The sequence below is a fragment of the Rhinoraja longicauda genome, chromosome 33 (genome assembly GCF_053455715.1).
Source record: "Rhinoraja longicauda isolate Sanriku21f chromosome 33, sRhiLon1.1, whole genome shotgun sequence".
Classification (NCBI taxonomy): domain Eukaryota; kingdom Metazoa; phylum Chordata; class Chondrichthyes; order Rajiformes; family Arhynchobatidae; genus Rhinoraja; species Rhinoraja longicauda.
Genome location: NC_135985.1, coordinates 23,485,235 through 23,611,227, shown reverse-complemented (window position 1 = coordinate 23,611,227; position 125,993 = coordinate 23,485,235). Strand labels below are relative to the sequence as shown.

The window sequence follows — 125,993 nt, the reverse complement described above, 5'->3', positions numbered from 1 at the left end:
GCACCAATGCAGGAGTGGTTTGGGCCTAACAGGTGCACTTGGTCTGGACTGAAATAAAAACAGAACATCCTTTTGGTTTAGTTAAGTTTAGAGATACTGCGCAGAAATAGGCCCTTCGGCCCACCAAGTCCCCACCGACCAGCGATCCCCGCACACTAACACCATCCTACACACTAGGGACAATTTAAATTTATACCGAGCCAATTAGCGTGCAAACCTATACATCTTTGCAGTGTGGGAGGAAACCGGAGCACCCGGAGAAAACCCACGCAGGTCACGGGGAGAGCGCACGCACTCCGTACAGCACCCGTGGTCAGGATTGAACCCGGGTCTCTGGCACTGTAAGGCAGCAATTCTACTGCTGCGCCACCGTGCTGTCCTTTCTGAATGGTTTGTGCAGTGACTGTGGAGAGTGGAACAGAGTTAACATTTCAGGTCAAAGAACTTCCAGCTGTTAACGAGTTGAAAGTTATACACCTGAAATTTTAACTCCATTTCTCCCTCCTGGGATGTTACATGATCCGCAAATATTTTTTTTCAAAACTGTCCTGATAAGGCATTGCACCATACAACACGAGCTGTCCACAATTCTCTGTGTGTCCCTGATTTTATGTCACATTGGAGACACCAATCAGCTCTTGGCTGCTTTATCGTGAAAGTTAAAATCGGCGGAAACACAGGTGTTGCTATGAAGACAACGTGAAAGTGGCGTCACAGGTAGATAGGGCGGTCAAGAGAGATATCGGCACATTGGCCTTCATCAGTCAGAACATTGAGTAGAGAAAATAGGCACAAAAAGCTGGAGTAACTCAGCGGGTCAAGCAGCATCTTTGGAGAATAGGAATAGGTGACGTTTCGGGTTGAGACTCTTCTTCAGGCAGAGTCAGGGGAGAGGGAAACGAGATATATAGAAGGTACATAGAACAGATGAATGAAAGAGGAAGTTGAAAAAAGGAAGGTGATCAAGGAAAGGTGGAGCCCACAATGGTCCATTGTTGGCTGTGGGGTGGATGAAAATGAGTTATACAAACAGTGAAACTCAACAAGATGGCAGAGCACAATGGGTGGGGTGTGGGAGGAACAGTGAGAGAGGGGATGTACATAGCAGTTGGGAGGTCACGTTACAGTTGTATAAGGCATTGGTGAGGCCACATTTAGCGTATTGTGTTCAGTTTTTGGTCACCATGTTACAGGAAAGATGTTGTCAAGCAGGAAAAGGTGCAGAGAAGATTTATGTGGATGTTGCCAGGACTCGAGGGCCTGGGCTACAGGGTTTAGCAGGCGAGGACTTCATTCCTTGGAGCGCAGGACGATGCGAGGTGATCTTATAAGGGTGTACAAGATCATGAGGGGAATAGATCCGATAAATGCAGTCCTTTGCCCAGAGTAGGGGAATCGAGGACCAGAGGACATAGGTTTAAGGTGAGGGGGGTGGGGGAATCGAATAGGAATCTGAGGGGTAACCTTTTTACACAGAGAGTGGTGGGTATATGGGACGAGCTGCCAGAGGAGGTAGTTGAGGCAGGGACTATTGTTACGTTTAAGAAACATAATAATAATAATAATATATTCCTTTATTCGTCCCACACCGGGGAAATTTACAATGAATTTACAAGCTGGAAATATACTGCAGCCTGATGATTTCACAGTGACTTTAACCGACTGCATGTTATTTGCTTTGCAAATCCACAAAGGATTATGGTGGGATTTAAACCATGTCTAGACGCAGAATGCTGGAGTGACTGGAATTAAACCATGTCTAGACGCCACTGCATGGTGACACCATCACAACTACAACTGTGGACCTGGGCTTTGGCAACCGGGAGAGATTGTTAGAGATGGTTTAGGGACATCAGTTCTTTTGTTGGAGGGGGGAAGGTGCAAATATCCTTGGGCATTGTTGCCTTGTTCTATCGCTGTGAACTTGAAGTGGTTTTTGCAGGAACAAGGATTACGATACGATAGAACTTTATTTATCCCAGGAGGGAAATTGATCTGCCAACAGTCATAAAAACACAAAATACATGAACCATGAGATTAAAGTGACGCGTGGAAAGGCTTGGGGGATGTGCAAAGATTGGGGAATGGGGGGGGGTTGGGGTCAGTCTCAATCTACCCCACGACAGAAGGGGGAGGAGTTGTACAGTTTGATAGCCACAGGGAAGAAGGATCTCCTGTGGCGTTCTCTCCTGCAGCTTGGTGGAACCAGTCTGTTGTTGAAGGGAGAAATGCACATAGAGTGATATAATGCACATAGAGTCAAAGAGTCACACGGCGCGGAAACAGGCCCTTCAGCCCAACTTGCCCATGCCGGCCAACATGTAAGATAAAGTCCAGTAAAGTCCAATCAAAGATAGTCTGAGGTTCTCCAATGAGGTAGATAACAGCTCAGGACTGCTCTCTACTTGGTGATAGGATGGTTCAGTTGCCTGATAACGGATGGGAAGAAACTGTCCCTGAATCTGGATGGAGTCATACAGCGGGAAAACAGGCCTTTCGGCCCAACTTGCTCATGCCGACCAATATGCCTCATCTACACTAGCCCCACCTGCCTGCATTTGGCCCATATCCCTCTAAACCTATCCTATCCATGTACCTGTCTAAATGTTTCTTTAACGTTGTGATAGTCCGTGCACCTGTACCAGAAGGACATGCATAGTATAATTCATTGGGGTAGACACACTCAATGCTCGGCCTGAAGAAGGGTCTCGACCCGAAACGTCAGCCATTCCTTCTCTCCCGAGATGCTGCCTGTCCCGCTGAGGCACTCCATATTTTATGTCTCCTTCTAATCCACGTTGAACCAGATCTGGAAGTATCTGATCCTAAGGACCTAAAATGGAGAGGTGCCTGATCCTTCAAGCACAGAATTCACACGTGCCAAACACCTTCTGATTTCACTGGTGCCAAATGTGTATCCATGGAAACAGCACTGCCTGCAGATTCCCATCCAAGACTGGGGTGGCGCTGTGGTAGAGCTGCTGCCCTACAGCGCCAGAGTCCCAGGTTCGATCCTGACTGCGGCTGTTGTTTGTGTGCAGTTTGTGCGTTCCCCCCGTGTAAAGAAAGCAAACTCAATGCCAGCATTTATTTCAAGAGGGCTTGTAAACAAAAAACAGGGATGTAATGCTGAGGCTCTATAAGGCCGCATTTGGAATATTGCGAGCAATTTTGTGCACCATATCTGAGGAAGGATGTGCTGGCTCTGGAGAGGGTCCAGAGGAGGTTTACAAGAACGATCCCAGGAATGAGTTGGTTAACCTATGATGAGCATTTGTCGGCACTGGGCCTGTACTCGCTGGACTTTAGAAGAATGAGGGGGGGACCTCAATGAAACACACAGAATAGTGAAAGGCTTGGATGGAGTGGAGGTGGAGAGGATGTTTCCACTAGTGGGAGAGTCTAGGACCAGAGGTCGTAGCCTTAGAATTAAAGGACGTTCTTTTTGGAAGGAGATGAGGAGAATCTGGGGAATTCTTTGCCACAGAAGGCTGTGGAGGCCAAGTCAGTGGGTATTGTTAAGGCAGAGATAGATAGATTTTTGATTGGTACAGTTGTCAGAGGTTATGGGGAAAAGGCAGGAGAATGGGTCTCGGAGGGAGAGATAGATCAGCCATGGTTGAATGGCGGAGTAGACCTGATGGGCCGAATGGCCTAATTCCACTCCTATCTCTTGTGATCAAGTGCACAGGTATATGGGGTGGGGCGAGTAGAGTTAAGGCAGGCAGCGCTTCCTGACAAATATTCCCCTCCCCCTCTCTAAACAAACAGGAGCAATAAACGATCATGAGCAGTGAGTTTGCCAGTGTCCGAAAAAGGGTCTCAACCCGAAACGTCAACTATTCCTTTTCTCCAGAGATAGGAATCTGAGGGGTAACCTGTTCACACAGAGGGTGTGGGTGCATGGAACAAGCTGCCAGAGGAGGTAGTTGGGGCTGGGGCCATCCCCAACACTTAAGAAACAGTTAGACAGGTACATGGATAGGACAGGTTTGGAGGGATGTGGACCAAATGCGGGCAGGTGGGACTAGTATAGCTGGGACATGTTGGCTCATGTGGGCAAGTTGGACCAAAGGGCCTGTTTCCACACTGTATCATTCTAAGCTGTTCATGGAATATCACTGTCCTATCGGAGACATTCGTTGTGTTTCTTCACAGATGTCAAGTCAAGTCAACTTTATTTGTCACATACACATACAAGATGTGCAGTGAAATGAAAGTGGCAATGCCTGCGGATTGTGCTAAACTACAAAACAGAATAGAAAAAAAAAATTAAAGAAAAAAAAGGACACAACACAAAAAATAAATGAATACAGTAAATTAGTCCCTGGTGATATAATAGTTAACAGTCCTGATGGCCTGTGGGAAGAAACTCCGTCTCATCCTCTCTGTTTTCACAGCGTTTGCCTGACTGTAGCAGCTGGAACAGTCCGTTGCTGGGGTGGTAGGGGTCCCTCATAATGTTGCTGGCTCTGGATCTGCACCTCCTGATGTATAGGTCCTGCAGGGGGGCGAGTGTAGTTCCCATAGTGCGTTTAGCCGAACGCACTACTCTCTGCAGAGCCTTCCTGTCCTGGGCAGAGCTGTTCCCAAACCAGATTGTGATGTTGCCGGACAGGATGCTTTCTACAGCCCCAGAGTAGAAGCACTGAAGGATCCTCCGAGACACTCTGAATTTCCTCAGCTGTCTGAGGTGGTAAAGGCACTGCCTTGCCTTACTCACCAGTGTGGCAATGTGTGTTGTCCATGTCAGATCCTCTGTGATGTGGACCCCCAGGTATTTAAAGCTGTTCACCCTGTCCACAGTAATCACATTTATCTCCAGTGGCGTGTACGTCCTCGGATGTTGAGCCCTTCTAAAGTCCACAATCAGCTCCTTAGTTTTAGTGACATTAGAGAGGAGGCTATTGTCCTGACACCAGAGTGCCAGATCAGCCACCTCCTCCCGGTAGGCCTTCTCATCATTGTCGGAGATCCGGCCCACCACCACAGTGTCATCAGCAAACTTGATGGTGGAGTTTGAGCTGAACCTGGCCCCACAGTCATGTGTGTACAGGGAGTACAGTAGGGGGCTAAGGACGCAACCCTGGGGGGATCCTGTGTTCAGGGTGAGGGGGTTCGATGTATGTCTCCCCATCCTGACCACTTGGGGCCTGGCGGTGAGAAAGTCCAGGACCCAGGCACACAGAGGGGTGCTAAGCCCCAGTTCCAGCAGCTTCTCAACCAGTCTGCTGGGGACTATTGTGTTGAAAGCTGAACTGAACTCAATGAACAGCATCCTCACATATCCCCCCTGGCTGTCCAGATGAGAGAGAGCGGTGTGTAGAACCTGGGAGACCGCATCATCCGTGGACCTGTTCGGACGGTATGCGAACTGTAGTGGGTCCATGTTGCGAGGAAGGAGGGCGCAGATGTGCTTCTTGACTAGCCTCTCAAAGCATTTCATGACAACCGAGGTGAGGGCCACCGGTCGGTAGTCATTTAAACACGCTGGAGAGGCATTCTTTGGCACCGGTACAATGATGGATCTTTTGAAGCATGCAGGGACCACGGACTTGGCCAAGGAGAGGTTGAATATTGTGGTGAGCACTGGAGCAAGCTGAGTAGCACAAGACTTTAGTACTCGCCCAGATATACCATCTGGGCCTCCAGCTTTCCTCGTGTTCACACGCGTCAGAGCCCACCTCACCTCATGCTCGGACACCGAGAATGTGTGCACATCCCCGGCAGTGGATCCCCCTCCAGCCTCGCTAGCCAGCGCCCCGTCGGTGTTGTTTTTAGACGGCGAGCTAGGGGTAATGTTGCCCGTCTCGAATCGTGCGTAGAAGGAGTTCAAGTCATCAGCTAAGGTGGAGCCGGCATTTCCGGTTGAGGGGGTGCTGGACCTGTAGCTAGTTATAGTCCGTAGCCCCTGCCAAAGGCGTCTGGTGTCCTGCTGCTCCATCTGTGACTCCATCTTGTCCCGGTACCTCCTTTTTGCATCTTTCACTGCCCTTCGCAGTCGGTAGGACTCTCCCTTGTAGTCGTCCATGTTGCCGGATGCCAGGCCGGAGTTGTAAGCAGCGGTGCGAGCATTCAAGGCCACGCGAATAGACCTGTCCACCCAGGGTTTTTGGTTAGGGAAGATACTGACCCTTACCGTGGGGATGATGGTATCGGCTACTGTGGCAATGAAGTCCGTAACCGCTTCCGCAAACTCACTGACGTCTCTGGAACTTGCTTGGAACATATTCCAGTCGACATCGCCCAGTGCATCTTGCAGCATGGCCTCTGAATGGTCAGCCCACCGCTTTACGTCCCTCGTCACTGTCGCTTCCCGTACTATCCGTTGTTTATACTCCGGCAGCAGGAAAATGGCAGCATGGTCAGATTTTCCAAAAGGAGGGAGAGGAACGGCCTTGTAGCCCTTCCTGAACGGCGTGTAGCAGTGGTCCAAAGTTCTTTCCCCCCTGGTGACACACGTGATGTGTTGGCAGAAGTTGGGCATGACCTTTTTGAGATTTCCCCTATTGAAATCTCCAGCCACCAGCACAGCCGCATCAGGGTTCTTGTTTTGGTGTCGACACAACACATCGTGTACGGCCGACAGTGCCACATCGTTTGACTCCCCCCGTGAGTAAATCCAACCACTTTTGTTTTCATTTAAGATTTTCAGCGTCTGCAAGTTTGCTTTCGAAACTCTGAAAATTACGATAGACGCTGTATATATGAAAGTTCTTCCCGTTCGATATCAAAGTCATGTGACTGGAATCTAGTCTGCAATGGGAGGACCTGCGTGGGTTTTCTCCGGGACCCCCGGTTTCCTCCCACACTCCAAAGGGCATCACGGTGGCGCAGCGGTAGAGTTGCTGCCTTACAGCGAATGCAGCGCTGGAGACCCAGGTTCGATCCCGACTGCGGGTGCTGTCTGTACGGAGTTTGTACGTTCTCCCCGTGACCTGCGTGGGTTTTCTCCGGGACCTCCAGTTTCCTCCCACACTCCAAAGTAGGCTAATTGGCTTGGTATAAATCGTACATTGTCCCTAGTGTGTGTCGGATAGTGTCAGAGTGCGGGGATCGCTGGTTATCGCGGACTCGATGGGCCGAAGGGCCTGTTTCCCCTCGGTGTCTCTAAACTAAACTAAACTAAACTAACTTGAAAATGTATTGCTGTTCCTTCATCACCATGGTGTTTACAAAATCAGGAATCTCTGATCAATCGGTTGCATGGGAAAACTTCTACCAATGGTCTGATAGTTTGAGAAGGAAGTTCACCACCAGTTTCTCAAGGACAATCTGGGATGAGCAATGAGTTGGCGGCAGTGCCCACATCACGCAATAGTTAGAACATAGGTCAACACAACAGAGGGAAGGGCTCTTCAGCACACAATGTTAAAATAAACTCATCTCATCTGCCTGCACATGATCCATAGCCCTCCATTCACTGCCTGTCTATGTGCTGATATAAAACTCTCTCAAATGCCACTATTATATTTACCACCACCACCAGCCCTGGCAGAGTTCCAAGCACCTTGCAGCTTCTGTGTACAAAACGCACTCCGTGAAACTTTGCCCCCCTTGTGTGGGGAGAAGGCAGGAGAATGGGGTTAGGAGGGAGAGCGATAGATAGATCAGCCGTGATTGAATAGCGGAGCAGACTTGATGGGCCGAGTGGCCTAATTCTACTCCTCTCCCTTATGACCTTATGACCTCTTACCTTAACGCTAACCCCTCTGGTCTTTGGCTTTTCCACTCGGGGATAAAGGTTCTGACTAACGATGCCTCTCATAATTTCACAGACTTCCATCAGATCTCTCCTCAAACCTCAGGCGTTGCAGAGAAAGCCATCCAAGTCTGTCCAACCTCTCCTTATAGCTACTACCTTCTAATCAAGGCAGCATTGTGGTGAACCTCCCCCTGCATCCTCTCCAAAGCCTCCACATCCTTCCTGTAATGCACACAATACTCCAAATACGGCCTAAACGACATCCTATAAAGCTGCATCAAGACTTTGTGATGCTTATACTCAATGCCCTAAGTGATGAAGGGCTGGCCTGCTGAGTTACTCCAGCACTGAGATGCTGCCTGACCTACTGAGTTACTCCAGCACTGAGATGCTGCCTGACCTGCTGAGTTACCCCAGCACTGAGATGTTGCCTGACCTGCTGAGTTACCCCAGCACTGTGTTTTCTTTGTAAACCATCATCTGCAGTTCCTTGGACAGACACAAAATGCTGGAGTAACTCAACGGGTCAGGCAGCATCTCTGGAGAGAAGGAATGGGTGACGTTTCGGGTCGAGACCCTTCTTCAGACACAAACGTCACCCATTCTTTTTCCTCCGGAGATGCTGCCTGTCCCGCTGAGTTACTCCAGCTTTTTTTGTGGCTATCTTCAGTTTAAACCAGCATCTGCAGTTCCTTCCTGCACACCTGCAGTTCCTTGTTCCTTTGTCATTCTTGACCACACTATCTATCCATGTTGCTGCTTTCTGGGAGTTCTGGACGTGGACCCCAGGATCCTGTGCATTAAAGGGCCTGGCATTAATTGCATACTTTAATCGTGCATTCAACCTGACTTTAGAGCTGCAGCGGGGAAATAGTCCCTTCGGCCCACCGAGTCCACGACAACCAGCGATTCCCGTGCATTAGCATTATCTCACGCACACTAGTCAAGTCAAGTCAAGTCAAATTTATTTGTCACATACACATACACGATGTGCAGTGAAATGAAAGTGGCAATGCCTGCAGGTTGTGCACAAAAAAGAATTACAGTTACAGCATATAAATAAAGTTAATAAGTTACTATTAGTGTCGACAAAAATTTAGTCTCTGGGGTTATAAAAGTTGACAGTCCTGATGGCCTGTGGGAAGAAGCTCCGTCTCATCCTCTCCGTTTTCACAGCGTGACAGCGGAGGCGTTTGCCTGATCGTAGCATCTGGAACAGTCCGTTGCTGGGGTGGTAGGGGTCCCTCATGATCTTGCTTGCTCTGGATCTACACCTCCTGATGTATAGGTCCTGCAGGGGGGCGAGTGTAGTTCCCATGGTGCGTTCTGCCAAACGCACTACTCTCTGCAGGGCCTTCCTGTCCTGGGCAGAGCTGTTCCCAAACCAGACTGTAATGTTGCCGGACAGGATGCTCTCTACAGCCCCAGAGTAGAAGCAATGAAGGATCCTCAGAGACACTCTGAATTTCCTCAGTTGTCTAAGGTGGTAAAGGCGCTGCTTAACCTTACCCACCAGTGCGGCAATGTGTGTTGCCCACGTCAGATCCTCTGTGATGCGGACTCCCAAGTATTTAACACTAGGGACTATTTACAATTTTTACCAAACCCAATTGACCAACAAACTTGTACGTCTTTGGAGCGTGGGAGGAAACCAGAGCACCTGGGGGAAAAAACTCACGCAGGTCATGGGGAGAACGTACAAACTCCGTACAGACAGCGCCCGTGGTCAGGATCGAACCTGTCGCTGTAAGGCAGCAACTCTACCGCTGCGCCACCGCGCCGCCCCTGATGTGAAATAGATTTGTGTTTCAGTGTGAGAAGGGGTGTGTTTTGTGATCTGAATATTTCCGGTGAACTGGAGTGTGTTGAGGGTACCTGGGATTCATTCTCCTATCCACAGATATCGCTTTGTACAACGAAGAATGTTCGGAATGCAAGCAGATGGGAACAGTATGTCAGTGGGTGGCCTGTCTTTCATTAGCTGCTGGTCACTTGTCAACATGGGTCATTCTTTAAAGGAGATAACTATTTCATCATATTTACCCTGCATCTCGTGTGAGGTGGCTGCGTTTCCACATTTCCACGCACGCAGCCCAGCCCACAGACAGCATCTTATCAGGGTGCATCTCGGCTCGGTTTGGGAACGGCTCCATCTAAGACCACAAGAAACTGCAGCAAATTGTGGACGCAGCCCAAACCATCACACAAAGCAACCTCCCTTCCATTGACTCCATCTACACCTCACGCTGCCTCGGCAAGGCCAGCAGCATCATCAAGGACCAGTCTCACCCCGGCCACTCCCTCTTCTCCCCTCTCCCATCAGGCAAGAGGTAGAGAAGTGTGGAAACGCACGCCTCCAGATTCAGGGACAGTTTCTTCCCAGCTGTTATCAGGCAACTGAACCATCCCACCACAACCAGAGAGCAGTGCTGAACTACTATCTACCTCATTGGAGACCCTCGGACTATCCTTGATTGGACTTTGCTGGCTTTACCTTGCACTAAACGTTATTCCCATATCATGTATCTGTACACTGTAAATGGCTCGATTGTAATCATCTATTGTCTTGCCACTGACTGGATAAGCTTTTCATTGTGCCTTGGTAGACGTGACAATAAACAAGTGTCTAGGTTAGTGTTAATGTGCGGGGATCGCTGGTCGGTGCGGACTCGGTGGGCCGAAGGGCCTGTTTCCGCGCTGTATCTCTAAACTGAGGTAAACTAAATCTGCGGCTTAGGCTTTTAGACATTGTAGTGGCCTGGCGGAGGCCAGAGAAAAGGCAAGACGCCAGGCAGTGTTTTGTTAGATTCTTTATTAGGCTGTGAGCTGGTGCCCACAGCGTAGTTCTCCAAGGGATGATCCACGCCTTCCCTTGGTCTGGCTTTTAACCCCTTTCACCTGTCCGTCACGTAACGAGGGGGCTGACCCGAGGAGTGGCCTGATCCGCCACAACATAGTCTTTTCCTGAAAAGTGGTGCCAAGCTTCATTCCCCTCAAAGTTAACATTCCAGTTGCTCTTTGAGTTCCAGTCACCGCTTGCTCTGGTGCCTCGTTGCCTTGTACTGAAATACACTGCAGCCACGGCGCCAGAGACCCGGGTTCAATCCTGACCTCGGGTGCTCTCTGTGTGGAGTTTGCACACTCTCCCTGAGACCACGTGGGTTTTCTCCAGGTCACAGAGTGATTCAGCGTGGAAACAGGGCCCTCGCCCAACAAGCCCACACTGGCCAAGCTGCCCCAATAGACAATAGACAATAGGTGCAGGAGGAGGCCATTTGGCCCTTCGAGCCAGCACCGCCATTCAATGTGATCATGGCTGATCATTCTCAATCAGTACCCCGTTCCTGCCTTCTCCCCATACCCCCTGACTCCACTATCCTTAAGAGCTCTATCTGGCTCTCTCTTGAATGCATTCAGAGAATTGGCCTCCACTGCCTTCTGAGGCAGTGAATTCCACAGATTCACAACTCTCTGACTGAAAAAGTTTTTCCTCATCTCAGTTCTAAATGGCCTACCCCTTATTCTTAAACTGTGGCCCCTTGTTCTGGACTCCCCCAACATTGGGAACATGTTTCCTGCCTCTAACGTGTCCAACCCCTTAATAATCTTATACGTTTCGATAAGATCTCCTCTCATCCTTCTAAATTCCAGTGTATACAAGTCCCATCTGCACTAGTCCCACCAGCCTGCGTTTGGCCCTTATCCCTCCAAACCTGTCATATCCATGACCCATTGTTCAATCCTCAGACGATCTGGTTCGCTCTGTGTCCCGAGGACACGTGGGTTAGTTGGTTAATTGCCCCTTGTGTGAGGGTGAGTGCTACAATCTAGTGGGCAGTGAGGGGAATATGTAGTGAGGAAGCCTGGATTAGATGAGTGTATACAATTGTGTTCCATACGGGTGGTTGCAGGCCAGTGCGGACTCGGTGGGCCAAAGGGCCTGTTTCCATAGTATACCTCTGTGTGATAGACACAAAAAGCTGGAGTAACTCAGCGGGTCAGGCAGCATCTCCGCAGAAAAGGAACAGGTGACGTTTCGGGTCGAGACCCTTCATCAGACTCTCGTATCTCTGTGTGACTCCCTATGATTCTATTCCTAAATCTAGGTAAGAGCCATCACAGTAACGTGCAGGCAGTCCGAAGAAGGGTCGAGACCCGAAACGTCACCCATTCCTTCTCTCCCGAGATGCTGCCTGACTTGCTATGTTACTCCAGCGTTTTGTATCTGCCTGCGATTGAACCCAGCATCAGCAGTTCTTTGTTAGACACAAAATGCTGGAGTAACTCAGCGGGTCAGGCAGCATCTCGGGAGAGAAGGGTCGAGACCCGAAACGTCACCCATTCCTTCTCTCCCGAGGTGCTGCCTGATTCGCTGAGTTACTCCAGCATTTTGTATCTACCTTGGATTTAACCCAGCATCAGCAGTTTCGTTCCTACACATCTGCAGTTTCTTAGATGCACAATAAAGTGTAACTGAATGTGTTTATCAGTGGCAGCATCTTGTACATCAAAAGGTTTTCTCTGCAGGCGATTGCACTAAATGCCCTGCATTCAGTCCATCATTCCAGACGTCAATAACATCAAGCCCCCATTTTGCCTGGTCTAACCTCACCCTTCATCAATTTAAACTCTTCTGTCAAACCGACCTCCCAGGTACGGGAGAGTTGATTTCTCCTGTTCACACTCTGAATACGTCCCCTGTGCGTGCAGAGGCAGACACTGGTGGTGATGGAGAATGGCCTCTTGTGCAGGCTGGATGAAGGCCCCTGTATTGGCTGCAAACCCAGGCGACGGACTGGGGTCAGATTCCTTCAGGAAATGAACGCCGATGCACTCGGACACATGCCAATGATTAAGACGTTTTGCCCCAAACAGCGGTCCATTGAGGTGTTTAATAACACGATAATCACTCATTCTCCAGGGCCAGGGGTTCATTTCAAGGAATTTGCTGGAGAATGTTTCAGAGTTAACAGCGTCTTGGCCCTGCCCAACCTCCGTAATGTGCAGCATTCCTTTCCCGATCCTACTCTATCACTGGCCCTACGATGAGTGGGATTCACACAACATCCAGGAAAATTCAAGGCCTTGCTTACTCCAGCGAGTTAGCCAGTGTCTGAAAAAGGGTCTCAACCCGAAACGTCAACTATTCCTTTTCTCCAGAGATAGGAATCTGAGGGGTAACCTGTTCACACAGAGGGTGGTGGGTGTATGGAACAAGCTGCCAGAGGAGGTAGTTGGGGCTGGGACCATCCCCAACACTTAAGAAACAGTTAGACAGGTACATGGATGGGACAGGTTTGGAGGGAAGTGGACCAAACGCGGGCAGGTGGGACTAGTGTAGCTGGGACATGTTGGCCGGTGTGGGCAAATTGGGCCTGTTTCCACACTGTATCATGCTATGACTCTATGCTGCCTGACCCGCTGAGTTACTCCAGCTTTTTGTGTCTATCTTTGAGTTAGCAAAAGGTTCAGTGGATCCATATCTCCGAGAGAAAGGAACAAATGAGGTAAAAGAATGGAGTTTATGGTTTTGATCGTACAGCGATGAGATGACAATTCGACATTCAAATCGATCCTCAGACATCAAAATCCCCTCAATCCATTAGTTTCATAACACACCCCAGCAGAAAAGGATTTTATTTGAATTTCATATGGAAACTAAAGACAATTCCTTTAGTATTTTTGCAGCTTAATGTTTCTCAAGGCTGTGTGCTTTTCCCCCTTCTCGAACAAGGAGCTTTTTATTACAAATTCACAGTTTACAAAGTACTGCATTAATCAGAAAAATAAAAGAGAAACACCGTGGGTGTAAATCAGCGGGTCAGGCAGCATCTTTGGAGAACATGGAGAGATGACATTTCGGGTCGGACTCCCGACAATCAAACTGAAGAAGGGTCTCGACCCGAAACGTCACCCGTTCCTTCTCTCCAGAGATGCTGCCTTTCCCGCTGAGTTACTCCAGCTTTTTGTGTCCATCTTCATTCTGGCCTTCCATCACAGTGAGGAGGTGACTGGAGGAGACTCACTGTGATGGATGTTTCTGTTTTTTGTTTCGTGCTGGTTTGTGATTGTGTGTGTAATTGCTTACTTTTATTGCTCTTACTGTTCGACGGTGGGTGACAAAATCTCGTCCAAAAGACTTGTTTTTTTGGATGACAATAAAGGTAATCCTGATTCTGAGTTAATCCAGCACTTTGTATCTTTTTATTTTTTAATTTCATTTGTAAAACAGCATCTGCAGTTCCTTACAAAATGAGTGGGAAGGTTTACACCCAGGATATAGACAAAATGCCAGAGTAACTCAGCGGGTCAGGCAGCATCTCCGGAGAAAAGGAATAGATGACGTTTCGTGTCGAGACCCTTCTTCGGACTGAGTCAGGGGAGAGGGAAACGAGAGATATGAAAAGGTATGAAAACTAGAGATGCTGCCTGTCCCGCTGAGTTACACCAGCATTTTGTGTGTATCTTTGGTGTAAACCAGCATCTGCAGTTCCATTCTACACATGAAAACCAGATGTTCTGTACCTTTTCATGCCTCTAGTTTCCCTCTTCCCTGACTGAGGGTCTCGACCCAAAACGTCACCTATTTCTTTTCTCCAGAGATGCTGCCCGACCCGCTGAGTTGCTCCAGCATTCTGTGCCCATCTGCAGTTTCTTATTTCTACTGCATTAATCAAAACAGCAATTCATGCAGTTTGTAAGCATCGACCATCAGATGACAACGTTGTCTGTCAGCCCTATCCACGACTCCACTCCGAGCCCCCGTGACGAGAGGCCTCCAAAGTCGCCCTGGACACCGCGTGCTCCCTCGCCAGTGGCATGTGGGCATGGACATGTGTGGGAGAGGGGCAGGCAGTCTCCTTGGGTAGAAGCCCCAGGCTGTCTGCTGTGGGTCAGTGGAACTGCACCGCAGTAATGTGAACAGACAGCAGAGGGTGCTGCTGACCCACCACTTGCAGCAACCTGCCTCTGACAGTCTCAAGTGGCTGATTTTTAACAGACAGATCAAATTAACAGACTGTTCGCTGCTCGTAAATCTGCCATTGAATGTTTGAGACCAATGTTTAAGCAAAGAGTTTTAACATGTGTACAGGGTGTTTGGAGTACAATGTACAGAGATCAATCCACACCTCGACTTGTGGGAAAAGTAACAGCAAAGAGGCACATTGAAATCCTGGCTGTGAACTCTTAGAACTGAGCACATGTAGACTTAGCTTCAAGTGAGGCTGTTACCCCTCCTGTGACTCGGGTTAAAAGTGCGATGGCACAAAAGGACAGATAATTCTCCGGGAACCTAAAGTGTGGCGCGGCACGGTGGTGCAGCGGTAGAGTTTCTGCCATACAATACAATATATCTTTATTGTCATTGTACAGGGTACAACGAGATTGGGAATGCGACTCCCATACGATGCAATAAATGAATTAGCTAAATTTATACAACCCAGTGAAACTAAATTAGAAACAGTTTTAAAACAGAATAAAGTGCAAGTAGGTCTGTGCCGGTTCACTGTGCGATGTGACCATCCGGCTCAGCAGGACCGGTTCATAGCAGCTATGGCCCTGGGGATGAAGCTGTTCCTGAGTCTGGAGGTGCGGGCGTAGAAGGCCTTGTATCGTCTGCCCGATGGTAGAAGTTCGAACAGACTGTTGCAGGGGTGTGAAGAGTCTTTGTGAATGCTGTGAATACAACACCAGAGACCCGGGTTCGATCCTGACCACGGGTGCTGTCTGTACGGAGTTTGTACGTTCTCCCAGTGACTGCGTGGGTTTTCTCCGGGTGCTCCGGTTTCCCGCCACACTCCAAAGACGTGCAGGTTTGTAGGTTAATTGACTTCAGAAAAAATTGTAAATGGTCGCTAGTGTGATGTCGGATAGTGCTAGTGTGTGGGGATCGCTGGTCGGCGTAGACTCGGTCAGCCGAAGGGCCTGTTTCTGCCATGTTTAAACTAACCTAAACTGCTTCACCTTTCCAATTTCAGTCCATTGCTTTGGGATACATTTAACTGTAGAATCAAGGAACTGCAGACGCTGGTTTACAAAAAATAAAAGGGCACAAAGTACTGGAGTAATTCAGCAGGTCAGGCAGCATCTCGGGATCGATTTCCTCCCTAGATGCTGCCTGACCCGCTGGGTTACTGACAGTGTCTGTCTTTGGTATAAACCACCATCTACAGTTCATTGTTTCTACAAAAATATGGACGAGACTTTAGCGATACAGTGCGGAAACAAGCCCTTTGGCCCATCAAGTGCGCACTACACTAGCACTGTCCAAAACACTGGGCACAATTTACAATTTACAGAAGTCAATTAACCTACAAACCTGTACAACTTTAGAGTGTGGGAAGAAACCAGAGCACCCGGAGAAAACCCACGCAGGTCACAGGGAGAACGTACAAACTCCGCACAGACAGCACCCGTAGTCAGGATCGTAACCGGGTCTCTGGCGCTGTGAGGCAGCAAGTCTACCGCTGCGCCACCGCGCCGCCGTTTGCGTGTTTTTGGTGATGGAGCCATCACTGTTAAACTGCCGCACAGATACCATGTCCTTGCAGGGTCAACTTTTTGAAAATGGTTTCAGTTACAAAGATTTAATTGCTATAAGGTAATTCTTTTGACTGGTGTGGATTTAATGGTGGACTGGTCGCAGTGCAGTTACTGACTACAATAGTGGGCACAGCAAACACAACATGGGTTCTGGGATTTCTTTGGTGCAAGATGTTTATACACTTTCTTCAGCTCATTGTTTATGTTGTAGCACAGATCTGCGATATGGTCAGCAACTTGCAGTGAGCAAGGGGTGAAAGTGCCATGGATTTGTTTGGCTGTTGCAGCTGGCTGCCAGAGCCACAGACACAGACTGAGACAGGAGTCTGGGACTCACAGAGAGGGGGGAAATGTGAGCTTTATCAGAGAGTGGTGACAGAATCTAAATTAAATTCCCTCAGAGTTAGAGCCCGTACACTGTTGCTTATAATATGTAGTCTTTCTACTTACTTGATGGCAAACAGCAACAAGCTTTTCACTGTACCGCGATAACACGTGACAATATACTAAACTAATCGCCACAAGTGGGGTTAGTATAGATAGGCATGATGGGTGGCAGAAGAGCGATGGGCCGAATGGACTGCTTCTATGCAGTATCAATTACTCATGTACTAACGCTGTAACCCAATCCACAACACTGTCCATTCCCTCCACAGACGCTGCCTGACACGCTGTGATCCTCCAGCACTTTGATTTTTTTTAACCATTCGTCTTCCTGGCCTTCGGCATTTAGGAACTCCGGGTAAAAGATACCCCAGTGGCTTTGAACTTCAACGGTTCTCAGTCTCTCTGATTGGAACAGACGGTGGCCTGGGCAAGGCTGGCAGCTTAATCAAGGACCAGTCTTGCCCCGGTCACTCCCTCTTCTCCCCCTCTCCCATCAGGCAAGAGGTACAGAAGTGTGAAAACACACACCTCCAGATTCAGTGAGTTTCTTCCCAGCTGTTATCAGGCAACTGAATCATCCCGCCACAACTAGAGAACAGTGCTGAACTACTATCTACTGTATTAGACCTCAGACTGTCTGTATATTGCCCTACACGTGATTCCCTTTATCCTGTATCTGTACAGTGGGCAGCTTGCTTGTAATATGTAGTCTTTCTACAGACTGGATACCACACCACAAAAATGCTTTTCACTGTACATGTTCCAGAACCAGGGGCCACAGTCTAAGAATAAAGGGGAGGCCATTTAAAACTGAGGTGAGAAGGAATTTTTTCACCCAGAGAGTTGTGAATCTGTGGAATTCTCTGCCACAGAGGGCAGTGGAGGCCAATTCAGTGGATGAATTTAAAAGAGAGTTAGATAGAGCTCTAGGGGCTAGTGGAATCAAGGGATATGGGGAGAAGGCAGGCACGGGTTACTGACTGTGGATGATCGGCCACGATCACAATGAATGGCTGTGCTGGCTCGAAGGGCCGAATGGCCTCCTCCTGCACCTATTATCTATGTTTCTATAATGTGATGATAAACTAAACTAAACTAACCTAAACTAATGGCCACAAGATGGGCCCACACATTGGGGAGTGGGGTGGAGGGGGGCAGGCGATGCCAGGGATGGGTTGGAATAGTAGAATGAACGAATTCCAAATCAATAGCCCATGGAACTTTATTGGTCACAAATGCAACTGCACAGTGAAGTTCTTTTTGCATGTATTACACACGATGGTGCTGACATTATTGGCACCATTATTCAAAGTCCGCTCGATGTACTGGAGTAGTTGCCGCGATCCAACGCCCCTGTCCTCTCCACGCCCGGCCATCTTTGTATCCCGCGGGCGTCTCCTGCAGCCGACCTTGAAGGCGCTGGGGGCATTACCCCGGTTCACCCTCCTCGCGTGCCGAGCTCCCTCCCGGACAATGAATCACACCACATCCCGCAGTCCCAGCACTTCCACAATGCTGCAGTTGTCTGGAAATCTCCGACACACACAGAGACACCACAGCAGGTAACAACAGCATCAGCAAAATTAATCATCGTCAGCGACAGGCGATGCATGCCTGGCAAAGGGCAGGACTGTCGGAGACCTCAGCAGGTTTAGGTTTATTGTTGTCGCTTGGGCCGCAGTGCGGTGAAAAGCTTTGATTTGCAGACTATCCAAAAGACCAACTAATGCGCAGGAAGGAACTGCAGATGCTGGTTTAAACTGAAGATAGACACAAAGTACTGGAGTAACTCAGCGGGACAGGCAGCAGACCATCAGTTCGAAGAAGGGTCTCGACCCGAAACGTCACCCATTACCTTATCTCCAGAGATGCTGCCTGTCCCGCTGAGTTACTCCAGCTTTTCGTGTCTATAGACCAGGTAATGCAAAACATAAATGCAATTAAGCCAGACTCAAGTACAATAGGTGGAGCGATGGGGAAGACACAGAGTGCACAGTATACTGTAGTTCTCAGCATTGTAGCGCACCATTCCCAAAGACAAAACTCAATGTTCGCAATGGGGCAGAGGTGAATTTGGACAGCAACCCAGGTTATCAAAGAACCGTTCAAAAACCTGACAACAAAGGGGAAGAACCTGTTCCCAAGTCTGATTATGTGCGCTTTCAAGCTTCTGTATCTCCTGTCCGATGGAGCAGAGTCGTCACCCATTCCTTCTCTCCAGAGATGCTGCCTGTCCCGTTGAGTTACTCCAGCTTTTTGTGTCTATCTTCTGTTTAAACCAGCATCTGCAGTTCCTAAAGACGCATGGGTTTGTAGGTGAATTGGCCTCTGTAATTGGTCTGGAGTGTATGGAATGGACGAGAAAGTGGGATCAAATTAAACTAGTGAATGGCTGATCGAAGGTTGGCGAGAATTCAGTGGGCCGAAGGGTCGGTTTCCATGCTGTATCCAAAAACTAAACCAGAGAGGCATTTCCACCAACCCCATATCCAATGTGCAGATGCCAAATTCACCGGACGATCATCCACAACGTATTCTTTCACAGACTCCGAGACACACAGCGAACCACCATGAAACTACGTTTAATTGAACATTGGCTGTATGTGTTGACTCTCGTTTCGTTTAGTTTGGAGACACAGTGTGGAAACAGGCCCTTCGGCCCACCGAGTCCGCGCCGACCAGCGATCCCTACAGATTAATGCTATCCTACACACACTAGGGATAATTTACATTTATACCAAGCCAATCAACCTACAAACCTGTATGTCTTTGGAGTGTGGGAGGAAAACCAAAGATCTCGGAGAAAACCCACTCGGGTCACGGGGAGAACGTACAAACTCCATACAGACAGCACCCGTAGTCGGAATCAAACCCGGGTGTCTGGCGCTGTAATGTAGTAACTCTACTGCTGCACCACCTTGAAGATTGAACCCCCATGTTGAATGGGTAAATTGTGGCAAGCCAAACAAACAAAGTGTTTGAAAGAGCGATGCCTTTGGGTCAAGGGTGAACGAAGCTCAGGATCCTGAACTGACACCCCCAGGCTGAATCTAACAGAAAACAGAAACTTTGAGTGTAATAAGAGTTGGCTGAATTTACAGGCTGACAATATAACACAGCTAATTCCTGCAGTTTAAATGTTTGTTTAACTATGGAACAGATGTTTGTGGAATAGTCTGAACAAATAACATTCTACATCTGGCAGGCAGCTGAACTGTGAAGGGGCTGAATGCACAAGTGTGGATAACAATGGGATGAAGTCTGGTCACAAGAGTGCTGGTTGCAATATTTCTACTCTAGGAATGTGCTGAAAGATTAATAGTGATGATCGTAGCATCAGAGCTGTGTAATGCGAAAAGCTTAAAGTTATTGGCTGCGAAGGATTTGGAAATTGGGAGAGTTTGAAGTAAGTTGGTTCAGTGTTTGCTCGTTGTTAGGTATTTGAAGAGGCATTTTTCTAGTGAAACATGATAACTATTTCCAGAATGCCTCGTGATCCCTCTTCTGAACTAATACTCTGCTCCCATCCCTGTGTTCGATGCATGCCTAGTGGGACCTAGCAACACGATTACATATCACATGTCCCACATTCCTCATTGGTGTTTTTCTTAATTTGCAACTATGTCGTTTTATATATTTTTTAAATCCAGTTTATCTTTCCTGATATGTGTGGCTTATTGCTGTAATATTTTGCATCAGACAATTTACTTTCCATCTTCCTGCGTCTGATTATTGTTAACCATAAGAGTCAAAAATAGATTGGACAGCTTGCGTCTAACTAGTTTTGATTGACCACTGCGAATAATAAATTAATTTGATAGAGACATTTGGTATTTAATGTTTGAGCTGCAGGAATTTGATTTAGTTCAGTTTCGAAGACACAGCACAGACACAGGCTCTTTAGCCCATCGACAACACAAGCCATCGATCACCCATTCACACTAGTTCTATGCTATCCCACTTTCCCATCCATTCCCGACACACTGGGGGCAATTTTAAGAGGTCAATTAACCTACAAAAAAACACATGTCTTTGGGATGTGGGAGGAAACTGGAGCACCTGGAGGAACCCCACAAGGTCACAGGGAGAACGTGCAAACTCCACACAGACAGTGCCCGAGGTCAGGGTCGAACCGGGGTCTCTGACACTGTGGGGCAGTGGCACTACCCTGCTGCCCTTATCTCGTGTATTGACCCTTGCAACTGGAGCAAATGAATGAATAAGTTTATTGGCCAAGTATGTGCACATACAAGGAATGTGCCTTGGTGCTCCGCTCACAAATGACAACACAAACATACAGTCAACAATTATGAATAAAGCATAAACACATCAAAGCAATAAGGATACAACATTACGGTCTAAACATGTGGGTGAAAATAAACCAGAGCAAAAAAGAGACTACAGACTTTGGTTATTGAGTAGAACTAGCACTCGTGGAAAAAAAGCTGTTTTTATGTCTGGCTGTGGCTGCTTTGACAGTCCGGAGTCGCCTTCCAGAGGGAAGTGCTTCGAAGAGTTTGTGGCCAGGGTGAGAGGGGTCAGAGATGATCTTGCCCGCTCGCTTCCTGGCCCTTGCAGTGTACAGTTCGTGTATGCCAGCAACCCTCCCTGCAGCTGGTATCCTACACTACAGTGGGAGATTATTTCAATGTCATGACATGACTAGCTCAGAATAGGCATCACATTTGAAACCATCCATCCTTTCTCAACTTGTATTCGGAACACGTTACAGGTCAACGATGGAAGTGCGATCTCGCACCAGACCCAACCGCCTCGTGCTACCCACCATTTGTATGAGCACTGCCAGTTCTGAGACCCGTCCCTGAGCTTCCATCCACTTGCCCACAGGAACAATCCATGAATTGTTTCCCCTTCCTCCCAAACATTCCACCACTGGTCCTCAGGCCTGAAACTCCTCCTGCCTCCACCACAGCCCAGAGTCTGACTGTAGCTATTGGCTAAGATGGACAAAAAAAGCTGGAGTTACTCAGCGGGTCACACAGCAACTCTGGAGAAATGGGATAGGTGACATTTGGGTCGAGACCCTTCTTCAGACTTCTACAGCTAACACCCCTCCCTCCACGTTCTGTTCAGATGCGACTCACTCCAGAGTGGTACGGGAACTTTGCCACCACAGCCCCTGGCTCTTTCACCTGACGGACTCTCTCGTGAATGTTGAGAGGCCCATCACATGAGGTATAAACAACCACACTGGAACAATTACTACTGTGGCATCAGCAAAGGGCAGGGCATCTTCCAGATAAGCAGAAACACAGATTTGTCAAGTGTGTTCAGGAGTGTGCAAATCCTGAGAGGAATAGACCGGGTAGACGCACAAGAGTCCCTCGCCTGGAGTAAGGGAATAGAGAACCAGAGGATGTGGGTTTAAGGTGATGGGGGAAAGATTTAATACTAACCCGAGGGGTCACTTTTTTTACGCAAAGGGTGGTGGGTGTATGGAACGAGTTGCCAGAGGAGGTAGTTGAGGCAGTACTATCACAACGTTTAAGAAACATTTAGACAGGTACATGGATAAGATAGGTTTGGAGGGATATAGGCCAGACGCAAGCAGGTGGGACTAGTATAGATGGGTCGACATGTTGGTCGGTGTTGGAAAGTTGGGCCGAAGGGCCTGCTTCAACGCTGTTACTCTATACAGCAGAAGCAACAGCGAGTCAATCCAGGTGAAGTGTCTCATTCTGTCCATTCCCTCCACAGATCCTGGCCCGTTAAGTTCCTCCAGCTCATCTCCATTTTTGCTCTGGTCTCCAGCATCTGCAGTCTGTCTTTACTTTAGACGTTAGAGATAAAGCGTGGAAACAAGCCCTTCGGCCCATCGCGTGCGTCCACGCTGACCAGCGACCCCTGACATGAGCACCATCCTACACATTAGGGGCAACTTACCATTTTACCAAGGCAACAGACCTACAAACCTGGAAGTCTTTGGAGTGTGGGAGGAGACCGAGGCACCTGGAGAAAACCCACCCCACCACAGGGAGAACGTATAAACTCCGTACAGACAGCACCCGTAGTCAGGATCGAACCTGGGTCTCTGGCGCTGTGAGGCAGCAACTCTACCACTCAGGCTGCTGCATAATTCAACACGAACACGGTCGATCATCCAGATCAGTTTCCTGTTGCCATTTCCTCCTCTTAGTCCTTGATCCCTTTAGCATTTATAAATCCTCAATAGCATTATAGCATTAATATATAATCCATTGCATTAGTGTGATTCAATTGGCCAGCACGCAAACAAAGCTTTTAAGTGCATCTCTCTACACGTGACAATGATAAATAAATACCAAGTCCATCTGCTTGAATACATTTAATAACATGATCTCCCCTGCCTTCTGTGGTATTTCTATTGTTTTTTTATCATGTTTACCAAGAAACAGTGAACAACTTTGTTTTGTGTGCCACCCAGGCTAATCATTGCCATGCATATATATGTACATCAGGTAATGCAAAAGGACAAATACACGAGCTGCAGAATATAGTGTTGAAGTTAAAGGCACAGAGCAGACAGGCGTAAGGACTACAGAGAGGTGGATTGTAAGATTGGTAAATTCATCCCGAGAATATGAGATGGGGAAGAAGCTGTTCTTGACTATCGCGGTACGTGCTTTCAAGCTTTTGTATCTTCTGCCCGATGGGAGAGAGAAGAGGGAATGACCGGGGTGAATGATTTGATCCACAAACCTGCCTTCATTAATGGATTATAGACACAAAATGATGGAGTAACTCAGCGGGACAGGCAGCATCTCTGGAGAGAAGGAATGGGTGACGTTTCGGGGCGAGACCCTTCTTCATTAATGGATTGGTGGCCAACAACTTAAAGTTCCTGGACATGCATATTGTTGCAAATCTGTGGAATTCTCTGCCTCAGAAGGCAGTGGAGGCCAATTCTCTGGATGCTTTCAAGAGAGATCGAGATAAAGATAGTGGAGGCAGGGTGTATGGGAAGAGGGCAGGAACGGGGTACTGATTGTGAATGATCAGTCATGATCAGATTGAATGGCGGTGCTGGCTCGAAGGGCTGAATGGCCTCCGCCTGCTACACCTATTGTCTATCTCTGTAGATCTGTCCTGGACCTGGCACATTGATACAATCATAAAGAAAGCCCATCAATGCCTCTACTTCCTTAGAAGATTGAGGAGGTTCGGTACGTTGATGAATACTCTCATGATCTTCCACAGTACAGCAGAGAGCATATTGACTGGTTGCATCACAGCCTGGTTGGCAACTCGATTGCCCAGGAAAGAAAGAGATTACTAAAAGTGGTGAACAAAGTCCGGTCCATCGCAGGTACGGACCTCCCCACCATTGCAGGCAGGGACCTGTAGGAGGCACTGCCTCAAAAAGGCAGTTAGCATCATCAAAGACCACACCATCCTGGCCACGCTCTCATTGAAGCCCAACCATTGGAAAATAGGTGTCCAATGTGGCCACATTTTGGAGCCAACAAAGTTACCAAAGTTCACTGCACACGAGGAAGAATGTTAGAGCTACAGCAGTTACAAAGTGCAGTACAACAGAAGATGAGATCTGAACAATTCACAGCCTCTTTAAAGCTTTGTTGCTAGATCCCTCCAATGGGGTCAAAGATTCTTATGTGACAGTGGCGAAGTTGGCGACATTAGGGCGGCACAGAGAGAGAGCTACTGCCTTACAACGCCAGAGACCCAGGTCCGATCCTGACTACGGGCGCTGTCCGCATGGAGTCTGTACGTTCTCCCCGTAGCCCGAGTGGGTTTTCTCTGAGATCTTCGGTTTCCTCGCACACGGCAAAGTCGTACAGGATGTAGGTTAATTGGCTTGGTGTAAATGTATAAATGTAAAATTGTCTCTGGTATGTGTAGGGTGGCGTTAATGTGCGGGGATCGCTGGTCGGCGCAGACCAGTTGGGGCTGTGTTTCCACGCTGTATCTCCAAACTAAAATAAACTAACATTGGGGGGCATCTCTACCTGCTGGCTCTGAACCACAGCTAGAGCCGACACCCTCAATCACCAATTACTCCTCTTCAACAAGAGTAAAAAAAATTGTAAACCGTCTTCCTGAACAAAAATCTCACCCTCAATGATTTCCTTCCTGTTCTGTCAGCTCAGGTAGAGTGCAAGGACTTTGAAGCCTAGAGGGTCAATTTCAAAAACTAGTTCCAAGGAAGAATGTACCAATACACATCTGATTTACCAAGCCCCCCCCCCCCCCCCCCAATCCGCAGAAAATATTCATCAGGTATGGACCTGTCAGCGACAAATAAGTGTATCTAATGCCAAGTACCAACAGAGTCCAAAGATCTTTCCATTTGCCATTGGGCAGCACGGTGGCGCAGCGGTAGAGTTTCTGCCTTACAGCGAATTCAGCGCCAGAGACTCAGGTTCGATCCTGACTACGGGCGCCGTCTGTACGGAGTTTGTACGTTCTCCCGGTGACCTGCGTGGGTTTTCTCCGAGATCTTCGGTTTCCTCCCACACTGCAAAGGCGTACAGGTTTGTAGGTTAATTGGCTGGGCAAAAGTAAAAATTGTCCCTAGTTGGTGTAGGATAGTGTCAGTGTGCGGGGATCGCTGGGCAGCGCGGACCCGGTGGGCCGAAGGGCCTGTTTCTGCGCTGTATCTCTAAATCTAATGCATTCTCCCGAAAGTAAAAGCACAAGTTGAGGGAGTAGTAAAGGCCGCATATTATATTTTTGCTCTCTTTGGTTAGGCATTAAGTAGAAGAGTCAGGAAGTCATGTTGCAGTTTTATAAAAGTTTGGTTAGGTACCATTTGGAGTCTTATGGTAGACACAAAATACTGGAGTAACTCAGCGGGTCAGGCAGCATCTCTGGAGAGAAGGAATGGGTGACGTTTCGGGTTGAGACCCTTCTTCAGACTGAAGAAGGGTCTCAACCCGAAACGTCACCCATTCCTTTTCTCCAGAGATGCTGCCTGACCTACTGAGTTACTCCAACATTTTGTGTCTACCTGCGATTTAAACCAGCATCGCAGTTTTCTTCCCTACACATTTGGAGTGTTATGCACAGTTCAGGTCACACCAATGTCAGGAAGGATATGGAGGCTTTGGAGAGTGTGCAGGATGTTGTCTGGATTAGAGGACATTAGCTATAAGAAGTCGGACAAACTTGGATTGTTTTGTTTTCCTGGGAATGTTAGAGGCTGAGGGAAAGCTGGATAGAAGTTCATTAAAATTATGAGGCGGTCAGAACCTCTGTCTTCAGGGTAGAAATATTAAATGCTAGAGGGCATAGCTTTAATGTCAGAGGGGGAACGTTTAAAGGCGATGTTGGCGCAAGTTGTGGGTGCCTGGAAAGTACTGCCAGGCTAGTTCTGGGGAGCAGATCTGATAATGGCATTTAAGTGAGTTTACATTGGCATATTGAGGGGTATGGATCATATGCAGGTTCAAGAGAATTGGCATCATATTTGGAACAGACACTTGGGCTGAAGGGCCTGCCCTGTGCTGTACAGGTCTATGTTCTATCATTATAAACATTCTCTGCACCCATTCAAACTTAATGACATCTTTCTTATAGCTCGGTGACATTAATTAGGGGGGGGGCACAATGGTGCAGCGGTAGTGTTGCTGCCTTACAACTTCAGAGACCCGGATTCGATCCTGACTACGGGTGCTGTCTGTATGGAGTCCGTACGTTCTCCCTCTGACCGCGTGGGTTTTCTCCAGGTACTCCGGTTTCCTTCCACTCTCCAAAGACGTACCGGTTCGTAGGTTCGATAAAATTATAGAATGTCCCTCTTGTGTAGGATAATGTTAGTGTACGAGGTGATCGCTGGTCGGCGTGGACTTCGTGGGCGAAGGGCCTGTTTCCACGCTGTATCTCTAAAGGCTAAAGTGTACACAGCACTCAGTATGGTCCAGTTGTAACACGGCATCCCAGCCTGCCTATTGAATGCCCTGACTGTTAAAGGCAACCATGCCAAACATCAACTTTCCCATAATGGTCACGATCCGAAACATCGCCCATTCCTTCTCTCCTGTGATGCTGCCTGACCCACTGAGTCACTCCAGCATTTCGTGTCTACCTTCGATCCAAACCAGCATCTGCAGGGTTTTTTTCCTACACACCTTTCCCATAAATTTGATCAACGAAGATCTGGTTCAAATAGCTGGATGGGGAGACAACCAATTGAGGCCAAACACAAATTGGAGGAACATAACCTAATTTCACCAGGGCAGCTTACAACCCAGCGGTATATTGATTTCTCTAACTTCAAGTAAGCCTTGCATCCCCTCTCTCTCCGTCCCTCCCCCACCCAAGTCATGGTACTAGCTTCAAAGCCTTCTTGTTGAATGTCATTGTCTGTAACTTGTTTTCACCCAGGCCTGTTCACTTTATCATCGTTACATTTTGCATATCTTTCATTCATTTGTTCTATATCTCTCTCTAAATCACCGTCTATAACTCTCGTTTCCCTATACCCCGACTCTCAGTCTGAAGAAGGGTTTCGACCAGAAATGTCATCTATTCCTTTTCTCAAGAGATGCTGCCCAGTTACTCCAGCTTACTGTGCCTGTCAACCCATAGACTTTGTTGGGTCTCCAGAGTACTTGATGTACTGATACCACTGGCATGTCTGCAGAGATTGGAAGAATCATATTGCTCCAACTCATTGTAAAGGCGAGTTCCCCAGACCATGCCTTTAATGGACTGTCCATTAGTTGTTCAAATATAGTCGATGCTATTTAAGGACAGAAGAAACAGAAGTGAGCCTTTTAGCCCAGGGAGTGTTCTGCATGCAATATTGCATCTAATCTACCTGATCAGCTTCCAGTCTAATTCTCTGAGCAAAGATGTCAAATTTGGCAAGTGAAGATTATACTTAGGGAACTAAATGTTTTTCTTTTAAAAACAAAACAAATTGGTTGGCAAATGTTATGCTTCATGAGCTAGTTGTTCCCTATGTTCCCGAACATTGTTCAGCTCCATCAGTTTCACCCATTTTCCTTCCTTGCACAACAAATTTTAATGCCTTTATAGACAATAGGTGCAGGAATAGGCCATTCAGCCCTTCGAGCCAGCACCACCATTCAATGTGATCATGGCTGATCATCCACAATCAGTACCCCGTTCCTGCCTTCTCCCCATAGTCCCTGACTCCGCTATCCTTAAGAGCTCTGTCTAGCTCTCTCTTGAAAGTATCCAGAGAATTGGCCTCCACTGCCTTCTGAGGCAGAGAATTCCACAGATTTACAACTGTCTGACTGAAAAAGTTTTCCCTCATCTCCGTTCTAAATGGCCTACCCCTTATTCTTAAACTGTGGCCCTGGTTCTGGACTCCCCCAACATTGGGAACATGTTTCCTGCCTCTAGCCTGTCCAATCCCTTAATAATCTTATATGTTTCAATAAGATCCCCTCGCATCCTTCTAAATTCCAGTGTACACAAGCCTAGTCGCTCCAGTCTTTCAACTTAAGATAGTTCCACCATTCCGGGAATTAACCTAGTGAACCTGCATGCCCTCAATAGCAAGAATATCCTTCCTCAAATCTGGAGACCAAAACTGCACACAGTACTCCAGGTGCTGTCTCACTAGGGCCCTGTACAACTGCAGAAGGACCTCTTTGCTCCTATATTCAACTCCTCTCCTTCTTGGAATCCGTCAAAAAAAGCACTTCCAACATTCTGAATTTATATTCAACATCCCTTCATAAAATTCCAAATCTTCAATCCATAACGTGAATCAGAACCTGGCATGAAGTCGGTCATGCCCAAATTGTTCAATTTGGAAAATATATTTGTCTATGCTGTTTACCTGGAAGATAGACACTAAACCTGGAGTAAAGCAGCAGGTTTGGCAGCATCTGTAACGAAGGCAAGAAGTGGATGCTGATGTCTGTTAGTTAGACACTGAAGCCTGACAAGTAAACTGACTCAATGATGCAAAAGCAACTGGTGGCAATGTAGATTCTCCAGCACACTAGGCTGTCACAGCATGCGTCAAGTGACTAATGTTCCCAATCCGAAAGGAAAGGGTCTCTTAATGTCCTCCGTGCTCAGAAACCACGTCGGCCGTTGGGAATTTGGAGCCTCTCTGGGTCCTCTGAGCTCGGAAATCAAGGTACATGGAGTACAAGGTACAAGGTAAGGCATTTGATCAAGTCCCTAATGGAAGGCTGGTCCAGAAGATGAAGTCAAGTAGGATTACGTGGTGAGTTGGTGAGTTGGACACTAAACTGGCTTGGTCATAGATAACAGAGGGGAGTGATGGAGGGCATTTTGAGAAAAACACACCACTTCTGTGATTAGTGGCGTTCCATAAGAACCAGTGTTGGGATCTATTTACAACTTACGAAAATTGGAGGAGGTGTGGATAATGCCGAGAGAATACAGCAGGATTTTGATCAGATGGAAATTTGAGCAGAGAAATGGCAGAATCACATTTTTCTATCTGGGACATATGACAATAAGACACTCTTGACATAAGTGTGAGGGAATGCATTTTGGGAGGTCAAATGCAAAGGGAAAGTATACAGTTAATGGCAGGACCGTTCGGAACATTGATTTATAATGGGATCTCGGGGCATATGTTTTGCGGGATGAAGGGCATGTTCCTGTCTGTTCTTCTCTACGTTGCATTAACTTTAGATTTTAAAAATGTAAAGTCAAAAATTCCACACTGGGCAGGCTCACTGCAAAAGAAATATTCTCTAATTTTAAGAGCCATCAGTCATAGCTCATGCATACCACTTGATCTAAAGGTTAACGATTCAAGTCCCACACTAATGAGCTTGAAAACAAAACCTATACTGAGAAACCAGTGTAGGACGAAGGAAGCGTTGCACAACTGGAGAGTGTGTTTCAGATCAAAACCAGTCTGTGTTCTTAGAACAACTTCTGTGAAATACTCTGTACCAGTTCTTTAAGAGAAGGAAGGGAGTTCTATGCAGTTTTCCAGCCAATATTTTACCTCAATTAATCCATACAACAGTACAGCACAGGAACACACCCTTTGGCCCACAAAGTCGGTGTTAAAGAAGCCAAATTAAACTACCACCTTCTGCCTGCACACGATCCATATCCCTCCATGTCAGCTGCCGATCTCAAAGCCTCTGAAATGCCACTATTATATCTGTCTCTGCCATTGTCCCAGCAATGCATTCCCGGCACTAAACTAAAGACTCAACAGTGTCTTGCACATCTCCTTTAAACATTTGCCTCCTACCTTACAACTATTCCGTCTAGTATTTGACATTTCCATCTTGGGGGTACAACAGTTTTGACTGTCTAGTATATCTATGCCTCTCATAATTTTATAAAAACTTTTCTCAGATCTCCTCTCAGCCTCCAACTCTCCAGAGTAAACAGTCCAGTCCAAGTCTGACCAACCTGGCCCTATGCAGCCAATATTGTCAAACCCGGGCAGCAGCCTGGTAAACCTCTTCTGCGTCCTTTTCAATATCCTTCCTGCAGTGGGGCGATCAGAATTGCATGCAATGTTCCGAATACAGTCAAACCTACATTTTAAATGCTGGAAAATAACTTCCTGCATCCTACACTCAGTGCCTCAATCGATGAAGTCGAGCAAACCATCAGTCTTTTTCACCACTCAATCCACTTGCTGCACGTCTTTGGAGTGTGGGAGGAAACCGAAGATCTTGGAGAAAACCCACGCAGGTCACGGGGAGAACGTACAAACTCCGTACAGACGGCGCCTGTAGTCAGGATCGAACCAGAGTCTCCGGCGCTGCATTCGCTGTAAGGCAGCAACTCTACCGCTGTGCCACCGAAATATTAATTTCATGTTTCATGTGTTGTGTGTGTTTTATGACTGTTGGCAGATCAATTTCCCTCCTGGGATAAAGAAAGTTCTATCGTATTGTATCGTATCAAATTGTGGACATGGACCATAAGATCCCTCTGCATGTCCCTGTTGTTAGGGGGTCCTGCTATTAACTGCCAGCTTCTCCCTTATATCTGGTGTCCAAGAGTGCAACACCTTATCAGCTTGGCCACATTAAACCCCATCTGCCATTCCTCCGCCCATGTCCACAGCTGATCTATATCCTGCCCTATCCGTTGACATTCTTCGCTGTTCAACTCCACCAATTTTTCTGTAATTTGCAACCTTACTAATCAACCCATTTACAGTTTTGTTCAAGTCATTTATATGTAGTCACAAATAACAGAGGTCCCAGCAGAGTCCATGGCCAGAATGACATCCTTCCACCACTGCCCTGTCTTCTCTGAATAAGCCAATTCTGAACCCAAATTACCAAGTCACTGTGGATGCTGTGCATCTCAATCTTCTGGAGAAGCCTTCTTTGTCATCATCACATTGAAGCAACGCGCGTGAGTGGTTTGCCACACATTCCAAGCATTGATCACCTTTTCTCTGAAACAGAGGCACTGGAATACTATAGACAATTGACAATAGGTGCAGGAGGAGGCCATTCGGCCCTTCGAGCCAGCACCGCCATTCAATGTGATCATGGCTGATCATTCTCAATCAGTACCTCGTTCCTGCCTTCTCCCCATACCCCCTGACTCCGCTATCCTTAAGAGCTCTATCTAGCTCTCTCTTGAATGCATTCAGAGAATTTGCCTCCACTGCCTTCTGAGGCAGAGAATTCCACAGATTCACAACTCTCTGACTGAAAAAGTTTTTCCTCATCTCCGTTCTAAATGGCCTACCCCTTATTCTTAAACTGTGGCCCCTTGTTCTGGATTCCCCCAACATTGGGAACATGTTTCCTGCCTCTAACGTGTCCAACCCCTTAATAATCTTATACGTTTCGATAAGATCTCCTCTCATCCTTCTAAATTCCAGTGTATACAAGCCTAGTCGCTCCAGTCTTTCAACATATGACAGTCCCGCCATTCCAGGAATTAACCTAGTAAACCTACGCTGCACGCCCTCAATAGCAAGAATATCCTTCCTCAAATTTGGAGACCAAAACTGCACACAGTACTCCAGGTGCGGTCTCACTAGGGCCCTATACAACTGCAGAAGGACCTCTTTGCTCCTATACTCAACTCCTCTTGTTATGAAGTCCAACATGCCATTGGTTTTCTTCACTGCCTGCTGTACCTGCATGCACTATGAAGCGTGCTGTACAATTGCTTAGATATTAGTCTTTAAGAGCAACGATAGAGTGAGCGGGAAGAATCTGTCTGCACAGAGCTGCAGGGTGCTCCTCAGTTACACTGGAAGACTATAGGGAATTGGTAATTTGACCCTGTGAACACGTGGGTTTTCTCCGGGTGCTCCGGTTTCCTTCCACATGTACAGGTTTGTAGGTTAATTGGCTTCTGCAAAATTGTCCCTGGTGCGTAGGATAGTGCTAGTGTGCGGGGATCGCTGGTTGGCACGGACTCGGTGGGCCGGGGGGGGGCCTGTGTCCGAGCTGTATCTTTAAACTTAAACATTCAGCAGGTCAGGAAGCATCTGAAGAAAGAGAATCTCTAAACAAAGGTAAGACTGGTTAGAATTCGCAAGTGCACAGATGGACAAAAACACTTGAAAAAAGGAGTAAGTTGCGACATTTGTACTAATTCCTCAGATTTACAACTTTTATTTCAACAATTCAGAACATAAAACACAAACTCAGGAAAACAATTCTATAAAATTCTGCAACAGTATTAGTATAATAAAGAAAATAATTAATTTTAATACATCTTTAATTACATTGCACAATTTCATATAAGCAAACGGGTTTAAAAATCAGCGCAAACAACTTGTGCATCTTGCACATGTAGATAAACATTGCATTGCTAGTTGCTTCGTGCTTCAATTTGTGGTACTGAACAAGACTCAGAATCTCATTTCATCATCTATTCCCCTGGAATAAAACTGATCAAACACATTTACTCAAATCAAACACACTGGTGCATTACCTAAAGGAAAGATCACAATACCAGGCACCAACCCCTCTTCAGCACGAGATGTAATGGGGCAAGGGATGCAATTGGGACATTCCGTTTCTGGAGTCGGAGGCAGCTACTATACTGTACGTCTTGGAGAAGAAACCATCATTAACGCCAAGTCCTTCACTTCCACAGGCACAACCTTCATTGCAGGCACAATGGCCAATTCACATTTTACTTGTTCTTCACCAAAAGTCCAGGATCTAAACTTTGCAGGTCGATCTACCATTTTAACACCAATGTGTCCGCCCCAAGGTCCTGTTACCACGCACGCTAATCCCTCAGGATCTGATAGCTGGCACTCTGGGATTGGTCATTTGTATCTGCATTTCATGTTGCATATCCCAACTAGTGGACACGTTGTCCAGAGAGCTGTGCAAGTGTCACAGTGCAAGGCAAGTGAATTGGAGACCACATATTCAAATCACATGAATCCAGCAAACATAACCTTCACTCGTTCTATAAACAAAAGCTACAGCAACAGCTACAACATAAAGAAAAACTGGAGAAAGAGCAGCCAGCCTTTCACAAGACACTGAATTACAAAGGATGGTAAAATAATCAGATTTGTACTGTCACTTTGCAAAAGGCCATAATATTTTCATTGGTATTTCTTAATTTCATTCTTGCAATGAATTATTTTCAGCACGAACAATAAACTATTATAAAGGATCAGTCCTAAGCACATCAGAATCAATTAAATTTGCTTATATCAGTCATTTTAAATACATCTTTTACTTTTCTACTGTCTGAAGAAGGGTCCTGACCTGAAACGTCACCCATCCTTTTTCTCGATAGATGCTGCCTGATCCGCTGAGTTACTCCATCGCTTTGTGTCTATCTATCCTCGGTTTATACCAACATCTGCAGTTCCTTTCTACCCATTTTTTACTTTTGGATGTTCTGTATCTCTGCTCCTTCCAAGACCATTTCAGGACCTTGCAAATGTGCCAAGAGGCACGAGAGGCCTTGATCTCCATCGCTGATGCTCTGGAACAGGTGATGGTTGCCTCAGCTCCATCTCTTAAGAATGGAATCGGCCATGATGCTTCAACAGCAATGAGAATCTAGTGTCAGGACATTCACACCAGAATCCTCTCCCCATCCCTTTGTCTCACTGTCTGGCGGGAGAAAACTTGGGCTCGAGACTTGCATTCTTATCCTTAGAGAAACGTGTTGAATGAAGATTAATAGCATGAAAAGATTAACTTATTTGAGGGGAAATAAGTCACTTTATTACACTGTCCTATCATAAACATATGCAAGGTATTGCCTAAAAACATAAGGATACTTAATAATGCCAAATAAAAAATTTTAAATCGAGAGCAACATTGAAAATTCAATTGTATTTTCATTTCACGGCCTGGTAAATATGAATATCAAAGGAGTAAGGCAAAATCCATTGATCCATCTGGGTTTGCAGCTGGATTCAAATTCATCTGAACGAAGGGACAATTACGAAGGGACATATTGTGAATTGTAATCAGTGGTAAACAATGTGGATTTTGAGAGAAACAAATGTAAACAACAGAAAACAGTCAAGATCTCTTAGTTTACAAATTGATAGTTTGCAAACACAACATACAGGGAATGTACAGTATATGTATTGACATCAGAAACAGGAAAATCACCAAATGTCCAAGTGCATAACTCCTGGCCAGCTCCCATTTTGATGCTAACATGGTGGGCCAGGGTATTTTTGGGCCATTTGTGGCTTGTATTATTTTGGTGATTTGGAGCTTAATGGAGTACAGGTGCCAGGGGTTATGGAAAGAAGGCAGGAAAATAGGGTTGAGAGGGAAAGATAGATTAGCCATGATTGAATGGCAGAGTAGACCTGATGGGCTGAATGGCCTACTTCTACTCTTATACCTTACGAACAATCCCACCCTAACAAATTGGGGATAAATGCAGACTCATGTGCCCCAAATATGCCCCCGCACAACACTGCATTATTCAGCGTTTCACAGGGGAACCTTGTATCCCACAAGCTGAAACATGCCAAGCAAATCAGTGCCTCCAACAATTTTGTTGAAAGATAGTTATATCAGTGAACGATCAGGAACACAGGGAGCTGGGATGGGAATGCTTACCGCAGGGCATTGCCAAAAATAGAGATTTCAATAGTTACTTTAAAGTTTAAACTAAAAGAGTTTATTTGTAAATATTACGGCTAACGATTCATTAGGTTCTCAAACATTTGTTATTTTTACTAGCCATCATTCTAGATCAGTGCCGATCAATATCTTTAGGAAAATATTACAAAGCAAACAATAAATTTAAACCTGGTTAACTAACTCAAGAGCAGAAGTGGTAATTGTTATTTTTTGTTATAAAACATGACTGGTTTGGAAATTTAAAAAAAAGTACTTTTGTATTAAATTTACATCGAAGGCATTTTATAATTGGTATGTGTGATTGTTAGTTTAGATACAGTGCAGAAGCAGGCCCTTCGGCCCACCGAGTCAGCGCTGACCGGTGATCCCCGTACACTAGCACTTTCCGACACACTAAGGTCAATTTTAAATCTTTACCGAAGCTAATTAACCTACAAACCTGTATGTCTTTGGAGTGTGGGGGGAAACCAAAGCACCTGGGGAAACCCACACAGTCACAGAGAGAACATACCAACTCCGTACAGACAGCACTGACAGGATCAAACCCGGGTCTCTGGCGCTGTAAGGCAGCAAATCCATGTATCCTTCTTCAAATAAATATGGCAGACTTTATATTAAAATATATATATTGGACTGGAGTTCTGTGAAGAATGTACTTGTAACTCTTTCACAGTGGCAGTGGGCGGTGCTTCACTAGGTTAATGCCCTCTTTGGTTTGTGCAAATCACCATCTACAATTGTTTCTTAAACCACAGAAAGCATTTCATCTAGCATTCGTCAAAAGATGACGCAGAGGGAGTCTGGTACAATGGAATGTGAACAGCCCTCTTCAGTGAACGCAAGAGATGCCATAGCAACATCAATTAGTACGGATTTCAGAGGTTATGGGGAGAAGGCAGGAGAATGGGGAGAGATAGATCAGCCATGATTGAATGGTGGAGTAGACTTGATGGGCCGAATGGCCTAATTCTACTCCTGTCTCTTATGATCTTATGAGTATATGGGGTGGGGAGAGTGGAGTGAAGGCAGGCAGCGCTTCCTGACAAATATTCCCCTCCCCCTCTCTCAACAAACACGAGCAATAAACAATCAAAGCTACTCATGGAATATCACTGTCCTATCTGGGACATTCGTTGTGTCTCTTCACAGATGTTGCCTCTTCGGTGACTAAATCTAACCACTTTTGTTTCTATTTCAAATTTTCAGCATCTGCAAGATTTTGCGTCCGAAACTGAAAATTACAAAAGGCGCTGTATATATTAAAAGTTATTTCTGCAATGGGATTCTGAACTTTGCTTTCTTCGTTCCAGTTTTTAATAACCTCACTTGTGGAAGAAGTAGGATCAAGAAAACCAAGTCATTCAATATGGTGACTACCTGAATGGAACAAGCTGAAAACTAATGAAGGTACAAAGTAATAGAGTGACTCAGCGGGTCAGGCAGCACTGCTGGACAACAAGGTGACGTTTCAGGTAGGGAACCTACTCCAGTCTGACGAAGGGCTCAGACCTGAAATGTCACCTATCCATGTTGTCCAGAGATGCTGCCTGACCCACTGAGTTACTCCAGCACGTTGTCTTTTTGGTAAATCAGCATCTGCCGTACTTTGGATTCACTAAATACTAATGAACCCTGACAGATTCTCCGGATCTGCCTTCCAAGCATTCAAAACGGCAAGCGTTACACAAAACAGAGAATGGCTCAAAGGGAATCTAATGAACAATGACATTTTCGGAGCGTAGAAAAACAATATTTGTGCAGCTTAGCATTACTCGGCCTGTTAATAAGCCTTTTAAAGTGCAGGGGGAGAGACAGAGTACTCTAAAAGGAAAAAAAACCAAGTTAATATGGATAATAAATATTTTCATCGTGTCCAAATTCTAAGAAATGTTCCCTGTGTGGAAAGTAATTGAATGCATTAATTTGTTCTCCCACTGCAGAGCTCAGTGCTGAATGGACAATTATTTTTGAGGCACTGATGAGACAAAGTGGAATAGGAGACATGGTGCAGAATATTACTAAAGTCTCACTTTCATGCAGCACCAAGCCAGTGCCCGACAAAGATGACCGTTGCCTAATTCACTAGATGTTCCCATATTTAATGAGGGAAAGGCACAGTCAGTCACACATTCATCTAGAACATTACTAGTTAAGTACTACAAATATTACGTTACTCTGTATTTCTCCCGACCTTCAACTGTGCAATGAAACTATCTGGCTGAGATCTAAAATCAATAAATGACTCTTCTCTATAATGGTCCCAATAGAAATTGCAATTGCCTACATAAAATTTGGAACGGGCCAAACACAACACTTAATTAAATTCAAGCGCACATAAGACTAAACTGACTCTAAGACTAAACTGTGCTTTTTCATCAAATTGCACTATTTTGTGTAAAAGGAGAGTCTAAAGACATGGATAAATGAATGACCATGGAAGTTCAAGGCAATACATATTCAGAATATATTGTCGGTTTGACTCGGTTACAACCAAAATCTGATTTGCAGCAGGGCAAAATATCTGCCTTTATTTATTATTATATGTAGGTGTCTCAAAATAATAAAGAATAAACCTAGAGACTCCTTTTGAAATTTGCTTTGGCTGGAAGTACACAATAGTTGTGGCAGTGCTGTTTTAGGAGCTAGGTTGCAAATTTTGATTTAGGCTTGGGTATCAGGTAGGAAAAGCATTGGGAGAGTAAATCCCACTTTCATCCCCACAATTATATTATTTGACATATCCGAAGATATTGATTTCCTCCATGTATTGTGAGATGTGTTTTGGATGTCACTGGCTGGGAGCAGACATAATTCGGTTCAAAATATATTTTTGCAGTCAAGACCTTTGGTCAAGGCTAAGTTAACAATGGTCTTGTGTGATTTAAACTCCTTTTTGAAACGAGGTGGAGCATGTTTAGAACACTGCAGCATTTTGATGCAGCTTCTAGAAGGTGCAATTGCTGCCAGCTCTCGAACTGCAGTGGAAACGGCACACCGCAAAAGACGACGTTGCATGAATAATGCCTTTGCTCTTGCTGAGGTCTCATTCCAAAAAACATATTTTCCACCGATATTGGCAGAACCAAAATCGTGAATGAAAAAAAAAAGACCAAGATCATTGGTAACTCAACAGGAATTGAAAAATTGATCCTCCAGTGTTCTTGTCATGAAACATTCTAGTTACAGCCACGCAGAGTCAAAACTGATGAACCACAGCAATGTACAAGATGGACAATCCTGACCTGAAGCTGGGATGTTTGGTGCCAGAACGACTATGGGTTAAAGTCCTTGCTCTCCATCAGCTTTCACCCACAATAATGAACGTTGCTAGACATGAGCGGAACCTTTACGACTTCTTGCTTAATCCAAAAAATCCAATAAAAATGCATTTTAAAGTCTTCTATTTTACACAACAGATACTGGACCAGTATTCGTCAAAATCAAGATCAAACAGCAAATGCAACTTCCTCTAACATCTCTCTCACCTTTACCATTGACCCCAAGAAGACCCCACAAACTCAAAAGCAGAATAAAGCGCAGTGTAGATGCTTAAGTCAATGGAGAACAAGAAAATGCTGAGCTAACACACTAGCTCGAACGCATCTCAATGTGAAAGAGGTCTACTAATTAAAGACAGAGGAAATGAACAGCGCACAACAAAGGAACATCTAAGTAGGTACTGACCTGAAACAAGAGATTGAGTTCTGCAAACAAGATTGAGGATTCTGAGACTGAAGAAAACTTAGAATTATATCCCACCACCATCAGTAATAACAACATTATTGCTGCCACACAAGACTAAAATAACAATGCCACTAGCCGTATTTTCGTGATCCGTTTCAACACATCCTCATGGAAGTACCGAAAATAATTCGATAGTAATTGGCACATATCAAATCAGAAATTTATTTATTTTACTTTTAATCCTAGCAATAGACTAATACATCGATGTGAAATAGTCACTCAAAAACAAAATGCATATTTATGTGGCCATATGGCACCTGTTTCTCAAAATTTATCTGTGCCTTCTTCTCAAGTGCAATCGTCACAACAAGACTACCTAATTACCAAAATAAACTTCACCCTATTCTCCATGCAACGGAATTTGTATCACCATCAAGTGCTCACTCATTATTGATGTACCTGGTTTGCTAACATTATTAAATCATTCTTAGCCCAAAAATACCTATAGTCACAAAGACAACCACAGAACTCAATTCCATAAATCTTTTCTGCATTTTGGGATTTAAATATCTGCAAACAAAAGAGTGCAGAAATGTACAGTTGAGGTATCAATGTCATTGGTTTTGTTTTTTAACAACCCTCCCATCATTTTCTTATAGCCCTATTCTTTAGCTGTAATTTTTGAAAGATTTTGCATAGGTTGACTACTCAAACACAAAATTGTGTGCACCATTTTACTGAACTTAGAACCTTGAAAACTGCGCGTGCTCGTTATTTAACTTTAACTGTAGATGTGGTAACTCAAACCTGAAAGCAGTCAGTGAGAGAACCTTGCACAAATTCACCTCAGATTTCAAGCACCACACAGATACAACTAAAAGCCCAAATCCAGCCCCCGTGCCCCCCTTCTGCAGTTGCAATTCAATGAAATGTGAGCACTCTGTTATAAAGTCTAATCAGAAGGGAAATGTGGTAAGACGACACAAAGTGCTGGAGTAACTCAGCAGGTCAGACAGCATCGCTGGGGAAACATGGATAGGCAACGTTTCGGGTTGAGACCTTTCTTCAGATGACGACCCAATCTCAAGAAGGGTCCTGACCCGAAACACTACCTATCTATGTGTCCCCAGAGATGCTGCCTGACCTGCTGAGATATTCCAGCACTTTGTGCCTTTTGTTGTAAATCGGCATCTGCGGTTGGTTGTTTTCTCAGAAAAATGAGGTACATTCTCTTTGTTCTTCACTGAATAAAGGAAGGGGAATTGAAGTGACATGGCCAAATGACTCATCTAAAACAATCACCTTAAGATTGGACCTCAATGATGTCTAAACAAATCCAGAACTAAGATTGATTACAGTAGCTGCACTGTAAAGTTAACATTCATCCAAATAGCAAAAAACAAACTGCTGGAGGAATTCAGTGGGTCAGACAGTATCTGTGGGGAATAGACAGATAGATGACTTGTCATGTTAGGACCCCTCTTCAGATTGAAGGATCCCGCCCCGCAACGTTGTCTGTCCATTTCCTTCCACAAATGTTGTCTGATCTGCCAAGTTCATCCAGCAGTTTGTTTCTTGTTCCATATTCCTGCATCGGCAGTCTTGTGTCGTTATTCCTCAAAACAGAATGCATCGAGCTGGAACGTGGCCTAAAAATGTCGAGAACTGTATTTTGCGTTACATTATCATCCACGGTGACATTTTCAAAGGTGGTAAACTCATATTTTAAACATATTCCAATATCAGATCAAAACCAGTAATCGTCTTTTTCATGCCAGTACCATACATTAAGGGCAGTTACCCACCAGAAGTAAATTTCCCATGTTAATAATTTTAAACTGCTAAAAAATGATTTGTTTTAAGTGTCACCAAGCTTTTGCCTTTCCACAATTCCGTCACCCACTCAAGCACAATAATAATAATATTAACTGATGGATCCGTATACAGATGTTTGCACTTCATATTGTATTCTCTGAAGGCCTATCCAAAAGTCATGAGAAATAGGGGCTGTGAATCATAAATCAACTCTCAAACTTTAAAATAATAAAGCTCAAATGAATGATTTTCCTTTTCAAGTGTGAAGCTGCAAACACAGTACAGCATTGACTCTATTTTGGACTTGGTCAATGAGAGCCTGTACTACAAAGAGACTGTTGCTGGCATCGTGTTGGTGATTAAACACAGTCCACAATTTATTAAGTTACAACACAAAAAAAGCTGTGGTTCATTCCACATGATGGGATAAATATTACTGGATATAGCTCCAATTTAACGTGGTAAATATATTTTAGCTTTAATAATTGTTAAATGTAACTGCATGGTGTGACCAATAAAGTGTGTATTTATCTCATTTACCATAGATCCTAAATAAGAAAAAATGACCAAGGTTTACAAACTGCAAAGTTATCGTGTACCAAGCCAGGGAAAAAAATACTTTTGAGGAAGATGTACAGGCAACCCTGATGGACTGGTGTTTGATTCAACCAGCTAGACGAGACAGTAAGAATACAAAATCAGTCTGAACAAGTTTAAAACAAAAATGAAATGTGGTTCACCTTGTGCTTGCTTACATCATTCAAGAGGTAGAAAGATTTCTGATGATGGGTAGAATGTTGTTTTCCTAAAAATATCAGTATTTGCTTTCTACAGTAAATATATGTTCTGGGGAGCACAGATCAAGTCATTCTTTCACCATGTCAAATTCCCATGTCTGCAAATCATTAGAACCCCCCCCCCAAAAAAAAAAAATCATATTTGGATTTTCAATTAAATTTAATATCTACTTGAGGTTGATGGTCAGTAATCACAATACAAGCACCCTTAGAAGTAGTCAATGTAGAATAAATCCACTGTCGAAGGGAAGTGGCGTCAAAATGCTTCCCAATTTTCTTCAATCCTAATGGCACTCATGCTTAATGCTTCTGGCACAAAGAACATCTGAAGTGCATCTATTCCCAGAGATAGATTCATCTGCAGAGATCAGTGGAAAGTAATCCAGAAATACAGAACCGATTTGGAAGATTTCCTGTCAGTTGTCCAGCTGAAATCAGCTAACTCAGCACAACTCAAGAATGCCCTTGGTATGGTCTTGAGATAAACTCTAAAGATTGAACCCAGAGGCAGCAAAGTATCCACATATGCATTTGCAGCTTATTCCATTTCTAATTGTTTGTTTTAACAAGATTTAGGTATTTGATTCCACAAAGCATCAACCAAGCAAAAGATCAATTAGGAAAAGATGGTGTCCAAATTCATAGATTTCTAGAAGGAATGAGATTTCACCTAGTCCTCCAGAGTGATGATACGATTTCTATATAGATAATTTATTAATACTGTAGACAATACAAACTTTTATTTAACCTAACTTTTTTTTAAAATAACTCATTTGTGTTCAACCCTACAAGTGCAGGACCATCCAAAGTACTCTTTTTGAACAATTTCCAGAAAAACCTAGACAACATGGGATTTAATGAAAAACTGCACGTCTTTGGGTCTTGGTAGTATTCTAGGTAAAGTTAAAATGACAATGAACAAACATTAGGATAACATGCCACGTATGAACAAATACTCAAAGTTAAAAGCAACTCATTGTGAAAGTTTGACGGTGAATTTGGAGAAGGCATCACAGAGGTCTGAATGGAGGTAATAGATTAGCTCTGAATGGAGGTAATAGATTAGCTCTGTAAGCGCTTCTCCATGTATGAATTGCACATTTTGTTTTTCTAAAAAGACAAAATCCAGTGAAAGACTTAATTGCCTACATTTATTTCTTTTTTAGTTCAAACACTGCTGCACTTAATCTGATCAAAAGACCACAAAACAAATGATGGAACACTATCTGGGGCAGAAAAATAAATGTATTTGTCAACCATAACTTAAAAATATATATCAGAAGGCACAAGTTTTCAACAAACAAACTCCTGAAATTTTTTCTGGGACCTCTAAATGCTGGCTCATTTGCTCAGACTGACAGTAGATCTCTTGTGGTAACAGTAACTCTTGTTCCATGTCCTGGTGACTAGAAAACCAAGTTATGGTCAAGCACGGTGAATTGCCAGGTCTTGTGCACTCAAAGTTTCCTTCACGGAAAAAAGACATAAAGGGTCTTGCAATCACTCTTACACAGTTGTGGTAAGAGAATAATTTGGCTGGGCGAACTACATTAAGAACAGGGAGTTGTTTTAAGATTACCAAACCCAAGCCAGGAATGTAATGATAATAAAGGACCGAATGATTGAAGAATTTGGCAAATAAGGTTTGTACAGTGGTTACTCGCTGTGGTCTGAACAGTTCTGATCTGCTGATGTTGTACACTGGGGCTTGTTCTTCTCCCAGTGACATATGGCATTTGCGTATTCGAGAATAAGTTTATCCATCCAAGTTAAAGGTTTTGGGAAAAGCACCGCCCCTTCAAAGAATCCAAGGTGTCCACCGTGCAGTGTTAACACAAACATGACATTTTCTTTTTTCTCTGTTAAAGAAAGAAAAACATAATTAGAGATTCACAAAGAAAGTGCAATCAATTAGAGCAAAACATTTGCAACTTCCCTCCTCTCTGTACAAGATCTACAAATTAACGTTATTTTTACCGAAATCAACTTTAACCGAGTTTCATATGGATTCTACAGCTTTCTTCAGAGCTCACTTGCTCAAGTTCACAGATTAGTGAAATACCAATCAAAGATTCCACGATCAAATCCCATGTAGGATTGACTACTGGATTTCATTTGAGGTATTGGATATTTCTTCAGAATGTCTAAGAGATGAGAGGCAGCAATTTTGGACATCATTTAATAACATCTGCCAGGAAGTTTATTTATGCATTCTGGGCAGGGATAAGGTCAGGCCTAGCTGCGATGACAACACCACAGGCATTGAGAGGTTGAATCCCACACAGGTGTACATCACGTCTTCAGTTGTATTAGGATATAGAATAGTTCAGCACAGGAACGGCCTTTCAGCCCACAATGTTTGTGCCGAAAGTTCTGCCTAACTGAACTGATCGCATCTGCCTGTGCATCATCCATATCACTATTCCCTGTACTTCCTTGTACCTACCGAACAGCATCTTAAACGCCACTATCGTAGTTCCCTCCACAACCCCCCTTGCAATGCTTACCACTCTATATGTACAACACATGCCCCACTCACCTTATCGCTATGTGCTCCAGCATTGGACATTTCTACCCTGGGACTGTGTGCTCCAGCATTGGACATTTCTACCCTATCTAAGCCTCTCAATTTTATCTGCTTCTATCAAATCTCTGACATTCTAGAGAAAACAATCCAAGTCTATCCAACATCTCCTTGTAGCTGAAACCCTCTTATACAGACAGCATCTGGCAAACCTCATCAGCACCCTCTCCAAAGCTTCCACATCTCTCCTGTAAGGGGGCAACCAAAACCGCACACAATACTCCAAATTCAGCCTAACCCAAATTCTCTGAATCAGCATCAAGTATTCCTGACTTTTATATTCAATGACCCTAGCAACGAAGGCAAGTACACCATGGGCAGTCTACACCACCCTATCTACATGTGCTATCACCATGAATTAAGAAAAGCACATGCTTTGCATCGTATCTCAGGTGCTATCTTTTGAAAAGCTTCATTTTCATTCAAATCTATACCACTAAACTAAAATACAAAACAAATCCATTTAACCATGAGTTACTCAAGAGTTAGGAGTGTCCCAGAGGCCATCACACCCCACCCATTTCCCAGATTTCCTCCCCCTCCCTCCCCCCCCCCCCCACCACGTACAATCAGTCTGAAGAAGACTCCCAATCCAAAATGTTACCTGTCCACGTGCTCCAGAGAGGCTACCTGACCTGCTGAGTTATTCCAGCACTTTGTTTTTTTTGTTGGTAAACCAGCATCTGCAATTCCTTTAATCTCCAAGAGTGCTTGACTAATCTTCTGGAATTTTTTGAGGATGTAACAAGTAGAATGGATAAGGGAGAGCCCGTGGGTATGGTGTATCTGGACTTTCAAAAACCCTTTGACAAGGTTCCACACAAGAGATTACTGTGCAAAATTAGAGCACATGGTATTGGGGGTAGGGTATTAACATGGATAGAGAACTGGTTGACAGACAGGAAGCAAAGAGTAGGAATTAACGGGTCCTTTTCAGTATGGCAGGCAGTGACTAGTGGTGTGCCGCAGGGCTCAGTGCTGGGACCCCAGTTGTTTACAATATATATTAATGATTTAGACGAGGGAATTAAATGTAACATCTCCAAGTTTGTGGATGACACAAAGCTGGATGGCAGTGTGAGCTGCGAGGAGGATGCTATGAGGCTGCAGAGTTACTTGGATAGGTTGGTTGATTGGGTAGATAGATGCATGCAGATGCAGTATAATGTGGATAAATGTGAGGTTATCCACTTTGGTGGCAAGAACAGGAAGGTAGATTATTATCTAAATGGTGTCAGATTAGGAAAAGGGGAGGTGCAACGAGACCTGGGTGTGCTTGTACATCAGTCACAGAAAATAAGGATGCAGGCATAGCAGGCAGTGAAGAAAGCTAATGGCATGTTGGCCTTCATTGCGAGAGGATTTGAGTTTAGGAGCATGGAGGTCCTACTGCAGTTGTACAGGGCCCTGGTGAGACCGCACCTGGAGTATTGTGTGCAATTTAGGTCTCCTAATTTGAGGAAGGACATTATTGCTATTGAGGGAGTGCAGCTTAGTAGGTTCACCAGGTTAATTCCCGGGATGACAGGGCTGACATATGATGAAAGAATGGGCTTGTATTCACTAGAATTTAGAAGGATGAGAGGGGATCTTATAGAAACATATACAATTCTTAAAGGATTGGACAGACTAAATGCTGGAAAATTGTTCCCGATGTTGGGGGAGTCCAGAACCAGGGGTCACAGTTTAACAATAAGGGGCAGACCATTTAGGACTGAGATGAGGAAAAACTTCTTCAGCCAGAGAGTTGTGAATCTGTGGAATTCTCTGCCACAGAATTGGAGGCCAATTCACTGAATGTTTTCAAGAGAGTTAGATTTAGCTCTTAGGGCTAAAGGAATCAAGGGATATGGGGAAAAAGCAGGAACGGGATACTGATTTTAGATGGTCAACCATGATCATATTGAATGGCGATGCCGGCTTGAAGGGCCAAATGGCCTACTCCTGTATCTATTTTTCTATGTTTAATTGTCATAGATACTGACAATGGAACAATGAAATTCTTGCTTAACAGGCCCGTAAATGCAATAACACACATAAATATACATAAATCAATAATGCAATAAATTAATAACGGTAACACTAGGTAATTATAATAGTGCAAAACGAAAGTCTGTAGTGTGACCAAAACCCCCCACATATCATAGATCAGGAATACATTCACTTCAGAGGACGAGATAAAGAACAACTGTGCCAGTAAGTGCAGTGTGTTTGTGCAGGAGATGGTGCTGAACACAAATATTGACCCAGGCAGCACCTGCTGTCCAGCTCTTTAACTGCTGGATGGCTTCGCAGTCAATCAGCACTCTGTGAGTGCAAGGTACCTGAGCAAACATTACAAGACTTCACAAGCCCCCATGTTGAATAGGTTTTTTCACTGACCAACACATGCTTACGTGTACAAAACAGGAAACCAACTGCACTGCTGATGCAGTTGAGATACTTCAATGGTTTTTAACTGCATGTTTTCTCTCTAAGAATGTGGTTTATGTTTACTGCAGGCAAAATTAAATTAGTAAATCAAAGATGCAAGCAAAGGAGAGAAAATATTTTCCATAAACTCTGAACAAGCATGAAAATAAATGATTGTGCCAAACATGCCACAGTATTTATATCCTTTAATATACTGCAGGCATACAAGACACAACCTAGTAACGCTGTAAACAGATCTGCATTTTTGAACAAATTGATTTTCCTCCATAATCTATCTATATACTAAAACTCTTGTTTGTTTGTTTGTTTGTTCCTGAACTACAGCCAAAACGGTACACGATAGCGCAACAATTTTAGGCCCACCTTGCTCACCGTCGTCCCTTTGGTGCTAATGGAAAAAGTTTCATTGAAATCGGTGTTATATTTTTAAAGTTATTCACATTTGAAAGTTTAAATCTATCTCCTAGGGAGGGAGGGAGGAAGGGGGGGGGAGGAGGGAGGATAAGGGGGGTTGAGGAGGATGGAGTGGGGGGGAGACGGGAAGGGAGGGAGAAGGGGAGAAGGGGGAAGAGGGGGGAAGAGGGGAGGAGGGGGAGAGAGGGTACTGCATCAATGCAGGAGAGGTTAGGGCCCAACGGGTCCACGGTCTAGTATTTGATTAAAATTTGATTAAGGTAAATATTTTACCCCCCACCAATAAACATAATGAGAAGGGAAAAATTGGACCAGGACAAGGTGCAGTCAAATAGCAGCCACTCTCACAGCAATGTTCCAGCCACCAACACAGCAGTCATCAAATATTGGCGCCATGGTACTTCATGGTCACATGGACCTAGCTACGGTGACATTCCCTTTTGCATTCAGTTCAGTCAAATCTTACTATACATGAGCACGATCATACTTAAGTACACGAGTGTAATAGTGAATTGCAGAGGCAGTATGCAAAAGTCGCCACGGTTCTGGCACCACTTGTACTCTTCAAGTTCAAAGTTGTTAAAAAATATATATTTTGTACCACAGAATTTTAGCTCGTAAACTTCAATTTAACATTAAAGCTGACAGCACGCTGGGGAACCTAATACGAGTACATTCAAATTTAAATTTTAGTCACCAAGGAATATGGGCTGTTTGTATAAAGAGGCATCTCCAATCTGCTCCTTCATTTAATGACTAATGACCAATCTAGACCTAACCCTATTGCAAGGTGAATGGCCATATTTTTGCATTGCACATTTATTCTGTGCACCTTCATACACGTAGCCAACAAAATCTAGCGACTTCAAGTCTTGAAAACTAAAATTAGGTCATAAGGGATAAGAGCAGAATTAGGCCATTCAGCCCATCAAGTCTACTCCACCATTGAATCATGGCTGATCTATCTCTCCCTCCTAGCACCATTCTCCTGCCTTCACCCAATAACTAATCAACAATCTATCTCTGCCTTAAAAATATCCATTGACGTCCTCCACAGCCTTCTGTGGCATTGAATTCCACAGATTCGCCACCCTTTGACTAAAGAAATTCCTCCTCATCTCCTTCCTAAAAGAACATCCTTTAATTCTGAGGCTATACCTCTAGTCCTAGCCTGTCCCATTAGTGGAAACATCCTCTCCACACATCCACTCTATCCAAACCTTTCACCCACCGTTCGGTAAGCTTCAATGAGGTGCCTCTCATTCTTCTAAACTCCAATGAGTTCAGGCCCAGTTCTGTCAAACGCTCATCATATGTTAACCCACTCATTCCTGGGATCATTCTTGTCAACCTCCTCTGGACCCTCTCCAGAGCCAGCACATCCTTCCTCAGATATGGTGCCCAAAATTGCTCACAATACTCCAAATGTGGCTTGACCAGCTCCTTATAGAGCCTCAGCATCACATCCCTGTTTTTGTATTCTAGCCCTCTTGAAATAAATGCTAGCATTGCATTTGCCTTCCTTACTACCGATTCAACTTGCAAATTAACTTTTTGGGACTCCTGCACCACTACAAAGTCCCTTTGCATGTACGATTTCTGGATTCTCTCCCCATTTAGAAAATAGTCTACAATTTTTTTAATACTACCAAAATGCATGACTCTACACTTTGCTACATTATATTCCATCTGACACTTCTCTGCCCACTCTCCCAACCTGTCCAAGTCCTTCTGCAGAGTCCCTGCTTTCTCTACACTACCTGCCCTTCCACCTATTTTTGTATCATCTGCAAACTTGGCCACAAAGCCTTCAGTCCCCTCATCCAAATCATTAATATACAACGTGGAGCGTAGTAGCCCCAGCACTGACCCCTGCGGAACTCCGCTAGTCACTGGCAGCCAACCACAAAAAGCCCCCTTTATTGCCACTCTTTGTCTTCTGCCACCCAGCCAACCTGCGATCCATGCTAGTAGCGGCCCTTTGGTACCATGGGCTCTCATCTTCCTTAGCAGCCTCACATGTGGCACTTTAACAAAGGCTTTCTGAAAATCTAGGTGTACAACATCTATTGCACATAAAAATAGCTTTTTTCCCACGAGTGCTAGTTCTACTCAATAACCAAAGTCTGTAGTTTCTTTTTTGCTCTGGTTTATTTTCACCGACATGTTTAGACCATAATGTTGTATTCTAATTGTTTTGATGTGTTTATGCTTTATTCTTAATTGTTAACTGTATGTTTGTGTTGTCATTTGTGAGCGGAGCACCAAGGCACATTCCTTGTATATGCACATACTTGGCCAATAAACTTATTCATTCATTCATTTATTGACTCTCCTTTGTCAGTCCTGCTATTTACTTCTTCAAATAATTAGACAGACATAGAAAATAGGTACAGGAGGAGGCCATTTGGCCCTTCGAGCCAGCAGATTTGTCAGGCAAGATCTCCCCTTCACAAAACCATGCTGACCGGCCTATTTTATCAAGTACTTCTAAGTACTCCGTAATCTTATCCTTTATAATGGACTCTAAAATCTTACCAACCACCAAAGTCAGGCTAACCGGCCGAGAGTTCCCACTATTCTGCTTTGCTCCCTTCTTGTACAGCGGGGTAATATTGGCAATTTTCCTATTATCTGGAACTCCTGACTCTAGTGATTCTTGAAATACCACTATTAATGCATCCACACTCTCTAAAGCCACCTCTTTCAGAACCCTAGGGTGCAGTCCATCTGGTCCATGTGACTTATCCACGTTCAGCTTCCCAAACATCCCCTCAGCAATAGCCACTCCAATAACTTCCACCCCCTGACTCTTGAATTTCAGGCACATTGTTGGTGTCTTCCACTGTAAAGACCGATGCAAAAAATTACCCCTGTTTATCTAGTTTTTTTAGTTTGAAATTTCCACTACATCAAATGGTGCAAATTTATCATCAATGGCTGGTTCGAATTTTAAGATCCCCATTTATTTAGAAAGATTTTTCTACTCGAGCAATTTAAATCTCTTGATTAAATCACCTCTAAATCTGAATTTAAGTGAGTGCTAACAGAGTTTATGCAATTTGTTTTTGCAAACCCGCAAGGGCGCTGGGAAGCTGACACACCTTCTGACGCCAAAGAAATCAGAATCTGCAATTTGTTTTTATATTTTAAACTATTAAATTATGAGAACAAGTACTCTGAATGATCCAAGCTCCATATATCCAAAGTTGCACCTATACAGTTTTCTGCTCCAATCCTCATGGGACAAAGGCCAACAATTTATTTGTGTGAACATATTCATTATTTTCGCAATGTGCATTGGTTTTGAAGAGGCAACAGGATCCCTTTGCATTTTCACAGCTGCTATTTCTCAGCAAGTAAATAAAAATACTTTATTTTCTCACATCCATGCAGAACACTATGCTGAATCTTTGCCCATTAATCTTGCTCTCTATTTTCAGCTTCCTGTTTTCACTTAAATTGTCCTTTCTAAGTTAAATATCGACTGTAAACTTGGACAGAGGCTGGAAGACACGCTATGAACCCATAGAGGTGGGCTGTAGAGGCTTTGCAGGATGCTCACTCTGCAAAGTCCTCAACCAATTGGGCATTTCGGGGCTGGCAAAGAAGACGGCCATTCAATCCGCAAGCGAAGCCGCAGAGAAAGCCACTAGATGGCTTTGGATTAAGAGGGCTGAACCGTGGGCAGTTGTTGCTGGGACGCAAGTCGGGGCCTGATCAACCCCGGCTGGGTCGCCTGGGCGAGGGGGTCTGATGTTGTGAGACCCGGTACACCCGATGACCCCAGGTCACATCACTGAGGATGCGTCCCAGTGCATCCAGAAGATGTATCTTGCACACAACATTTCTTTGGTGCAATCCTTTTATCTCCCTATCAGAACCATTAAGGACGCTAAGAGGAGTTCTTCGATACATTTCGTCCATGTCGACCAAGATGCCCCATTTAAGGGAGGCTGGTGATGGCGCACCTAACACCCAGCCAATAATCCACTGCTATTTGCTTACATCGCAACATGTTCATAGCAGACACCATCTCCCTGGCCCTAAACTTATCCCTGGAACACTGACACCAAGGACTCCTATTTATCAACTTTCGCTCCACTTTCAATACCATAGTCCCATCCAGCCTCATGTTCAAATTCCTGGAGCTAGGAATCAGCAACCCCTTTGCCACTGGATCCATAAATGTCTGACCTATTGGGCCCTAACTCCATCTAAAAGTTCACAAATGTTACCGAGCTGGTCCCGAGCCAATGACACAGATACCCATAGATTGCGGCAAGGCTTGCACGCTGCGAGATCAGCTTTCCTGAGAGTGAATCTGCGGAAAGCAACAGTCCTGGATGGAGTCCATGGCCAAGTCCTCGGGACCTATGTGAATTAGCTGGTAGAGATATTCACAGACATCTTTAACATCACACCACTCCATTCCGTTGACCCCATCTGCTTCAAGACGACCACCATCATCCCAGTGTCAAAGGAAAGAAAGGTGGCATGCCTAAATGACCACCGTGCAGTGGCTCTATCATCATGGGGTACTTTGAGAGGCTGGTGATGGCGCACATTAAATCCAGCTTCCACTAATCCACCAGTTTGCTTAGCACAGCAGACGCCATCTCCCTGGCCCTAAACCTATCTCTGGAACTCGTTGACAACACTTGTCGACTACAGCTCTGCTTTCAATTCCTTAGTCCCATCCAGCCTCGTGTCCAAACTGTTGGACCTCGGAATCAGCACCCCCTTTGTCACTGGATCCTCAAACCTTCTGACCCATAGTCCACACCTGGACTACTGTGTGCAGTTTTGGTCTCCAAATTTGAGGAAGGATATTCTTGCTATTGAGGGTGTGCAGCGAAGGTTTACTAGGTTAAGTACCGGAATGGCGGGACTGTCATATGTTGAAAAACTGGAGCGACTAGGCTTGTATACACTGGAATTTAGAAGGATGAGAGGGGATCTTATCGAAACATATAAGATTATTAAGGGGTTGGACACGTTAAGAGGCAGGAAACATGTTCCCAATGTTGGGGGAGTCCAGAACCAGGGGCCACAGTTTAAGAATAAGGGGTAGGCCATTTAGAACGGAGATGAGGAAAAACTTTTTCAGTCAGAGAGTTGTAAATCTGTGGAATTCTCTGCCTCAGAAGGCAGTGGAGGCCAGTTCTCTGAATGCATTCAAGAGAGAGCTAGATAGAGCTCTTAAGGATAGCGGAGTCAGGGGGTATGGGGAGAAGGCAGGAACGAGGTACTAATTGAGAATGATCAGCCATGATCACACTGAATGGCGGTGCTAGCACGAAGGGCCGAATGGCCTCCTCCTGCACCTATTGTCTATTGTCCACAATCAGTGAGGATCGGTGACAACACCTCATCCGTAATAATTCTCTCTACAAGGATGCACTCTCAGTCCCCGAATATACTCCCTACACACTCACCACTGTGGCCAAATTAGGCTCTAACTCCATCTAAAAGTTTGCAGATGATACCATTGTGGTGGGCCGAATCGTGAACAAGGAGTACAGGATGGAGCACTTGGTAGCATGATGCCAGAACAACAATCTCTCCCTCAATGTCAAGAAGACATAGGAGATAGTTATCACCTTAAGGAAGCATGGTGGAGTACTGACATGGTGTTAGAGCGTGGTGGGTCCAATCAGCATCAATGTTGCCGAAGCTTCAACTTCCTTGGCATTAATACTCCCAACACCTGTCGTGGACAAATGACATTGATGCAAAAGCCTAGAAGGCATACCAATAAGGAAATAACTTTCCTTTGGAGTCTGAGGAAATTCAGCTTGTCTCCAAAGACTAACAAACTTCTACCGATGCAACATAAAAGGCATAGGCATACTGTCGGGTTGCATCGCAGCTTGGTTTGGGAACTGCTCTGCCCAGTACTGCAAGAAATTGCAGAGTTGTAGATGTAGCCCAGTCCATCACAGAGACCAGACTCCCGATCATTGACTCCATCTACACTTCACGCTGCCTCGGAAAACCAATGCAGAACTGTCCATTTCAGATGTCATAGGGCAGCACGGTGGCACAGCAGTAGAGTTGCTGCCTTATAGCACCAGAGACCCGGTTCGATCCTGGCTACGAGTGCTTGTCTGTACGGAGTTTGTACATTCTACCCTTGACCTGCCTGGGTTTTCTCCAAGAACTTCAGTTTCCTCCCACCATCTAAAGAGGTACAGGTTTTGTAGATTAATTGGCTTGATATAAATGTTTTTTAAAAATTGTCTCTAGTGTGTAGGATAGTGTTAATGTGCGGGGATTGTGGTCGATGTGGACTTGGTGGGCCGAAGGGCCCGTTTCTGCGCTGTATTTCTAAACTAAACTAAAACCATAGTACAAAAGCACTGCAGATGCTGGTACAAATCAAAGGTATTTATTCACACAATGCTGGAATAACTCAGCAGGTCACCCCAAAGGGTCTCCACCCGAAACATCACCCATTCCTTCTAAATCTAAATCTAAAAAAAATCTCCTGAGATGCTGCCTGACCTGCTGAGTTACTCCAGCATTTTGTGAATAAATACAAAAGCACTTAGTCACTCAAGAAACACTAAATTTAGTGAATCTCGGTCTATGCAAAGAGGTACTGTTCACAGCTGTCAAATGCCTCTGCTATTTAACAGTATGTGCTAATTCATTTTGCTGCAATCCCAAACAGTTGAGAACTGTATATATCATGCTAATCAAAGTTCGATCTATGACTGTAAAAGTGCTCCCATTACTGTTTTGTATATAAAGAGGTTTCAAAACCAAACACATCCTCCTGCTGGCAATTTGACTCCACGTCAACATCCAATGTTCTGCTATGGTCTTCCAATTAACCCTAATCACAAACAAATTAACAGAGCCACACACTAAAGCTCTTCTCCTGGATTGCAACCGTGACGTGGTGGAGAGGCTTGCATACTCCAGTGATCCTGTGAGCTATGCCGGGTGGGGTTTTATATCCCTGGCAGGTTCAACCAAACCGGACAGGTGATGGGTGAGGAGGCAGACGAAGCAGTCCCTGGTCCTCCAGGTTGGGGGTTAACTACCCCACCCTGGAAAACAGTGGGAGTTACAGAAACATTGACGAATGAAAACCAAATTACACACTTGGTTGAAGAAGGTGCCCCAGCGACGGGAAACATGACGCATCTCAGCCATGACAGATCATGTCACAGAAAACCAAATTGACCATATTTGTATCTGTAAAAAGTTCAGAAGATGTCAGAAGAAGAAGTGGAGCAGATGCAGCTTCAGACCACCACCTCCTGATAGGGAAATTTAAGCTAAGGCTGAAGAGACTAAAGCTGCAGTTTGGTAGCTGAAAGTTATGTCCGATGTATAGGATATCACATATCAGCAAGGCTAATGTGTTTAATTGTCTGTTGGTCTGCATCTGTTACAAACATATTTCATTGGCAGAATTGAACCAGATGTACAACATAATTGACTGTTGGGTGTAAGAAAAGGACATGGGTAAGTTAAATACTGGATATGTAATCCTGAACAGTTATCCTGAACAAGCCACCTATTATGCCATAAACAGGTTTTAACAAGTACAGATTCATGAGGTTATCACGGTATCACAAAATGCTGTAGTAACTCAGGTCAGGCAGCATCTAGGAGGGAATGGGTGACGTTTCGGATCTCGACCAGAAACGTCACCCATTCCCTCTCTCCTAGATGCTGCCTGACCTGCAGTTACTCCAGCATTTTGTGATACCTTCGATTTGTACCAGCATCTGCAGTTATTTTCCTACACAGATTCATGAGGTCGTTTTGTAAAGCACTGTTTCAACTTGTTTGTTATTCACTCGTCTTGCATGGTAAGATTTTAAAATTGGAGTGGCATCAGTTAAATCACTGATTTGCCAGCCTGCTGGCCTTAACTCATCTCGTTTCTCACAATTACAACCATCTTTCCCGATTTTCTCTCAATGCCATCACAGTTAATAAAAGTTATACATTGGATGCACATAGCTGTCTGCAATCATGTGTATACTACAACCAACAGAAGGCGCTCACAGGCCATTGCAGCAGGAAAGTAAAACTAATTCCTGGATCATACCACCTTTGCAGGGTGTCAGAATTTAGTCAGTTCAGAAAATACAGCAGCAAATAGTGGGATGCACATTCCTACATTCAGTTTATTGTAATTATAAAGCACTTTAAACCCAATGGGAGCATTTAATCATGTTAAAAATAACTGCTTGGAATGGAAGGTATGCATTTCTCATCCTAACTCCTCATTTTTACTTACAAAAGCCTTTCAGCTGAACTGCTTTGGGAAGGTGAAATGCAAAGTCTAAAGCTCTTACGAGGCTAAAACAAGCAAGCTTTTGTAGTTTTGATTTTTAGGTTGGGAGGTAGGACAAAGATACCTGGGTTCATCCACAGTTAGGGAGAACTCGTACATACTTCTATGGAGCGGAGACGTGAATACAAAGTCTTGTGTTTTTACTGTCAATTATAGTAACCCTCATAACAGACCATGGAGAGGAAATGGTGCCTGATATTGATGATTATACGCTATAAACAAGTAAGAGATTACTGTGTAATAGAGTATTGTTGTATAAGTAGTAGAAACAAAGAACTGCAGACGCTGGTTAATATACAAAAGGACACAAAGTGCTGGAGTAACTCAGCAGGTCAGGCAGCATCTGTGGAGACGTGGGTGGGTGACGTTTCGGCTCGAGACCCTTCTTCAGACTCTCGGTCTGGAGCTGGGCCTGGAATCCAGGTGAGTTGAAGGCCTTGGCGTACTGGCGGCCGGGGAGAGGCGAGGATTAGCGGAGTCATTGGTTGCGGCCTGCAGTGCAGGTGGGGGTCGACGGTGGCCAGCGCAGCCGAGAAGCGGCTGAGGAAGCTGTGTGGGCCGGCGGTGGTGGCAGAAGATCTGGGCTGGAAGCAGTGCAGGCCGGCTTCGGCAGCTCGGCCTGGCGGTGATGGTCGGTGGGTCCTATCTGGAAGCGGCCGGCAAGGTGGAGTGGGCTTAGGATGGCATCGGCAGCCCGGCCTGGCGGTGAAGTTTGGTCAGTCCATCCTGTAACCGGAATCAGTTCCACAGAAGTCCACGATAATGAGCATTTACTATTTTGATTTTTGTAATCCTCAAAACTATGACTGGGATTACCTGGGCTAAATCTGGGCTAAAACATCCTGGCAACATGATGCAAACTGCCTGCATCACGTGAACAAAAGGATGCAGAATACATTTGCATTACCGTGTGCAAATTTATTCTAAACCAGTTCACAGAGCTAGGTGTTAACTTTTAAAATTCTTCAGGGGGCAGGGATTGGTGCATGGGGCAGGGATTTAGATTCTTAGATCACTGGGATCTGTTTTGGGGTAAGGGGGAATTGTACAAAAGGAATGGATTGCACCTTAACAGGTGGGGGACCAGCATTCTGGCAGGCAGGTTTGCCACTGCTTCACGGGTGGTTTTAAACTAAATAAGGGGGGGTGGGGTCAAATGGGATAGTCAATGATGGAGTTAAAGGGAAAGAGAGTAAAGGGTTAGTTAATAACCCCAGAATTAACGGGAAAGAAAGCTCACAAAGGGATAGGAGAGAATGGCCAAGTGTAATAGGGATCGATGTGGAGGGTGAGATGAGTAAGGAATTAAAAGTATTGTATATGAATGCGTGAAGTATAAGAAGTAAAGTAGATGAGCTTGAGGCTCAGTTAGAGGTTGGTAGATATGACATTGTGGGGATTACAGAGACGTGGCTGCAGGAGCATCGGGCCTGGGGACTTAATATTCAGGGTTATACATCCAATAGAAAGGACAGGCAGGTGGGCCGAGGCGGTGGGGTAGCTCTGCTGGTGAGGGATGAAATTCAGTCCCTTGTGAGGGAAGACTGACGAGGTAGAGTCACTGTGGATTGAGTTGAGGAATTGTAAAGGCAAGAAGACACTAATTGGTGTTATCAATAGACCCCCAAATAGTAGCCCGGATGTAGGGTGTAAGATGCAGCAGGAGTTAAAATTGGCATGTAAGAAAGGTAATGCCACTGTGGTGATGGGGGATTTCAATATGCAGGTAGACTGGGAAAATCAGGTTGGTTCTGGACCCCAAGAAAGAGAGTTTGCAGAGTGCCTCCGAGATGGACTCTTAGAGCAGCTTGTAATGGAGAAAAGGCAATTCTGGATTTAGTGTTGTCCAATGAACCAGATTTGATAAGAGAACTCGAGGTAAAGGAACTGCTGGGAGGTAGTGATCATAATATGATTCGTTTTAATCTGCAATTTGTAGGAGAAGGTTAAATTGGAAGTGTCAGTGTTGCAGTTGAACAAAGGGGACTATGAAGGCATGAGAGAGGAGCTGGCCAAGGTAGACTGGAAAGGGATCCTAGCAGGATGGACGGTGGAACAGCAATGGCAAGAATTTCTGGGCATAATCTGGAAGACACAGGATCATTTCATTCCAAAAAGGAAGAAAGATTCTAAGGGGAGTAGGAGGCAACCATGGCTGACAAGGGAAGTTAGAGATGGAATAAAACTAAAAGAAAAGATGTATAACACAGCAAAGAGTAGCCGGAAGCCAGTGGATTGGGAAACTTTCATAGGACAACAGAAGGTAACGAAACAGGCAATACGGGCTGAAAAGATGAAGTACGAGGGGAAGCTGGCCAAGAATATAAAGAAGGACAGTAAAAGCTTCTTTAGATATGTTAAGAGAAAAAGAGTAGCAAAGTCAAATGTGGGTCCCTTGAAGGCAGACACGGGTGAAATTATTATGGGTAACAAGGAAATGGCAGAAGAGTTGAACAGGTACTTTGGATCTGTCTTCACTAAAGAAGACACAAACAATCTCCCAGATGAACTGGAGGACAGAGGATCTAGGGGGGTAGAGGAACTGAAAGAATTTTTCATTAGGCGAGAAATAGTATTGGGTAGACTAATGGGACTGAAGGATGATAAATCCCCTGGGCCTGATGGTCTGCATCCCAGGGTCCTCAGGGAGCTGGCTCTAGAAATCGTGGATGCATTGGTGATCATTTTCCAATGTTCTATAGATTCAGGATCAGTTCCTGTGGATTGGAGGGTAGCTAATGTTATCCCACTTTACAAGAAAGGAGCGAGAGAGAGAAAACGGGGAATTACAGACCAGTTAGCCTGACTTCGGTGGTGGGAAAGATGCTGGATTCAATTATTAAAGAGGTAATAACGGTGCATTTGGTTAGCAGTAAAAGGATAAGTCCAAGTCAGCATGGATTTATGAAAGGGAAATCATGCTTGACTAATCTTCTGGAATTTTTTGAGGACATGACAAGTAAAATGGATGAAGGGGAGCCAGTGGATGTAGTGTATCTCGACTTTCAGAAAGCCTTTGATAAGGTCCCGCACGGGAGATTAGTGAGTAAAATTAGAGCACATGGTATTGGGGGTAGGGTGTTGACATGGATAGAAAATTGGATGGCAGACAGGAAGCGAAGAGTTGGAGTAGCCGGGTCCTTTTCAGAATGGCAGGCAGTGGCGAGTAGAGTGCCACAAGGCTCGGTGTTGGGGCCACAATTGTTTACCATATATATTAATGATTTGGAAGAGGGAATTAGAAGCAACACCAGCAAGTTTGCGGATGACACAAAGCTGGGTGGCAGTGTAAACTGTGAAGAGGATGTTAGGAGGTTGCAGGGTGACCTGGACAGGTTGAGTGAGTGGGCAGATGTGTGGCAGATGCAGTATAATATAGATAAATGCGGCAGAAACAAAGAGGCAGATTATTATCTCAATGGATTTATTCACAAAATGCTGGAGTAACTCAGCAGGTCAGGCAGCATCTCGGGAGAGAAGGAATGGGTGACGTTTCGGGTCGAGACCCTTCTTCAGTCTGAAGAATGGAGTCCTTGTACACCAGTCACTGAAAGTTGGCGTGCAGGTACAGCAGGCAGTGAAGAAAGCTAATGGAATGTTAGCCTTCATAACAAGAGGATTTCAGTATAGGAGTAAAGAGGTTCTTCTGCAGTTGGATAGGGCCCTGGTAAGACCACATCTGGAGTATTGTGTAGTTTTGGTCTCCTAATTTGAGGAAGGACATCCTTGTAATTGAGGCAGTGTAGTGTAGGTTCACGAGATTGATCCCTGGGATGGCGGGACTGACATATGAGGAAAGATTGAAAAGACTAGGCTTGTATTCAAAGGATGAGAGGGGATCTTATAGAAACATATAAAATTATAAAAGGACTGGACAAGCTAGATGCAGGAAAAATGTTCCCAATGTTGGGCGAGTCCAGAGCCAGGGGCCACAGTCTTAGAATAAAGGGGAGGCCATTTAAAACTGAGGTGAGAAAAAACGTTTTCACCCAGAGTTGTGAATTTGTGGAATTCTCTGCCACAGAGGGCAGTGGAAGCCAAATCATTGAATGGATTTAAGAGAGAGTTAGATAGAGCTTTAGGGGCTAGTGGAATCAAAGGATATGGGGAGAAGGCAGGCACGGGGTATTGATTGGGGACAATCAGCCATGATCACTATGAATGGCGGTGCTGGCTCGAAGGGCCGAATGGCCTCCTCCTGCACCTATTTTCTATGTTTCATTTCCCTTGCATATCGTTCCCAAAGCAACAAGGCTTCCCTAATAACTCATTCCTTGGGTCGTTCCTCTTTAGGTAATCTCTAAATTCCAGTCTAAGAGATGCCCAAACCGTGGTACATGGGGCAAATGATGCTTGAGTTAACACTAGATATCCTACCTCAAATAAACCATAAGGTATCAAAGTGATACCTTGTCCTTCCTACTAGATATCTTGTGGAGATTGGAGGAAGCGGGTTGGGTAGAGAATTACTGAGATGGTTAGCACTGATGGGCAGTGGAATATCCACAAACCCTACTAAAGATGGATAGGGATTCAAAATACATAACAAGCAAACGAGCGGCTATTTTTGAAGAGCTTTACTTAACTCACCTGCAAGTGAACGAGGAATGGACAGCAAGCTATCATGGACTAGTGGGTCATCTTGAGCATTCACTAGCAGTAGAGGAATCTGTATCTGTGTCAGGTATAAACAGACATTGCATTACAACTAGATGCCATTTGCTGATAGGAATAGCACAGAAACATTTTTCACCTTTTCATTGATATTCAATTAAGTCTTTGTATCAGTTTTATCTGGCTTTCTCCTCCCGCATGCCTGCTATATAAATGCCAATGGTGATAATTAGGTCAGCTAAATGGCAGGCAGGTGAGCCCTTTATGGAATACATTGCAAACCTATTTCGTTTAGCTCTAAATCTGGAGCATCAGTAACACAGAATATGTGAATGTTATTTGTCTTTCAATGGGGAAAATTAGCATAATGGTCCCAGGGACTTTTTGTTTCTACAAGGGTCTCGATCACTTATAAAACATCTCAAAGAATCAGCAATGAAAATCAAAGCAAATTGACCTGCTATTTACCGTATTTGCTTATTGACGCTGATCTATTAAACGATCCAAGCAATAGTAATGTAAAACATTTGAAGACTAATACAAATGCACGCTGCAGCCAGAGGCAGTTTTAACCAGAAGAGCAAGTATTCCCATCCGCCATGGTGCATACACTTAAAATGTAATCACTGAAATCAACATTACAAAGAATATGCATTATTCACACATACGAGTGAATTTTGACATCAACATCCACATTTTACTAAATAAGTAGTCAACCTGCTTACATCAACTTTGTTTTTTAAAGAGGCGAGACAAGAGACAGGGGAAGTGAAGAAAACCCAACCTCTTATCCCCTGTGCCTGAAGTAATCATTTATTGGGCTCTGACTAGTCCTCAGAAGACTGAGGAAATTCAGCATGTCTCCAATGACTCTTACAAACCTCGACAGATGCGCCAGAGAAATCATATTGCCGGCTTGCATTAATCTCAGTGTGGTTTGGGAACAGCTCTGCCCAAGACCGCAAGAAATTGCAGAGTTGTGAATGTAGCCCAGTTCAGCACACACACCAGACTTCCCACCATTGACTCCATCTACATCTTGTGCTGCATTGGAAAGGCACCCAACATAATCAAAGACATCCCACTCCAGTCATTCCTTCTCCTCCCTGCTCCTGTCAGGCAGAAGATACAGAAGTTTTAAAGTGTACACCACACTCAGGAACCTTTGTTATCAGGCTTTTGAACGGTCCTTCCATAAGCTAGGATACTGTCCGATTTACCTCTACCCCACAATGGACATTGCACTTGATGGACGAAGCACTACAATGCTGGCAATTATATTCTGCACTCTGTATCTTTCCCTTTGCTCTACTACTGTACTTGAGTTTGACTTGGTTGTATTTGTGTATAGTGTTATCTGATCTGATTGCATAGACTGCAAAACAAAACTTTTCACTAAACTTTAATATACCTGTACATGACAATAATAAACCTAAACCATCCTCCTGGATATCAAATACAAGGTTTGCGTGAGCAAGAATCTTAAGTATTTATTTCACAAAATGCTGGAGTAACTCAGGAGAGAAGGAATGGGTGACTTTTCGGGTCGAGACCCTTCTTCAGACTCTTAAGAATCTTAAGATGTCCTTGCATCAGTTTCTAGCCAGGGATAACAAGAATGCTTTAATTACCTTTCCTACCACAATGGGCAGGATGGAGGCATGCTTACAAACTGGAACAATTGAGCCATGTGTAACATAACTTGAGGAAGGGTCTGAAGAAGGGTCTCGACCCGAAACGTCACCCATTCCTTCTCTCCTGAGATGCTGCCTGACCTGCTGAGTTACTCCAGCATTTTGTGAATAAATACCTTCCATGTGTAACATAACATTTGGTTAAATTCATTGGAACATTACATAGGTAAACACCATTGTTAAAGCCATTAGTATGGGTAAAGCCATTGATCTACAAAACAATGGTGAATTGAACTCCATCTGTTGGGCAAGGATGACTAATCTGTGAAGGCAATGCCTTTGAGGTTTCCATCACAAAGTGCTATTACACGTGTGTGGAATTGTGTTGGAGCTACATGATGTCAAGTTCTGGGAGTCACAAAAATGTTTCAGGGCATCCAAGTAGTTTAGCAAATGGTCCACTGAGACATAGCTAGGGTAGACAGTCAGAACTTTTTTTCCCAGCGGGGGAAATACCCAGCACTAAAGGCAAAGCTATAAGGTGTTTGGGGGGGGGGGTAGTTCAATGGAGATGTGTGGGGCAAGTTCTTTTTTAATCACAGAGATTAGCGGGAGCCTGGAACACGTTGGGATGGTGGTGGAAGCGGATAAGATGGTGGTATTAAAGAGGCTTTTAGATGGAAGTGCAGGGGATAGAGAGATATGGATCATGTACAAGCAGATGAGATCAATATTGTTCTAGGTTCTAAGTGAAAATCATGGAGGTTTACAATATATATTAGAATGTAATGTACTGTGACCAACTGCACTGACCCTCAGCTATCCTGAGGGAGCCCATAGTACACAATTGCCTTTTTGAGGGATGTTGATGCAACGTGTGGGTTTTAAGTCAGCAATCACTAAGGAAAAGATGGGGCAAACTCTGCTACCTGTCAACATAGGACCCTACCACGATAGGAACATGACATTCTGAAGAAGGGTCTCGTGTCAAAACGCCACCTATTCCTTCTCTCCAGAGATGCTACCTGACCCGCTGTTACTCCAGCACTTTGTGTCTATCTTCACATGAACATTGACTTCTCCAACTTTAGATAGTTCCTCTGTCCCTCTCTTCCCCTCCTCCTTCCCAGATCTCCCACTGTCTTCCTGTCTCCACCTATATCCTTCCTTTGTCCCGCCCCTCCTGACATCAGTCTGAAGAAGGGTCTCGACCCAAAACGTCGCTCATTCCTTCTCTCCTGAGATGCTGCCTGACCTGCTGTTACTCCAGCATTTTGTGAATAAATACCTTCGATTTGTACCAGCATCTGCAGTTATTTTCTTACACTTCACATGACACTGATCACCTGCAATGGCCCATCTTTTACAATGTCACAACCCTTTTACATAATTAGCAAAACCTCTTTTAAACTTGGCGTAAGTAAATGGAAATCGAAATGCAAGAACTGCAACAAATTAAACCAAAATCAATTAACTTACATTGTGAAGATAGTGCATACAGCTTTCTTGCTCGTAATATTCTTTCAGTGTGTCATAGCCATGGAATTTCCTGAAACAGACATATTATTGGAGGAGCAAACTAAACCAAAATTGAGATAAAAAGAAAAAACATGTCTGGTAATTCATTTTCACACATCACATTTTTTCACATTGGTCAAAATACACATTCAAGTAGAATAGTTACATGTGAAACACGTAATGTATAAAATTGCCTTGCCAAAAGATTGGCATCCTCCCATTTAATCACAACCCATGTATTTACTGGAATAGGGTGAACTGATAGAATGTAAATTCTCAAAGTTTTAAAAAGTACAAAAGATTTATACTTCGAAAATTCACAATTATCTGGCGGACAAGATCCAAGGTAGGATATGAGCACCACGGTTTAAATAAGCTTCGGTTTAAGCAAGGTGGTAGATGGCATGTTAGCCAGAAGAACAAAGTTCAAGTTCATAGTCAAGGGAGATGGGCGGCACAGCGGTAGGGTTGCTGCCTTACAGCACCAGATTCAGGTTCAATCCTGACCACAGGTTCTGTCTGTACTGAGTTTGTACGTTCTCCCCGTGACCTGATTGGGTTTTCTCAGTGATCTTCAGTTTCCTCCCACACTCCGAAAACGTCCAGGTTTGGCGGTTAATTGGCGTGGTAAAAATATAAATTGTCCATAATGTGTGTGGGATGGTGTTAATTTGCGGGGATCGCTGGTCAGCGCAGATTCGGTGGGCCGGAGGACCTGTTTCCACGCTGTATCTCTAAACTAAAAATGGGATTTTCAGGAGATGAGATAAAATAGGGGAGAAGGGTGATGTTATAAAAGTCCAATGTTTTCTGCAAGCTTCCACTGATTGCAGGACCTTTACAGATGGAGCATCTGGTAGAAATATATCAGGGCTGAGGACCAAAAGGAGACACCAAGATTGCCGATGCTGTTTTCTGGAGCAAACAAATTAGCTGGACGAGCTCAGTGGGTCAGACAACGCCCACAGAGGGGAATGGACAGTTGGGTTGGGACACTTCATCTGGACTGAAAGGGCAGAGGGGAGAGAGACAGTTTTGAGGCAAAGAGCTGGCAAGTTACAGGTGAATCCAGGTGAGGGGTTGGTTGGCAGATAGACACATGTGGGGAGAGTAATGGGTGGAAATAGCAGAGCCTGGAAGCTGAAAACAAAAGATGAAGGGTTGCAGGTGATAGAATCTGATAGGAAAGGAGGGTGAAGACTAAAACCAAATGGGCAAGGGGCACACTTGGTAGAGCCACTGCCTCAAAGCTCCAGAAACCCAGGTTCGATCCTGACCTTGGGTGCTCTCTGTGTGGAGTTTGCACATTCTCCATGTGAGCGCTTGTTTCCTCCGGGTGCTCCGGTTTCCTCCCATCCCAGACGTGTGGGTTAATTGGCCTCTGTAAATTGCTGTGTGTGTAGGGAGTGGGTGCGAAAGTGGGATAACAGATTGGGTGATCGATGGTCGGTGTGGACTTGGTAGGTTGAAGGACCCATTTCCATGCTGTATCTTTCAATTAAATTCAATCAAAATAATGGAATAGGATGGGCTACAGGGGGGAATGGAGGGGGGGGGGAGGAGAGAGGGGGCTTTCAACTCGGAGCACCAGATGGTGGATAAAGTGATTGCTTCGTCTGTGCTTGGTTTTACAAATGTTGTGAAGGCCATGAAATAGAAAAGGTTGTAAACAGTGCATGTGAATCACTGCCTCACCTGGAAGTATTGCTTCGGTCCTTGGATAGAGGGGAATGAAACTGAACCGTGCTGTAACCTTGGGACGACTGCATTGTGGTTTTGGTGTCAGTTTTCCCAGGGAAGTTCATGGGAACTTTAACATTGATCTGAATACATACCAACAGACATGCAACAATGTGGCACTCCCTCAATATTTTGCTGGATTGTCAATTCTGGTTAAAAGTCTGAATGTCTGTAGACTGTATCGTACAACCCTTTAATAGGCAAGGTTGCTTGCAGAACCACTAAAACAGATCATCACTTACCTCATGATGTTATCATCAATATGCATCAGTGAAGTTGCTGTGTAAAGTTTGCTAAGATCCACATCTGCCAGCGCATTAGGTGATTTGCACCCATTTTCTCCAAACAATATTTTTCTGCAATAGAATGTTAACACGAGGAACAAAATATTAATTTCACATTAATATTTACAGAAAACAGTTGGAAAAGTCTAACATTAGGAAAAACAGATAAAGGCAGAACATTGTTTGAATGCGATAAGCTCTGATGTACTTGTACCAACACCAAGGACATTTAAATCCAGGCCTGTGATATCATTAGCTACCTCAAATCAATTGATGTTGAAATCTTCATCTTTGCCTCTTTCTCTGAAAGAAATTACTTTTCCAATGTTATCAAGCCTATTTCCATTTCATTTTACTTTCCAATCACAAAGTAATAAGACATTAAAAACCCTGCCCACCAAGTCTTAAGTCTCTCTAGGTTCCATTCAATCATCAACCTACACATATACCGGCTACCAATCAAGCAATGCTTTTTAAAATTCTTGCCCATTTTCAGATAATCCAGTCTTGCCCATCCCAACCCTCCAGCTCAATAACCTTCAAGATATATATGCTCACGTAACTGTGACCTCTTGATCTTCCTCAAAATTTTATCCTACCACTCCCGACCTTTACCTACCAAAGCCCGAAACAACAAACGACCTTCCTAAATCATTCTGTTTCTTGACTTCTCTTCCTACTTTTGTGATGCTCTTTACTACCATCTCTTTGGTCAAGTTTTTGGGCTTTTCCCAGGTATATCCTTATGCAACTTAATGCTCTTGCTTAATAATGTTATGAAGTCCCTGGGAAGGCTTTGCAATGTTTGAAGGCCACTTGATGAGTAAATCTAGACTACTGTGCATCCATAATGCCAATGCAGTTATTGTTGTCATTGGGAGCTTGAATCCAGCATAAACGATGGGAAGGTAATTTACCATCTTTGCTTTCCGTACGATTATCTGTGCTCTTTCTTGCTACCAATGCTGGTTCTTCAAAGGTTTCCGTTCTATGTAGGTCCATTCATATGTAAACAGCCACATCTGCACTTAAGCCATCTTTTTATTGTAGACAGCAGTAAAAAGTTATGTTAACCATCACTGATTTAAAACACGTGAACAAAACCTCATTCTGGGCCAGCTATGCCAAAACCTCAAATTATGGACGGCATATTGGCCAGCTGGTGGAGCTGCTGCCTCACAGCACCAGAGGCCCGGGTTCAATCCTGACCTAGGGTGCAGTCTGTGTGGAGTTTGCAAGTTTCTCCAAGACTACATGGGTACATGGTGCCAGTTTCTGGTTTCCTCCGATATTCTAAAGACGTGCAGGTTTGTAAGTTAATTGGCTTTGGTAACATTGTAAATTGTCCCTATTGTGTGGGACAGTGTTTGTGTACGGCGTGATCACTGGTCGGTGTGGACTCGGTGGGCCAAAGGGCCTGTTGCCATGCTGTATCCAGACTGTAAATTGTTCCTTGTGTGTTAGAAATTAATGCAAAAATGGGATAAGATAGAACGAGTGTTAATTCAGTGTGAACTTGGTGAGTTAAAGAACCTGTTTCCACACTATCTTTTCATCAATCAATAATAGTTGCTAGATGATCAATAAATTAGTAGCCCACAACCTTGATGTTGCTGAGCCGAGAGGAGAGCTAACAGTTCCATACTTTACGAGCACTCAATTTTCATAAGAAATGGTTTTGAAAACCTGGTAGTGATGCAAGACTTCTTTACAAACTGAACCTCTGGGGTTGGTTGGGTTTTTTTGAAAGCTTAGTGACAGCACATTAATACAAGTAATACTGTAACTCAGGAATAATTTGCCTTTCACATTATCATGAACATTGCACTGGTAATTTACACAAAAGTATTTTGTCATATGCCCTGAAATGGAACAATGAAATTCTTACTTGCTGCAGCACAACAGCAATGAATGCTAATAAGGCCATAAAGTTATTGGCAGCAGCAAAGTAAACTTGGCTAGTGATCAGGAAAATGCAAGTAATGGTTTTAGCAAATCCAGCTAGCTGACTTTGATGTTATTAATGGGCAGCCTGGTGGGGCAGCAAAAGAGTTGCTGCCTTATAGCGCCAGAGACCCGGGTTCGATCCTGACTATGGGTGCTATCTGTACGGAGTTTGTACGTTCTCCCCGTGACATGCGTGGGTTTTCTCCGAGATCTTCGTTTTCCTCCCACACTCCAAAGACATACAAGTTTTTAGGCTAATAGGCATGGTATAATTGTAAATTGTCCCTACTGAGTGTAGGATAGTGTTAGTGCACAGGGATCGCTGGTCGCCGGGACTCGGTGGGCCAAAGGGGTTGTTTCCGCGTTGTCTCTCTAAAGTAAACTATTAATTGGGCATTATATCACTATTGAGGATCCGAGCTCCAAGATGGCAGTGAGCACAGCGTCAAAACACCGTACAATAAAGTATTTCTAAACACATGCTCTTACGCTGCGCATAAAGTCTGTTTAATCAATTACACACAAGTGCAAAGTAGGACGAGGGCGCAGGGGAAATTAAAGTGCGAACTTATGTAAGTTAGACCTGTTATGAGCACATAATTATGCAATGACAGGTTAGGCATTGTCTGTTGTGATTCTGCAATAATTTCACCGGAGATCATTGGTGAACCAAACCTAATTTACTTGCAACAACTTTTACAGAATACACTAGAATCACAATAAGCAAATGATCAACCAAAGTAAAGGTCACCTGTGAAATAAAATAATCTTTTTCATGTTGTCTGCCATTAGGAAGTTGTAAAACCTCCGACACTGGTCCCATTGGAGGAAAGTTTCCTGTGCCCTAAGCAAAACAAAAAAAAACTTAAGCATATGGTAAAAATACAGTGCCCACCATAATGCTTGAGACAAAGACCCATCATTATTTATTTGCCTCTGTACTCCACAATTTGAGATTTGTAATAGAAAAAAAATCACATGTGGTTAAAGTGCACATTGTCAGATTTTATTAAAGACCATTTTTATCCATTTGGTTTCACCATGTAAACAGCTGAGTTTATATATAGTCCCCCCATTTCAGTGCACCATAATGTTTGGGACACATGGCTTCACAGGCATTTGTAATTGCTCAGGTGTGTTCAATTGCCTCCTTAATGCAGGTAAAAGAGCTCTCAGCACCTAGTCTTTCCTCCAGTCTTTCCATCACATTTGGAAACTTTTATTGGTGTTTATCAACACGAGGACCAAAGTTGTGCCAAAGTTTGACCATAGTCAAAGAAGCCATTATGAGACTGAGAAACAAACATAAAACTGTTGAGACATCAGCCAAACCTTAGGCTTACGAAAATCAACTGTTTGGAACATCATTAAGAGAGCTTACTAATCGCAAAGGGACTGGCAGGCCAAGGAAGACCTCCACAGCTGATGACAGACGAATTCTCTCTAGAGTAAAGAAAAATCCCCAAACACCTGTCCGACAGATCAGAAACATTCTTCAGGAGTCAGGTGTGGATTTGTCAATGACCACTGTCCGCAGAAGACTTCATGAACAGAAATACAAAGGCTACACTGCAAGATGCAAACCACTGGTTAGCCGCAAAAATAGTATGGCCAGGTTACAGTTTGCCAAGAAGTACTTAAAAGAGCAACCACAGTTCTGGAAAAGGGTCTTGTGGACAGATGAGATGAAGATTAACTTCTATCAGAGTGATGGCAAGAGCAAAGTATGGAGGAGAGAAGGAACTGTCCAAGATCCAAAGCATACCACCTCATCTGTGAAACACTGGTGGGGGTGTTATGGCCTGGGCATGTATGGCTGCTGAAGGTACTGGCTCACTTATCTTCATTGATGATACAACTGCTGATGGTAGTAGCATAATGAATTCTGATGTGTATAGGACATATCCTATCTGCTCAAGTTCAAACAAATGCTTCAAAACTCATTGGCTGGCAGTTCATTCTACAGCAAGCCAATGATCCCAAACATACTGCTAAAGCAACAAAGGAGTTTTCAAAGCTAAAAAATGGTCAATTCTTGAGTGGCCAAGTCAATCACCCGACCTGACCCCAATTGAGCATGCTTTTTATATGCTGAAGAGAAAACTGAAGAGGACTAGCCCCCAAAACAAGCATAAGCTAAAGAATGGCTGCAATACAGGCCTGGCAGAGCATCACCAGAGAAGATACCCAGCAACTGGTGATGTCCATGATTCGCAGACTTCAAGCAGTCATTGCATGCAAAGGATATGCAACAAAATACTAAACATGACTTCTTTCATTTACATGACATTGCTGTGTACCAAACATTATGGTGCCCTGAAATGAGGGGGGACTATGTATAAACACTGCTGTAATTTCTACATGGTGAAAATCAAAATGTATAAAAATGGCCTTTAATAAAATCTGACACTGTGCACTTTAACCACATGCAATTTTTTCTGTTACAAATCTCAAATTGTGGAGTACAGAGGCAAATAAATAAATGATGGGTCTTTGTGCCAAACATTATGGAGGGCACTGTACATAAAAGCTCCATTCATGAAGTGCTATGCAAAGCTGGTTCTTGCAGTACTTTTGGAGACAAAGAGAACTGAACCTTATTACAGAGTACTGATATTTTATCTACGTTTACAATTTGCGAAAGACTTGAATTCCATATGTCAGGAAGCTCTTCAAAACAGTCCGGACATTCCTGGCTAGAAGGCAAACAGCAGCTTCCTGCCCATTGCAGAACAGTGTTTCCCAGCCTTCAACTTATCCCTCCACCTCAACCTTTCTTGGGCACATCTAATTTATTGATCCTGTAATTATTATTGATCTAAAATGTCATCCTAACGCATCCCACCATGCTGCAACTTTCACCCTCTTACCAAAATTAGACGTCATTGCATGGTATTCTACACCAAAACATTCCTTAGAGGATCGTAAAGCTACCGAGTTCTGTTACTTTGAAAATGCAACATCAAGACTTGGTGAGTTGCCTTGTGTGATCATTGTTTTTATTGACCCTGGTGGTATGTTACTCAGTAGACTAGTCATCAATGTAAATAACAGCAGTTGTCACAACAGGCTTAATAAAACTAACTCCTTCAATAAAATATGGTACAAAATACTGTTGATGCTGGAATCTGGTGAAAAAGAAAAACTGCTGGATCAGGGATCAGGCAGCATCTGTGGAGGGAGATGTTCAGTCAACGCTTGGGGTCGGAACCCTTCCGGCGACTGTCTATTTCCCTTCACAGGTGCTGCCCGACTTGCCGAGTTCTTGCCGATTGTTTTTTTGTTCCTTCAATAACCGCCTCGCAACAACTTTGTTTATAACAAGTATATTGATAGACCGAGAATAACGGCCAAGAGTAAGTAGTAAAGTTCAAGATATGCTTACATAAAATGTCCTGTTAATGCATTAATAATTCAAACAATCCAACTTAGTTATACAAAAATGGCAGGTTCACATGCGGTACAACTACAGGAGGAGGAATGACCTTCACAAGGGTCAAAACCCATTTACTTTCAGACATTTAACATTTTTCAAACAATTCCTAATCCATTCAGGAATTCAGACGTTCAGTATATATTAACAAGGGAGGAAATAGAATTTATGTGCATTAGGCCATTTTTTTGTGTTCAATTCTAAAAAGTAATATTCCTTCTGCACTATCAGCACATGACCTTCATTTTTACCCCAATTTTGGACAAAACCAATTTCCGTGTAGATAAAACAATAAAGAAAATGAGAACAACCAGCTGTTTTTACGTTGTAAATAACTACTTCTTACTGCTAACTGTAGGAAGACAAACCAGAAATTGCTCCAACTCTAGAATCATTTGTTGATGTAAAGGCTGTGGTAAATTATCTCTGGACTATACTTAGCAGGACATCACAACTTGGCCTTTCATTAGCCTCTGAGGTTTGAGACAAAAGGGAATAAACTCATGTTTTACATCTGTGTTGGATGTGATACATTTTACATCATAAACACAAGGGTAGCAGTCTATTGACAAAATGGTCAACCTTTTAACCTGCCTCCATCTGACTAGGAGCAGACCACCAACGTCTGCGTTGAGCCATGGGTATGATGAGAAAATTAAATACATAGTTTCATACAAAATGAACACTATATAAATATTGGTATCACAAAATGCTGGAGTAACTCAACAGGTCAGGCAGCATCTAGGAGAGAAGGAATGGGTGATGTTTTGGGTCGAGACCTTTCTTCAGACTGACGTCACCCATTCCTTCTCTCCTAGATGCTGCCTGACCCGCTGAGTTACTCCAGCATTTTGTGATACCTTCGATTTGTGGCAGCATCTGCAGTTATTTTCCTACACAACATAAATATTAATTATTCTAAATCATCATGCATCTAACCTACGTAGCTTTGCTTTGCTCTCGACCCGAAATGTCGCCCATTCCTTCTCTCCAGAGATGCTGTCTGTCCCGCTGAGTTACTCCAGCATTTTGTGTCTATCTTCAATTAATCTACAGACCTGTACGTCTTTGGAGAGTGGGAGGACACCGAAGATCTTGGAGAAAACCCACGCGGTCACGGGGAGAACAACGGAGTACAAACTCCATACAGACAGCACCCATAGTCGGGATGGGTCTCCGACGCTGCAAGTGCTGTAAGGTAACAACTCTAACGCTGCACCACCGTGCCACCCAAAACAACCAGCATACAAACCTCTACTGTTTTAAGTGATGTAAATTCTCTGGGGATAGCTTTTATTCATTGCTTATTTTGTCCACCAAGTTTGGAATGATGTTGTTAAGGCTGAATTCCATTAAAAACACTTCTTTTTGAGCAGAAAAAGTGCAGGGTTACATTCTCTGACTTGTCCTCTATATTTAGCTACGAAAGAGGTGTGAGCAGAGAATTCTTGCTGGAAGTGTACAAATTTTACGGTCAATGATTATTAACGAGAAATTACGAACAAGCAGTTCTCTCTGTATTCTCATTATTATATAAAATATTGGTAATCTCTTGTTTAAAAAGGGAAATTCATTCCGCTTGCACAATGAAAGAAAAACACTTTCAAAAGTGTTTTATTTAAACATATACTACTAAAGAGATCTGTATTCTAAAGCTGCATTCATTTATACAAACACTAGAGGTCTTATGCTCTGTCCTAGAAACATGAAAGATTCCAAATATCAGCGTATAAAATCATTTTTGGTTTGTTTAAGCTCACGTTTTAAAGGGATATGTTCCAATCTTGAGCAAACTCAATATAAGTCTCATTAGAAGTTTGCAAAGCTGAATTGACAAACCTACAGAACTTAGTGTCAGCAAAAGTTGGCAGTTTTGGTAGTAGAGAGGGCCAAACCAAAGACATTTTATGCAGAGAATTTGGGCGGCTTGGTGGGGCAGTTGGTAGAGGTGCTTCCACACAGTGCCAGCGACCTGGCTTCAATTGTCATCTTGGGTGTTGTCTATGTGGAATTTGCACATTCTTCCTGAGACTGCAGGAGTTTCTCTGAGAGCTCAGGTTTCCTCCCACATCCTAAAAGACGGGCGAGTTTGTAGGTTAATTGACCTCCATAAATTGCCCTTTGTGTAACCAGTGGATGAGAAAGTGGGATAACAGAGAACTAATGTGAACGGGTGAGTGATGGTTTGCGTGGACTCTGTGGGCGGAAGGGCCTTTCCCCATGCTGTATCTCCAAATTCAACTAAACTTTGTTAACTGTAAAGCACCAGGTTGGTTTTGGTTGGTTATTCCTGTGGTTTGATTTTGGGGACTTTTATTGGAAAGTTGCAGCTGCTTCACATTACTTCAAAAACAGCCACAACATTATCTGCTCAAGGCCTCTTTGTAACTAGACATTGAGCGAGCTTAAGATCACAAACTTTCTTTTCATCCTTTGTGTAGCACGAGGGGAAATATTTTCCTCTTCCCAAAGTATTCTGGAGTCAAGATTTGAAACTGTACAGGAAATCAGTAATAAAAACCATGGCTTATTAATTTATGGCACTATGAGAGAGCAGCAATATAGTGCCTTGCTACACTCTTAATTTCTAACAATTATATAACAAATATATTTTTAACAATGATCTAACAATATACAACAAAATATATTCCTAATAATATTTACCTACTGCTGATGTTCATGAAATCTTTGTCATGCTTTATTAGTCTTGGAGTCATGGAGTGATAGTGTGGAAACAGGCCCTTCGGCCCAACTTGCCCATACCGGCCAACAATGTCCCAGCGATACTAGTCCCACTTGCCTGTGCTTGGTCCATATCGCTCCAAACCTGTCCTATCCATGTACCTGTCTAACTGTTTCTTAAACAATGGAATAGTCCCAGCCTCAACTACCTCCTCTGGCAGCTTGTTCCATACACCTAGCACACTTTGTGTGAAAAAGTTGCCCCTCGGATTTCTATTCAAACTTTTCCCCCTCACCTTGAACCTATGTCCTCTGGTCTTCGATTCCCTTACTCTGGGGAAGATCCTGTGCATCTACCCGATCTTTGGAATGAATGATTCAGAGCCGCTTTGTAATACAAATAATCCAGAAATATTAAAATTCTCAAAATGTTAAGGAATATTCGGCATACGCATTTTCAAATTTTGAGTTGTTGGGGCAGTCGTGTAGATACATTACAAAAGATAGTACGTTGAGATGTGCTGATGCATTGTGTTTTTATGTAGGGATAGTAGGCAGGTGAGCAGTGAATCCCTTTATATATCAACGAGAGGCATGGAATCTTTGGTTCCATTTGACAAAGCAAAGTATTTAAAATAATAAATCATTTTTAACAATGCAACATCCTTTTAGAATGGACTTAGATTTACTGCTCAAATTCAAGAAAGGGACTTGTTCTACATCTTCTTAATTAAAATTAACCAGTCAAATCGACCTTAGAATAGCATAAATTGTATGTGCTGTGCTGGAACAAATTGGTAAAAGTAAATTTGCCGTTTAAGTATTTTGTCTAAAACTATGGCAGGATATTTCTGTAACTGTAGTGGCACCTGGGTAGATAGTATAACCCAGGAAGGGCCTGGTTTGACATAACAAAGCTACATCAACAGAGTATAGAAAATAAATTGCCTTAAAAATGCCAATATTGATACAGAATGTGTTGCTCTTCATAATTCTTGGCTTGTTCCGCCTTAAGAGACCATTTTAAATTGTCTTGAAATCCAATTGAAAAAAAACCGTATGTTTCATCCTTTTATATGGCACATGGGAAAGGTTCACAAACACAAAACTGGAAACATCAAGTGGAACAGAATTCCCCTTAAACAAATCACGTTCAATTCCCAAGTGACTTTACAAAGTATACTATCAACTTTTGTTTTCTTAGGCCCATGAAAACCTCACTCATGCCCCACTTCATCTTCATTGGATTGTAAAAATATTGCACCAGAGCCTATAGTCAGCACATTCAGGGCCACAACGATGACTGCAAAACACCTCACTACTCTAATGTTTTCTCTTAAATCAACTTGCATAAAGTACAGCACACTTATCAACACTTAATCAATGGAATTAATCTCATCTGTATTCACCCGATTGTATTGCTTTCCAGTGTTTCTCCATAAAAGATAATACGCCAAAATGTGCTCTGTTGAAATACCAAACCAAATAAGACACTATCTATCAAACACCCGTCCTTTTTCTCCAGAGATGCTTCCTGACCCGCTGAAATACTCCAGCACTTGGTCTCTATCAAACAATTGTTTTGCTGAACAAGTATGCTCAGTTTGCTTTGGTCTACAAAATCACCCGGTTGCCAAACATTTTAACTCCCCTTCCCATATGACCTTTCTGTGTTCGGCCTCCACCACAGTCAGAGCGATGTCAGAAGCAAATTGGAGGAACAGCACCTCATACTTTGTTTGGGCAGCTTATACCACAGCAGCATGAACGATAATTTCTCTATTTTCAAGTAACCCCTGCATTCCCTCCCTCCGCCCTCTCCCATCTTAGTCATCCTACTAGTTCCACTGTTTACATCCCCATAACCCTTCGTTATCACTTCTTCCCCAGCCAACAATGGGCCATTATGGCCCCCACCTCTCCTTGGACATTATTGCCAGCCCTGATTTGTTCTGACCTTTTTCTACCTCCAGATCCTCTCCCCCGCCCCTCCTCCTCCTTTCAGTCTGAAGAATTCCGATCCATAATGTCACCCATCCTTTCTCTCAAGAAATGCTGCCTGACCCGATGAGTTATTCACGCATTTTGTGTCTATCTTCCAAATAAGAAATTATACGCAATATCTCTAGCTTCTCTTCGTTAATCTTTACTTCAGAGCTCTCAGGTTTGACTGTTTGTTTACAAGGTTCTTAATTTCCTCCTTAATGTAGAAAAGTCACTATATTCAGACTTTAACTGAAGTCCATTGATTTATCAGAATTGATTGATTGTTTTGTCTATTTTTTTGTTTAAAAATGAATTCACCACAAGTGGAAGTAGGGAAAGGAAATGAACTTGTGGAATTTCTGAATCTGCCCGCAACATTATTGCAACATCCTGAATTAGTCTTTTCTGCAAATTCTGAAAAGAATTAATGTTTATTTTACTACAACAGAGCCAATTGTCCCTTGTTTAAAGGCTTTTGTAAGTGAAGCCAGATAGCACTTTAGTGAAGGACGGCAAGAGTTTGAAATTTCTCCTGAAACGCTATTGCTAGGCAAACTCATTTGAAATCTGAGACCGATAGATTTTGGTTACAGCATTAAAAAATATGGGCCAAAGAGAATATGTCTGGATTTCAAACACAATCATGATTGCAATGCATAACGGCTGCAGGCCAGTCTAATTTCATTTTTATTCAATGGCAGAATGAGAGAATGCGAGAAGGCTGGCGATAGACCAAATCGCTTCTTGGCAATTTTTACAAGACTGCTAATGGATAACCAAATGGTTCTGGGGTCAGTAGTTTTCCTCTTGAAAAGGAAGCAAAATGTTTGATTTATACTACCAATCAATAGTTGCGCAGGCACCTCTGAAGCAGCTCTTCGTTCCACATTCTGATGAAGGACCCGCACGGGTCTGCAAGGTTAGATCGCACGGGATCCACGTTGAGTTAGCTAACTGGATTCAAAAATCAGCTTGGAGGAAGGAGTCAAGGGATAGCTTTGGAAGGAGATTTCTCAGATTGAAGACCTGAGACCAGTGGAGTAGCGCAGGGGATCTATGGCACGTGTTACCTAAATTAACAATTTGGATGACAATATAATTAACATTTCCAGTAAATTTGAAGATGACGCCAAAATTGGCGGAATAGAAGACCGCGAGGAAAGATAACTAAGTTTACAAGATCTGGATCAGTTGGGAGGTGGGGCAAGGAATAGCAAAAGGAACTAAACACAAATTTGTGGTGTTGCACTTCAATATGTCAAACCAGGGCAGTACTTACACAGTAAATGGTAGAACCCTGGAGAGTAGTGAACAAGAGTGATCTGGAGGTCTAGTGCATAGTTCCCTAAAAATGGTGAGCCAGGTGGACAGTGTGGTGAACAAGGCGTATGGCATGCTTGCCTTTATTGGGAAGGTTCATGAGTACAAAAGAGTTGTCAGAAGCTACAGAGGCTGATACAGTTACCACTTTTAAAAAAAATTGGACAAACATATGGATAGGAAAGGTTTAAGAGAGCTCAGGACCAAATGCAAGTAAACAGGACTGGCGCAGTATGCCAACTTGGATAATATGGGTCAAAGTGTCCATTTGTGTGCTGTGCAGTTCTACGACTCTTAAATTGAAACTTTAAGTATGAAGTCCCATGCGAACTGTACTTATGGCTTGAAATTGTTCATACTGTTCTCCAATTATTAGCCGCCTAATGTATCCATTAAATGGCCTTGCCCCACATTCAAAAGCCAAGCTTCAATATTTTTCTATTAAGGAACTCAGGTGCACTTGCAGGGCCCTCACGTTTTTCCCTCCCTCGTACAAAGAACACTTCATGTCAACTACTATTGATTGAAGGAGGCCATCACAGATCCTGTCCTTACGGGCCAAAGGGAATATGTCTGGATTTCAAACACAATCATGATTGCAATGCATAACGACTGTCGGCCAGTCTAATTTCATTTTTATTCAATGGCAGAATGGCAGAGTATATGTGAGAAGGCTGGCGATAGACCAAATCGCTTTTTGGCAATTTTTACAAGGCTGCTAATGGATAACCAAATGGTTATCCTTGGCTATTAATTTTCCAATTTCTTATGTATGTGCATGAAATTCATTGATTTAACCTCTCTAGCTCCAGGATACTAAAGCCAACTCCAGAAGCTCAAACAAACTTGTGGTTGCTTAACTGGGGACTGAATTCAAGAACATCAATGTTAATCGTTATTGGTTTGCACCTGCGCGCAGAAAAAAATTACAAGAACGTTGCCAGGACTTGAGGTATAGGGGGAGGTTGGGCAAGCTCGGACATTATTCCTTGGAGCACTGGAGGATGAAGGGTGATCTTATAGGGGTGTATAAAATCATGAGAATTAGATAGTTTAAATGCAGTCTCTTACCCAGAGTAAGGGAATTAAGAACTAGAGGTTATGGGTTTACGGTGAGAGGGGAAAAAATTAATAGGAACACGAGCAGCAACTTTTTCCACATGAAGGGTGTTGGGTATATGGAACTAACTGCCAGAGAATGTTGTTGAGGCAGGTATTATAACAAGATTTAAAAGACATTTGGGCAGATACGTAGATAGGATGTGGGCCAAACACAGGCAGGTGGGACTAGTGTAGATGGAGCACCTTGGTCGGCATGGGCAAGTTGGGCAAAAGGGCCTGTTTCCATGCTGTACGACTCGACCTTGGGACCTAATACATGCATATATTTCCAGAAAGGTCAACTCACCGTAGTGCACTGTAGCCTTGACACACGCTGATGCAACAAAGAACATTTTCCTGGTTGACTTGATCTTCTCCAAGAAATTTGCAAACTATGTTTCCACCTAGACTGAACCCCACAACCACTAGCTGTGTCTGAGGGAATGCTTTCTTTATGCTGTTGACCATGGCGCCAAATTCCCACGTACAACCTGCGTATGTAAAGAAAGATGTTAACTTCCAAAGCAACTGAAGACGGAAACATTTATTCAAACATTTCAATCACAATTCACAGTATTTCTTCGGTTCTGTACATCATGTGCTCTGTGTCCTAGCAAATTAAAAAATACAGATTTACAGTTAAATTTGTTAGAAATTGAATATTTTAACAAAATTAATTAATCGCCAGAATGAAAATGCTCGTGTTGTTTTGGGAATTCACTTAAAAGGTTTTAATTCAATTTTGTTTAGTTTATTGCCACTTGGACCATATTATGTGCAGTTTTGTTCAAATCTTTCCATACTACATTTAGGTAGCACCCAACAAACCTAATTTTGCAGAACAAATATCCACATTAATTCGGCACATCTTCCTATCAAGAAAGTGAGCATATCGTGCAATTCTGTAGCTTTAATTCACAATGACTGTGCTGCTGACAATAATAACGAAAATTACAGTACCACAAAGGCAGAATTTGCACATTTCCTTGCAAAGTCATTATGCAACAAAATTATCAAAGGGAAATTATGCAAAATAAATGATTTTTATGAAGTTTAAAGGGCTCTTGAGTAGTAACACACAAAAGATGTATTGATAGAAACATAGAAAATAGGTGCAGGAGTAGGTCATTCGGCCCTTCGAGCCTGCACCGCCATTCAATATGATCATGGCTGATCATCCAACTCAGTATCCCGTACCTGCCTTCTCTCCATACCCCCTGATCCCTTTAGCCACAAGGGCCACATCTAACTCCCTCTTAAATATAGCCAATCAACTGGCCTCAACTACCTTCTGTGGCAGAGAATTCCACAGATTCACCACTCTCTGTGTGAAAAAAAACGTTCTCATCTCGGTCCTAAAAGACTCCCCCCTTATCCTTAAACTGTGACCCCTTGTTCTGGACTTCCCCAACATCGGGAACAATCTTCCTGCATCTAGCCTGTCCAACCCCTTAAGAATTTTGTAAGTTTCTATAAGATCCCCCCTCAATCTTCTAAATTCCAGCGAGTACAAGCCGAGTCTATCCAGTCTTTCTGACCATGAACCATGCATGGGAATATATCAGTTTTCCCACGCGCATGCCTTCCACATGCAATGTGGTCCAATAGCAGAAGCCCCCAGAGCTGTTCAAAAACACCTGCACAAATTTCCGGTGCTAGAGTGGTTCATCAATTCGTTGAATTCAATGGAAATATTTCATTGTGTTTCACTTTCGTTTTTGAGTGCAGTGCACAACGTCTGTGTAAATACCATAAGCTTTTGAAAACAATACTTTACAAAGTAGCAAGGGGTTTATTTGATTTTGCTGATTACATCCCAATAATGAAATACCATATCTCCCTGAACTCTCAAATATGGTATAGACCAATTGCAGCTGAGGAAGGCCATTGGGCCCATTACATCTCTTCTATCCAAAACCACCCCAAAAAAACCCGACACTTCACGACTTCTTTGTGCTTCTCCAATCTTAACCTGAACACGAGTTTAGTTTAGTTTGTGGTCACCTGTACCGAGGTACAGTGAAACGTTTTTGTTGCGTGCGAACCAGTTAGCGGAAAGACAATACATGATTACAATTGAACCATCCACAGTGTACAGATAACATAGTTAAAGTAAAAAATGCTGCTGTCAGAGTAGAGATTTAAAAGAGTAGAGTGATTGTAATGCGTGATTGCAGATCCACTTCTGTGACTGGCACGTCACAGAGTGCCTGGCTTGGGCGCCATCTTGGATCTAAGATGATAGCACCCTAAGTAATATCACATTCAAAGAATAGAATTATTAACTTGAGGCACAGGTGACAGTGTTTCCATCTGTGCCAGACACAAATGCAGATTATTGTCAAACTTTAAATAATAACTTCGCTTGAGAAAATATTGCAAAAGCAAGTCCCTCAAGTAACCAACTCCTTTACCTTGTTAATCTAGTTATGTTAAAGAAAAATAAACCAAGTCAAGACCCATCGAGCAGAACATCAAAATAAGAGACAGCCAAGATGAAGGGAAGAATCTAGCAAAGAGATCCTAAGTTTGAGCTTCAAGAAAACGGTAGAATTAGCTGGTAGAATCACTAGGCGTGATTTTAAAAATCAGTGAGGATGCAAGGAAAAAGGAACAAGTACAGAGATTTTGCTCCTTTTGATATTCTATTTCATAAAGCATGCATCCCAACTAATTTGAGTTTATAGGTTATGCAATTTCTCGAGTGTCTGGCTTCTTTCAGCACTATGTCAAAATACTAATTCTTGAGAAGAACGTCCATCAGTCACAATAACCAAGCAACGATGTCAAACCTAATGCATTGAAAAATTTAGAAAATGATCACATGCTCTAAATTTGTAATAAAAATCAAAGGGCTCTGTGTGGCCGTTTATTGCTTTATTAGCGAGCTTTGTGATAAAATTAAAAGCAGCTGGGCTTCATCTCAGTAAAATTCTTTCATACTGTTAACGTTGATTTAAGAACGATAAGATGAAATAATATCGCACTCAACATATAGCAGTATATTTCTAATTACATGCTCACTTGGAATCTACAATGAAGATGACAACAGTGTGTGTGTAAAGAAGAGGGTTAAAGGATCAGACCATGCTCTGACTGGACAGAAAGATCTGCTTCTACTGTTGGATATTTTTTAACATACAAGATGTGGTCATCTTTAGAAAAACACAAATTTGTTTACCTAACCCTACTTGCCTCAAACTATTACAGTCCTTCTGATAAAGGGATTCCCTGTGCTAAATTTCCAGGATTTAGTATAAACACATGTAATTTTAATTATAAAGACATAAAGCAAAAAAGAAATAATCATTAAAATGGATCAATTGGCAAAGATTTTTCAATCGCATTTGGTTAATCAAATGTGGTAAAAATATGAGCGTGTTATTGAAATGTTATTTTTATCAAGATACAGAAAAAGAGTTAACTCAATCCCAAGAAACAAAAGCAACTAATAGAACTTTAAATTGCAGAGATATATACAGGGAACAAAGTAGAACTGAATTATGCCTTAGCAGAAGAACAGAGATTGCACTTCCATTAAACCACAACGTTTAATGTCCAAATTAAGGTTGTGAGCAGTTCTCACCGTGAATCTTTACTAATCCCATGACCTACAAAATGCACAAATGAAATTTAATCTTGGTAATATTGCAACTATTTCAAAGGTTATACCTTTGGACTATGAAATGTAATTATTAGGCACTATGGACTGAAACAAAACAGATATGCTGAAACTTGAATGATTAATTAATGTTAATCCTTCAACTAAACTTGAAAACTGCACTCAAAGTGAAGATCAAACAGATGTTTTATTGATGAGGCGTTGGCAGTTGTGGAAACTCTATAATCAGAGGGCCCCAGCATCTGAAAACAACACCCAAGAAATACATAACATTTTATAGTTCAGTAATGTCAACAGGTGAAAATGTGAGGTTTTTCCCTCCTTCACAATCACGGGTGAAATTCAGGTAAAGTTTTATTATAGAAGGGCTTTTGGCCATTATTTCATATCCATTTATCCATATAAAAACATCCCAGGTTTTAATTTAGATCTGAATTCATGCAGCCGAGATCAAGTAGTAGATAAGATGCAGTTCCAACTGCACACAAAAATATAGACAAAATTATTATGGCTGTCAGCAACTCTAATCAGAATCACAACATAGACTTAACACAAAACACAGAACTTCAAAGGAAAGCATTTATAATAACATAAATTCACTAATGCATCAGAATTTAATTATTGAGTTAACCCAGATCTAAAAAAGATAATCTAGACAAAGGTACGGGTCATAATCCTAGACTCCAACAAGACTGAGGCATGTAAGGAGGCATGTCATACTGTCCACATATCAAAAAACCTAACAGCACAACGTAAGTTGTGTTGGAAAATAACTGCAGATGCTTGTATCACAAATGCTGAAGTAACTGAGATGGGCAGACAACATCTTGGAGAGAAAGAATGGGTGACGTTACGGATCGAGACCCTTCTTCAGACTGATGTCAGGGGGGGCGGGACAAAGGTCCTGACATTAGTTTGAAGATGGGGCTTGACACGAAACGTCACCCATTCTTTCTCTCCAAGATGCTGCCTGACCTGCTCAGTTACTCCAGCATTTTGTGATAGCACAAAGTTAGTTGATCAACGCTTCAGTGCCAATTCTTTGTAAAAGTAATCCAAACGAACAAATTCTCACTTTAAAGTATTTTAGACAATACACAATAGATGCAGGAGGAGGCCATTCGGCCCTTCAAGCCAGCACCGCCATTCAATGTGATCATGGCTGATCATTCTCAATCAGTACCCCGTTCCTGCCTTCTCCCCATACCCCCTGACTCCGCTATCCTTAAGAGCTCTATCCAGCTCTCTCTTGAATGCATTCAGAGAATTGGCCTCCACTGCCTTCTGAGGCAGAGAATTCCACAGATTCACAACTCTCTGACTGAAAATGTTTTTCCTCATCTCAGTTCTAAATGGCCTACCCCTTATTCTTAAACTGTGGCCCCTTGTTCTGGACTCCCCCAACATTGGGAACATGTTTGCTGCCTCTAACATGTCCAACCCCTTAATAATCTTATACGTTTCGATAAGATCTCATCCTTCTAAATTCCAGTGTATACAAGCCTAGTCGCTCCAGTCTTTCAACATAACATTTTTTGGAATGACCTGACAATATCGGTGAGCTTGACATCATTGCCCATAACCTTTCATTACTCCAAGTGTTTACTCACTCTTACACGCTCCAATATTCACAGCATTTTCAGCTTAGTTTCAGTTTAATACCTGCATAATTTTGCGTCTGGTTACTTCAGTCCAGTGGAAATTTCACAGAATGCTAATAATCCCGCACTGCCAGGACTTTGGTTTTGCCTGACTCAGATTTCTCAGACAATTGAATGTTATTCCTATTAATATTTAAACGCCTTTTAAATTCACTTAAAAAAGAGATGTCACACAGCATTTTGAATTTTCAAGTAAGCCAGGTAAATTTAAAGAGTGTCCCCTGCGGGAATAGAAGTCCTGGTGAATTTCAATGGAGCACAGAAAATTGCAACGACCAAACAATCAGGATTTCCCAATAGTTAAGATAGTAGATCATTGTAGGTTTACTCTGATCCCATTCTCCCAAGTCTCTCCTCCATTTGATTCATATTTGTTTGCACTTTGACAAATTTACGCTCTCTACTGACTCCACTTTTATTGCACTTTTTTACAGTTGTATCCAGTACAGGGTCTCGACCTGAAACCTATCATGTTCTCCGAAGACTCTGTCTGACCCGCTGAGCACTTTGTGTTTTCTCTTTTGTACACCAGCCTCTGCAGTTCCTGGTTTCCACGCTTTGACACAATGTACATGGACTTGTTAGTATGCCGATTAAGCATTCTTTTGCTGTTCTTATATATGGGTAATTAATTGCCAGAGATTGTTAATATCCATTGGATTTATCAATCTGTATATGCATTTCCAGGAAATTGTCCCAATAGTTAGATTTATTTTTATTTACGCCCTTTAAACACATCTTAACTGCATCTTCCCAAAGTTACTTACATTCTTCTTTCCTCGTTTGTCACGGTGCTTTCAAAGTGCTTTGAAATTGTTGGAGAAAAGGAAAATAGAGATGTTCTTTAGAGTTAGCAAGTTCCTTTTGCTGCATTGGGAATTAATTTCAATGATAATGCAATGACAAGTCTTGGAACCACACAATAAATTACCGACAAAATAAAATTACAACAGGCTTGGAAACAATGGACAACAGACAATTGGTGCAGGAGTAGGCCATTCAGCCCTTCGAGCCAGCACCGCCATTCAAGTGATCATGGCCGATCATCCACAATCAGTACCCATTCCTGCCTTCTCCCCATACCCCCTGATTCCGCTATCATTAAGAGCTCTATCTAACTCTCTCTTGAAAGCATCCAGATAATTGGCCTCCACTGCCTTCTGAGGCAGCGAATTCCACAGATTTACAACTCTGATTGAAAAAGTTTATCCTCATCTCCGTTCTAAATGGCCTACCCCTTATTCTTAAACTGTAGCCCCTTATTCTGGACGCCCCCAACATTGGGAACATGTTTCCTGCCTCCAGCGTGTCCAATCCCTTAATAATCTTGTATGTTTCAATAAGATCCCCTCTCATCCTTCTAAATTCCAGTGTAAACAAGCCCAGTCACTTCAGTCTTTCAACATACGACAGTTTTCGCTCGAGTTTTCAAGATCTACACAGACTACAATTTCTGAAGATACTCTCATGTTAAAAGAGATACCGTGAAAAGCAATATCCAACCATCTCACCAAGAGTATTTAATTATAAAGAGTGGTGGGACCTCTGTACTGTGATGGATGTTTCTTTTTTTGTGTTTTGTGTTGGTTGGGGTTGTGTAATTTGCTTATTTTTATTGCTCTTATTGTTGGACTGTGGGTGACGAAATCTCGTCCAAAAAAACTTGTTTTTTGGATGACAAATAAAGATATCCTGAATCCTGTAAATCCAATTTTAGAAGTTAGCTACATTTCTGTGGTGAGCTGTCGTCAAAAACTGAAGTGATCTTTAATTCAAAGTCATTATCATTAGCATTTACAAAAATAGTAACAAGAATTTGTAATGCCTCTGTCTGAGCACTCATTGGGGAACTGTTGCAAGAATGAATTTACTGCTTTTTCATTTTGCACAGAGTTCTGGAGTCATACAAGTTAATTTATTACAACTTCAATAGTCGGGTAGTCCATAGAGCTCAGAGGACCATCGGAACACAGCTACCAGCCTTGGAAGGCATCTACAACACACGATGCCTCAGAAAAGCCCACCAGCATCCACAAAGACTCTTCACACCCCTGCAACAGTCTGTTCGAACTCCTTCCATCGGGCAGACGCTACAAGGCCTTCTACGCCCGCACCTCCAGACTCAGGAACAGCTTAATCCCCAAGGCCATAGCTGCCATGAACCGGTCCTGCTGAGCCAGATGGTCACATCGCACAGTGATCCGGCACAGATCTACTTGCACTTTATTCTGTTTTAAAACTGTTAGAATTTGTTTAGTTGGATTGTTTAAATTAATACTGACTAGCTAATTAAATTATTGCATCGTATGGGAGGCGCATTCCCAATCTCGTTGTACCCCCGTACAATGACAATAAAGATATATTGTATTGTATTGTAATTATAGCTGCAAATTGTCGGGACTGCCTGGAGTTTAAACTATATAGATTCTCAAGGAACATTGTTCAAGTCTGTTGATACCGACACAGAGACGAACGCTCACACACGTGATGGCTGCAGGATAGGTTGAAAGATATTAGTTGACACAGAGAGAGTAAGAAGGTATGCCAGTATATACTGCACTACCAATTCACAGCTCAAGTACTGCACACAAGTGTTGTGGTCACAGTACAGAAACGGTGCAATTACACTGGAGAAATCGCAGAGAAGAAATAAGATGTTTCAAGTATTCGAAATTTTTTAGCTAAGTTTTAAAATGAAGGGTTTTTTTTGTTTTTGTGAAACAGAGCAAACTTTAATGGAGGTATGTAAAATTCCAAGGAGCCTCAAACCAATAAGTAGGAAGGACCCAATTCCCCTAACTGAGATGTCAAAGAGCTGGGATGGCACAGATTTAAGATAATCTGTAGAAATAGAAGAGGCGGAAAGGCGAAGAAGCATCTGGAACTCATTGCCAGAAAGTGTCGATACAAAAAAACCCCTCTAAATTTAAAAATCACTTGAATGTGTCTTTGAAAAGGCATGACCTAGAGGATCACAGACCGACCCACAGAAGTGTAAGCAGGTTAGTACCTTTTTCAATCTGCATGGACATGGACAAAATGACATTGTGTTGTACTTTTTCTATTAAAAATATGCTTTTGTAAATACTTTTGCTTCAAAGTTTTATTAGCTTGTTAAGATTAGACACATGAAGACACCAAACTAACAAATGGGTTTTATATTTGGTGCCAGTTTCAACATGTTCCATAACCCCCAGGTTTAGCTGCATACACCCCAACTATCAGCTTTGTCTTTATCAGCTGTGAGGCATGTTATCTGCAAGTCACATACGGCCAGTTGCAAGCTTCACAAACATAGCGTCAAAAGCCATTAAGGAAGTGCACACCACTAGAGCAGAATAGTGTGGGAGCAGATCCCGTGACACACCATGACTGCACCTACCATGATGCTAAATTAAACTAATCCCCATCCGACTGCACATGGTCTGTATCTTTATTTCCTGTCTGCTTACATGTCTAAATGCCTCTTCAATGTTCGATTAGATTTACCTCGACCACACATTCCCAGCCACTACTAGTCTTCATATGTCTAATTGTAATTGTATTTCATTTATTAGCCAGTTATGTAAAAACATACAAAGAATTTGATTTGCCATACAGTCATACCAAAAAAGCAACAAGACACACAAAAACATAAAAATTAAAATAAACATCCACTGTGATGGAAGGCAATAAAGTATTATCTTCTTCCCTCCTTTCCTCCCGCAGTCGGAGCAGTCTAACCATCCGCGGTCGGGGGGGGGCCTGAAGCTGCCGGAGTCGGGGCGGTGGAAGCTCCCGCGGTCGGGGCGGTGGAAGCTCCCGCGGTCGGGGCGGGGAAGCTCCCGCGGTCGGGGCGGTGGAAGCTCCCGCGGTCGGGGCGGGGAAGCTCCCGCGGTCGGGGCGGTGGAAGCTCCCGCGGTCGGGGCGGTGGAAGCTCCCGCGGTCGGTGGCGGTCGGGGCGGCCGAAGCTCCCGAAGTCGATCCCTAACCAAGGATCCGTGAGCTCCACAATGTTGTCCGCAGGCTCCCACTGTTGGAGCTCCCGAAGTCGATTCCCAGCTCCACGATGTTAGGCCGCAGTGCGGACGGATACAATACGGAGAAAAAAAACGCATCTTCGTTGGGGAGACTAATAAAAGTCCCTCCCCCCAGATAATACAAAACTAAAGATACACTAAAGCATACATTTAACAACAGACCAAAAACAAAAGAAGAAAAGGACGAGAAAGACTTTTGGCGAGGCTGCCATTGTACAGCGCCACCTCTAGTATCCAACATTTCCAAATGACTGACAATCTTCTCTATCTTTGTCATTTATAATTTGATATATTACTACCACAAAGAATAATAAATTAAAATGAAGCATCTCCACAGATGTAAGTTATTTAAATATTAATGGGAAAAATCTCCAAATATCAATTCTGCACCTTACTCAAGTGAAATTCATGTCGCAGGGACACTTCTCCCTCGTTCACACTGCTCTCTAAGGCCACTTTCTACACGTCAGCCTGCGCGGTGAACCTAATTCTCCAAGCAGACTTGATTAATCCTAATGAGATCTTCAATCATCACATAACAGTTAATTACCAACGGTGATGAGAGACAAATATCAGAGATATTTGCAACACAGATTACCCAATAATGCTGATGCAGGAAGGTGCACAGCTCAGTAGCTGAGTAACGCCTCTATGCCCACGGGGCATCAGTATTTGATTTAATTCAGTACATACAGAGGCTGGCCGCTCTGTTTATGAGGAAATGGGGAAGATTGTGATGAAAAGGGTTCAGAAAAGATGAGAGGGACGTAGCCAATAGCTCAAAGGGTTATTGGATTGGGCCTTGAAGATTAAAGAAAAGGAGGGGGAGCAAAAATATACTAGAGTAGGCTTGGAGGCATGTTTGTTGGAAGCAAGAGAAGAAAAATGTTTTGCCATTTGAGGTCTAGTTTTCTCTTTAGAAAGCAATTTAGGATAAAACCACGTTAAAGGAACAAAAAATCAGATTTAATCGCTACTAGACCAAGTGGACCCCCCACTACACCCCCCTCCTCTCTCCCCAGGAGATAGATATAAACTTTAAAATGTGAATAACTTAAAAAATATAACACCGATTTCAATGAAACTTCTTCCATTAGCACCAAAGGGACGACGGTGAGTAAGGTGGGCCTAAAATTGTCGCGCTATCACGTACCGTTTTGGCCGTAGTTCAGGAACAAACAAACAAACAAAAGAGAGCTTTAGTATATAGATGTGTATAGATCAACAAAACTAACATTTCCACAAGAAATGGAAAGCCCCTGCAATTTTTAACCACACTTTGTGCAGCAAATGAACCATAAAATAAAATAGGTTGCTTAATTTTTAGTATATTCCTCAATATTTTATACATAACAGTTATATAACCAGATTTTAGAAAACAAATAGGTACTAACATTGAATATCTGGAAATAATGAAATGTTGCATAGTTCTCTCCATTAAATAAAGACAGATTCTTTCAACAGAAATTGAACTCACATCATTTTTCAAAAGGAACCATTACAGCCATTTCAACCTCCTTTCATCAAAGCCCTTTGATGTCAACCTTGAAGAGACATGGCTATTGCCAAATAGTTTGTTTATGATGACAGCAACTAATAATATGCTCATGGGGCAGTGAACAATGTTGCAGCTGGTTCCAGCTCAACAGACAGCAGGCTTTGGATCAGTTATCAGAGCAGTCTGGAACCATAGCACCCAACCCATTAAATCAAAATGGCATTATTCCAGAACTTTGGGTGTGATAGCGGGACAATCTCCAGTAATTCCCATGGAGAGGCAGGGGACATTTTACTGCTGAACCCGATTTATAAAATCACAATTTAACACAACACAAGCAACAGATGAGACATTTGGCTCCTCAAATGGGAGATCCATCATGCAAATGAACTCAGGATTTACCTCTGCAGCATTTTTGATTAGTTTAGTTTAATTAATTATCATGTGTACTGAGGTACAGTGAAAAGCTTTTGTTGTATGCTAACCAGTCAACGGAAAGACTATACAGGATTACAATCAAGGCTTCCACATTGTACAGATACATGGTAAAAGGGAATAACGTTTAGTGCAAGATAAAATCCAGAAAGTCCGATTAAAGATAATCTGAGGGTCATCAAAGAGGTAGATAGTAGCTCAGGACTGCTTAGTTGTTTATAGGATGGTTCAGTCTCCTGATAACAGCTGGGAAGAAACTGTCCCTGAATCTGGAAGTGTGCATTTTCACACTTCTGTACCTCTTGCCTGATGGGAGAGGGGAGAAGAGGGAGTGACCGAGTGAGACTCGACCTTGGTCATGATGGTGACCTTGCAGAGGCAGCATGAAGTGTAAATGGAGTCAGTGGAAGGGAGGTTAGTTTGTGTGATGGTCTGGGCTGCATCCATAATTCTCTGCAATTTCTTGTGGTCTTGGATGGAGCTGTTCTCAAACTATTCCGATAAAATAGTTTCTCCAGTGCATCCGTAGAAGTTGGTTAGAGTTGTAGGGGACATGACGAACTTCCTAAGCTTCTGAGGAAGTAGAGGCATTGGTGTGCTTGGCCATTGCTTCGATATTGGTGGTCCAGGACAAGTTGCTGGTTATATTTACTACGAAGAATTTGAAGGTTTCAACCATCTCTAGTCAGTTTATGTTTACCACTTCGATTCATGAAGTTGATCGCAATCTTCTTTGTCTTGCTGACGTTGAGAGAAACTCTATATCATTGAATTTCCTAAATACCGAACAATCTATTTTTAATATACAGGTGCTCCCTGGCTTACGATGTTTCGACTTTACGATGGTGCAAACGGATCATCCGTAGCGTACAGATGCGGATCGAGCATCCATAGTGAGCCGCCGCTCGCTTCCGGGCACCTGATCACGTGTATTACAATGCATTTCGACTAACAATACTTTTGGTTTCCAATGGGTTTCTCGGAATGGAACCTCGTCGGAAGATGAGGAGCATCTGTATTTAATAAGCTGGTGTCCACAGTTTTATTGAGTAAAGAATTCTGAAGATCCGTGAGCCTCAAGACCACGACACTCCTTTCGGCTCAGCCATGAAAGACAAACCACTGATTTCAAGACTCCTGACCACTGGTCCAGACAGATCAACAAAGGGAAACTTCCTTCTGCATCTACTCTGCCAGGCATCGTTAGGAAGCTTTACAGTGCCCTCCATAATGTTTGGGACAAAGACCCATCATTTATTTATTTGCCTCTGTACTCCACAATTTGAGATTTGTAATAGAAAAAAATCACATGTGGTTAAAGTGCACATTGTCAGATTTTATTAAAGGCCATTTTTATACATTTTGGTTTCACCATGTAGAAATGACAGCTGTGTTTATACATAGTCCCCCCCATTTCAGGGCACCAGGATGGCCAGGTTACAGTTTGCCAAGAATTACTTAAAAGAACCACAGTTCTGGAAAAAGGTCTTGTGGACAGATGTGACGAAGATTAACTTATATCAGAGTGATGGCAAGAGCAAAGTATGGAAGAGAGAAGGAACTGCCCAAGATCCAAAGCATACCACCTCATCTGTGAAACACGGTGGTGGGGGTGTTGTGGCCTGGGCATGTATGGCTGCTGAAGGTACTGGCTGACTTTTCTTCATTGATGATACAATTGCTGATGGTAGTAGCATAATGAATTCTGAAGTGTATAGACACATCCTATCTGCTCAAGCTCAAACCTCATTGGCCGGCAGTTCGTTCTACAGCAAGACAATTATCCCAAACATACGGCTTAAGCAACAAAGGAGTTTTTCACAGGAAAAAATGGTCAATTCTCAAATGGCCAAGTCAATCACCTGATCTGAACCCAATGGAGCATGCCTTTTATATGCTGAAGAGAAAACTGAAGGGGACTAGCCCCCAAAACCAGCATAAGCTAAAGATGGCTGCAATACAGGCCTGGCAGAGCATCAGCAGAGAAGACACCCAGCAACTGGTGATGTCCATGAATCGCAGATTTCAAGCCGTCATTACATGCAAAGGACATGCAACAAAATACTAAACATGACTACTTTCATTTACATGACATTGCTATGTCCCACACATTATGGTGCCCTGAAATGGGGGACTATGTATAAACACTGCTGTAATTTCTGCATGGTGAAACGAAAATGTATAAAAATGGCCTTTATTAAAATCTGACTATGCACTTTAACCACATGTGATTTTTTCTATTACAAATCTCAAATTGTGGAGTACAGAGGCAAATAAATAAATGATGGGTCTTTGTCCCAAACATCAAGGAGGGCACTGTATGTATCAGTATGATCAGCTCTTTCTACTCAACTTGAATTGCAGGCCAGTCTGCCTAACCGTACTTCATCTGACAAACCCATCATTCAATTCCTATTATCACACGTGCATCCTTCCTGAGGCAAGCAGACCAGACCAGTACACAACATTGTCAATGTGATCTCACATGAGAATTTGTGAATTTGCGAAATGTAATTTGTGAAATAGATCATTTGGAAATGTAAATTGTATGGAATATAGATATTTGGAAATGTTATTGCTATTACATTTTGTACGAGACGGGGTGAAGGAACAAGAAAAGGGGGCAAAGGCATGTGGTGGTGGGGTGGGGGGGGGAAATGCAGATGCTTCGGTGTCTGATTCGCCAGGTCATTTGCTCTGTTCCATACCCCACTTCAACTTAGCTGGTTCACTGGAAAAATTACAATGCAGCATAACAGCTGCAGTGAACATCTAAAATGTAGATCTAAGTGAATTAAAGTTGTGATATCAATAAAAATACCATCCAAACATATGGAAAATGTGTTAGTCTGCCTGAGTATGTGCACCAAAATTTTATTTAATGTAATTATTGGCTCGATTTTATAACAGCAACTTCACTGCACAATATTTGTCACAATCATTCTGTATTGTTTTTTTATTATGATAAAGCAAAAATTAATTTTTCCTTACCATATGTAAACATACGAGGAGAAGTGAGTTCAATATTAGGCAAAGCACCTAGATGGTTGAGAACAGCAGAGCGGTATCCATTCTTCTGGGCATAATCGACAAATGTCCGAATGTACTGCTTTTCACTGTGATTAGCTATCCCAGGGCAAATCACCATAGTAATATCCTCTAATCAAAATAAGAAATTGGTGGTATCAATATAGTAAATGTTATTAAACAGGCTAATGATCAGAGTGTCTTAATAATGACAAGATGATATTTGTTTTACGCAGAAAAAGGACATTTAGCCTAGATTCCAAACTCTTAACTATGCACATCTCCTACTATATTCCCCCCCCCCCTCTGCTAACATGTAGGACATAACTTTTGTACTGTACATTTCATATTTATTTTCCAGTAATGTAATCCACAAATCTGGTATCCTTTGGGTGAACATATTCTACTTACTTTATATATTGTGCTCAATGAACAATACGTATACATCAAATTAATCAAGATCAATACCTCCATTGATTAAGGGACCAGATTTGCACAGTGTACCAAACAGTGTACCAAGCTTTCTTCAACATTATGTATCAGCTTAGAATCGACATACACTGTTGAACAAGTTGGTGTATTAAATAGAGTCTGTGCCCGATTACAACCTCAGAGATGCTGCCTGCCCCGCTGAATTACTCCAGTTTTTTGTGTTTATCTCCAGCTTTTAAATGATTGTTAGAGAACAAACATAGGTATTAATTTATCCTCCATTATCCAAAATCTATCTGTGCAAAAAATATTGTAATGGAGTCAGACAGCATGAAACCAGGCCTTCAGCCCAACTCACCATGCCGACTACCATGACCCACCTAAGCTAATCCTACTTGTAGTATTCCATAACCCTCTAAACCTGCCCAAGTGTCCTTAAAATGATGTTACTGTGTCTGCTGCAACTACTACTTCTGGCAGCTTGTTCCATATACCCAGCACCCTGTGAGTGGAAAAGGTACCCCTCAGGTTCTGCCCTCTAGTTCTTTATTCCTATACCTTAATGGATTATGTACTTGAATCCCACTTGAACTACAATATTCCCCAAGGCCCTACCAATGAGTGATGTTATTGCTGCAGCTGAGTGTACAGGCAACTAACTGTAAATGAAATCCTTCTCCTTTTGCACATTAGAATAACTATTATGTGAAATATTTGTAGTTTCACCAAATTCTCTCTCAGTCACACTTGGTTGTTCACTCACCTCCAGTGTTGTGCTCTGCCATTGGCTCAAAAAGGTCCCACGTAGCAGTAGCTCCATCAGACATAGGAAGATACTTGCGTTGACCATAAGGATGGGGAGAGCTTACACGTCCCATTTTACCATACAATGCTGTCTGCACATGTCCACTCTTTCCCCAGATGAGGGGTGGAATATATCTGTTCAATAAAACAAATACAAATACTAGTCACTTCCCAAGTACATCATTCCTCAAGCCATTATCCAGACCTCCCAACATTTGATTTTACAAATTCAGAATTTTGATGTCCAAAATTCAGAATTTTGATGTCCAAAATTCAGAATTTTACATCAAAATTCATAATATGGCACGCAATGCAACTTGTCAGCAAAAAAAAGTATGTACGCCAAATGAGTGTATGAGCTCAGGGAACCTCCTTGTCTGAGGTTGTCTGTTATCGGTCCTGATTTGTTCTAATCTTTTGCTTCTAGTCCCACCTTCAGACTGATTGTTGGAGGGGGGGAGAAGGTCCTCACACAAAACGTCGCTTATCCATTTTCTCCAGAGATGTTGCCCGACCCACTGAGTTACTCCAGCAGTTTGTGTCTATCTTGTGTTCATCACATCCACCTTTTCATTCTTCACTGAATTACATTTCAAAATGAATTCTCCCGAGAGCCTACAAAATAAGACTCAAAACATTAGGTATTAACTGCCTAACTGGATTTTAACTAATCTTATGCCTTGGTTTTCCTTGCATCCGATTCCTTGTATTCGCAGAGGTAGAGTGACTGCCTTACGCAAGACCCATGTTCAAACCTGATTATGGGTGCTCTCTGAACGGAGTTTGTACGTTCTCCCTGTGACTGCTGGGTTTTCTCTGGGTGCTCCTGTTTCCTCCCACATTCCAAAGACATGCAGGTTTGTAAGTTAGTTGACTTCTGTAAAATGTTCCTAATATGTACGGTAGAACTAGTGCATGGTGATCATTGATCAACAAGGACTCAGTGGACCGAAGGGCCCGTATCCACACTGCATGACTAAACTAAAATCAGAATGAAAAGGACATCTAATCAATTTACTGAATTACTAACCTCAAACAAAGTCACGACCCGAGTTCCAACTCAATAATCAAAAATTAAAACATCCTCTGAATATCCTCTCCATCAGATTTCCTCAATTTTATCTTACTAGAGGATTTCCTCTCATTTTTCATGCTTCAAGAACAGAAGCCAATCCCACACAATAATTCTTCAAATGACAACCCTTGATCTCTCAAATCAATGTACAGGGCTACATCACACTACCTCCAAGTATAACCTTGCCATGCTGTAGACGGTAACAATTTGCATTGTACCTCAGAGGTGTTCAAAATAAATTTGTGTACAATAATTACAAGGTTTCCTTCTTGTAAACAAAACGCTTGCAATAAAAATCAACTTACCATTTGTTTCCTAATCACTTGCTGCACCTGTGTGTGTTGTTAGTGCACAAGACCCAAGTCCACTCAATATTATATTCCATATACCAGTTTGTTGCCCAACTAACCTATACACATCTTCCTTATAGCTTATTCTTCACATAACCTTTTTGTCACTTGAATTTATTAAACTGTTCTTTTACCTAAGCTATTAATATGATTGTTAATACCTGATCCTTGCACCCTAAGTAATAACTCAGCAACCCAAAAATTAAGTAAAAAGGAACTGCAGATGCTGGTTTAAATCAAAGATAGACACAAATTGCTGGAGTAACTCAGTGGGTCGGACAGCATCTCCAGAGATGCTGTCTGCCCCACTAAGTTACTCCAGCATTTTGTGTCTAACCCAAAAATAATGTATGTTTTATATTATGTTAACCAATCTGCGTGCTTATGTGTCAGGAAGTACATGAACTCTTATTAAGCGTCCGTTTTCATGGCACCTTTTAAATACTTTTTGTAAATACAGATACATTTTCACTTATTTATCTTGCAAGCTATATCATCAAAAAAAAGTGTGCAATTTTCAGAAAACCATGTTGAGTTTACCTAACAAATAATCTTGTTGTGTCGGAAGGAACTGCAGATGCTGGTTTAAACTGAAGATAGACACAAAATGCTGGAGTAACTCAGCGGGACAGGCAGCATCTCTGGATAGGAATGGGTGACATTTCAGGTCCCTTCTTCAGACCCTTCAGAATCTCGTTGGTGCCTCTTCGTTAACTGATCTGGCATTTTTCAGTAAATCAATTCCAAGTTAACAGATCGCGACCTGCCCTTGCCCAGAAACGTTCTACATTAAATTAACCACTGATAAATAAAGGAATCTTCCATTGCAAAAGTACATTAAAGCATGGTGGCGCAGCGGTAGAGTTGCTGCCTTACAGCGAATGCAGCGCCAGAGACTCAGGTTCGATCCTGACTACGGGCGCTGTCTGTACGGAGTTTGTACGTTCTCCCAGTGACCTGCGAGGGTTTTCTCCGAGATCTTCGGTTTCCTCCCACACTCCAAAGACGTACAGGTATGTAGGTTAATTGGCTGGACAAATGTAAAAATTGTCCCTAGTGAGTGTAGGATAGTGTTAGTGTGTGGGGATCGCTGGGCGGTTGGGACCCGGTGGGCTGTATCTCTAAATCTAAAGACTATAGCAGGAGGGATCCATTGGTGAGAAATCTTGTTTTTCCATAAAATGTCAAGTCAAGTCAAGTCAAATTTATTTATAAAAGCACATCTAAAAACAACCCACATTGACCAAAGTGCTGTACATCAGAGCAGGTACTAAAAGCACAATAAGAAACAGACATCACAGCACACCGGCACAAAAAAGACAGTTCAAAGGGAGCAGCACAAAACAAAAATCAGCCCCATCAGAAGGCTTCAAAACGCTAAAGAATACAAGTATGTTTTGCCGATGGAGGGGGCAGATCTGATAGGGAGGGGGATGCTGTTCCACAGTCGAGGAGCTGCAACCGCAAAAGCGCGGTCACCCCTGAGCTTAAGCCTAGACCGCGGGACAGCCAGTAGCCCCAGGTCGGCCGACCTGAGGGACCTGGAGGTAGAGTAAGGGGTTAGAAGGTTTTTGATATGGGGGGGGGGGGACAAGCCCGTTTAGGGCTTTATATACAAACATGTGCCTCAAAGCACAATTAACCAAAAATACTAAAGAAACAAAACTGCAGGGGCTGGTTTGCAAATAAAAGACAAAATGCTGGAGTAATTCAGCAGGTCAGGTAGCATCTCTGGAGAACATGGATAGGTGAAATTTCAGGTCAGAACCCTTCTTCTAAAATAGATTATCTGACAGTATACAAGACCTGATAGAAATGCAAGATAATGGGAGGCATATAGAGTGCAGGTAGAATCTCTACCATCTGCAGAGGTATTAAAAACAAGACAGCATAGGTTTACGGTGAGAGGAGAGAGTTTTAAAGCGGATCTGAGGGTTGTTTTTGTTTTGAGAATGAATATCTTAAATGCACTGCCAGAGGAGGTGGTGAAATCAGATGCAATCAGAGGCATTTAGACAGACACAAATAGGCAATGTATAAAAAGGATTTGGTCCTAATGCAAGCAAATAAGATTAGTCTAGATGCGCAAAAAGGTCGACATGGATGTGGTGGCATCAAGTGCCTTGTTTTTGCTGTATGGCTTTAGTTGTTTAGGTGACTTGCAAACCAACCATATAATCTTTTGATCACTAGCCTCCAGATTGCTACACAATTTCAATGACACCAGTTTAAGAAAAAAACAAAAGATTTACATGAAACACAAGTCACAGTATCAAGGGCCATTTATTGAACCAGGTTAAATTGAAAGCTCTGTATGTCAGGCCAAATTTGCCCTAATAACTGCTTCTGTCATCTCAGGTCTTTAATTTGTGCCAAATTGGAAGAACATTAGCTTCTACTTCACTAAATAATATATGCTTCATCAGGTGCTATTGACAGAAGCAATGCCATTAAGGTTAATTTAAAACAACTGCAGCGCTGTCCAAAGTTCGGCATGTCTTTTAATTTCCTTGACTGCATGTGGCTCCATTCATTATTAAAGTAGGCTTAGTACATGACAGTGTTGCTATGTGGTAGAGTTACACTGATGGATCTTATATAAGACTCACTTCATTCCGACTGCAGAGTGCTTATGAACTTACCCTAATTGCACAAAAACCGACATAATACAGTTACTCAGAAGAATTGAGCTTAGAAAAGTGCTGGCTATTTTCATGATCATTATTATTTCACATTTTTGCCATTAACTTCCTACCAGTGTTATTATCATCAATGTTCTTCATGAAGAAGCATCCTAAAGTTTTCATCAACAAGAAAGCAATTCAATACCAGCCCATTAAAATCACAGCAGATCACAACTTTGGGCAGAAATTAGTTTGCTGCTAAACCACTACAGTAATTAAAGTGCACAAGCTGCCATGAGTTAAGTCACTGGAGGCAGCATTAAAATGTAATCTTCTCAATATATTATGAGATTTAAAAAACTGGGACAAGCTCTTTAATTATAACATGATTTTAAGGTTAAACAGGAAATAATTTTGTTCAATGCAAATTACAGACAGAAAAGGTAATGGGGAAGGATATTAAACCTTCAGTTGGGCATGTGGGACTTTGCTCAATAGTACTCGAGGATCATGACCCCTCTCTCTTCCTCTCATAAAACTAGAACATGGGGTTAAAGAGGAACATGGCATCAAAGCACTACATTTTACAGGGGATAAGGGGGACAGATTAAATTACAATATTATCAAACCTTTATGTTCATGACCTAGAAGAATTCCGATTTTGCAACGGTGAACCTATAAATAATCCAGTCGTCTGTAAACAGAATGACTATACAAGTTTAGCTTTCCATTTCCCGAGGCACAGATCAGCTACAGCACTATTTTAATATCTATACAGAAGAATTGAAGCTCAGCATCAAAAAATGAATGAGCATTTTGATTTAGGAATAATTCATAACCATGAAGGAACTGGCAAACACATTATTCGAGACTGATGCACTCCCTTCCCCCAATGAAAATAAATGCAGCAGAGGACTTACAGATTTATTCCTTGTACACTCAATCATTTGGAAAATGGAACAGTACAGCACAAGAACAGGCCCTTTGGTCCACAATGTCTGTTCCAAACATGATGCCAAGACCGACTCTTATCTGCCTGCACATAACCCATCTCTCATCATTCCTTGCATATTCATATCCCTACCCAAATGTTTCAAATATAACAATCATAAGTGCCTCTCAACTTAAAGCTATGCCTTCTGGTATTTGATTTTTCCATCCTAGAAATAAGGTTCTGACAGACTACCCTATCTTTGCCTCACAATTTTACACACTTCTAACAGGTCTCCCCACAACCTTCGAGTTCAAAGTAGTATTTACTGACCTCTTTCCCACCCCAACTAAAATTTCTGTAAGAGTGAATTTTATTCCATGTCCTAATTTTTTACGTACGGCTTTGAGAATTCCGCAAGGGCGAATTTCCATTACCTGAAGTGGTAATTCAGAGATCATTTATATTTGTAATCTTTAGAAATATTTTCAATTCTTTTTGACATCCGCTTTCATACAAAAGTTTCGAGAGAGCTTTGTCAGCTACTATTTTGGATGAAAATATTGATACAATGTCTGATTCAACAAAAACAGTAAACGTTAAATATGTTCACTGAACTGAATATAAATGGCATTGGCAGGTAGCTAAAAGGGTAAAGCCTCAAGGAAGTTGTGCTGGAGGTTCACACCTAGATTTGGCATTTAAGGGACTTTTGGATAGGCACATGGATTTGCAGGGAATGGAGGGATAAGGGTTATGTGCATGCCTATATGAACTGGTCAGTATCATATTCAGCACATTGTTGGCAGAAGGACCCGTTCCCGTGTTGTACTGTTCTAAGTTCATATACCTTTTATGTTCAACAAAAGTGCTTCAGAGAAGACATATTCGTTTCTGAAACAGGCAAAATGAGGTAGCCACAGTTCTTTAGTAGCTAATGGGGTGAAAATAACAAGTTAAGCTGCTTAGGTTGGTGTCGCCTTTGGAATTAATGTTAGCCAGAGCACTGACTGAACGGTCCTGACTGAAGGGATCTTTTGAAGCCCCGAACAAATTTAATATTCCACCCAAAAGATGACACCTCCAATAAAGCAGCACTCACTGTTGCATTAATCCAGATTTCATGCCCAAATCTGTAGTAAAAGCTTGAATCCAAAACATCCAAGACCCAATAAAACAGCAAATAACGTGAAGAAAGGATCAGAGCTAAACATTACATGGCAATATTTTCACTAAAATTGCAACCATAAGCAGAAATGGTTTTGCAAGGGTTAAAAGCACAGCCGATCGCTACAGGAATGAATCCTTTCTTTCGTGTGAATTTTAAATACCTATCTGCATCTCATAGAAACAGAACAGCTCCAACAAACTGAAGAAACAAAACAAACTGTTCAATCCACAGAACTGTGTGTTAAACTTCCCATGCAAGACACATTTTCTCTCCTCCCAGTTGAATTTACTTCAGAAAATGGCTGAGGTTCTGTGCAGGATTTAAATTCCAGAGTCCAGTCAAGTAAATGTAATCCAATTCCAGACCCAGTCGGCCAAATGAAATTCAATCCATTTATGTCTGCCAAGTCTCTCCCACCACGCCTAGATAACCAATATTTATTTAGCAGACGGTTCAATCCATGTCAACAATAGCTTGTCTCAATCCACTTCTGAAAAGGTAAAGATTTCAATTCAGCTTAACAGAGTGACTTGGGAGTTAATTTTCACCTCAATTTTAATCATGAACTTATTTCTTGGAAGAGTTGATTCTTTGGGCACATTCTTTCAACATATGGCATTTTCTGGCCTGAGTGTTCATTGGAATTACTTTACCATGACCTTTATACTAAACCCATCTATTTCTAGAATATTCTCCAGTCCATCAATCTTCCAGATCTTTCTAGTCTTTCATTCAGCCTCCACTTGTTTTGCTCCGCCATTAGTCAGTCATCAAATTCTATCCCCTGGAATTCCCTCCCTAAATCTCCCCGTCATTAATTAAACCTTCAACATTCACTTTTTCCACCTTCCTTTAGTCTCAATATCAAAGACAATGTTTGCCTATGCTTTCAGTAAGTGTTTTCCTGTATCAAATGCCTTTGAGAAAGGTGTATTATCAAAGCAATAAATGTCAATGAACAATTGTCATTTCCACAGACCGATATAGCATGAATGTTGATCCACAATTCACCACGACAAACTCCTCATATCTATTGTAGACACGAGGAACTGCAGCTGCTGGCTCACAAAAATGAGAGTGCTGGAGGAACTCAGTGGCCCAGGCATGGTGGTTGGGAGAGAAAGCTGAATGAGAGGTGGGGGCAGGGAAAATTCTAGCAAGTAATAGGCGGATATAGGCGAAGGGGATTTTTGAGTGCCAAATGGTTGGACAGAGATGAAAAGACAAAAAGTATGAAATGAGGGTAGAAGAGGCACAAAATGTGAAGCCAGTGGAAGGGGGCTGAGAGAAGGGGAATGGGCGAAATGGGTGTGCATGCAGGTGGGGCATGGGGAAAAATAGGAGGGAGAGGAGTGAGTGAGGAGTGTTGGTAGGTCAGTTATCTAAAGTTGGAGAATTCAATGTTCATACCATTGGATTATAAGAAACACAAGCGGAATACAAGGTGCTGTTCCTCGCATCTGCGTGTGGCCTCACTCTGGCAATGGAGGAGGCCCCGGAACAAAAGGTCAGTATGGGAATGGGAAGAGTGCTAAAAACAGTTAGCAGCCGGGATATCCAGCAGGCCTTGGCTGACCAAGCACGTGTTTGATGAAACGGTCGCCTAGTCTATGCTATGTCTCACCGATGTAAAGGAGGCCACATCAGGAGCACTGAATGCAGCAGATGAGGTTGGAGGAGGTACACATGAACCTCTCACCTGGAAGGACTGCTGGGATCCCTGGATAAATATGAGGGAGCAGGCATATGGACAGGTGTTAAATCTCCTGCGGTTGCAGGGGAAAGTACCTGGGCAGGAAGTGGTTAGGGCAAGTAAGTTCACTCACATCATTTTTTCCTTATGTCTCTTATTGCAAAAAGCAGAAAGTCTGTTGGGTGCCAAAGGATTGATGGTAGACGAAGCTTACGAACCGAAGCCACTCATTCTGACTAATAAAAGGCCATTCCCACCTCATTTATTTTACAGGATTGCCAGTAAAAATAGCAATATCCCAAACAACATTGGGATAGTAAATTACAATTTGGATAATGTTTCAATAAATTGGCAGTTTTAAATACTTACATTAAGAATTCATGGGACATAATCTCAAAATGTTCATCAGTAGAACAGAAACACGAGGCATAAGATGGATATCTGTAACATAGCTTGGAAAAGCACAGGATCAGTATTGCTCCAGTGGTGAACATTCTTTCAGAACACATAACAGATTAGCTTGTTTGTGCTGCATTGTTATGCATGCATGCATGTTATGTTATGTTATGCATGGGGCCAACTGGAATGACTGTGTGGTTGACTAACATGTCTATTCCGAGGTGAAGGTACCATTTTGCATTGTGCAAAAGTCAGTAGTTTATGCACACTCTGGCCAACATTATTCCTTTGAGCATCCTCAAGGCAGTTCAAGCAAACTTTGCTGTGGACTGCATATCTGACATTTGCCTTTCATTCCACTTCATACTAATTCACTGTACATCAGATGATTTGTTCTGTCCACACGGATTTTAATCGTACAAAGAGCCACGTATAATTCAAAGGCGACCAGTTACTCTACTTTTTCGCTTCACTTTAAATGATCTCTAAAAAGCAATGTTTAACGGCATTGAAAGATGATTAGCCAATTTTGTCCCTCTCGACAAAGCCAGCTGACATTAAAACAAATCAACATTCAGACTTGACTTGTTAAGTAATGATTTAACTACACAAAAAGCAAGGAAATGCACAAAAGGTCTGCTGGTGGAACGGTGAGAGTATGGTTTGCATCTGTGGAGTCACAGGGATAGTTGACTCTGAATCAAGATTCAGAATGTTGAGGGGGAGATAGCCCGTAGGAAGAGGTTGGCGGGGGCGAGAGGGAGGGGGGGGGGGGGCTGGTCGAGGCAGGAGCTGGTAAGCGAAAAGTAGAAGCAGATGAGGGGGGAATATGATGAGCAGATGGAGCAATATTGGAGGAGGGGAGAGATGGAGGCAGCGAGAGGCTGGAAGGTGACAAGTGGAGACTACAAAGATCTGCAGAGTCTGGATTCTGCCAAGTATTGAAAGCCATAAGTGGAACCAAATAAGGGAGAGACGATGGGTAGAATACATTTAAATGCAACTACATTAAAAAATCTAATTTATCACTAAAAACAGCAACTTTTTATGATTATTAAAAGGCCAGAATATAAATTAAGTAGATAAAATCTTGAAATTTATTAAATAAAAACATTCTGGCAAAAATGGTTGAGGAGGTTTGGTGTGATCCATCATCTTTTTATGAAAAATCTATAAACATAGACATTAAATAGTCTCAAATGCAAGTTTTTATGTTGTACAGAAATGTTAAAAGCCCCTAAATGAAAAATGATTTGTCTAACTGTTGGAAAAACCAAGTTCCCTCATGTCAAAAGAATGTGTTTCCATTATCAATATTTAACACTGGAGCAAAGGTGAATAATTTCACCCATGAAATGAGTGTTGAATCATTGCCCGGCTTAAATGAACTCAATAAACAGGAACTGTATCTTCGAGGTTTTTTAAATATCCTTGTGTTAATCAATGGCCAGTAGGATTGCACGCAATCAAAAAATTGTCTGCTCATACTGAGCTCCCTGAACTTATGCTTCAAGGTATATTAAAATTATCACCTTTGAAGAATTTCCCCTAATGCACTATCCACATACCCCCAATACTTAAAGCTGGATTACACAATTACTCTACAAGACCACCAGACAACAATCGTCTGCACATACCAAATTTTGAAAAAAAATGATGAACCATTCTCCAAAGAGGTTCTGGAAAATTTGAGTAAAATGGTATAAATTGCTAGGATGGCTCAGGTCAACAATAGTTCTAATCCCCCAACATTTTCGCCACCTCCAACGGGATCCCACCACTAGCTACATCTTCCCATCTCCACCCATTTCCGCTTTCCGCAGAGACCGCGGAACTCCCTGGTCAACCCGTCCCTTCCCACCCAAACCACCCCTTCCCTAGGTACTTTCCTCTGCAACCGCAGGAGATGCAACACCTGTCCCTATACCTCCCCCCTCGACTCCAACCAAGGTCCACGACAGTCTTTTCAGGTGAGGCAGAGAGAGGTTCACTTGTACCTTGGACAACACCTTGGACCTTGTCTACACGACCATCAAAGGAGCATACAAGGCTTCCCCCCTCCCCCACATCGGCCTCTCTGATCACCTCACCGTTCTGCACCGTTCTGCATACAGACCCCGGGTGAAAGTCACCAAACCGGTTTCAAAAGAGGTACGTGTGTGGTCAGAGGACAGCACAGCTGCACTCCAAAACTGCTTTGAGACTACAGACTGGGACATGTTCAAGCAGGCAGCAACATACAACAACACAACCAACATTCAGGAATACACAGAGACAGTTACAGGCTACATCACCAAATGCATTGACGATGTGACCCACACCAGAGCCATCACCATCCGGGCTAACCAGAAGCCATGGCTGACAGGGGAGGTCCATGGGCTGCTGAGGGTCCGCAACGCTGCCTTCAGAGAGGGCAATCCAGCCGGTCTCAGAGCAGCCAGGGCCAACCTTTCCAGTGGCATCAGGAAAGCCAAACAACACTACACCCGGCGCATCACAGCCCACTTCAGTGACAGCAGAGACACACGGAGCCTGTGGAAGGGTATTAGGACTATCACGGACTACAAACCCTTACCACAGACCTGTGACAGTGACACCTCTCTCTTGAACGACCTCAACGGCTTCTTCGCACGCTTTGAAGCTCAGAGCAACACACCTGCGCAGAAAACAACTCCTCCCCCCAACGACCAGGCTATTTGTCTGTCTCCAGGCAGTGTGAGGAGCACACTGTTAAGGATTAACACCCGGAAAGCTTCTGGACCTGACAACATTCCTGGTCGTGTGCTAAAAGACTGCGCAGCTGAGCTCACAGATGTCCTCACAGACATCTTCAACATCTCCCTGAGCCAGGCTGTTGTTCCCTTGTGCTTCAAAGAAACCACCATCATACCTGTGCCCAAGAAGTCTTCTCCATCCTGCTTCAACGACTACCGCCCTGTAGCGCTGACTTCAACCATCATGAAGTGCTTCGAGAGGCTGGTCATGAAGCAGATCAGATCCAACCTCCCCCCCTCCCTGGACCCGTTTCAGTTTGCATATCGAGCTAAGCGGTCCACTGAGGATGCCATCTCCTCTGCTCTACACCCAGCCCTCACCCACTAAAAACTCATATGTTAGGATGCTGTTCATAGACTTTAGCTCAGCATTTAACACCATCATCCCCCAGCAGCTGGTTTGTAAACTAACAAATCTGGGCCTCAGCCCCCTTCTCTGCAACTGGCTGCTGGACTTCCTCACTGCCAGACCCCAGTCCGTACGGGTCGGCAGCAACACATCGGACACCATCACGCTGAGTACGGGTGCCCCACAAGGATGTGTGCTAAGCCCCCTGCTCTTCACCTTGCTGACCCACGACTGCACACCCACCTACAGCTCCAACCACTTCGTCAAGTTTGCGGATGACACAACAGTGGTGGGTCTCATCAGCAACAACGACGAGACCCACTACAGGAAGGAGGTGGACCAGCTGGCCGCGTGGTGCACAGACAACAATCTCTTCCTGAATGTGGAGAAAACAAAGGAGATTGTTGTCGACTTCAGGAGAACGCACACCCAACACCCCCACCCACTGACCATCAATGGTGCTGCTGTGGAGCAGGTGAGCAGCACCAAATTTCTGGGGGTGAACATCACCGAGGATCTCTCCTGGAGCAACAACATCATGTCCATCGCCAAGAAAGCCCAGCAGCGCCTCTACTTCCTCCGCAAACTGAAGAGAGCGGGAGCCCCCACACCCATCATGTACACTTTTTACCGAGGTGCCATCGAGAGCATCCTCAGCAGCTGCATCACTGTGTGGTTCGGAAGCTGCACAGCCTCCAGCCGTAAGACCCTGCAGCGCATAGTGAACACTGCTGAGAGGATCACTGGCGCCTCACTCCCAACACTCCTGGTCCTTTACACCACCCGCCTCACCCGCAAAGCATTGAGCATTGTGGGTGACCCCTCCCACCCCTCCAACAGCCTCTTCACCCTCCTGCCTTCAGGGAGAAGGTTTCGCAGCCTGAGGTCAAGCACCACCCGACTAAAGAACAGTTTTTTCCACCAGGCTGTCAGGATGCTGAACTCTCTCCCCTCCCTTCCTCCTCTCTCCCCTGCCCCTATGGGACCTGGACTTTAACACCCCACACACACGCACATCCAGCACCAGACACTTTAAAAAAAAAAAAAAAAAAAAAAAAAAAAAAAAATTTGAAGTGACTATATTTTATATTTTATGTTTTATGTTGATTGTTGTTTGCTGTGCCTTTTGTTTTATGCACTTTGTTCCTCGGGATTGTGGGAAACGGTATTTCGATTTTCTGTCTGTGTGAACTGGCTGATTGACAATAAAATTGACTTTGACTTTGACTACCTCCTCCAACCTCATCTACTGTTCCAGGTGTGGACTCCTGTATAACGGCGAGACCAAGCCCAGGCTCGGCGATCGTTTCACTGAACACCTCTGCTCGGTCCATCTGAACCTACCTGATCTCCCAGTTGCTAGACACTTTAAACCCCCCTCCCATTCCCCCACTGACCTTTCTGTCCTGGGCCTCCTTCATTGTCAGAGTGAGGCCCAGTGCAAATTGGAGGAACAGCACCTCATATTTCGCTTGGGCAGCTTGAACCCCACCAGTATGAACATTGACTTCTCTAACTTCGTAACCCTTGCTTTCCCTCTCTCTCTCCCCCTTCCCAGTTCTCCGACTGCTCTTACTGTCTCTACCTTTTATCTGTTTGGTTTGCTGTTACTTTCTCCCAGCCAACAATGATCTATTCTACATTTTCCTTGATCTCCATTCCCTTTGCCCTGTTTTCACACCTTCGCACTTCCTTATCTATCTATCGCCCTGACATCTCGACCCGAAACTTCACCCATTCCTTCTCTCCATAGATGCTGCCTGTCCCACTGAGTTACTCCTGCATTTTGTGTCTATCTGTAGTTCTAATGAAGTTATACTTGAAACTCAAAACTGCTCTCTTTACATGTATAAATGAAAGTCAACATTTCACTGTTCATGTTTTGGATTATAACTCCAGTATTTTACATTTAGCCTTGTAGTTTTCCAGTTTTAACAAAGAAATACAAGAACCAGAATCGCCAATTTGGAAAAATTATTATCATTCTGATAAAGTGGTACAGGCAATAAATATCATCTGTGCAGTATTTACTATTCCTGTTCATTTTGCTTCAAGAATGTCGCATGTGGGTTTTAAAGTTCACACAAACTGCTGATCAATCCCATTTGCTTGTGAAAAGTGCTGGGCAGTGAAGCAATAACAGTGAATGGTCAACAGTTGTACACAATCGCTAACTTGGAATGTGCAGAATAGATATTATTAAGATGCAGCACAGGAACAGGTCCTTTGGCCCACAATGTCAGAGACAAACACAACGCCATTAAACTAATTACCTCTACCTGTGATCTATATCTCTGCCTGTAATCCATATACCTGCATCTCAATGTGCCTATCTAAACGTCTGTCGTATCTGCGTCCATCACCACCCTCGACTGCGTATATTCCAGGCACCCACCTCGTCTCGCAACTTTGCCCTCTCACCTTTAAGCTGTGGCCTCTAATCGCCGACATTTCCATTCTGGGCAAAAAGATCTGAAGAAGGGTCTCGACCAGGAACGTCACCCATTCCTTCTCTCCAGACATGCTTCCTGTCCGGCTGAGTTATTCCAGCATGTTTGTGTCTATCTTCGGTTTAAACCAGCATCTGCAGTTCCTTCCTGCACAAAAGGTCTGTATACCCTTATCTATATTCTTCAAACAGGTCTCCAATGAACCTCCAACACTCCAGAGAAAACAATCCAAGTTTCTTTGGCTGATACCCTCTCGGCCAGGCAGCATTCTGGTAAACCTCTTCTACATCCGAATTGAGATTAATTTTGACAATCACTGGGTGTCAGCATTATTAGATCTAAGTTGGCGGCAATTTAATAGCAATTTCCTTACAGCAAAAACTCAAAGATGTGCTTTGATGAGCCTTTCAAATGCAACAATGAGTCTTCAGCCGCACATAATTGCTGTACAGCGGAGAGGCATTTAATTTACTTACTCTTTGGTCAGCAGTGGGCATGATTTCAGCAGGAATCGAGTTAGTGGGGTGTCCTGGAATGTCAGCTCTGGAGAAGCAGTTGGGCTCTTGAGATTCAGGCATCTTACAATGATGTATAACACGGCGGCGACTGCAGCCAGCTTCATCCCATCAAACATGGCCGGCATTTCCGGAGCAATCCTTACACTTTCGGAGTCCGCCATCGTTACCTGCAAGTTCGTTTTTCAACCAAAAAAATGGTCAGCTGCCAGTAACATAAATGAAAAGTCAAGTTTATTTGTCACATACACACACACGATGTGCAGTGAAATGAAAATGGCAACGCCTGCGGATTGTGCAAAAAAAAGAATTACAGTTACAGCATATAAATAAAGTTAATAAGTTAATATAGAGAAGACAAAATTTAGTCCCTGGAGTTATAAAAGTTAATGCTTAGAAATAAATACGCAAAATGACTTAGTGTGCAAAATTGATGATTGCACAATTCAAATCAATCTGCTTGGTTTTAGTTGACACATAATAGTTCCCTGGAAGTGATTTATGGGGCGGCAGGAGTGAAAAATGAATATTTAGGCCCTGGTGGAAAACGACTAGAGGAAGCAGTTGGATTTAACGCTCCCTCGCTCTACACACAACCAGAATTTTCCATGCACATACATATTGCAAGACGAGGCAATCTTCAAGAGAAAAGGGAAAGTTTAAATATATATTTGCAGGCTTATACACAATACAGTGATAGCTATAGTAAGCTCTATGTTTGCAACCATCACTTTTTGCACTCTAAAATGCTGAGCCACAGCAGTCCATCTCGACTCACAGCAGAGCGGCAAGGTGGTGCGGCGGTAGAGTCGTTGCCTCACAGCGCCAGAGAGACGGATTCAATCCTGACTGCAGGTGCTGTCAGTACGAAGTTTATACTTTCTCCCTGTCAACCGCATTGGTTTGCTCCAGGTGCCCCCTCGCATTTCCTCCCACACTCCAAAGTCGTACCGACATTGTAGGTTAATTGGCTTCTATAAATTGGCCCTAGTGTGTAGGATAGTGCTAGTATACAGATGACTGCTGGTCGGCGCAAATTCGATGGGCCGAAGGGCCTGTTTACCACGCTGTATTCTAAAGTCTAAAATAATAAAATGCTCTTTGCTTTTAGTGCCAGCTTCCCACTAATCTTTAGTTTCAAGAAACTAAAACTTGTCTTTCTTATGTTCTGCTGCATTAGAGATTCTTAAGTTTTTTTATAAAAAAGTAAGCGCAAACATATTTTTAGGAAAATCCCATCCCGGGTTAGTTCAAACATGGGAAGGGATTGGAACAGCAGAGGGGGTAAATCTAAAACCACTTTTCCCAGTTTTGCAATAATCCACTTTTACAACATAGTGAAATGAAATTATGGAAATTAAAATTGAATAAACTTACCGAATAAACTTACCAATTAAGTTATTCACTCTGATCAAACGCAAATTCAGTCAGAGTAGAGGTGAGAAATGGTTCTATTTACGTAACGGTTTTCTGAGTGCCAACCTATTAAAACAAACACTACTTTAATAAATGTATCGGCATCAAATGGCATGGGGTTAAAAAGATGTTGTAAATTATTTAAATTTCACCCCAATTTACATCGTAACAAACCACCACTAAAACCAATACATACCACCTGCAGCTCTTGAAAAATAATCACGATTCATCCAAAACTGAACGAAGATAATCCATCATCCGCTTACTTCTTCACTGAATTGATTGACATTGCTATTTTTAACTGTCAATGATCCCATCAACTTCCAAATGTAGCCATGATATAACAAGCTATATTTATGGCTATCTAACAATAACAATGCATTCACGTGGTAGCTTTACAATAGTTCAGTGCTTTACGTTGAAGTCACATTTAAATAGGAGCATCGGGGGAGTTAGCAGAACTAGTGAAAAGCAGCTAATAAAGCAGGATTCTAAGAGTGTAAATAAATGTAACAAGAGGGGGGGGGAAAGGTCGATGTATGGAGTTAAGATACCTAACACTGCAGAGATGAGAGGCATGTCTTGCAAAGTTTGCTGGCAGGAAATATTGCAAGAGGCTGCAGTACAGGGGAACAAGGAAGTTGAACAGATTTAAAGGCTATTAATATGAAATGGTCATTAATAAATACAAAAAGAAATCAGTAAATGGTTACGATATTGAACTTGCTATTTAGGGTCATTCAAGCGTATAGCACAAACGCATGAGAAGCTTAAGACAGAACAAAGGTTTGTTAATAAAGGTAGATGAAGTGAGGAAGGTAGAGCTCCAGAGGGTAAAGACTAGCACTTACACATACAAGCAAGGCTGGTGGGTTGCACAGCACAATTCAGCCGCGCTAGCTCCCATGCAACATAAATTGTAATCAAATAAACTGGGAAGACAGAACCATTAACGGACTACAGGACATACAAGAACAATGTCAGTGAGAATGTGGGGAGAATTAAATGGTATTTGCGCTAATAGTGAAGATCGGCATGGAGTCCAAGGCCTTACTTCTGTGCTGTACGACTTTAGGAAAGGACAACCTTCCTCTGACAGCAGCCCATACATTTCTTCTGGCTAGTTCTCAGACTCTTTCTCCATTAGCTCACAGAAGTGTCTCTCTTTCTTATTTTCTTTCCCCGGTATAATAATTAAGCAGCCACTCGTTATCCACCTTCATTTATTTTGTGGTAATTCATCTCAATATCAAATAAGTTCCTTTATAAACAAGAAAGTTGTGCTCACATTCTACCTGCAGAAAGAGAATGAGAGCAGCATTCATTGGAATACACACACTACACTGTAAATGAGTAAAGGTAGACCTACAAATACGCAGAGGCATTTCAGATTCCTTCACATCCAATAAATACAACTGCTGCGCAGGGCTGCTGCGAATGAAAGGCATTTTAACAAAGCAAGATCCTGCAGCTAACTACGAGATCAACTGATCAACCTTTTAGGAATATTGCAGAAGACATAAGCACCATTAGATCTTCTTTCAATCTGCCTTATGCTTTTCTAATTACAATTACGCGTCACAATAGTTCAAGAGAAACTTTAAATGGCATGGGTTTCTGAGACATTAGGAAAGAAAGGCAGGAGTTCATCCTCGAAGCCAAGTAGTTTATGGTGCTCACTCGGAGTACAGGAAAGAAGAGCAGAGGGGAAATGGGAAACTTCCAGACAAGTACAGGGCCCTAGTGAGACCGCACCTGGAGTACTGTGTGCAGTTTTGGTCTCCAAATTTGAGGAAAGATATTCTTGCTAGTGAGGGCGTGCAGTGTAGGTTTACTAGGTTAATTCCCGGAATGGCGGGACTGTCATATGTTGAAAGACTGGAGCGACTAGGCTTGTATACACTGGAATTTAGAAGGATGAGAGGGGATCTTATCGAAACGTATAAGATTATTAAGGGGTTGGACACGTTAAGAGGCAGGAATCATGTTCCCAATGTTGGGGGAGTCCAGAACTAGGGGCCACAGTTTAAGAATAAGGGGTAGGCCATTTAGAACAGAGATGAGGAAAAACTTTTTCAGTCAGAGAGTTGTGAATCTGTGGAATTCTCTGCCTCAGAAGGCAGTGGAGGGCAATTCTCTGAATGCATTCAAGAGAGAGCCAGATAGAGCTCTTAAGGATAGCGGAGTCAGGGGGAATGGGGAGAAGGCAGGAACGGGGTACTGATTGAGAATGATCAGCCATGATCACATTGAATGGGCTCAAAGGGCCGAATGGCCTACTCCTGCACCTATTGTCTATAAGTACCTGTCACTGACAACCCAACTACAATTCCATTTTAAAAAAAAAGTTTTAAACCCCTTGATTAGTTTGTAAATAATAACATCTTTCTTGCATTCCATTTCCATGGCGTCCAGCATTGGGTGACAACCATTTTTCTCTGCAGATGCTGCCTGACCTGGTGAGTTTTTCCAGCATTTGTATTTTTAATTTTAGGTTTCCAGCATCTACAGTATTATTTTGATTTTCGTCAACCATGACAGTCTGTTAACAACCAAATAGCTGGCTAACATATTGATACAGCATACTGAAATACTTATTTGATCAGGATTGCAACTGAACAATTAAAACCATTTGTGGATATCAGATTAATCATAATCATAAAAAGGAATCATATCAGCTTGTTGAATCTCATGTGTGGTTATAAAATATGTGATGAAAACTAAATGTAAGCGATGCAAACTTTATAACAAGCATCAGTTTCCTCTGAAAATTGTCCACTTATCTAATTAAATGTGTATCTAGAAAGATGAAGCAAAAAGTGAAAGATTATTGTAAATAGGATTCAATAAATTTTAAAAATCCAAATTTTTGAACACCATAGGTGACCAGGCTGAACTTGCATCGCCAATCATCAAATTAAGTGAAATACTAATTAAGTCTGAAGAAGAGTTCCAACCCGAAACATTACCTATCTATTTTCTTCAGAGATGCTGCCTGGCCCATGAGTTACTCCAGCATTTAAATTAAGTGACTTTGTTTCTCCTAACAACTGTGACTGTTTAGGTTTCATCAGCTCCTGGTAGATACACTAAAACTCTCAAATGAATATTCCATAAACTCTATGACCTCATCTTTAGGACGGCATGTTTGTCAAGTTATAACGCCAAATACTGGATGTGCATGTTGTGCTTTGGAATGGTGTATTGGTCAAACATCATTGTTAATACTGTGCTATATTAGGATATTCTATTTACAGTCAAAGCTGTTTTAAGAACCAGAGTAATTTCTATTGGAACAACAGTGTGATTTTATTTCCATCACGTATCCCAATTTGTCGCTTACTAATACTTTATTTCGAAATTCATGGGTGTGGACACAACTGCCAGAACATGTGACTCAGAGATGGAACAACAATTTAAAATGCAGAAGTAAAACCTCTAGTGTTGTGCATATAAACATAAATACCAATGCAAAAAACATTAGTGTCACCTTCCATGATGGCGTTTCTACTGGAGTAGCTATTCTAATCCCACTTTCCTTCCATTACCACATCCTACAAAATTTCCCCACTTTTCTTTTAAATGTTGATAAAGATTCTGCTCAATTGCCATAGAGTTAAATATTCCATACCCATGAGTTTTCACAGTAAAGACAATATTGCAACTCTTTTGCTTTCTGTACACGGATACCTTTATCAATCAATACACTTATTTAATTCCTAATACCCCTTGTGAATTCTAATGATCTCCCTCGCAATAAAATAATTAAATTTTAGCTAATTGAACTTCATTTTGTTATTTTATTATTGGCTTTATTACATGCCTGTAATTTTCGGTATGCAGGTTATTTATATCCATGTAACTGGTAGCATTGATCCCTGAATCTGTATAAATGCCTTTTACTCAATCTTTCAAACTAACTTTCTGCACAGCAGCCATAGGCTCCCTCTTTATAGCAACATCTTGTTACCAATGTACATTCTTGTTTATCCACATTTAAACCCATTTATCAGTGATGGTAACGGCGGTCCTACTCAATTTACAAACTTGTGGACGACACCACTGTGGTGGGGTGAATATCAAATAATTACGAGACGGAGTACCGGAAGGAGACTGAGAACCTTGCAACCTGGTGTCAAGGCAACAACCTTCTCAATGTCAGCAAGACAAAGAAGATTGTGGTCGACTTCAGGATACAAAGCAGTACACATGCCCTGGTATTCATTGACAGCGCCAAAGTAGAGAAGTTAGAAAGTTTCAAGTTCCAAGGAGTAAATGACACCAGCAAATTGTCCTGGACAAGCCATATTGAAACAATGGCCAAGAAAGCACATCACGTCCCTATTTCCACAGAAGGCTTAGGAAATTCGGCAGTCCCAGACAATTCTCACCAACTTCTACAGATGCGCCATATGAAAGCATTCTATCGGGATGCATTACTGCACGGTTTTGGAACATCTCCCCATCCAAGACTGCAAGAAATTGCAAAGAATTGTGGAAGCACCACACACCATCATGCAAACCAACCTCCCTTCCATTGACCACATCTACATTTGACGTTGCCTAGCCAAGGCTACCAAGGACACCACCTCTTCGCCTCTCTCCTATCAGGCTAGAGGAACAGAAGCATAAAAACGCATACCTCCAGATTCAGAGAGAGTTTCTTCCCAGTGTTATCAGGCAACTGAACCATCTTATCACCAACTGGAGAGCAGTCCCAAGCTAACATCTATCCCATTGGAAGCAGTCAGACTATCTAGAATTGGATTTTATCTTGTACTAAATGCTATTTTGTGTTTCCTGTATCTGTACACTGGACGGCATGATTGCAATCATGTATAGTCTTTCTGCTGACTGGATAGCATGCAATAAAATGTTTTTGGATAAGGATAACATGGATAGGTGACGTTTCGGGTTGAGAGCCTTCTTCAGACGCAAGGAGGGTCTGAATAAGGGCCCTGACCCGAAAGGTCACCTGTGTTCTCCAAAGATGCTGCCTGACTCGCCAAGTTACTCCATCACTTTGTCTTATTTTATCTGAAGATTGAAGCTGTGAAAGTTACAAGGCAGATTTTAAAAATAACTATTATTATAATATGCCGTTGCATATAAATTAAGATAGTTATCAGCTTGGCTGCAGCGGCATTCTCAGAACGTCAAGAGCAAATCATAGTCAGATTACTTTTGTAGCTACCACTGAGCAAAGATGCAAACTGCCAAGAGATCATCATATAATAGTTCCAAAACCACCACATGCAAGCTTCAACAATTTAACAATGAAAATTTGAGGATCTTCTCAGAAAAATTACTTTAATAAGAAAACTGCCACCAATATTGACATTCCGAGACTTAACAATCATGCCCAGGGTTCTCATTTTATTTTTACTCAGTAAAATACTTGAATAAAAAGACTTCACAGATATACAACAAAAGGAACATTTCTGAAATTTCAAAACTATTACTGCAACTTAATTCATCAGTCTTTCCCACATTAGCTAAAGCACAAACTCCGAATTTACCAAGCAATTTTGTAACTACACCCCTTCACCCCTGGTAACATTCCATTAAGTCTTTACTACCACTTTTCCACTGATTGCACACTCTTCTTGGAACCAAAAGCTACAATATTCGTGTTGCACCAAAATGCAATTTTACAAATAAGCATGCCGTTTTTCTTAATGCCACTGTCCCATGAGAAAATTTTATATATTTTTCAATAACGGCATTACCGATATCATCCATTATGCACTCACCATGTAAAGAGAATTCCACTTTTCCCATTCTTAAATGTAAAATATATTTCACGTTTATAACAGCAAACAACTGCCCAGCCACACTGCAAGCTTAAGGATACCTTCTTGCTTTCTTTAACATTGCTGAACAGTTTTTTTTTTCCCTCTCCAAACTCCACCTCTCTACTCACGCTCCCATTTCCAATTTTTGGTGATATCAATTCACGTGCGTGAATTTACCTTGTACATTAATGACAATTATTTTTACATCCATCTACTCAGTAACCAGCAGTCTCTTCGGGAACACCATCACAGGTTGATGAACTTTCCTTCACTCTGAACAGTGACGCAGCTGAGACCCTGGGTTCAGCGCCTGAGACCTGGGTTCAATCCTGACCTCAGATGCTGTGTGGAGTTTGCATGTTCTCTGTGACCATGTGGGTTTCCTCCGGGTGTTGCCACATCCCAATGACCAGCATGTTTGTAGGTTGATTGGCCTCTGTCAATTGACCCTCATGTGTAGGGAGCGGATGACAGTGATAACATGGAACTAGTGTGAATGGACTCGGTGGGGTGAAGGGCCTGTTTCCATGTGGTATCTCTTAAGGTAATCTTAGCTTGTGCCCAATAGCTGAGTGCCCGAACATAAGCCACTGAACCCCTTTGTCACAGTAAATACTGGTAGAACTGACCTCAATACTGCATTCTTATCTACGAACCATAACCTTTACGTCTGTTTAAAAAATATTCAATGCCTGTTTCCACATGACTATGAAGAGGAGTGCTCTAATGACTCATGGCCTTTGGAAATAAATGGTGCCATGACTTCAATTCTAGATTCTTTCACACAAGGTCCTTTCTATAGCACATCCATACCCTGTCAGAGTCATATATATGTCATTCAAATTACCTCATACTCTTTCAAACACATAGCCTAGATTTACTAATCTTTATTCATTAAAACAAACTGGTCATTCCAAGTAATAGTCTGATAAATCTTTACCAAAAGACTTCCAAGACATTTACAATAATTTTATACATTGAGATTACCAATGTTAATATCTGCACTAAGTTTACCAGAGTCAAAGAGTAATTTGTAGGTAACAATGCCACTGAAACTGGAGATGTATGCACTGGGGAGGTTTATTCCAACGTTGATTATTGTTTGCAATATTCTTGTGGGGATGTCAGGCCGAGATGCTTCTGGTGAGGCAGAACCCAAAGGCAATTATGCCATAGATTTCCAAATTACACACATGGTGCAAGAGAATTGAAACTCCCCAAGAGACAGCCCAGTTCCAACATCTGCCCCCTTAGCAAAGAAAAACAAACAAGCCTGTCATCATGTCCTTAAATCCCCTTACCAGACAATCACAGTCGATTCATAAAACACTCCCTTTCTTAAGTATAAGAAGATAACTGCAGATGCTGGTACAAATCAAAGGTATTTATTTGCAAAATGCTGGAGTAACTCAGCAGGTCAGGCAGCATCTCGGGAGAGAAGGAATGGGTGACGTTTCGGGTCGAGACCCTTCTTCAGACTCCCCTTCTTAAGTTACCTTGGTTACATCACAAACCAGTACAAGTGGTGATCATAAAGCCGGCTGAACATCTTCCTTTTTGAAGGCTCTTTCCACAGCCCTGCTTGTTCCTTCCATAGCTCTCATTTCTTTCCCCCCACCATTTCTGCTCAGTTCGATCCTGTAAAGGATCTTAAATTCACTGCCTGAAAGGATGCCACAAATATGCTTGAGGCATCCTTTCAGGCAGTGCATCCAAGATCCTAACTTTTGGTTCAACAAAAAAAAATTACAGCTCCCATCTAGTTTTTTGAAAAATACCTCAAATATTTGATATAAAACTGAATCCTCTTGATATATTTGGAAGTTCAGGCGGCATCTGTCAAGAGAAAAACAGAATGAAGGTTTCAGGTCAATGACCATGCATTGGAATTTAAATCTTTGCCTTGCTTGTATTGCCTCTCCTGCCACAGGAACCAGATTGTCCTCATTCACTCAAATCAAAACCTTCCATGATCTGACCAAAGTTGGAAAATCTCATTACCATTCTGAGCATTATGGAGAACATTTATAGCTTTTTAACCTCTCACCAAATATGGTACCATTTTAGTAAACCCCAAACTCTTCTTACTACACGTAAAGTTTGTTAAAATATGCCAGGTGCCAAACTAGTGACTTAAAAAGGTTTAAAATCACAAGAAAGTGACCTTGGAAGGTATCACAAAATGCTGGAGTAACTCAGCAGGTCGGGCAACATCTAGGAGAGAGGGAATGGGTGAAGTTTCGGGTCGAGACCCTTCTTCAGACTGCTTTTGGAAACCAGTTTCAAGAAACCACAAGTATAATATTAGTACAAGTTGCATGTGCGCTTCTATAGATCGTAACAAGCATTCGTTTATCAGTAACAGCCAAGTTGTCTGATCATTCTCTTACGTTCCACTCTTGTATATTAGTTGTACACAACATATTCACACGAAAACCTTTCAAGAAGAAACAAAACAACCGAGGAGTTTCTTTCTTGTCACTAATTCTGGTCTCAGAGGAATTTCCAATCTAAACTTTACAAATCAAAAATATCTCTTAAAGAACGCAGCACAAAATCCAAAAGTAAAATCTAAAATATCAACAATGATACACCAGTAGTCAACATATGGAAATATCATTAAAAAAAATAGTGCAGTGAAATATACAGTGCCCTCCATAATGTTTGTAACAAAGACCCATCATTTATTTATTTGCCTCTGTACTCCACAATTTGAGATTTATAATAGAAAAAAATCACATGTGGTTAAAGTGCATTGTCAGATTTTAATAAAGGCCAATTTTATACACTTTGGTTTCACCAATGTAGAAATTACAGCAGTGTTTATACATAGCCCCCCCCCCCCCCCGCCCCCATTTCAGGGCACGGTAATGTTTGGGACACAGCAATGTCATGTAAATGAAAGTGGTCGTGATTAGTATTTGCATTGCTTATGCTTGTGCTTGTTTTGGGGGCTAGTCCCCTTCAGTTTTCTCTTCAGCATATAAAAGGCATGCTTAATTGGGTTCAGATCAGGTGATTGGCTTGGCCACTCTAGAATTGACAATTTTTTAGCTTTGGAAACCTGCTTTGTTGCTTTAGAAGTATGTTTGGGATCATTGTCTTGCTGTAGAATGAGCCGCCGGCCAATGTGTTTTGAGGCATTTGTTTGAACTTGAGCAGATAGGATGTGTCTATACACTTCAGAATTCATTATGCTACTACCATCAGCAGTTATATCATCTATGAAGATAAGTGAGCCAGTACCTTCAGCAGCCATACACCCCCACCACCGTGTTTCACAGATGAGGTGGTATGCTTTGGATCTTGGGTAGTTCCTTCTCTCCTCCATACTTTGCTCTTGCCATCACTCTAATACAAGTTAATCTTCATCTCATCTGTCCACAAGACCCTTTTCCAGAACTGTGGTTGCTCTTTTAAGTACTTCTTGGTAAACTGTAACCTGGCCATCCTATTTTTGCGGCTAACCAGTGGTTTGCATCTTGCAGTGTAGCCTCTGTATTTCTGTTCATGAAGTCTTCTGTGGACAGTGGTCATTGACAAATCCACACCTGAAGAGTGATTCTGATCTGTCGGACAGGTGTTTGAGGATTTTTCTTTATTCTAGAGGGAATTCTTCTGTTATCATCTGTGGAGGTCTTCTTTGGCCTGCCAGTCCCTTTGCAATTAGCAAGCTCACCAGTGCTCTTTCTTCTTAATGATGTTCCAAACAGTTGATTTTGGTAAGCCTAAGGTTTGGTTGACGTCTCTAACAATTTTATTCTTGTTTCTCGGTCTCATAATGGCTTCTTTGACTTTCATTGGCATAATTTTGGTCCTCGTGTTGATAAACAGGTCATCATAATCATACTTTATTAGCCAAGTATGTTTCGCAACATACGAGGAATTTGATTTGCCATAGTCATACCAATAAAAAGCAACAAGGCACACAAAATACATTTTAATATAAACATCCACCACAGTGACTCTTCCACACTCCTCACTGTGATGGAAGGCGAAAAAAAAGTTCAATCTCTTCCCTTTGTCCTCTCGCGGTCGGGGGCCTCGAACCTTCTGATGACGGGACTACCGTGGCTCCCATAGCCGGTGGTCGGACCCTCCGCATCGGGGCGATCAAGCTCCCGTATCGGGAGGATCTCAGCTGGGCGATTGGACCCCGGGTCGGGGCTAGTCAAACTTTGTGTGGCTTGGAGCTTCCCGACATCAGTCTCTACCCGAGACTGTGAGCTCCTCGATGTTGAAATCCACAGGCTGCAGTTGGAGCGTCGATCCCAGGCGCGGGATCGCAGTTCGATAACAAGTCCACGGCCCCGTGGTGGGGCTAAAATCAGTCTCAAGCAAAGCCGCCAGCTCCATGATATTAGGCCGTAGAGCGACCGGAGATACGATCCAGAAAACAATCACATCTCCAGCAAGGTAAGGGATTGAAAAAAGGTTTCCCCCAACCCCCTCCCTCCCCCACATAAAACAAACCAGAGAACTTTTTAAAACACGCAAAAAAAAAATTTAAACGAAAAGACAGACAGACCATTGGCGAGGCTGCCAAAGGTGATGGAAAGACTGGATGAAAGACTAGGTGCTGAGAACTCTTGTACCTGCATTAAGGAGGCATTTAAACACACCTGAGCAATTACAAACACCTGTGAAGCCATGTCCCAAACATTATGGTGCCCTGAAATGGGGGGACCATGTATAAGCACAGCGTAATTTCTACATGGTGAAACCAACATACCCTTTTAAACAATCTGACAATGTGCACTTCAACCACATGTGATTGTTTTCTATTACAAATCTCAAAATATGGCGTACAGAGGCAAATAAATAAATGATGGGTCTTTGTCCCAAACATTATGGAGGGCTCTGTAACCTAATCATTATCATTAACAATAGATGCTTTTGAATAATTCCAAGAGGTGTATCTAATTTCCAATTTCATTTGATAATACCAACTGGAAATTTCACAAATGTAATCTGAGAAATGGTGAACTAACCTTTAAAACTATGGTGCAAAGTCTAGATAGAGTGCCTAAGGCTATAAATCTTTAATTAACTGGCTTCAAAACAAGAAATTGTCGTTTTGCAACATGGAATGGCTACAAAATCATCTGACGTGCTGTTATCTCTCAAAAATGACAAAATACAGATTAGAAATGGAAATGGAACTGTGTAACTAGATAACTACTTAGAGAAAAATAGGGTCAGACGTATTGGTCTAAAGATTTGCCAGTAGACTAAAAACAGACAAAAGAACAATATTTTCTGATCAAAGCTCTTTTTACAGCAGTGATGGTCTAAAGCTGTCATGGTGTTCCAGGATAGAGCTTCAATGGAGCTTCCGAGGCCAATGGTACAATTGGCCTCCTAAGGCCAAGGCCAAGGTTGATAGACACAAAATGCTGGAGTAACTCAACGGGTTAGGCTGCATCTAGAGAAAAGGAATAGGTGACATTTCGAGTTGAGACACTTCAGGTTGTTTGGCTTTCACACATGGAATAGCCAATGGCATATGCAGATACTGGGTTAGCCAGCAGTGTATTTTACATAGCACTTAGAGCAATGAAGACTTCAGAAGATTCAGAAATGTTGTGGAAGATAGTAAAATGGCCGATATTATCTTTTTTTTCTTTGTTCTCAGGAAACTGCAAGAAAATCTAGATTAAAGCAGAATAAGGAGTTCCTGACTGCAAACTGTTGAATTCCCAAGCTCAGAGGACTAGACATTTTTACATAACAAACAAAGACGAACAGCCACTGACGACTAATAGAATACTAGTGGATGAAACTAGTTTGTACGATGGCAGTGATCCAGGGACAAATAGTAATACTAAATAAATAAAACAAAAAACATTGGAGCTCAACCCACTGAGCATCAGAAGAAACTCGTCTCTATAATTTTCAATCCACTATGAAACAGAACATTTTTTGCTTTGTGTTTTAATAAAAAATTACTTCAAAGATAGTAAACAGGTCGAAGGACACTTGCAAATCCATTCCGCTAGCATTTATCTCAAGTTAACATTCCCGTAGTAAACATTTTAATTATGAATGTATCACGATGAAGAATATGCAGTAAAACAGTTTTCAGGTCAGAGCACACAAAAGGATTTACATGATGGATGAAACCATTTGAGGTATAATTGCAGTTAAAACATCACCTACACGACTGTCATTATGAGCACAGCATCTACAAACTGCAGAGACAATCACAGTAAAATTTTACCCAGTAATTCAAAATATATTGGATTTTGAAATATCAAAAACAAGTCTTGTTATCACCTTCTCAAGAACATCTCAGCACAGGCATTAATGTTAGCCTTGTTTGCAACGCCTAAATCTCAAGAATGAAATAAACGATGCCATATATTCAATGCCATGCACACCAAATGCCATTTTGTTGATACAATGCAGTTAATAATTTTACAGCAAATGCGCCTAAATCTTGCTCTATGTTTTCCACATGGCAATCTTAAAGAAAGGAGACTTAAGGTATGAGACGGGAATTGGCTAGGATAGACTGGGATAACCCCAATTATTTACAATATATATCAACGATTTAGACAAGGAAATTAAATGTGACATCTCCAAGTTTAAGGATGACACAAAGCTGGGTGGCAGTGCGAGCTACGATGAGGATGCTATGAGGCTGCAGGGTGACTTGGATTGGTTGGGTGAGTGGGCAGATGCAGTATAATAATGTGGATAAATGTGAGGTCATCCACTTTGGTGGCAAGAACAGGAAGGTAGATTATTAACTGAATGGTGTCAGATTAGGAAAAGGGGAGGTGCAACGAGACCTGGGTTTGCTCGTACATCAGTCACTGAAAGTAAGCATGCAGGTATAGCAGACAGTGAATAAAGCTAATGGCATGTTGACCTTCATTGCAAGAGGATTTGAGTTTAGGAGCAAGTTTAGGTCCTACTGCAGTTGTACAGGGCCCTCGTGAGACAGCACTTGGAGTATTGTGTGCAATTTTGGTCTCCTAATTTGAGGAAGGAGACCAAATTAGTCTCCTAATTTGCTATTGAGGGAGTGCAGCGTAGGTTCACCAGGTTAATTCCCGGGATGGCGGGACTGACATATGCTGAAAGATTGGGTCGACTGGGTTTGTATTCACTGGAATTTAGAAGGATGAGAGCGGATCTTACAGAAACATAAAATTCTTAAAGGATTGTTCAGGCTAGATGCAGGAAAAATGTTCCCGATGTTGGGGGAAGTCCAGAACCAGGGGTCACAGTTTAAGAATAGCGATAGGCCATTTAGGACTGAGATGAGGAAAAAAACTTCACCCAGAGTTGTGAATCTGTGGAATTCTCTGCCACTGAAGACAGTGGAGGCCAATTCACTGGATGTTTTCAAGAGAGTTTGATTTAGCTCTTAGGGCTAAAGGAATCATGGGATATGTGGAAAAAGCAGGAACAGGGTACTGATTTTAGATGATCAGATATTGAATGTCGGTGCTGGCTCGAAGGGCTGAATGACCTACTCCTGCACCTTTTTCTGTTTCTATTATTCAAGGTAGCACTTTATTGCAAATGTGATAAATAAGCTGATTATTCACCTTTACTCCCTTTGCAAGAGCTCATACATTTCTTATCTGTCGTGATGTGGCCTCCCTTAGATTGGAGATACCAAATGAAGACTAGGCAACCGCTGCGTCGATTTCCTGCGCTCAGTCCACTGTGGTCATCTGGATCTCCCAGTTGCCAGGCATTTTAATTCCCTTTCCCTCTGCCTCCACCACTACCAGGTATGACTAAATGTAAACTGGAGGAACAGCACTCCATAATCCATAATGTCATAAGTGATAGAAGTAGAATTAGGCCATTCGGCCCATCAAGTCTACTCCGCCATTCAATCACAGCTGATCTATCTCTCCCGCCTGACCCCTTTCTCTTGCCTTTTCCCCATAACCTCTGGCATCTATACTAATCAAGAATCTATCTCTGCCTTAACAAATATCCACTGACCTGGCCTTCACAGCCTTCTGTGGCAAAGAATTCCAGATTCACCATCCTCTGATTAAAGAAATTTCTCCCTCATTTCCTTCCTAAAAGAACATCCTTCAATTCTGAATTTGCCTGGGTATTCTATAAGCTAATGGCATGAACACAGAGTACTCCAATATATGGTTAAGTGACACCCCCCACTGCCCCTTTCTCACTTCCTATTTACCCTGGTTCCCTTATTGCACCCCCATCTTCATATCATAACCCCCTTCACCCTGTTTACCCCCCTCCAGATACACACACCTCCCACTGGACCTCCTTTCACTATACTGCTCACCTCTCGGCTCTCTCAGTTGTTCCCAATTCTTCATTCAGTTCCATTCTTCTCTTTCCTTTCCCATCAGATTCCAGGATCTCCACTCTGATGTTCTCCACTTATCACCTCCCAGCCTCTGTTGCTATCTCCACCCTTCCCTCCCCACCTCACTTATCTGCCAATCCCTCCTCACCAACATCCACTTTCATAAGCTCTTGCCTACCCTGGCTGCTACCCCTCCACTCTTAGTCTAGCGGAAGGGTTTCAACCCGAAACGTCAACTGTCCATTTCCCTCCACAGATGCTTCCTGACAGTTGGGTTCCTCCAGCTGCTCTGTTTATTTTAACTTCCGTATCTTGTACCATATCTATTTATCATCAGTTACCTGTCAGAGGAAGTGATGAAAGAAATAGGATAAAGGTTAAATGAGAGCTTTTTCAGTGCAAACAAGGGCAACTGAGCCAGTCTTATAAACAGTGTGGGAAAATAACTGCAGATGCTGATACAAATCGAATGTATCACAAAATGTGGAGTAGCTCAGCAGGTCAGGCAGCATCTCAGGAGAGAAGGAATTTGTGACGTTTTGGGTCGAGACCCTTCTTCAGACTGATGTCTGGGGAGGGGGCGGGACAAAGATAGGGACGAAACGTCACCTATTCCTTCTCTCCTGAGATGCTGCCTGACCCGCTGAGTTACTCCAGCAATTTGTGATAGTCTTATAAATACGTCTCTGTTTACATGGAACATCTGATATTCAGTACTTTTGATTCCATGCCATAAGCAAAATATTTGAAACATAAAAAAACTATCACTCGAGCTGTCCATTCTGTTATGCAAGTTTGTTTAAACACATCATGTATTCCAAACTGTCACAATGAACAAATACAAGATTCCTTTGATCTTAAGGCAGTATCCAAAGGGGGATAGAATACCTAGCATGTGTTGGATCACTGATACAATTCAATAAATTTTAAATTAATAACAACAATCTACAATGGCCTCCTCCTGCACCTATTGTTTATTGTCTAATATAGTGAATATTTATGTTTTTAGTAAACAGTTATTTTGCATAGTGCTTTTCAGAAAGCAAGAATCTAAAACTGTCCCCAAAGGTTGACTTAAAAGTAGGTATAATGAGAATTTCCCAATTTCTCCAACTTTCTCATAAGCTGTGCTTCTGATCAACTGTTAAGGGGCATATTTCATTAAAGACAGCAGATCTCTGACAATCCAAGTATCACCCCCTATAACCACTTTGACAGGAGATATCTTCAGTTTGGCAGGAAGAACTCAAAGGATAACAAGGAAGGCAAGTCCACTGTGGCACATCAAGTATCCTCACGAGTTATTAGAAGTAAACGAGAGACTGGATAGGATAGGTTTGGTACATGGATAGGACAGGTTTGGATGTATATGAACCAAACGCAGGCAGTGAGCTGGGGCAAGTTGGGCCGAATGGCCTGTTTATACACAATATCACTCTATGATTCTATGACTGATGAAGAAACGAGGACCGAGATCCCAGGTTGGCAACTTATAACTGTCCTTGGCTCCACAGATATGAATAAGGTCAAGTGTAATGGAATAGGTGATTATATAGTAATACTTGGAATATCAGGCATATTGGCTTTAATGGAACATGCTCCTTAACTAATGACTGGGAGCACAGTTAATGAGGAAGTTGTAAACATGGGGAAAATCTCCTGACAGTAAAACAACCTATGATGATGCTTCTCATTTCTGCTTTCTGAAAAGTCCAGTACAAAATAACTGTTCACAGCAAAGCTTCCACTGGCAAATTCGATTAGTGCTTCAAACTGACCAAACGTACAGAGGAGCGCGGGGTGGCCTGTGGCCCACGCTTCCACCTACTCGCAGAGGGAGATTGCCCTCTGCTCCCAGGGTGCTGGGAGGTTGTCGAGTGGAGATGATGGGGATGTTGTGGAAGGGAGGTGGTACAGAGGGAGAGGTGTAAGAGTAAATAAGGATGAGGTGGTGGGGGAAAGGCAAGAAGACATGAGGAAGGGTAAAAGGAGTTGGGGAAATGGGGGGGGGGGAGGCAGTGGGAAAGAGGAGGTGGAGGTGTGAGGGGGAAGAATGGAGGTGGATTGCAGAGCAGGGTAAGTGGTGGAGAAAAGTAGGAGGAGGGGGGGAGGAGGTTGTGCGAGAAGGAGGGAGTGATGGAGACAGAGAGAGACACAGAGGGGGATAGAGTGAGACAGATGGTGAGAGAGAGAAAGAAAAAGAGGCCAACCAGTGGCTTTGTAGGGAAAGGGGGAGTGGGAGAGAGGGGGGAAGAGGGAGTGGGAGAGAGGGGGGGAAGGGGAGTGGGAGAGAGAGGAGAGGGAGGGAAGGGGAGAGGGAGAGGGGGAGAGTAGGGGGAGGGGGAGTGGGGGAAGGGGGGAGAGTAGGGGAAGGGGTAGTGGGGGAAGGGGGTAGTGGGGTAAGGGGGGAGAGGGGGGAAGGGGGGAGAGGAGGGAAGAGGGAAGAGAGGGGGGAAGGGGGAGAGAGGGGGGAAGGGAGAGTGGGGGAGAGGGGGGAAAGGGGGGGGTGGGGTGAGTGGGGGAATGTGTATCATGCATAAGATATGTTGTGAAGGTTATATTGACAGAGGTAAATGTGGTTGATCTACAGAGGGGGAGATGGTGGGATAGGAGGAGGGGATAGGAGGAGTGGGGGGGCAGGAATGGGGGGGCAGGAGAGGGGGGGCAGGAGTGGGGGGGAGGAGTGGGGGGGAGAGTGTTGGGGGGAAGTGGGGGGGGAGGAGTGGGGGGGCAGGAGTGGGAGGCGAGGAGTGGGGGGCGAGCAGTGGGGGGGCAGGAGTGGGGGGGGGGGGGGGGAGGAGTGGGGGGAGGGAGAGGGAAAGGCCGGCCGGCGCCTCTTCTTCCTGACGAACCAGGGGGCCCCGCGCCTCACCCCTGCCTGACCTGAAGCTGCACGACCCGCTTCACGCCCGCCCACCGATCCCCACACCATCGCTCCTTCCCCCCACACCATCGCTCCTTCCCCCCACACCATCGCTCCTTCCCCCCACCCCATCGTCGCCCACCGGCTCCCCTTTCCTCTCCTCTCCCACCCCACCCGCTCGGCGCTCACCTCCTCCACGACCGGCGTCTTCACTCGCGCTGCAACTGCGCCTGCGCCTCTCCACCTGGCAACGCCCCGCCCCCTCGGCCCGGCCCTGCCCCCATTGGCCGGCTCGGTGCCTATTCCCGCCTTCTCCGCCCCTCTGCCCGCTCCCCATTTGCCGGTGCAGCTGCCCGTCCAGCCGTCGCCGAGTTTCCTTGCATCTTGCATCACAGGTGCGGGTCCCGCCCCCCCGCCTCTCCCCCATTGGTCGGACCCGCCCAGTGACGACACCTGACTGACGGCGCGAGCAACCGATGGGAGGCGAGGTGCCAGGGCTGGAACTCCAGTGCTTGTTTAGTCTTGTGGATGCTGGAAGCTGCAACTGTCACAGTCACAGTCATGGACTCACAGAGACACAGGGTCATAGAGACACAGAGACATAGAGAAACAGTCACAGTCATGGACTCACAGAGACACAGGGTCATAGAGACACAGAGACATAGAGTCACAGAGACACAGAGACATAGAGTCACAGAGACACAGAGACATAGAGTCACAGAGACACAGAGACATAGAGTCACAGAGACATAGAGTCACAGAGACATAGAGTCACAGAGACACAGAGACATAGAGTCACAGAGACACAGAGACATAGAGTCACAGAGACATAGAG

General features: G+C 43.2%; 1 protein-coding gene across 7 annotated transcripts; it reads right to left on the bottom strand.

Annotated features, from left to right (window-relative positions):
- Positions 1-32,189: 32,189 nt before the first annotated feature.
- Positions 32,190-125,390, bottom strand: LOC144609123 (monoacylglycerol lipase ABHD2-like). Of its 7 annotated transcripts, none has more exons than XM_078427508.1 (12): positions 125,348-125,387; positions 115,766-115,823; positions 108,154-108,258; positions 106,738-106,981; positions 92,405-92,580; positions 91,174-91,341; positions 77,255-77,438; positions 67,177-67,269; positions 64,437-64,550; positions 62,416-62,485; positions 59,279-59,363; positions 32,190-42,796 (listed from the first exon to the last, which is right to left on the bottom strand). In XM_078427508.1, the coding sequence occupies exons 4-12, from the start codon at positions 106,938-106,940 to the stop codon at positions 42,594-42,596; spliced, it is 1,296 nt and encodes a 431-aa protein (XP_078283634.1). In that variant the 5' UTR covers positions 106,941-106,981; positions 108,154-108,258; positions 115,766-115,823; positions 125,348-125,387; the 3' UTR covers positions 32,190-42,593. The 7 variants fall into 7 exon arrangements, with proteins under 7 accessions (XP_078283634.1, XP_078283633.1, XP_078283637.1 ...); XM_078427507.1 differs by having other exon boundaries at positions 108,167-108,258; XM_078427511.1 differs by having other exon boundaries at positions 106,738-106,946; positions 108,167-108,258.
- Between the last annotated feature and the right edge of the window lie 603 nt (positions 125,391-125,993).

What these genes read in the sequence shown, in the direction of transcription:
- LOC144609123 (XM_078427506.1), bottom strand. Translation starts at nt 106,940, where the DNA reads ATGGCGGACTCCGAAAGTGTAAGGATTGCTCCGGAAATGCCGGCCATG. An exon ending in ATTGATGATAACATCATGAG is followed by an intron (nt 62,486 to 64,436) that starts GTAAGTGATGAT and finishes TGTCTGTTTCAG; the next exon opens with GAAATTCCATGGCTATGACA. An exon ending in CATTCCTCGTTCACTTGCAG is followed by an intron (nt 42,797 to 59,278) that starts GTGAGTTAAGTA and finishes TTTCTTTAACAG; the next exon opens with AGAAAAAAGAAAATGTCATG.